This window comes from Miniopterus schreibersii (assembly GCF_964146895.1).
Source record: "Miniopterus schreibersii genome assembly, chromosome: 6".
In the NCBI taxonomy this organism is placed as follows: Eukaryota; Metazoa; Chordata; class Mammalia; order Chiroptera; family Miniopteridae; genus Miniopterus; species Miniopterus schreibersii.
This window is the reverse complement of record NC_138107.1, coordinates 81,525,874-81,667,363: the sequence shown is the minus strand read 5'-3', so window position 1 is coordinate 81,667,363 and position 141,490 is coordinate 81,525,874. Positions and strand designations below refer to the sequence as shown.

At 46.4% G+C, this 141,490-nt stretch overlaps 1 protein-coding gene across 2 annotated transcripts; it reads right to left on the bottom strand.

Annotated features, from left to right (window-relative positions):
* Positions 1-44,452: 44,452 nt before the first annotated feature.
* On the bottom strand, positions 44,453-103,232 carry PPP1R14C (protein phosphatase 1 regulatory inhibitor subunit 14C). Of its 2 annotated transcripts, XR_013998985.1 has the most exons (5): positions 102,727-103,044; positions 63,826-63,909; positions 62,485-62,517; positions 48,141-48,225; positions 44,477-46,049 (listed from the first exon to the last, which is right to left on the bottom strand). XR_013998985.1 is itself a non-coding variant. In XM_081139917.1 (4 exons), the coding sequence occupies exons 1-4, from the start codon at positions 103,036-103,038 to the stop codon at positions 45,975-45,977; spliced, it is 504 nt and encodes a 167-aa protein (XP_080996043.1). In that variant the 5' UTR covers positions 103,039-103,232; the 3' UTR covers positions 44,453-45,974. The 2 variants fall into 2 exon arrangements, 1 of the variants encoding a protein (XP_080996043.1); XM_081139917.1 differs by lacking the exon at positions 48,141-48,225 and having other exon boundaries at positions 44,453-46,049; positions 102,727-103,232.
* Positions 103,233-141,490: the final 38,258 nt, after the last annotated feature.

Below are 141,490 nucleotides of genomic sequence, written 5' to 3'. Positions count from 1 at the left end.
ATTATCTTGCATTGGAGAAAAATGTTGATCCAGGAAAAGACAAAGAAATTTAAAATGACAGTTTGATTAGTTATATAATAATTTAAGTAGAGCTTTTTAAAAATGTCTTAACTGGGGCTGCTGTAACAGAGATACCATAGACTAGGTAGCTTAAATACCAGAAATCCATTTCTTAGCGTTCTGGAGGCTGGTGAGTCCAAGATCAAGGTGCAGGCTGCTTTTCTTCCTGATTCCCTGATGAATAGCTTCTCACCATGTCCTCACATGGCAGAGAGGGGTCGTCTCTCTCTGTCTCTTCTTCTTAGGGCACCAGTCTCACTCCTGAGGCTTCCACCCTGATGACTCAGTCACCTCCCAAAGGCCCTACCTTCAACCACCATCACCTCGGGGCTTAGGGCTTCAATGTATTCATTTGGGGCATCAGTCCACAGCAGTAAGGAATGGAATTGTGTGTGTTATGGTATAATTTGAGCAAAACAGAGTAGAAAATACTGTATATTGATATGTATCTGTATATCCATAACATTTCCTGAAAGACTATATGATAAACTTAAAACTGGTTATACTGGGACTTCTCTTTGTCGGCTTTGCAACTTCTTGTGAGTCAATATTTATCTTAAAATTAAAAATTAGCCCTGGCTGGGCTGCTCAGTTGGTTGGAGCATCATCCTGCACACGGGAATGTGGTAGGTTCGGTTCCCAGTCAGGCACATACCTGGGTTGCTGGCTTGTCCCCAGTCCGGGCATGTGCAACAGGTAACTGATCGATGTTTCCCTCACCTCTCTCTCTCTCTTCCTCTCTTTCTGAAAATCAACAAAAATATATCCTCAAGTGAAGATTTTAAAAAAATTTTAAAACAACAGTGGTTACTTGTTTCATAGGGGGTGTGGTAGTTGGAAGGATGGCGGACAAGGACAGGAGAGAGAATTTTTACTATATACTATTCCATAATTTTTTAAATTTTTAACTATTATAAATCATTGTCTATTCAAAAAATTAAATAAATATGTTATTTATTTTAATAGCCCCTTTTATGTTTTTGTTTTATTTTATTGTATATTTTAACTTTTTTTTAATGACAGACTATTTTTTTAATATACGTTATACTGGGTCTAACTCCAGAGGACCATGTAAGGTTGTAGACAAAGTTTATTTTGGAGAAACTGGACACCATAAGAGATATTGTCTTCGTGGTGGCACCACCTGCTGTGCCTATAGCTCTTCTAAGGGAATTTCCTCCCATGATCCCCTAAAAGGACATCAGAGGTGACCATGGCTAGTCCCATTTGATCTGACCCCACATCTAACCGAAGGCAGCCTGTCCTTATGACACACAGCAGGCCGTGCTGTGGGAGCTCATCATTTCATCCCACTAAAAGTACAGAACAAAGAAGCCACTCAGCAGCAAGAGAGGCAAGACCTGGAAGGAAACAACAGTTTATAGGCCCTGAGGAAGGACAGTGAGGGGCCACTGGCTGTGAATGCCTCAGTCCCTGGCAGGTCCCAGGTCTGGCTCAGTTTCAGCCCAAAGGGCTCTATACCCTCAAATGATCAAAGTGATTTTCTGTTCCTCTAACCAAAGAACCCAGCTAGTGCCAGGAAAGAGACTAAACCTAGTGGAAGTGGGGGGATGTGAATTGATTACGGTGCACTGGTGGGTGCAGGCATTGGCAGCCCCTCAATCTCAGGATGGAGCACCAACAGCCCATGGTGTGCAGTGGCTGGTTGGCCGATTAAGGTGTTGCTTGAATCTCCTGAATTTCAGGTCACATGCCCAGCAAATCAAGTCTTTAGGAGAATTCTGAAACCACCAATAGGGAAGAGAAATATAAGGACAACTGTGTTTGGGTGCATGCTTCTCATAGTATTTGGCAACTTGCAATGGGAAAAGAAAGACTCATCTGGGATTGCTTGGCTCAAAGCAGAGAAGGAAAGTCAGGTGATCATTTGTTCCCTCACTCACCCAGCCATCCGCTCATTCACTCAATATATATTTTTTAGGATCAATGTAAAAGGCATTGCATTAGGTGCTAGAAATAAAACAGTGGGAAAAACAGATGACACATGACCTTCTGCTCTCACAAATTAATGTCACAGCTCATCTTCCATAAGAACTGTTAGGGAGCAGAATAGAGTGTGGTGTGGTCTTGCTGGTGAGACCAGAGGTTCCCAGAGGAAGGAATGGTTGAGCTGAGGTTGGAACTATGAGTAGGAGCCAATTAAGGAAGGAAAAGAGGAAAGAACCTTTCGGGCAGAACGCAGAGTGTGGGCAAGGTATGTGCTCTGGACGGAGCTGGCACCGGTGGGGACTGGGATGGAGGCAGAAGCTGGGGGTGCAGGGAGCCAGCTAAGGATGAGATAAGTAGGTGCGAGATGAAGCGGGTCTCTGTATGGTATGAGACACTTTTAAGTCATTTATTATTATAATGTCTGTTACTTATTTCAGAGTCCTTGGCTATTTAATCATTTCATTTCCACTTCCCCTTCTCCCAGCCCTGGTAACCTCTAGTCTACTTCCCGACTCTATGATTCGGCCTAGTCTGGGCACTTTATATAAGCGGAATCATACAATATTTGTCCTGTTATGAATGGCTTAGTTCACTCGGCATAACATCTTCAAGGCCCATCCATGTTTTAACTTGTATCAAAATGTCATTCCTTTTCATGGCTTGGCATGTGCTGTTTTAATAACTGAAAAATAGACACCTAGACAAGTGTGTAGTGATGTGGTTGATGTACCTGAATTTATATTCAAGTGTATGTTCCATATTATGTCATTTTGGGCCTGGTAACCATGGGGAGTGGGCCGGCCGGCTACAAACCACAAGGTGAAAGCACTGTTCTAGAAAACACTCTTCCCAAGACACACATGTGACTTTTAAGTTTCCCTGCTGATGTTAAATCTAATATGCACCATTCCTTCCTGCCTCCCTAACATCCTGCAAGTGTGTTTGCAGGGAGTCAACTGAGGTGAAGGAGGACTTCCCAGGAAAGAGATACCTGGGTGCTGAGTGAGGTGACTCAGCTCTAATGACTCACACGAGCATTTCTATCAAGTGCTCATTTAGCAGGTGTTCCATCAAGTGCTTAAGCCAAAGGCATTTTATCAAAATGCTCTGTGTTCCTTTTGCCCTGAGGTGGGTGACGACACCTGCTGGCCACAGGAGACCTGGGTTGTTGAGGCCTCTCCTCACTGTTGCAAATGGAGAAGGGCTGTTCAACTTTGGGTGCTGGGCAAGGAATCCTAGAATGTGGCCCAAAGAAGGTGGTGGGGGTGTCTGATCCTAATTTCAAAAGTTTTGGGCCCGGCCGGGCATGGCTCAGCGGTTGAGCATCGAACTAGGATCCAGGCGACCAGGGTTCGATTCCCAGTCAGGGCACATGCCCAGGTTGTGGGCTCGATCAATGACTCTCTCATCATTGATGTTTCTGTCTCTCTCTCTCCCTCTCCTTTCCTCTCTCTAAAATCAATAAAGATATAAAAAAAATTATTTAAAAAAAAAAGTTTTGGAGCAGCTGGGAATGGGATCCTATCCACGGGAAGGCACTGACACCCAGGAAAGAATCAAGTAATCAGAGCAAAGTGACATTGAGGCTGGTCATGGGAACCTGAGTGGGGAGCTAAAGTGGGGGACGAGAGGTCAGAGAACAGCAGCCCCCAAAGAGAGACCACTGCTGAGCACCGGTACTGGGTACTGTCCTCCTCGCTGGGCTGGGCGTGGGGAAGGCCCATCGAGGAGGGTATGATGACTTCCCCTTTGAGAGCCCTGGGACTGCTGCCAGCACTCAGCCCAGCTGTCACTCCCAGCGGGTCTTGCCCAACCTCACACCCCCATGCTGGGGCAGCCAGCATCCGATTATCGACCACAAAGAAATCCAAAGGCCTGGGCCTCTAGCCCAAATCTGGGCAGTTCTGCAGAGTCATCCCATCTTTAGAATTCCTTGTAGGGTGGGGCTGAGGTGTCTGCTGTGATGGCATCAGGCCCCGTGGCTCCCTCTGCCCAGTTGGCTCCCTCTGCCCAGTCCTGCTTCTCTCCCCCTTCCACAGTGTGGGCCCCAAGAGCTCCCCGATAAAGGCCTGTGTGGACTTCTGTTTTCCTAACATCCTGCAAGTGTGTTTGCAACTGAGATGAGACATCTACAGCAGTCCCCTCCTGAGAGCTTGTATCCTCTTGAGTCAGAAAGCAGACAAGCAAGCCAACAATACCTTCAGAGGATACTAAGTACTAGGAGGAACGTGAAATAGGGAAAACTGATAAGCAGCGATGGGGCAGGGATCCGGGGGCAGGGTAGGCCTCTGAGGAGATGATTTTGGGACTGAGACAAAAAGCATCAAATAAGTCAATGGTTAGGATTAGATGTTTGCAAAACAGAAAGAAGCCACTGAGCTGGAGAGGAGTGACCCAGGGTGAGTGTGGAAAGAGACAAGGCTGGAAAGGGCCCCATCCATGTTGAAGTGTAAAGGCCCTGATAAGGAGTGGTTTTTATCGTATGTGAAAGAAAACACCCTGGAAGGTTTTAAGCACTTGAGAGACCTGATCTAATTAAGGTTTTTAAAAGATATTCTTGCTGCTGGGTAGAAAACAGATTGAAGGAAAGTAGGATAGAAGCAGGGAGACTGTTCAAAAGATTTCTGCTTTAGTCTGGGACGCTTTTCTCAAAATGCAAGTTGCAGCCCATTCATGGGTGTTGAAATCAATTCAGTGGTTGTAAACAACATTTAAAAGTGAAATAGCCTAGACTAGACTTGAAAAGAATGAAGAATAGAATAGAATAGAATAGAACAGAATAGAACAGAATAGAACAGAATAGAACAGAATAGAGAATGTGTGGCATTCTGTAGGAGTAAATACTGTTTCATGATGATACCTAACAGAGTTAAAAATATTTCTATAGGAGTGTATTGGTTTAAAACCAAAAGAAAACTTGCTGCAGATCTTGGTTAAAGAGGTTAGAAAGCCACTGATCTCATTGATATTCACAGGTTGAGTTCATTAGCCACAACAAGAAAAAAAATGACTTAAAAAGGAAGTAAGTGTAGAACAAAGAACACAGGAAGTGTGATTCCCTCATGTCATCGGTGGAGTTAGAGATGGTTGTGAGAAGAAAGAGAGCAGACCCACAGCACACGGTCTAGCCCTATGAAGACCAGTGTAGAGACCGTAACGTCACTGGGTTGGCCCAGGAGGGCAGAGAGCAGCTGGAGTGGCTGCCTTGGGTGGTTTGGGCTTTGAAGCAACATCAGTCTCCACAGAGGCAAAGGCTTTTCTCATTTTACTTAAAAAAAAAAAAACCAGGCCCAGCCACAAGGTGGCAGGTATGTACTTAGAGAGAGTCAGAGTTCTAGTTGAGAGAGAAATCTGTGAGCTTGGCAGGGCCAGGCGCACCGCAGGCTCGTTCAAAATGCAGGAGCTGTTCCTCATGGAGACAAGTTCCATGGTCCTCCCAGAAAGGTATGTTGAAGCCCTAACCACAGCACCTCAGGGTGTGATCTCATTTGGAAATAGGGTTCTTCAGATGTAATTAGGTAAATTAACACAAGGTCATACTAGAATAGAGTGGGCCCCAAATCCAAAATGACTGGTGTCCTTATAAGGAGAGATACCGACATGTAGATACACTGAAAGAGAGTCATGAGATGTGGGAGGCAGAGATGACAGCGATGTGTCTGCAAAGTCAGGGAATGCCAGGGAGTGCCAGCAGACACCACAAGCTAGAGAGGCAGGAAGGCTTCTTCCCTGCTGACTGCGGGGGCAACATGCCTGCCCACACCTGGACGTCAGACTTCCAGGCCCCAGAACTGACACAACCCTTCCTGGTGTTTCAAGCCACCTAGTTGGTGATGCTTTGTTAAAGCAGCCCCAGGAAACGAAGACGCCAGACATCTCCTTAAATGACTTTGGGAAACAAACACACTTCTCCTAAGTCACAATGGACACAAGCCATTCTGAAGAACTAAGGAGCCCAGGCTCTGAGACAACACTGACCTAGAATATTCCTTAAAGGAAACTATTCTAAGAAAACTACACTCTTATTCTTCTTTGTCTTCGCTTTCCAGCCTGGATACCTCATTTGGTGCATCACTTATATCATTGTATATCCAGGTGTCCAGCCAGCAAGGAATAGGTTAAACAGCCTCACAGCCTCAGGCCAAGCTTTTGCCCCATTTCAGGGGCGCCGGGCAATCCCGGTTCTTTCCTACTCTCCCGCCACCTACCAGTGAGACTGTTCCCCTGCCTGCCTGCTGCAGCGGAGGCCTCGCCTCACCCCCAAGGCCCCTCGGTGGATGCTGCTGTGTCTTCACCTCAAACCCTTCATCTGGGGGCTGGCCAAGAAAGAGGTCTTGTCTATTTCCTAGAGAGTGTACCCACGTAAATGACAACCGAGTGAGAACCGGGAGCCGTCGCCCACCAGGTTCCAGTAGAATAAAATTAAATCAGAGAGTAAAGTGTTTCAACAAGCCTCATGGAATCAAACTGCCTTTTAACTAAGACGCTGCTGGCTCGACGCCCATCTGTTTCATAGAACATCGCCACCAATTACCCGGCTCTGCAGTACAGTGAGGAACAGTGTTGCTGAAAGCAGGACCGTCCCCCAGGGGAGCGAGGCTGAGCAGAAGGGCAGCCCCGGGGGACTCCCAGGAGGTGGTGGTGTGGCTGCTCCGCCCAAACAGACCCATTCACCACATGAATTTGAGATGGAGTTTACGTGATGTAAAATGATTTCTTTGTTTGGGAAGGGGGGGTTATCACAGAAATCAAGACAATACTTGGAAGACGGAATCTTATTCCTGATAGGAGCAAGTCCGTTTGGAGGGTCAGAAACACTAGCAGGAAGGTCACTGAAAGAATGTGGAGGTGACTTTAGGGAAGTGACAGGAAGTCCAAAGTACACCACCAGGATTCAGACTTGAACACCCTCTCATGGCTCACACTCAAAAATGACAGTTTTCCTGCTCTGACCAGGCGGCTCAGTTGGTTGCAGCATTGTCCCTTGCACGAAAGGTTTCAGGTTCAATTCCCAGTCAGGGCACATGCCCAGGTTTTCGGTTCGATCCCTGGTCGGTGTGCATGTGGGAGGCAACTGATCAATGCGTCCCTCTCTCTCCCCCTTCCTCTCTCTAAAATCAGTTTAAAAACCAACAACGTATCCTGGGGGGGAGAATTTAAAAACAAAAAGGGTTTTCCTAAGGCCGAATTGCTGGTAAAGTTAATTGTTGTTCTGGGAGACACAGCAGAGGTCCCTGCTTATAATAATCAGACAGGCAGCTCGCCAGCTGCTCCCCACAGAGCCAGCGCTTACTTAAGGAGATTTGTCCGTGCTGAGGGAGCTCGCTGATCCCCCAGGGATTTCTCAGCATGTCTTTACTTCTAGGAAAGCAATGAAATCTCCCCTGGAAAGTATTACCCTGTATTCCTCCTTTCCATACCTGAGAATTACTTACGGGGTTGGTGGGCAGGAAAAGACGATAGCCGCTTCCCACAGCACAGACGGTCACAGAGCCCTGGGGACCCCCAGGCGACCCAGCCTCTCCCTTCTGAGTTGAGAAGTGGCTTACAGGGTCGTCCCACTAGTCAGTCACCTGCAGACCTAAAGCATTAGCCAGGTGTCCTGAATATTGTCCCCACCCAGGCCTGGAGTCAAACCTCTAGAAAAGAAATATGACACTACCTCCCTTCTCCCACTTCCTTCAAGCCCCAGGGGAAATTCCGGTCACCCCCACCCCTCCCCAGCACCTGCCAAAGGACAAGAGAGAGTAGCTTGGATGCTTGTGGGCATCTCCTGCACTGTATTTTCCAGTTGCTTAAACTTTCAGCCAGACTTGTATCTTAACCTAAAATGGGGGGGGGGGGGGACACACAGTTACTATAAGATTTAAACTACTGTCCTCTATTTCAGTTCCACCCATAAGTTTCAATAGTAGTTTTCATTTTCAAACATGCTGTGAAATGGAATGTGTCATCATGTGTGTAAACTTTTATTTCAGTGCCTCAGTCTGAGATTAAATATACTTAAAGAGCAATGCTGGTGGTGGGCTAGGCTCACTCACCAGCTTGAGATTTGTTTTTAAACACCAGCTTTAAGGAACACCCAATTCCTAGCCTCAGCCAGTCTATCAAGAATCATTGATGAGCACCTAGTGTGTGCCAGATACTACCACATGCCAATAGGATTGCAAAATATAAGAGCCTGTCCCTCTCCCTGGTGAGTTAACAGCCATAGTGGTCAGATTTTACACGAGGAATCCAAGAGAGGTTTCAAAGCAGCATTAAATCTCTCAGGAATGGGGCAGGCTGTGAATGTAAGGTTGCTGAAGTGTCCAGGAAGCTTCCTGAGGAGATGTGGTTAAACTAGGTGTTGAAAGGTGAGCTGGACTGGACAGGTGAAAGAGAGAGGGGGCCATTCAAGGTATAGAATGTATTAGGGTTCTCTAGAGAAACCATATAACTAACTCTCTATATATGGAGAGAGAGAGAGAAACAGAGAGAGATTTATTTATTTTAAGGAATTGGCTCACATGATTGTGGGGGCTGGCAAGCCCAAAATCTGTAGGACAAGCAAGACTCAAGTGAGAATATAAAATTAACCATCACATAGGCAAATTCCAGAGGAATATGAGACAGCACTTCGGCACTAGGCTTGGGTGGTTTTAAACAGCCAAATCACACAAAAAACACAAAAAAATCAACAAAGAAAACAGCACTAAGTAAATAGTGAAAGGGTCACTTGTTGACACCAAGGCAATAGGAACAAGGCATTATTCCGGAGTGTGTGCATGGGGAACTCCAGTTTCTCACTGCCTTGCATAAGCCCTTTCATGACTGCTAAAGTGCCCTAAGGAATCGTTTGGGGGATACAAATAAATTTTAGCAATTGGGCAAACTCATAAACACCGAATCCATTAATAACAAGGATTGACTGCACTGTTATCCCCACTTCACAGTAGTAAAAACTAAAATGTTAAGTGACTTTGTCCAAGGTGATGTCGCAAGTGAATGGCAAGACCTGGGCTTGCACTCAGCCTCCTAGTCCAACTGCAGGGTCTCTCCTATATCCACTTTGTTCCTCTTGCCTCCGGCTGTTAGTGGCCACTCACAGGGTCAGTGATTTAACTACTGGAGATACCTAAGTAACCACAAGTTCAAGCCCCATCCTGACTCAAGCTTCTGGGAAAGGAACTTCTGCAGTTCTGCGGTCTTTATTACGTCCATGGGAGGCTGAGATAAGCCAGAGGGAGCCTCAGAGACCTTCCCTGTTTGCTTGCTTCCTCTTGGGCTGCCACATAAAAATATAGGCTGAAGTTATTATCCGTAATCTGTGCAAAAACAACAACCCAAAAGCAGCCATCTGATTCTGTGCTGGTTTTTGTTGTCCTTGGGTCCTCTTCACCCCAGTTCCTAGTGGAATAGAATATTCTAGGACACTGCCCGGAGGGACAGCAGGAATAAAAAATAGATAAAAGAGTTTGAAACAGAAGGAGGGGAACCCAGCAGAGAGGAGTCTCCCTAACTCTCAGGCGCCATTTCCTTCTTCCCTCGAATTTTCTTTCTGCCATTTAGAAATATTATCCCTCAGTTGCATTTCAAAGTGGGAACAAGCGATCATGTATCCTATGGCTTAAATCCCACTACATACTGGCCCGAACTCCAGACTTGTCCAGCCAGGGCCTGCCTGACTTCTCCAACACCAACCACACTGAACTCCTGCCTCTGTCCCTAGATCTGCTCCTTCTATGGTCCCCCCAGGAAGACACGGTGAGTCATCTTCCTCAGGAACTCCTAACTGTTCTTTCTTCTCCTGGCCATGCACTAAGGAATATAAAGAAAAATTTCAAGCCACAAGATGAGTCGGCCGTGTGGCCTTAGTAAACCTGGGGATTCCCAGATGTTGCAAAAAGAAGCCTTTTCGTGTGTGGAGCTCCCAAGTAGAGAAGGTAGTGGTGACCTTAACCTCAACCTGCCTCCTCTGCCAGGGCTCCCTCCCTGATGTAGCGGGCGGTACCAGGGCCTCACAGAGCTTCCTGTCCTTGTCACCACATCTCCCTGGCATCAAGAAGATGGCGAGTGCAACAGAAACACCCAGACGTGGGAAAGGAATCGCCCATCACCTCCTGGCCACACCTGCTGCTGAGGGGTCAGGAAAGGGGGGCGTCAGACCTCCAGGCCGACTGAAGGACATGCCACTTGTCCCTGAGCTCATCAGCAGGAGGCTCAATGGACAGCTTTGATTTTTGTTCAAAGGAAACTTGAAGGGCACTGCCTTTCTCAGAGCTCAGAGCTCTTCCCTTTTATTCTCAGCTCCCTTTACTGGGACCACACTCCCCGAGGCCTGTCGCATGACACGGTAACTAGCTCGGGCCCCCATGTTTCCCCGAGACTGCTGGTCCATTCATCTCACTCCCTGCTGGCCCTGGGAGTGTCTACACGGCCACAACCTACATGTCTTTTATCTGCGTGTCTCTGACACTGTGCCTGACCCGCAGCATTGCCAGTTCATGGGTGTTTAACGCAGGAATGGATTAGCACGGGAGTTCGGGTGGCCCGAGGAAACATGCAGACAGTTAGCACTGGTCCCTGCCCCCGAGCTTCCCCTGGAGACGAGGCTAGAGAAAGCTGAGTCCGCGACACTCATGGGACAGAAAGCAGGTGGAGAAATGTTAGAGCAACTTCCTTCCCCTTCTCAGGCTTTCTGGCTTCAGCAACTGGTGATGATGGTGATATTCTATAATTTTTTTTCTGGGGGGGGGGAACAAACACTGGGGACAAAAGTTCCAACTGACTGTCACTTCAAACTAGCAACCTAAATAAAGATCTTGGAAATGTGTGTCATTAGTAATATTGGGGGCAAAATTTAAAATGAGAGTAGATTTTAGACAATCCAGGAGTTGAAGAAACTCTGGGCTCTAATCAAGGTTTTGCTATGAATTGTGTGACCCTGGACAGGTCATTTCATTCCTCAAGGTCTCAGTTTCCTCATCTGCAAAAATCAGACTCAACAGAGGATCTCTGGAGTCCTGGCTTTACAGTTATGCAGTTATGTGAAACATGAGCTATTAATATCGAAGCTCTTTTTCCTGTCGAAGCTCTTTTTCCTGTCCTCAGTGACCTCAGTCCTGGTCAGTAGCACAATAGTGTGTGTTTTCTCTACACACCAGTTCTCAGGACATCAGCTGCTTTAATTTTGTACCTATGCTAACTTTGCATTCCAGCAAGGCCCCTTGGCGGCTCCTAGTCCTAGAAAAATCAGCATCTTTGCAAGATATCGCAACCAGGGTGCGGGTGATGTTAAAATACACCCACCGTACACCGGGGACACTTCTATCTGCGAATGCTGTCCCAGCAACATGTGGTCTGCACCAGGATTAGCCCAGGGACATGGAGAAGCCACTGCTGACGAGGCCGAAACCATATGAGGGCTCAATGGATGCAGAAAGTGTCCATTTAGTGGCCAGCCTGGCGCAGTGCCAGACAGGCTGCTTGCCTTCTGTCCTCCAGAGCTGTGAATAGACCATTGCCCTCCCTTCTTGTCCTAAACTCTGGGCAGGGGCATTTCACTGGGGCCTGTATTTTGAGTCTGATTTGAGAGAGGTGTTGCATTTATCACACTGCAGTTCTTGCGTTTCCATGGAAATCTCTCTTACGGAGCACAGGGAAGATGGTCTTTGGGAGGCCTGGCCTCAGCCTGAAAGGGGCCCCATCTGTGTAAAAGCCTTCCAGAAATCCACACTCTGCCCAGGGACAAAGTGACACACTTCAGCTCTCCCTTTACTCAGTGGACATTTGTAGAGGGCCTGCTATGCGACAGGCATGTGCCAAGGGACCAGGGAGCAGCTGCCACTTCAGGGGGCCTTCTGGAGGCCACTTGTCCTAGACAGAGAGACACCCAGAGGAACTTGGGCTTGGGAGCCCCTGCCTCAGTGAGCAAAGCACTTTTCAGACTGTACATAATTAGATTTTCCAGGTGAAGTCTCCTAATGACACTAATAGTTCACCACAGCCCTCTAGGTGAAAGGCATCACTCTCACTCCTGGTAGAAAGAAAATCAGAGTGTGTGAAAGAACCAACCCAGGGTTCTTCTAGTCCAAACGGCCCCTCATACAAGTTCCCACTAATTTGCCTCCAACATATTTCAGATATTTGCCATATTAAACACTTGCTTCGTATCTGGCACAAAAATCCTTATTTCAACTAGCCCTCAAGACAACCCTATGAATGAGGTCACACTGTCCCCCAGGGAAACCAAGGCACAGAGAGATGAAGTCGCCTGCCCACAGCTCAGAGGCGGCCGAGCGCACACCTGGCTCCAGTGTCTGTGCCTAATCTTTTGGCAGCTCTGCCACTCTCCCACAGTCATGCGAGCAGTGGAGACCCAGTCCCCACCTGTGGTGTCCCAGGCCTGGAGGTGGCGGGCCTTTGGAGTTTAAATGCCTCCTGAATGCGGGAAAACCCCAGGCAGCTTGGGCTGCTCTGAGCTCAGCTGCAGAAACAGTGTTCCACGGGCCGGGGAGTAGAGGGGGGGACCAGAGGTGTCACACAAGCCACAATCGCTGTGTGCTCGGCTTTCTAAGTGCTTTGCAGCCAGCAAACTACTGAGAGTGCCAGGCTCGCCCCTAACCCTCATTCCCAGCCTCGGGTGCCAAGGTTTGGGTTAAATCCAGAAATGGCCCATCATGAGAGCTCAAAAGTAGTAGGACACTCACATGGCTTTGTGCAGCCCCCGTGTTGGGTGCTCATGGTGTCCTCTCCTACCAGACGTGACAGGGAAGCCACTGAGGTGGGAGACAGGTGAGCTCTGCTCTTTGGCAGCAGGCAGGTCTCAGTGGTTTGGGGCTGCGCAGCTCCAGAGGGAGGGAGCCCGGGAAGGAGGTGCTAATGAAGCACCAGCTGCCCTCCTGGCTGCGCAGAAGCAGGGGGATGACTTTTGTCTAGTCAGCCTAGGATGTGGTGGTGGTTGTTTTATATCTTTATTGATTTCAGAGAGAGGAAGGGAGAGGGAGAGAAAGAGAGAAACATCAATGATGAGAGAGTCATTGATCGGCTGCACGCCCCCGACTGGGGATTGAGCCCGCAACCCGGGCATGTGCCCTGACAGGGAATCGAACTGTGACCTCCTGGATCATAGGTCGATGCTCAACCACTGAGCCACACCAGCCAGGCAGCCTGTTGTGTTTTTAAAGTGGGGTTTCCAGGGATTGAGTTTCTGGCTGCAGGAGTCTAAATAAGGAACATGAGGTGACTGGGGAAGGGCTGGCATGAAGCTGAAGACTGCCCCAGACAGCTCTCTGTCTCACTGGAAGTACAGGCTGATCAACAATCAATTATTCCCAAGTGCCCCTGACCCAATCCAACTCCCATCAACAAAGCAGGTGTCAGACTGCCCCAGGCAGCTGTCTCACAGGAAGTACAGGCTGATCAACGATCAATTATTCCCAAGTGCCCTCTGACACAATCAAACTCCCATCAACAAAGCAGGTGTCCACACCAGGAAAGATTAAAGTAATCATGGGAAAGTTGTTTCCTTTGAGCAAACATCTGTGACATTCAAGCTTCTCACTTACCTGAGCTATGTGGTCATGTACTTCTCAGAAGTTTTATTCCAAAAACAACTTGGAATTCCCAGAACTGGTCACAGACACCCTGAGTCTGTTTCACCTGCAGCAATGAGCAGGGGTCGGGGCAACAGGCTCCTCTCCTGGTGCAGGGATCTCCACCAGTGGCCACATGTCCTTTGAGCAAAGCCCAGTAGGCTTGGGGGACAGGCTCTGTGTGCCTTTTTAAAAATGTGATAATCCAGGTCATAGTCACACTTTAAGACTCAGCATAACTGTCACCTCCTCCCAGGAGCCTTCCTTGATTGCTCTGGCATTCATTAATTTCTCTCTCTTCGATTATAGCATACTCTTTTTTCTCTTGGTACTTTCCAATCTTACACTTCACTGTGTATTCTTCCAGTTGCTTGATATGTTATAGTTAGTTGTCTCTCTAATGGGACGTGTACTAAAGATAGGGATCATGTCCTCACTTTTGTGGTTCCCTCTATAGCTCTAAGCTCAGGGCCAACATCACATGTTAACCAAAGGATTAACAGCAGTCCTCAATAAACATGCAGTTATTGTTTGAGACTGGGGCTTCAGTGACAGAGGACATCCATCTGTCCAAAGTCCCTCTGAGTTGCTATCACAAATTCAGAAAGTTTCTAGGTTAGCAAACCTGCAGGTGAGTCATTTTGAGCTTTGATATCATTGGGCAGGAAACCCAGGAACTCCCTTTCCCTCCCTCCCTCCCTCCCTCCCTCCCTCCCTCCCTCCCTCCCTCCCTCCCTCCCTCCCTCCCTCTTTTCTTTCTTTGTTTCTTTTCTTTGTTTTTCTTTCTTTCTTTCTTTCTTTCTTTCTTTCTTTCTTTCTTTCTTTCTTTCTTTCTTTCTTTCTTTTTCTTTCCTTCCTTCCTCCCTCCCTCCCTCCCTCCCTCCCTCCCTCCCTCCCTCCCTCCCTCCCTCCCTCCCTCCTTCCTTCCTTCCTTCCTTCCTTCCTTCCTTCCTTCCTTCCTTCCTTCCTTCCTTCCTTCCTTCCTTCCTTCCTTCCTCTCCTCACATTCCACAACTTGTTTTTAGATTAAAACCACTACCCACATCCAACTGGCCTGGGATTTCAGTTCATGAAAACGCATTACTCATTTGCCCAGAGACCATTCTACAGAAATCCTTTTAAGTTAATCATAAGTTAAGGCTTCCAATCTCATAAACTCTATTTACTTTACTCCAAACATTCTTCCAGTATTTAAAAATGAACATATGTTTTATGGAGCTATAGTCAGTATGTTCATGCTATTTTGAGTTCTAGGTTTTTTTGCATTTTTTTTTTAACTTACATTATTTCAAATACCATACCCGTTTTAATCAACATTTCCACACAGCATCTTATTAGCTATCTCATATTCCATTATGTCCAGGTATCACAGTTTGCTAAGCTGACAAATACCCTTTGAAATATATTTTCAGCGTGTTGCACGGTGGGGGCTGCCACATGCAGTCACCCGGTGCTGGCTCCACCAGGGAGGAGAGTCTGACATTTCATTTCTCTTCCACAGTTGCCGCCACAGATCTTTTCACAGCAGCTGCCTGCAGCTAAATGCCAGATTGCACCTCCAGAATAGGGGAAGCTAATTTCCACTCCCGTCACTCACCCGCTCTTTCTGTTAGAGGCTCAGAGGAGGCAATTTTAGCACTAGGAAAAAGAAGTTGGGCTGCCTGGTGGTGTTTTATTTTATTCCCACCCATGTCCTTTTGTGGTAAATGTCGTATCAAGACCTAAATTTGGGGGTATTTCGTTCTCATGATGCTGAACACACTAGTGCTCCTAGGCGGTGCATGGATAGAGTCCCCACGCCCTTAATGTGGCCGGGGAGAGCCAACTCCAAAGACCCAGGCAGTCGCTGCTCCCCACTTACTTCATCTCAATGACACTACTCCATCTGGACCTGAAAGCCAGTGTCCCTGGGAGCAGCCAGGAGGCACCGTCTGAAAGTGAAGACTGCAGATGTGTCATATGCCGGGCCCTGGGTATACAGACAAACGTCACACAGAGTCCAGGTGTTCACTAAGTGGGGACAGGGACCGCTGTGTGCAAAGCAAGCAGTGAGAATGCTGTAGCACAGGTGTTCGCCACGTGTGAAGGGAACTGTGGCACCTGTCCTGGCCCCTCTTGTTACCCTGATATCTGAGGGTTCGCTGCCTCCCTGTCCCCAGCCAGGCGGGTGGGTGGAGCTGACCCCGCCTCCAGCTCCCAGGAGGCAGGGACGCCTGAGTAGCCTCTGCGAATTATTATTATTTCACATCCTGTTGGCCTCAGTGACTGGTTCAGGGATTAGACACTTGACCCAAACAGTCAATAAGGCAGAAGAGCAGGGGATCCCAGGAAAGAAAAAATCTTCCTTCCACTGGAACCACGGGAAGTGACGTAATCGCAGGATGCTGGCAGCCTGAATGGGGCCAACATCATGGGAGGAGAGAAATTGGGGCCCAGTCATATCACATGAGCCCAGAATCCAACCAGCCTTCAGGCCAGGCCTACAACTGGCCCTTTTGGTTACATGAGTCAATAAATTATTAGCCAAGTCTGCTTGGCTTGAGATTCCTCTTCCTTGCAGCACAGTAATAGAACGTGATCCCTGTTTGGCTGCGAAAGCTGGCAGGCAAACACCAGCTCTAATGTGAAGTGACCGAAGTGACCGGTGCCGTCCCTGCCAGTTAAAACCAAGCAGAAGAAATGATTAGCTGTGAGCAGGAGAGCCCTGCTCTGCCTGAGGCGAGAGGAAGAGTGGGGCACAACGCTCCTTGTCAGGGGCCTTCGGGTGACTTAGAGCTGGTCTCCTGCCATTTCACACTAGGGTGAGAAACTCTGAGCAGAGGGGCGTTCCTTGCCTCAGATCTCAGAGTGATTTGTCGAAGTTGGAACCAAAATGGAGACTGTGATTTTTAAAAGAATTCCCTTAATTTTAATCCAATAAGGCTTTTAAAATTATTATTGTAAATTCAAAGAGTGGTCTGTTATCTTTAAATTATTATTCTCATAGTCATTTGTTAAGCCCTAAATCAAGCTTCTCTCTTTATCTAGACTCATCTTCTTTTGTTAATTCATTGATGGGGGGGCCTGGAGATGCCCAGGGAGCAGGTTCATGGGATCCCATCATGTCTCAGGGGTGCTGCTGTGAGGCCCTTCACGGCTGAAAAACAGGGGATGAAGTGTCCATATCCCAGAGCGGTGAGGAGGAAGGCTCTTGCAGTGGCGTGAGGCCATGAACGGAAGGACGGCCTCCATCCTGGAGTGCAGCTTGGAAGAGGTGGCATGTATTAGAGCAGGAAGGAATGAGCCCGGGGCAGTAGGACATTCTCCCATATCTGGGGCAGGGAGGAGAGGGCAGAGTGGGGGAGGGTTACCAGAAGGACTGAAGGACCACTGGTCCCCAGTAAACATTCACTATGTCCCCCTACAAGGAGAGGAGCAAGAGGGGGAGGGGGAGGAAACAGATCCTAAGAAAAGTACTTTCTACCTCACAGGGGACAGGGCGACAAGGAAAAGCCATGGAGGGGCCCAAGACTTTGAAAAGAATTTAAGAAAAAAGAACCGCAAGTTAGGATTAAGGAAAGTAAGTGGACGGTGGCAGAATGTGCCACCCCAAAGTCTGACTGTGGGAGCTGAGGATGTGCTACCCCAAAATATGCCACTTTTGCCTATTGATCATTCTGAGCTGTGGGTACTTGAGAAACAGCAAATTCGGGGGAAACTTTCTCTAAACTCCTGTATCTGCCTAAAGACAGATCCTCTAAGAGGAACTCAGTTGTCATTGATCCCCTCCCAGGAGTTTCATCAGCCAGGGAGGACTGACTCGTCACAGGAGAGCAGGCGACAGGTGGACACCACTCCCAGGCAGGCCCTGCTACAGACTCTCTTACCTCCCACTTACCCCTCTAAGGCCATTCATCTTTCCTAGAAACCACTCTTCCCGAAGGAACCTACTTTCCCTACTAAGATTATATTTAAGTCTACATTCTAAGTCACTTGGGGAGTTGCTCTTTTCCCCTGGGTATCACCTGTGTGTACATAAAGTACACGTGTTAATAAACTTCTGTTTGTTTTTATCTTGTTAATCTGTCTTTTATCACAGGGTCTTTAGCCAAGAACTCATAAGGGTAGAGGGAACATTAATTTTCCTCTGCTATATAGAAATGTGTGTGAACAAGGCATTAGCCAGCGTTCTGCAGAGAAACAGAACCACTAGGATATCTACGGATACATATAACAGGAGATTTACCACAGAAATTGGCTCACATGACTATGGGGGCAGAGACGTCCCATGAGCTGCCATCTGCAGGCTGGAGACCCAGGAAAGCCTGTGGTGTGGTCCAGTCTGAGTCCAAAGGCCCAAGAACCAGGAGCTCTAATGTCCAAGAGCAGAACATGGTCATCCCAGCTCAAGAAGAAAGAGACGACTGGGTCTTCCTCTGCCTTTTTGCTCCAGTTGGGACTCCAAAGGATTGGATGGTGCCCACCCACATTGGTGAGAGATCTCTTTACTCATCTACTGAAATGTTAACTCTTCCCCAAAAGACACACCCAGAAATAAAATCTCTCCAGTTGTCTGAGCATGGACCTCAGCCAAGTTGACACATAAAATTAACATCACAGATAACCTAAGGTCACTGCTGAGGCGAACACACACACTTCTCTCCCTAATAAAAAGCTCATAGCAGCTGGCTTCAATATTTTGTGTAAATAAGGAAGTTCTTCAACCAACAAATCAAGAGTAGAGAGTTTTTAGAAGAAAACTGATGGTCCAAAGGTCCCGGGTGGGTAATAAAATAAGAGCGCTCACACAGGCCCAACAGCCCGGCCCTGCCTGCATGTCCCTTGAGGGACGCCTGGACGTGGGGGTGTAACCAAACCACCCCCCTCCTCTGTGATCTGGGAACTAAATGTGCAAGGCACAGAGCATCTGAAACCCACTCTGAGGCCAGGATCTCGGCTGCTGGTAGATTCTGAACCAGACACCTTGGCTTCTGTCTTCAGGCTGAGTCCCCAGTGATATACAGTTTCCTAAAAAGAGAAGATAAATCTGTAGCTTTATTCGTCAGTTCCATGCAGAAATAGCCAAGCCTTTGGAAGGAGAGTTATAATTTTCCAGTGTTCCATGTCACTTTCCATGTAGCAAAGATGCTGATGACGCTGCCTGACATATAAACAGACATGGGAGGCGGAGCTGGCTCTGGCGTCCCCACCAGCCCCAGCCTCTCGGGCCTGTCCCACCACTTGGAGAGCCTAGCTCCTGGTCTGTTTCCTCACGCGCTGGCTTCTGCAATAGAAATGGAAACTCTGTCCAAGTGCCTTGGATGGAAACTGGCTACATAACTTAAAACACCTTCTCTCCAGTGAGCCACAGAATTGGGAGTTCCGTGCTTCAAATGTCCAGCAGGTCCCAGATAAGGAATTAAACCCTTTTCTGTGCTAAACTGCGTGAACAAGAAGATGGGAGGGAGATGCAATGATGATTTCTAAAATCCTTTTTGAAACAAATATTTTCCCCCCTCTCAGAATACATAGCAAGTAAATCCCACTAATGGCAGGTAAAGGCTTCAATTTTCTAAAAAAGATAAAATGTACCTTCATTCCAGGCATTCAAACGGCAGATAAATTGTCAAAAATTGTGGCATAGAGGACAGCCCCCTGCGGTATTGACAGTGGCCACAAGCGATTCTGACTCTATTGGGCTAACGTGGATCCAGGAACCTGTGTCTTCAACACGTGTTCCAGGAGGTTCTATGCAGGCAGCGCATAGAATCCATTCTTTGGGAAAAGCTCACCCAAAACAATCCCTGGGAGAAAGTGTTAGCAAATCCAATGGAGCCCTGGCTGAGGAAAAGCCATCAGAAGCGGCCCAAACCCTTGTCCTCCTGAGTTGATGATTTACTAGTGACCCGTGGTCAGTAAAGAAAGATGATGCATTTTGTGATCTTAGGTGTTTTAGAGCAATGGCCCCCACCTTTTCATTCGGAAGTATTACTTTGATTAGTTTCTTCCAGACAACTGGTTAATGTAATAGGCAAACAGAGTTTCTGATCAGCGTGACACAACCAGTACTGTTGAGAAACAAGAGAATTCAGGCCTAAAGCCAGATAGTGAATGTCTTAGGCTTTGCAGGCCATTCCCTCTTACAACTGCCCTTCCTTGTAAAACAATGGGTGTGGCCTATCCCAAAAAAACTTTACTAACAAAATCAGGTTGCAGGCCTGTGGACCACAGTTTGCTCACATTTCCTGTAGGAAATCTTTGACAGTTACGTAATCAGTCTGGTGTGTCCTGTGCTAGAAAGAGGAAGCCAATTGTTTAAGTTGAAATTCACTGTGCTAGGAGTCTTCCAGAAATAGCCGGGCTCCCTCTGTGCCATGTTGTTGATATATGTCACACAGGTGGTACCGTGAAGGGGAAGGGGGGCCTCCACAGGGCTCCGGCTGACCTGCCACCACCAAGCAGAGGCCTGCGCATTCACACCCAGCTCTGCTTGTTCCCTGGGCCCAGGAGCTACCCTCGCAGCTCCTGCTATCTTCCCCCCCTGACACCAGGCCACGCTGTTGGAAACTCTGCGTAGCCTCTTGCACCCTTGGGATACTGCTGGTCAACACGAATAGAGCAACATGCTAAATTTCGCCCAGCCCTGCCTGTTGAATCAGACAGAACTGACACCCAGAAATCGCCGCCTGCTGCGTTTCCTATTTGATTCCCGATGGCTTCCCCAGCGTCAGAGTGCCTCACATTCTCACTTGCAATAAACCTGTGGCACCTGGCTTTGACCTTTGTTCCCAGAGCTGCTCAAGCCACTGGTTTATGCCAGCCACCCCCCCACAATCTGGGAGCAGACACCCCAGTGCTTCACAGGGAGCAGCTGCGCACAGAAAGAGCGCAATAAATTCTTGGGCCAAAGGGACAATAAATGCTAAGACTCAATTAGGATCGTGCATTTAAAGATGATCTCAATAATTATCTTATAAGGGACGTCAGCTTGAGGGTGAGAAGCAAATCGTGGCCAGGATCTAGGGACAAATGCCAAAATCTAAAGCCATTGCCGCCCTGCAGATACCCCCGAGGGGCCCATCAGCCTGGATATCTTGACTTCCTTCCCTCTTTGTCAAACTACCCAAGGCCCTGACACCTGAACAACATGGAGAAGTGCTGTCGTGAGCAACTCACATTTTAAGTGCTTGGTTCTGTGTTGCCTCTGTTCTCCCCTTGTTCTCAGCCTTCAAAAAGTAAGTCGTTAACTCCCATGATTCACTGTCGAGACTGATTTGACATGAACACGTCTTAATGCGTTTCTGAAAAACTGACACATATGTCTGTCAACTGAGCCTCGCCAGGGGAGAGCCTGGAGTCCCTTCGAAAACCCAGGGAAGTAAGAATGTAGGTTCTCCTGCTAGGGACAGGGTCTGCCTGGGTGATCTGGGGTGGCCCAGGGGGAATGGAATAAAGATATGGGCGTCCTGACCCCGGAGGTCACAGGAAGGCTGGTTTCTAGAAACACAGGACAGCTGCACAAAGCTACTGCATGCCCTGAGCCAAAGGCTCTTTGCACAAATCTTTATTTCTTCAGAAGGGTTTGTTAGCGTTAACTGTGTCCTGTGTCACAATGCAGTAAGGCCTGGGGTGTCATAGGACCTGCTAATGGATTTCCTAAACAATCCTTTTCCATCTCCTTGCCCTCAGGTCTGCTGATGAAAGGGTATTTCCAGTTGCTGGCGGCTCTGAGTGGATGAACCCTGCACTTTCCCTGGGTAACTGGAATGAGGCAGTCACGGTCTTCTAAAAACATGCCTGAGGCTCTCTAGCTATGTAATGGAAAAAGTATCAGCCTCTGGGCAGAAGAGAGGAGGTTCAGATTTGCCACTCAACTCAGTGGCCTTGAGGATATCAGTTAAGCTCCTGAACCTGGGTTTCTTACAAGATGGTGTTTTTGGACAAGAATCATCCTTAAATTCCATACTAGAAAAAACTCTGCTAACATTCTAGGCATGTTAATGTTACTCCAGAGTTCACAGCTCTATGTCTCATACATAAAAGCTGGAATATGCTGGAGTTCATAGAAAATGAAAGCAACCGTTTAATCCAGCTCTTCCGCTCACTAAACCCTTTCTGGCTGCGACTTGCCCGTGGTTCAGCCTCTGCTCCGTCCCACGGGTGGCTGTGAGTGGTAGAGAAGCAGGCTCTTCTCAAGCTCTTATCACTGGTGCTGAAGGCTTTCCATCATTCTCAACATCCTCGCCATCAAATCGCCAAACCTCTCACCAGGTGTGTGCTGGTGCTTGACAATGCGATCACTTCGTTTTCCAGGACGACGGCAGCTTCGGAACGATGCTCTTGGGGACTGCCTAACTTAAGTTCATTCATTTTCCCTCTCAGGCTGCCTGCGTTGAACCCTCCCCTTTCCTGGACGAATGCACCAGTGACTTTCCTTTTTGTTTAGATCCACCATGCTGAACCCTACATGGTCCTTCACAAAACGTATAGAGGGACACTTCAGTTTAGAAGGTGTTTTTTCAGTATCAAAGCCCTGTGATTGCTGCCTGTTGCCAGCAGTCATTGGAGGAAGCCATCCCGCCATCAGATCCCCAGCAAGCCCAGGCCAGCATCTTGACGGTAACCTCATGAGAGACTGAGCCAGAACCACCCAGCTAGACCACTCTTGGATTCCTGACCCATAAAAAACTGTGAGATAAGAAATGTTTGTTTTGTTAAGACATTTAGTGATAGGATAATTTGTTACGCAGCAAAAGATAACAGACACACTCGTTAAACTTTTAAGAGACTAGATCTTGGCTCTTGCCTATTGTCTAAGAATATTATTGCCAATACTAATTCCTTCAGCAGGGTATGAGATACTTCTATTAGGAGAGCTAGATATTCAGAGTGAGAGCCATAAAGGAGCTGAGGGTGCGGGTGGGAATAGTATAGTTCACGCTCTCCACTAGTTATTATTTTTCTGTAAAGTTAAATTTCATTGCCGTTGTCAAGGACCCTGGCAGAACCCCTGACAAGTGCATTCTTGATCTTAAGATACCACCTATTGAAAATTTCTGGCCCAAACATTTGCAATTGTTATGAAAACTTAATCTAAGACAGCAGCCCCAGCCCTTCACCAGCCCCCCAAGGATCACAGTAATTTCTTCTCAAGCCTCTCTGCCCAGAGAGCAGATCAAAATGTGATTTCACAGAGAGAAGAAAAGCACAGTCATGTCAAAACATGCCTTCCTGCGACGTGTCAGGGGACAATTCCGCAGCTACGCTCCCTCGGGATCTCCAGGAGAAAGAAAAGAAAAAAATTTTTTTTCACACAACAATAAAGTGTGAATTGTTTTTGCAGTGTGACAGGAGGGGTCAAGAAAGACGACAGCAGAAGCAATATTTCACATGAGTGAAGGCTTTTTTCCCAGCTTGGCGTGTGACATTCTGGATATGACAGCTGAAGGTCCAGTTTGATCACTGCCATCCTTTCCCTTGGCCACGGGGCCCAGGGCTCTGCTCCAAGAAGCAGAGAGCATGCTGTGCTGTCACTGACATCAAGAGAGACTGGAGAGAAAGTCCCCTGCAAACCGTGTTTTCAGGAACTGCAGAAAGAGAGAGAGACCGAGACAGAGAGGGGAACAGACAGAAAGAAACAGACGGAGAGGGCGCAGCTCAATAACCGGCACCATGAAGCTAACTCGCATTTCAAGCCACTTTAATCCCCCACAGGGCCAACGAGACTGAAGGGTTGCCAGTACTAATTGCTTAACTTGGGGGTCAGAAGGGGGTTTGAGTGGTCTATACTATACAAATATGTCCTTTCTGGCCCCCAAGAGAAGTTTTAATAGAGCCTCAGATTTGCTCTCAAAAAGTGATTCTACAAACATATCTGTCCCTGCAAAATAAAATAAAATAAAATAAAGTATGTGAGGTGATGAATGTGTTCATTAACTTGATGATGAGAATCCCTCCACAATAGTTACGTGTATCAAATCATCACATTGTGCGCTTTAAATATATTACAATTTTATTCTTCAATTATACTTCAGTGAACCTTAAAAATATATAGAAATAACAATATCATGATTTGAGTATTTATCTGAGACCAAGCTGTATTCCAATAACATCACCTCCAAATGTGTGCTGGCTCACTCGCCTGCCTGCAGATGTACCTGCTACGTCTCCCTGCACATTAGAAACGCGGCTGCTCTTCTGAGAGTAATTCCCAGGGCTCAGCGGCGGCCTTCCAAGCACCTAGTACTTGCTCTTTTTCTCTGGAAAAGGCCCTGAATGTTCTGAGGTAGGTTTAAAGGATCAACTTTTAGTTTTTAGAGAGATGAGTTCATTCTTTATAAGCTTCGACTTTCATAAATTTAGACTTGATACTGTCAGCCATTTGGAGAACAGAGCAGAGAAGTGAGCTTTGTATAAGTCACCATCACATAAATGTTTTTGAAGCTCAAGACTTACAATGACCAGAGAAAACCTTAGCAAAGCCATTTCTGAACCTGCAATATTGACAGCTACCACCACCATTCCTAAAGAAAACAACACACCAGACATACCCTTTACTCTCGTCAGAATGAACAAATATGAGGATCCGACGCAGTGTCCTGAGGCTGGCCTATGACCCTGCCTGGCTTTCTGGGATGCATGGGTCCTGGGATGACACTGGTCCACTTTGGGGAGGAAGTGAAGGGCATTTTGCTATTACTCTAGGTTCATTTAGGACAGACTTATCACAAGACTCAGAATGCAGAGGTGCAGGTAAAGAGAGCTGCTCACTTTTTTTGAGGAGTAGGGGTGTGTCCAGATCTGGCAAGGGAAAGAAATTATAATTTAAAACAAAAACAAAAAAGCCATTTTTAAAAGTTGCTCGCTCACACCACTAGCAATACAAATCAGAAGGCTTAATGCAAGAGCCCCACCAATAGCTTAAGGTCTCCCGCCCAGTCCTGCAGACTCACACAGGTCCAAGTCAGGTGCTTCCCACAGAGCCTCCTGCCCTTTATTTGCTCCTATCTTGTCAGGAAATGCCCAGCAGTCAGCAACATTGCTTCTCTCCCCAGTAAAGTTCTGCCCTTCTCCCCAGTCCCAAAACTCAAAGCTTCAAGGAAGCAAAGAACATATCTTCCCCTTGAAACAATCCTAGAAGTTCTGGCCTGACACACGACAGCACAGTGAGCTCCCTTTCCCATGGAACTTGAAGTGACCAGCAGTAGGAAATCCCATTCGGCCCTTCCAGCATGTCACCTGGCGGGGTGCGCTGGCTCAGGGCGCAGCTGGACCCCTCGGGCTACACAGGCTGCGATCTCAGCTCCTCCATTTCACAGAACATGTCCTAATGTAATCCAAGTGTCTCCTGTTGAGGTGTCACGTTCCAAGCCTTTCTTCTGGGCCTCATCCTTGCTCTTAATATCCCAACAAAATGGCCTGGGCTAAGCGGGAAGGCCAGGAGCCAGGAAGCCCACAGAAATACAGGTATGTCTTATTACTCAACAAAATGAGCATTTTTTGAGGACCTAATATGTAAAAAACCCTCAATGCTAGATGCCTGTAAGGTACATAGAGATAAAAAAGTGAGGGTTCCATCCTCAAGAGCTTTTCTAATTCAGCGAGTTTCCTTTCACCCCCACCCAAACCCTGTAAAGGTTGGGAGTGTGAGACCCACAGGACAAAGCGGCTTTAGACAGTCAGAGGTGACCCTGGGGCTGGAAGCCAGTGCCTGACCCTCTCAGACATCAGCTGGCCTGCAGCAGGGAAAGGCCTACAAATTAATGGGCCGAGGATTTGCTGCTTCTGCAGGCGTTGGGACCACATCACCTCCCTTCTCCGAGCCGCAAGCGTTTGTCATCACATTTTGCCCACAGGAGGAGTTGGCAAACCCATAAGTGCAACCAAATGCTTCAGTGACATGGGATTTAGCTCCGTGGGGCTCAGTTTCCCCATGAGGAGTGATCCTGCTAGCATCCCCATGGGGCCCAACAAACTGCACTGGGTTCCTAATAATTTCAGGTGAAATCAAGTGGAAAATGAAAGTCCAGGGAAGGGCAAAAGGAGAGGGCATCTCTTCTTACACTTGACAGGGGAGCTGGAAAAGCAGGAAGACTGCTGTTGCCAGGCAACCCCGAGCTTCAGGGTGGGGCCCTGACTGTGGGAATGGCTTCCTTTGTCCTCACGTGTGCCCCTGGCTGCCAAAATGTCCCCTGGCAGCTGAGATCACGGCCCGTGTGAGACCAGAATCTCTATCCTGATTCATACTACCCCAGAAATGTCTATTTCTGCCACTCTTTCTTTCCCAGGACCCACAGGCCTTCTCTGTATGTCATGGATGTTATATAGTCTGTATGCAGACAGCATGTATGAACACATTACACGTGCAAATTGAGCCCGCTTCCTGGACGTTCCCTGTGGCTTCCCTGCCAGCTGCCAGATTTGGCAGGCCGCTGACACCCAGCCAGGCCATTTTACTCATCACTGCACAAAACCAGGCTTCGGCTCCTCTCTTCCTAAGAATCCCGGAACACAAAGGCTGGGAGGAGTGGAGGGAGGGGGGATCCCTCAGTTCCCCTGTGACAACTCTGTCCCTTCCTGGGGCTTTAATTAAGCATTTGGCCCAGCTATTGTAAAACTGTCTTCCTTATGATAGAGCACTTGTGACCTTGTTCTTTGGGTAGCACGGAAACAGTGCCTAAAGAACAGCTGGATGGATGTGAGAAGGGGGCCAGTCGGTCTCTGGGGCAAATGTCCATCAGGACTCAAGGTTTCTGTGTGGCAGGAATGTGTGTGGTGTGATAAACATTTCCATTTCATAGAAAACTTATGATGTAATCCATGTGTCAGCTTGGGTTGTCAGTGTCTAAGTCTTTCTTCTGGCGGGGGGTGGGCGTCACTCTTTCCTTTAATATCCAGGAAAAATAGCTTGAACCCATTCGCATTCTTTATGAAGCCCAGTGCCCATGTCTCCTGGGAGGCTTGGATTAGTCTGTGCAGAAGACAGTGTAGTGAAGGTTGGGATAATAGAGGGGAGTAACAGTGCAGTTCAGGTGACATAAACTGAGCATTACACAGCACGGTCCTGCATTTCCCCAGCCACTTCCACCACAGAGACCTTCTCATGGGTGTGCCTTCCTTTTAGGGCTCCTGCCTGCTGACATTTGCCAGAATCCTGTGGACATCTACTTGTGCTCAAGTTCCTATTAACTGCATCCTCTCTCTCAGGTTATGAGACCCTAATCCAGAAATCCTGCTACTTGGAATGCAGAAAACATTGGTCCTTCTACTAAGCCTCTTGCACCCTGGAAGTGATGTGCTTTCTTCTGGATAAAAAAAGTATTCTAACCAATTCTTTAACCAATCTAAAAAAGAGATACACTTTCATTCCAAAAAGTCTCCTTAAGAAAACCTGCATGGAGTTACTTGCAGGGTGAGACGGCCTTTGGACAGCTTTGGCCTCCAGAAGAGAAATGGTCTCCTTCCCCTAGAATGGAGATTTGTACCAATCATTGTTAAGCTGTTTTCACTAATAGTATTTCCAACTACATTACCATCATGTTGAGGGAATAAGTAAAGTGCCCAAGAAAGCAAGTCACTTCTCTGGTGAAGGAGGGGTTTCTTCACCTGAAAAATGAGGGAGCATGGACCAGATGATTCTAAGATTTCTTCTAGCAAATACTATTCTGTATCTTCCCTTTCCCGCCAACTTGGAGGCTGGGGTGGAAGGTGAAGGTGGATGGGCAGGAAGTAAACCCAATGTGTTCTAACATACCTGTTCGTGGTATGTTGGAAGGCTCTAAAAGAATCAACTGGAAAGTTTGTTAACTAAAAAGCTACAGGTCCCCAAGGCCCACTCCTGAAGATTCTAACTTAGCATAAATACAATTTTTTGTTTCAAAATGCATTGCTCTAGCTTTTGTATTAATTGTCACTGCTAGATAGTAAATTATACCAAAATTTGGTGACTTGAAACAATACACATTTACAATCTTACTGTTTCTTGGAATTGCAGATCAGGAAGTGGCTTAGCTGTGTGGTTTCTGGCTGAGGTCTCTCATGAGGCTGCAGTCAATATGTCATCCAGGCTACAGCCGTCTGAAGGCCTGAAGGATCTGCTTTCAAACTGGTGCTGTCACATGCCTGACAAGTTAGTGCTGGCTGCTGACAGAAGGTCCTAATCCCTGGCATGGACCTCTCTATGGGACTGATTGAGTGTCCTCACAACATGGCAGCTGGCTTCTCCCAAAATGAGTGATCCAACAGAGAACAAGACCGAAGCAGTAAGGTCTTTTATGACCCAACATTGGAAGTCGCACTGTCATTTCCATAATGTCCTATTGGTTGCATAGATAAGCCTTATGTGGTAAGAGGGAACTCACAAGGGTGTAAATATCATGAGGCAAGAATCATGGGGGGTGGACAATGGCTCCCATACTGCTAGAAACTAACATCAGACCCCAATAAACATTGTATTTCATTGGATCTGAAATATCATTAACAGTAAGACATCTTTTTATTTTATGTAACAATAAGAAAGAAAAAACTGGCCAATATTGGGAAACTCTTCAAATAAAGCTGGCTCACCAAAGGCTATGCCTTCAGGGCGGGGCTAAGTAAGAATCAATCCACTCCACACAAAGTAACAGCAGAAGACTTGCCCGTCTCTACTTGCACCGGGTGAAGGGGGGCCGGGAATATTCCCTGGAAAATATGAGCCCAAGCAGGTAAGATCCCCAGAGAACTTTGAAGAGAACTTAAGGTCCCCTCTTAAGAAATTTTATTTCAATCCAAGTTGAACGCAACTAAAGAGTCATTTAAATTTTAGAGGATGTTAAAATGTAGGGAAATGTGCATCTTAAAATCATATCAGTGAAGAGTCAGGTAAAATGTACAGAAACAATTTATAGCCAGCATTCTTTCAGGCAAGATTACAAAATGGAGTCCTAAGGAGACAAGATGAAAACTGCGATGTGGGACCTTGGATAGGATCCTGGAGCAGAGAAAGGACATGAGGTGAAAGTAAAGGCAAAGCTCCCAGAGCTACTCTGACCTGAAAACCTCTGATCTCAGCATCTCCCCTACTTTCCTGTTTTCTAAGTTCACTTCCAGGGGCCTTGGCCCTATTTCCTGGATACTTCTGACCCATCAGCAATCAAAAGAAGAGCATGAGGTGGAATCAGAGCGGAGAGAAGGGGAGTGGGAAGTGCCTCCAGGTCCCTCTCACCTGAAGGCCCGAGAAGGCAGCTCATTTCAGATCTTTCAAGTTCTGGGCAACTCCCTCAAGGAGGGAGAAATGGGCGCTTTGGTTTCCCTGAGAGTATCATTTGAAGGCCGCTTGCCCTTTTGAACTGCCGGAGTATGACTCTAAAAGATGTGTGAGGTTTTATTTAACCTCAAACCCTAACCCAAAACCTCGGCTGCTGTGGTGGTTGGTTCCTCAGGCCAGGAGCCTGCCCATTGCCATCTGCCCTCAGCCACAGGGTCAGGGCAGGTGGGCCTGCGGGGAGCCCTCTGAGGAGTGTTCGCGGCCAGCGATGCCACAGACACTCCTTTTGCCAGAGCCAGAGCCGCAGCAGGCTGCACAGCCGGGCCCCAACCTGCCATTTCCCCTGGGGGACGGAGCAGGGAAAGCCACATGGAACTTGCTGTGGGCTTCGCCAGCAGAGGCAGAGCGCCCAGGGCGGGGTGTGGAGACGCTGCCTGCGGAGCAGGCTTTTGCCCACACACTTTATTTGAAAGCAAAACGTCCTTATTAATTCAGGGCACTCCTTCCCCCTGCCCCCGACGCCAGGCAGGCCCCTGGAGAGTCTACCGAGCAGCGTCTTTGTTGTCTGAAGAAGGCTGCGGCCTGTCACACCAGCCAGGTTGTGTCATGACTTCTTGCCCCACCGTGGGTGCTCAGTAACCCGCCCGCCTCGGGCGCTCGTCTCTGCCATCAGTCTGCCGCCCCCTCCCTCTCCGCTTTCTCTGAATTCCTGCAGCTCGGGGCCACCTCACAGTTTCGTGCTCAGTCTTCCTCTCGTGGGACCTGCACACCCAGTGACTGTCACCCTTCTATTCATCCTTGGAAACCAGGGGCTGTGCACTAAGCAGGTGACCGTCGCTAGGTCAGTCACTGGACAAATCTGACTTGTGAAGAGACTCTGCTGCATGGCTGGTGTACCTGCTTATTCACGTGGCCTCCCCCTTCAAATAGGGGTTCAAGGAAGAGGGGGGATCAATTTAAGAGTGAAGAGAGAAGGAAAGTCAGGGGAAAGGGAGGGCAACACTCAAGAAATTAAACGAAAGGGAAACGAACAATACTTGGCCCTCTGGCCAGGCGGCACACTTCGCTCTCTACCAGGGGCCACGTTCCTCCGAGATGGCGTTGGTTTGACCTCGTAAGTGCCCTTTCAGACGATATGAGTCATGTTGGATTTTCCGATGCTCACAAGAGTGTGATGACAGAGTTCAAGTTTCCCATGAGGCCTCCACGCTAAAAACACAACCCCTGCATTCGAGATTCCCAGCAGCTGGGGCTGTGCAAATCACTGACATTTTGTAAACATTTGCTGCATTCCCACCATCCCAGCACCCAAAACGAGACCCTATCCGTGCTTTTCTGTGCACCAGACTGCTGGAAAACCAATCTGCTGCTCTTCCTCTAGTGAGCTCAGAAAGAGGCGACCCTTCTCCTGGGAGCAAACTGGGGTCGGGAGGCTTTGCAGTATTTACTTAACTGCTCACCATCCAAAGGAGAGTGTAGATATTAATTCATCCATATTGAACACCTCCACGTGCCACAGATTACTCTGATATACTTTCCCTTTGAGATAATATTGATGATAATCACATTTGGGAAACATAAAAATAATTACAACCAGTTAGTACTATGATGGGAGTTTACCTGGGATATTTATTTAATCTACTCACCCTCCACCTTTTCCCATGTGGAGTACAGCAGGTCCCCCAAGAACATCATCTTATTATAATGTCAATGAGATGCTGCAGACACTTGTTTGTATCAACTAGCCTATGGTAACACTGGTTTCGGTACAAAAGTCACAGAACATTTGCTGATGTTAAGTGAGGACCCACTGTAGTAGATTTGGCCAATGAGAAGGCCCTGTCCGCAGCCCTCCGGGATATGCAATGAGCCTGGGTAAACACCAACAGCACATGGACAGAGGCAGCTCTTAAACGAATCCAAGGATTTCTAACTCGGAGCTCAATGGCCCTGCTTTTAACACAGGCTTTTGCTCACTTGGCTGTGATTCTTCCCCAGGGGCTCTCTCTAAACACTGTTCGTTCATCTGGCGGCTCCCAAGAGAGAAATTCCTCATCCTGCTGAGCACTTGGGGAAAGCATGGGACTCGTTGATGCCACTGGAGACTCGCTCAGCACATGCTGCCAACTGCCACATCTTGAGCCAGAAGGATGGCCTGGCCTGTGCCCACATGCCAAGGGCGGCGTGTGTTACCTCCCACAGGCCTTGCTCCACCACCCTTCATACCCCAGCCTGCCTCGCCTTGCACAGCAGTGACACTTCCCATGGGATTCTCACAGCCACGTTGGGCAGATATTTCCCTCATTTATCTAATAACAAAAACAAAAAAAACAAACAACTACAAAGCCCAGACTCAAATATCTTGGCCAAGGTAACACTGTGGGGTAGATTCCAAAGTCTCTTCAGTGGCTCCAAATTTGGGTAAAGCCCAAGCTGTTAACATGTGTGTGAAGCCCTTTGTGACCGACTATCCAACTTCACCCCTCCCAGCCTCACACTGCAGCCCCCAAGCCCAATGAACTCTGATGGCCAAGACTCACCCTCCCCAGCCCATCTTGGCCAGATGCTGGAGTTGGCTGTTACCTCTGCTACTACATTTTTCTCCAACTTCCAGCCCTACTGCCTCCTAAGCCTCCTCCTGGTTCATTCCCATTTGTCCTTGGGGTCCCAGCACCTCATTCATTCCGTCAGTCAGTCAGTCAGTCTGCAGGCATTCCGCTAGTACTCACCTTAGGTGCACCAGCCACTGAGGATACCACCACAGACAAGCAGAGCTGGTCCCTGCCCCCAGAGCTTACCGCCCATTGAAGGGACATAATTAAATGGGCAGTGACTGAGAAGATGCTTTGATAGGTGGTATGATATAGGATAAGAGCAGGGTGTGTGTATTAAGGGTTCTCCAGAGAAATAGAATAGAATCAATAAGTAATAGGAAGTATGTGTGTGTGGAGAGAGAGAGAGATTTTAAAGAGGTTTATTATAAGTAGTAGGCTCACGGGATCATGGTGGTGGGCAAGTCTTAAGATCTACAGGGTGAGCCGGCAAGCTGGACACCCATGTGAGCCAGTAGGCTCAGGGTCTGGAAAGAGTCAAAGTTTTAGTTCTAGTCCAAGGCAGATAAAGATCTGATGTCCCAGTTCAAAGGCAGTCAGGCAGGAGGACTTCTGGAAAGAGTCAAAGTTTCGGTTCTAGTCCAGAGGCAGATAAAGATCCGATGTCCCAGTTCAAAGGCAGTCAGGCAGGAGGACGTCTCCCTTACTCAGGGGAAAAACAGGTTTTCTGTTCTATTCAGACCTCCAACTGATTGGATGAGGCCCACCCACTCGAGGGAGAGCAATCTGCTTTACCAGTCTACCAACTTAAATGATAATCTTATCTAAAAACACCTTCACAGAAACACCCAGAATAATGTTTGACCTAATATCTGGGCACCTCATGGCCCAGTCGACACATAAAATTAACCACCACAGGCGGCCATGGGGACACATAGCTAGAGCCCCTACTCTGTGCTTCCATGATTTCCCCTCACTCCCAAGACTCCATCCAGTGTCCTTTCTCCCTGTTCCCATAGCTTCATCACAGCCCTTATCACGTCACAGTTCCTGTTGGCTTGGCCTCTCTCCTGATGGACTGTAAATGTCTCGATATTTATATGGTACTTCAAGACCTTGCTCTGAAGTCGAATCAACTAGGTTAACTTTCTGGCTCTCCTACTTTTAACTGTACTCCTGGACATGTTTCTTATCAATCCTGAGTCTCAGCTTTCTTATCTGTAAAAAGGGATAGTTTTAGTACCTCCCAGCCTCCCAGCAATGTAGTGAGGATTCAATGAAGCAACACATGGGAAATGCTTAGAGCTGCGCTGGCACATGCTAGGTCCTCAGAAAAAAGTACCTATTACTCTCATTCACTGTTGAACTCGTGCGCCCAGCACGATTTCCAGCAAGTGACAGGCTCTTGATGAGACTTGGATGACACCACCCTAATTCATTTCCTGCCAGCAACTGTATCTGTGCCCAAGAGCCTCTCAGGGACTCAGTCTTCCAGAAGCCGGCCAGCATTGCACAGATCCCTCCAGACAGGCGCAGCGGGAAGGGAAAGTGTCTGGTGGTGTCTGAAGGAAGGTGATGACAAGATAGATGTCTGTGGAAGGCTATGAAGTGTCTGGAGCAGAAAGCCGAGAACTATTCCCAACAGGTGACGAAAGTGTTTTCTTTAGTGACTGGCACCTCCCAGCTTGATCTTCACTTAACAGCAAGACTGACTTCAATCAGGCAACTGATTTGTGGCCAATCACTTTCAAACGGAGGAGACCTCAGGAAAACTCATCACCAAGCATTTGATTTCCATTTTAAGGCTAAAGAGTGCCCAGTGGAATGAACTGACACTGGGCACTTGCAGCTTTTGCCATCAGTAAGGGTTTTCCTGGCTTTCTGAGAGCTGTGGCACCAGTTCCTCGGATTGTCTGGACTCAGCAGTGTACAGACATGAAAGGGTCGCCTTGTCCTCCTAACAAGGGCTTCCACCTGTGGCCGTGGGATGAGCCCCGGCATGGGGTCTCCATCCAGGCCCCACTCCTCTCTGTATCTCAGCTACCGCATGGGGAAAGTAGGGACAACCACCCTCTCTGTATACGGCCGGGTGACAGCTTGTTCAAGGTGCTACTTGTGAAACGTTTGGGAGAGAATCCAACGTGACATGCATACTGGACGGTGGCCTTGCCCGGAGGGATTCAGCCTGAAGGCCTCGGGTAACCCAAGCTAATTTGTCCCTCTGTGCTGATGCTTAATTCTGCCCACTAGAAATATAAAGGACTTCTATAATATAGTTGTGATGGTTGGTTTTGTGTGCCAACACGGCTAGGCTTTAGTACTCGGTTACTTAGTCAAAAAGTAATCTAGGTGTTGCTGAAAAGGTATTTTGCAGATGTGCATAACATCTACAATCAGTCGATAGTAAATAGAGATTAACCTTGGCATTGTGGCTCGGCCTCATTCAATAGGTTCAAGATCTTAAGAGAAATTCTGCCTCTAAACTGCAACATTAACTTTCATCTGCGTTCCCAGCCTGCCAGTCTGCCCAACAGACTTTGAACTTACCAATCCCTACAATCACATTGCCAATTCTACAAGGTAATTTCTTATTTATGTACATTCTATATATAACATACAATATATAAACATTTATGTATACATATAAAATTCTGCAATTCACACACACATACATGTATGCAGATACATATACACACACATGCATTTGTATAAGCATATGCATACGTGCATGTGTGTATGTGTCCGATTGATTCTGCTTTTCTGGAGAACCCTAAACCCTAACCTAAACACCGTCTAATTGAAAAATCACAGGATTTTCACAGAGTTGAAGATTTGGGTCGAGGCCCAGATCCTCTGGGAACTTCAGAAATTTCTGGAAGGCCTAAAATTCTTTTCAATCTTTAAATTTCTCATGTATAACATAAAATAAAAAACTTTGAATAATGATACTTGCCTCACCTACTTCACAGAGTTGATTTGAGCACCGAATGATACGGGTGAAAACACTTCTTAATAAAATGTCATTAATAGCAGTTATTAAATTCCAAGGGCGTATTGGTTACAAATGACAGGCAACTATTTCTTTCTTTCAGACTTTGCAAAATTGGCTGCAAAGTGAGAGGAATGAATGGAGTGGGTGTAGACAAAACACTTGAGGTCACAGAGAGTGAGTTCAGTACAGTAATCGATACACTGCCTCTGGCTGTCCTTGGGGGCTGGCGAGGACACAGGGAGACAGACGCGACCTGTAAGCTCGCTGTCGGCATGGAGACAGGCGGAAAGGGGGCGTTTTCCATCAGCCCCGCAATCTCCTTAGGAGACGCATGACCAGGGTGACAAACAGGCAGCTCCTCAGCCCTGCGGTGGGTGACATTGCTGTCCCAGGCGACACGCAGCTTGTGTTGGGTGTCCCTAAGCATGGCTAAGCAGGCCACTGTGTGACATGAGAGGCAGAGAGGGAGCCCCCAGACCTACCACAGAGCAGAAATAGACTTCAGAGATGTGCCTGCGATTGTCTGCATTGGGGGGGTCAGCGGCAGGGGCATCTGCCTCGCTGGTGCCTACTTGTGGGTCAGCAGACACGGAAAAAGTCCGAGAAAGATCTGGAATGCTGAATGCCAGCGTTCCAAGCCCCACAGCCCAGAGTTTGGGATTTCCCCATTTTCTCAGAGCTCCTCGGACACATTTTTCAATACAAATACTAACTTCATACTTACCCCCCCCAAGACGTATCATACTTTTGTATTTTCAAGACTGTTCTTTGTTAATATTTCCTGTCTTCCAGGATTTCCTCCATGTCCCATGTTTCTCCCCCTGGATAATCATATAAATTCAAAAGCCTTAATTAGCATGTCATAAGTGTGCCAAGTAATGCCGACACGTTGATGTCCACGTGTCCAGTGAGCGCTGCCACCCGTCTGTCCCTGTCTGTGCCTCTGCTCTGGAGCTCTGGTTCCCAGAGGCAGGGAACAGCCCCAGCTGGTGCCACCTGCCCGGGCGACACCCGGCCCTCCCCAGGTGGGGTCCTCATCCCGCAAGAGTCTTAGCGGCTCACCCTGGCTCTCCGTTCCTCAGACGTAACCCATGAACATCTGAGTTCCAGCAAAAGTGATGCGGCGTTTGTGCAAGGAAGGGGGCACTGGAGTGGACACCTGAAGCTAATATAACTAATACAATATTATGTAACTATACTTATATTTAAATAAATACATAATTTTAAAAAATTTAAAGCAGGGAAGGAGGGAGGGGGCTCTCAGGGAGAAAGGGGAGGTGACACTTTGGGGCTCTCCAAAGTCACCAGGGGTCATTTGACAGATAGATTTAGAGACACAAAGAGCTTCCTTCCCAGCAGCACGCGGGGCAAGGCCAGCACGCTATGCCGCTGGGCCACACCCGCCAGCACGCCACCGCCCCCCCGGGGTTACAAATGGTTATTTCATTTTTATAGGGTTGTGAAGAAACAGGCATGGTGGGGAGGGGGAGGGGAGAGGCGTGGGCAGAGCCTGTCCAAGTTTTGTAGCCTGCAAAGCTTAAAATAGCTATGATCTGGCTTTAATGGAAAAGTCAGCTCTGGGGTTTTCTAAGCTTGCCTAGCATCTTGAGACTCACCTGTGGCGGCTGTCACACATACAGAGCCCTAGCATTGTGCAGAATCTCTACAGGTCAGGGCTGGCCTGAACGTCCATCCAGGAGAGAATGGACACTTCCCTTAGAATAAAGGCAGGGGCGCAGCTACCAACACAGGGGATGCCCACTAAAAACCACATTGCAAACAGATACGTAGAGTATGATACTATTTATATATTCTGTTAATGTGGTATTGTTTATCCTACCTAAGTAGTAAAAGTATCAGGACAGCCAGGGGAAGCATAAATATCCAATTCAGGTTCACGGTTATCTCTACAGAGGGAAAGGGCCAGCGAGGGCACAAAGAGGGCCTTAATTTTAACTACAATGTTTCACATTTTAAACTTCATGACACATAGGTAAATAGATGATAGAGATATTTATATAGAGAGAAATATAGATATTTCAATATTATCCCTTAGATTTTTTGTACACCAGATTTTAAAAAATTGCTGCTAAGTAATCTACAGTTCTAAAGAGATGTTACAGGAAGCCGAAGTCTAGTAGGATTAATATATGGATCATATAAGGGAAACTTTTACACTTTCTGGTCCCTTTTAAACGATTAATTTATCACGTGAAGAAGATTAGAAAAATCAACGGGCTCTTCCCACTCACGGGGGGGGGGGGGGGGGGGGCGCGTGATGGGCAGTTGGGGTGGTTTGAGGAGGAGGCAGGCTGTGGCCCCAGCCCGCTCACCACACACACACACTTGGAGGGAAGAAATATGCAGCCTAAGGCGGCGTACAAAGAAATCCTGCTTCCAGAGAGGAACAGACAGATTGGAGCTGCCAGAGCATGGCCAGACCAGCAAGGAAAGCCTGGGGCCGGGAGCAAGGGCTCTGCTAATTAGTGTAATGAAGAGGTGAGCGCAGCTCAAAGCCCGAGAGGGGCTGGCTGCAGGTTAATTAAAGATCATCTTCCACAACCCTGTCCTTGGTTTAAAAAAACACAGGCCCTGAGCCATGCTGGGGAAAACGTGTGCCTCGTCGGGTGGATTTCTCCGTTGAACCTTAGCTTCCAGGGGCTATTCCCCCACCTAGAATGTGGCCCTCTGGGCCCTGGCCGGGCAATCAGCTGGTTAGAGCATCGCCCTGCTGCACCACGAGTGCGTAAGCAAGTGGAACAACAAATAGATGTTTCTCTCTCTCGAATCAATGCATTAAAAATAAATAAATAAATGAATAAATAAATAAATGAATGAATTTGGCCCTCTGGGACGGCTATTGGACTTGGGATTTTCGCTCAATTGCTGCCTCCACTCCCAGCCAAATGTGACCCCAAGAGAAAGAAACGATACAAACACATTCTGAATCAAGAAGGAGAGAGTGTAATACAGACAACAAAGATCAAAGCATGTTTTTCAGGTCCTCCACGTGTCTACCTATGGAATTTGAGAGCTTGAGGATTCTGAGGGTACAGCCACCGGTCCCTCATGGGCAGGAGCTCCAGTCTCGCTCCTAGAGACACCTCCTAATTCTGGCCCCAGCAGCCTTAAGGCATGTTGGCAACTCCGCCGAACCCCCGGCCTCACACATGTGGTTGAGCAGAATCAGATGAATGATGAAAAAAGGCCAAGAAGAGGCGGTGCTGCCGGAAGGGTGGTGAGCATCATTTCTGAAACTAAAAGTGAGCAGGAAAAGCATTCTAAGTAGCTACATGCAGTACCTGCCTATTATATGAGTAATAAGATGCTATGTGTATAGGGTGTCCCCCCAAAAATGTGTACACACACTTGGAATAATTATAAAGGCAGGGCTTATTAAAATACATTTCATTTTCAAAATTGAGCTGTCAGCTGTTACAGTGTGCATACATTTTGGGAGGACACTGCAGTTAAGCCAACACAAACTCCAACCCTGCTACTTTACCACTTTACAGATAAAGACAAGGGCAGACAGCTGGGGCAGCCCTGGAAACACAGATAAATAAGCAGCAGAGCTGGGCTGGCCCGCAGGACTGGTTCCCCCAAGGGCAGCCGTTGCCTCAGAGCCCTCACACCCTCCAACCCTCCTCCTCAACAGGGAATTTGACAAAAGCAAAGACGATTAAAGCTTAATCCCAACCAGGAGTGCGTGCTGGTTAACTCTGAGGATGGATGTCTGACTTGGGTCTTCACTCTTGGGGGGGGGGGGTGGAAAGGTAGGAGAGGGGAGCCCGGGAGCATTCTTAACCCCCTGGCTGCTGGAGCCTCACCTAGTAGGTGCCTGTGAACAGTCTAAGCTTTCCCTGTGGGATCCTTTCTTTGAAAATCAGAGGCACTGTAGCTTCGTCTCGGGGCCGCAATTTAGAATGCGAGGAGGCCGGTGGTGAGCTTCTCCACCCTCTGGAAAGCTGTTGTGAAGCCTCCAGTGGAAGGTCAGTGGAACTTCCAAACTGGGCCCATCGCTGTAAGCATCTGAACGGCTAGTCATAAAACATTCTCTCCTAGTCCACGGCAGACACTCACATTGACTCTCCCAATTACCAATGAATGACCCACAAGGACTTTTCCTGAAAGCTTTGACAACACTGAAATAACGACCCCCTTAGTAATGAAGCCAGTACCTGCGGGAGGTGATTGGATTAATGACTGGTTATGGTGTTTAAACCCCTTCATTTCAGCTTGTTTTTCCCTGGCTGATCATCACTGAACGAACGTTAAGTTTTATATTTGTTGTTGGCAACAAAATGGGAATTTCAATTTTCAAAGGGTTTCTGTCTTCGGGCTCCGGAGCTCATTAGAAAGGTGGTTTTGTCAAGTTGGTCTGTGGATGGTGAGTCATTTTCGCCCTCAGGTGGGGAGGGTTGAGCAAGTGCTTAAGCAGGGGCAATTTGTTACACTGTTTGTATAGAGGCATTAAAACATGTCTTTCTTCTAGATAAACATCATAAATTACAGAGAAGCACTTTGGATGAAATGGGTCTCATGATAAAACATGAGCAAAAAGAGCAATTAAAGACTTAATTCCTCCTAGAAGTTATAAAATGTTTTGTGGAACTTAAATTCCCAGCCCAAATATAACACAACGGTGTTCTTTCTTTGCACACCTATGAAACAAGAGCATGCACTACAGGTGGCCTGTCCATCCCAGCACCCTGGTGTGCACCGTTAGGTAGAGGGCGTTAGTAGCTGAGGCAGGCCCGTGAGGCTGACCACGTAGGAATCAAAGCTGCACAATCAGCCTGCGATCCTGAGACCCCATGGGCGGAACCCATCACAGAAAGCAGAGAGGAAAGAGACATGAGACGGGCCACCCGACCCATGCCTGGCTTCCCTGCCGGGCAAGCTGTTACCTGCTCCTGGGCAGTGTCTTGGGGAGAAGCTACCATCCACGGAAGGAAATCCTCGCAGAGGAACATCTGGGAATGAGGCAGGAAGGAAGGGAGGTCAGGAAAGCCAACGGGGAGGTCTGAGGTTGGGGAGGAGAGGCTGGGCTTGTCCCCAGCTCTTTGGAGACACCCTGGCTTCCTGACTGGCACGGCTCCTAACCTGTTCTAGGTATGAGCAGTTGAGAACCTGGTGATAGGCTAGACCCGTCCCTTCCCGAAACGTTTAGGCCTCTCTGCGCTTTTCTGCGCCATTCTCCCCCTTCCTTTCTGGCACTCTCCTCACGCACCGCAGGATCTCTCTCTGGGGCTCCCCTGGGGCTCTGTCTCAATCTGTCCCCACTCCTGCAAAGCTTCAGAGCCCGCCTGAGCTGGAGCTTTAAGAACTCCTGGCTTAAAGATATAGGCAGTGAGTTCTTAGCTCTAAAAGGAGCATGAATGCTTGAAACAGAAATAACATTCAAAAGGGGAAAAAACTATGCTATTTTTTCTAACAGTTTGAGGGGTTTGGTTCAACTCATCACCAATTTCAGAAAGATGAGCTTCTCGAAGGCTTTGGGGCTCTTCCGTGAAAGTGATATCCGCCTGCAGGATGGATTGTAACATCGGCCTTCTGTGTTAGAATTATAGTCAAAAAGTCAGGTGCTGTGCTAAGTGCTATCAAATATTTTTTTAAAGATAAATTGCCTTATTTATCCCCTTTCCATAAGCTATCAAAAAGAGAGTCTGAGTCTCCCTTTTATAAATCTAATCAGCACCTGTCACTAACAATAGAAAAACCAGATGGTAAGTCACTCATAAGCAACTTGTGACCCAGAAGGGAATGTGGGGTCACACTTTATATAGATCACTTTTTTAACCTGACAAGAACCAATCTGGTAACACCAGATATTCCCTGAGCTCATTTTCTATTGCTGGTTTCAGCTACCACTGGGTGGACTGTGATACTGCAAACAAATCAGTCTCAAAACTGCTTTTGGAGTTTAATTTAGAAACATCAAAATGGCAAGTGATAATGTGCTCCTCATAGTATTTAGACACATATTTTAAAGAGAGCTGTGTAGCAAGAATTGCCATTTGCTTGTCTTCTCTACTTCACTAGAGTGTCATTTTTTTGTAAATTCAGTTTGTTTTTCTTCCATCGCCCATTTCCCTGATCTCCACCAGGCAGCATTCCTGTCTTGTTGCTAACAAGGGGGATGGCAGACAGTGACTTTTGTAAAAGTAATTTCTGTCCACAGAACCACTATTTCAAGGCATGGATCCCTTTAAATGAAACTTCTGACCCTAATAGTTGAAAATGATTAGTGAAGTTAGGGTCTAAATATAAGAACATATCTACTGGCTACAAGAATGATACACAAGCTCTACTAAAAGAGACCTAGAAGACTAACCATTGTCAAGACTTGTGCAGGCCGTGAGATCTGACCTACTATAAATTTGCCAGCAACAGTGACATGGATGCTGTAGACCAAATAGTCCTGGATCAGAAAGAAGTGATTGTTTATTACTCACAGAAACAGAAGTAGCCAGAATAGCAGCATATTTTGGCAGTGATTTCTCAAGTCTCAGTTGCCACAGTGGGTTGCAAAGAAGGCTAGGTGACAGCTGCACATGCCGTGGGTTGTATTACAGGAGAAAGAACCCTGAACTTAGGGAACCCTCATCTTTTATAATGGTCAGTAAGCTCACTTGCTCTTTGCTCTAGAGCAGCAATTTTCAACCGCTGTGCTGCAGCACATGCATGTTTTTAAAATTCTTGCTGCACATTTGTTGAAAATCGCTGCTCTAGAGGGAGAAACGATACCTTCCAAGGCTGTTTGCTATACAAACATACTTAAAAACAATTGTTTAGAACTAAGGTTGTCTCTGCTCACAAACCTGCAGAAACATGAGAGACCCATGTAGAATTATCTCCCAACAACCGTAACACTGAAAAATAGAAATATGATCAAGTGTATACAGTCATGTGTCACTTAATAACAGGGATAGGTTCTGAGAAATGTGTCATTAGGTCATTTCGTTGTCATGCATACATCACAGGGTGCACTTACAAACTTAGGTGGTCTAGCCTGCTACTCACCTAGGCTGTATGGCATAGCCTATTGCTCCTAGGCTACAGGGCTGTACAGCATGTTACTGTACTGAATACTGTAGGCAATTGTTACACAATGATACATATTTGTGTATCTAAACACAGACAAGGTACAATCAAAATATGGTTAAAAGATTAAGATGCTATGCTTGGATGGGGCACTTACCATGAATGGAACTTGCAGGACTGGAAGTTGTTTTGGGTGAGTCAGTGATGAGTAATGAGTGAGTGTGAAGGCCTAGGTGATCACTGTACACACTGGAGATTTTACAAATACTCAGGCTACACTCAATTTATAACATTTTTTCTTTCTTAAACAATAAATTAACCTTAGCTTACTGTAGCATTTTTACTCTATAAACTTTTTTTTAAACTTTTTGATTCTTTTGTAATAACTTAGCTAAACACATTGTACAGCTGCCCAAACGTTTTCTTTTTTTATATCTTTATCCTATAAGCTTTTTTCTATATTAAAATTTCCCAATTTTTTTTTTAACTTCTAAAATTTTTTCTGTTAAAAAAGGACAGACTCCATCCCAGCAGGCCGAGTGTGGAGCAGCGCCCAGCGCAGAGCTAGGCCACAGGGCAAGTGCCGGGTCCCACCTGCAGCCTCTCCTGCACCGTGAAAGGGAAAGGGGTAATCGCCCACCTGCTTCTCCAGGTGGCGGGCCTAGTGCCTGGGCCAGACTGGCTCTGTGTTGGCCTTGGCCCCTTCAGTTAGTATCCCTGGGGGAAGCAGTAGTCATGGCTCAAAAAGACCTCATGTTCCAAACCACTGCGCCTTCTTGGAAAGAGCCAGGTACAATCACATGCTCACCTATTGTTGGGAAGCCGATTCTGCGCAATCTTTCGTGGGGACTCCAGATGATAAATGAAAATCAGATACCTGTGTGTCACAGGAATTGCAAACCACCTTACCCTGGGCGCTCTTTCTCCCAATTCTGCCTTCTCAGGAAACCAATGAAAGGCTACTCCATGCTCAGCAGCTAAGGCCAAGTCCGGGAGCTTTTTGTTAGGGGAGGAGGCGAGAAGAGCCTGGAAACTGAGGGGCAGCTGCACAGGGCCTGGCTGCGCTGCAGCTCCAGAGCAGGGGGCCCCTTGGGTCTTGGGCGTGAGGACGAACCGGCAGGTGGCCAAGGACCCTCTCCAATTGCAGTGCACCTGACCCCCACCCACAGGCTGGGGAACCCCAGCTCACATCAGATGCAGCTCCTGGCTTTCACTTGTGTGGGTGAGATTGAAAGTTAACACCCTTTAGGAGGCAGGAAAGCCTATGGTCAAGGGGTGTGGAGTCAAACAGGACTGGGTTTGAACCTCAGCTCTGTAACTGTATGACCTCAGGTAAGTTGCTCAACCTTCCTGAGCTTGTTTTCTCATCTGTAAAATGAGGCTCATGCAATTTACTTAGTAACATTAATATTGGGATTAAATGAGATGAGGCATCTAAGCCCTTAACACTGTGATACACAAACGGAACCACTGTTATGACTGTTGGGAATGGACGCCACTCCGTAAAGTTTAAACTTGGACTTCCCAGTGTTCAAGGGAGCACTGAACAAGAAGCTGGAGGCGTAGGAGTCGCCCCCAGTGCTGGGCCTTCCTTCCTCTCCACTAGAAAATAAAATGAGAAATAGTCAATGTGCTGACATCATAGCTGCCACTTGCTGTAACAGCACAAACGCTGTGAGCTGAGGTCAAACTCGCACATCCGGCCACACAAGAACGGCCCAGTGGCCCACTGGTGCTCAGTCTGGGAGCTTGTAAAGACAGCCTAAAGTCTGCTCCTACGGCTTCTGATTCAGTTGGTCAGGATGAGGGTCTAGGCTTCAGCTGTTTTTCAAGCTTCCCACATGAAACAAATGTGTATTCAGTTCTAAGAACCACTATCCCAGCTGGGGAGGGAACAGTTGAGTTTACTTGGAGAATCTTTTATCTCATTTATTCAATTGGCAAACACATATTGACCCCTTTGATGGGCCGAGCAGAAGACCACGTGCTTGAGTTATAAGGCCCAGTCCCAACCTAAAGGATTCTGGAATTTAACAGAAGAGACAAACAGGAATAGACAGTAATGACTGTGAATACATACATGCCACGAGGGGTCAACACTGGAAGCTCTTCAGATAGAGCCTGTTGGTGGAGAGGGGGTTCCAGACCCAGGCAATAGTTTCTGCAAAGCCCCAGAGGAGAAAATACATAGAACATTCCAGACACCCCAAAGAATTCAGTATGACTGGCCTTTAGCACAAGGCCAAAAGGTGAGGTTGAAGAGGGAGAGACCAATTCCTTGTAAGAAATGTAGCAATGTTTGGATTTGAAGTAGGGAGGCAGAACGATCGGAGACCTCTTCCGAGAAGATTATTCTGGCTACTGGGTGGAAAACATACCAGGGGGAGGCAAGACTGGACACGGAGAAGCCAATCCCAAGATGGTTCCAGCAATCGAGACAAGATTTAACAAGGGACAGACCTGAGAGGTATTAGCCAAAGAGTGTGGCGACTGAGGGTGTGTTGGGGGCAGAGACCGGGAATCAGAGGAGATCCAGGCTTGTGGCTTGAGCACTCAGGGGAAATCGGGTGATGCCAGGCCCTGAGCAGAGGAAGGGAGGGTGAGGTGTGTGTTATGATCAGAGGCCTTTAGAGGATGAGCTCATGCTTGCTGCATCTGAAGGCCGTGACTTGAGAGTCAAGCCTATGGAAAATCATGCAAATCCCGAGTTTTTCTGTATTTATAGGGTGCACAGCATTCTAACAGCAATTGGAATGCCTGACTAATCTGAAATCTTCTTGAGGATGAATATCAAATGGCTAAAGGGGAGTTTTAATTAAATAAAAGGGGTACAGCCTAGGAGAGGGTTGGGAGAGAAGGCAGGCAGGACCAGGCACACACGGAGCTCACCTTTGTGTCCTTCTCAACCCAGGAATGGGCTCCACCTCCTCTGTTCTCATCAGGAGAGGGCCAGGAACCAATGCAAGAGAAGGAAAAGCCAGACACAGCTGCCTGGGACCCTCCTCTGCAGAGCAGCGGACAGAGTAAAATCAGCACGTGGTTGTGTTTTATGAGGCAAACGTGTGAGCAGAGTTGTAAGTAGCTCCATTTATTTGAGTAAATAGCTTGTAAAGAAATCATTGGTAAACATTACAAAATTAAATACATTTTCAAAAGCTTGCCAGTATACATAAAATTCACAAACATAGTTATTTTAAAAAATAAAATATGTTCAGAGCACCCTTGATAGAGAATGCCTGGCCCCTGTGCTCCGACAGGGCCTCCCAGAGACATCGCACTGTGGGTGGGGCCTCTGTGAGAGGCAGTGGGGCCTCCTGGAGGGAAACAAGAGTCTCTACTCTGACATTTTACCCCACCCATGTCCATCTGAATTTTGAGCCTCCCCTAAGGAGCTAGTTTGTAACTGAGAGGGGCGGGGCAGGCACCCCAGGCCTAGTCCAAGCAAGGGGGCTGGGGTGTAAAATTTGGGCCACGAGCCAGAGTCCTCACCATATGCCGATGAGAGAAACCAGCTATGCCATCTCCACCACGGTTCCAGACCAGCTGATGTTCCTCTACCAACTTAGAGAAGGTGAGGCTTCCCCACCTCTCCCTCGGCTCACCACTCAGTGCACCCCCTCTGGTCTGACGCCGCCCAGGCACAAAGTGACCAGAAGCTACTTCTAAGAAGGAAGCGACACAATCTGCTGACTGCCTAATGACCTGCTTTCATGGAGAGAGAATGCACAGTTCTTGGTTGAAAGCAGGAAAGTCACTGTGACACAGTGCTTCCATTTTCCATTGCAGAAAACTGCTCCAATAGCGGGGGCCCTGCTCTAGGAATCCCAGCAGTTCTTCAAACGAAGGGTTTGTAAAACTTGAAAATACCACAAATGAGGCAATACGTACATGGCCTGGCAAAGCATCCCAATTAAATAATATAAAGTCCATAAATTAAGCCCTTGACCAACTCAACATTTTTGTAGTGTAGCTCATTCGAATAACGGATACACTGAATTCTTTCACTTTGGTGCATAAAGTGGATGTCGGAGGTCAGCGCACTCACGTGAAGGACATCCAGTGGCCTCTTGCAAACACACGTGCCATGACCTCCAGTGAAAGGACAACCACACGTTCATTTCATCAATGTGAAATAAAACGCACATCTACGCTGTAATTCTGTTGCTTGTAGATATATACAAGTGCGAGAAATTCGATATCTGAGTCCAATGTACAACTTAAGAAAAAAGGATTACCAGACTAGTTGTAAAAAACCATCATCCCTGTATAGTTAGGTCACTGACATCGGATTTCTCGAAGGAAATACTGCCCGGCCCAGCCCATCCTTGGATGCCTGTCTGGTTCGACAATCCCTGGTCGGGCTGAAACCAGAGTCATGATATCTTTCTATTAAAATAGTACACTAACAAAACCTTTAAAAACAAATACAGGAACGCTCTTGAATAAACACCTAACGGATTCCCCCTCCCCAAAAAGTGATTCTCATAAGGACAACTATTCTTTAATAAAAGTCCTCGTGAAGTCCGCATCCCAGGACCTGTCTTGGTCTCCAGGCAGTTCCATCTGCGCCATTACACAGTCTTCTTCTGCGGGGGGCTCAGCTTCCTCATGCCTCTTATCCGAGAGAGCAGCTCCTTGATAAACTCCTAAAAGAGATCAGAAGTCAATACGAGGGGATGGCTCTGTTAAAATCTGGGTTTGAAAATCTGCTTGAAATAACTGATGTCAGTTGAAGTTAGCCTTAGCTGATGAGTTTGTTTGGATGTATTAACTCCAACTGGTACAAGACAGGAAGCTTTTAAACAATGAAGTGTGCTTAAATTCACACCACAGTGCCTTCTGACTGCTCTACAGATGCTCCTCGGAAGTACGATGGGTTTATGTTGAAAATATTTTAAGTCAAAAAGGCACCGACTACACCTAACATACGGAAGATCACGCTGAGCCTGGCCTACCTCACACGTGCTCAGAACTGCACGTGCTCATTAGCTCGGCTGGGCGGAGTCATCTCGCTGCCGCCTCCAGATCGCGAGTATCGTGCTGCATGTGGCTAGTGGGGAGAGTATCAAAATTCGAAGTACACTTTCTACTAAATAAGTAAAACCTTTGCACCATCGTAAAGTAAAAAAATCATAAATCGAACCATCAAAGGTCAGGGACGGTCTGTACCCTTTAGGGAGAAGACCAGGCTGCCTTCATTCCCTGACATTGTCTTCTTGGCCCCGAAGGTATATGTAGTTTCTGTGCTTCCAAACCTTGAGTAAACCTTTAATATGAGCACACACATCACCCAGGCAGCCTACAGATTCTGACCTAGCAGGTCCGGGCTGGGGCTGAGATTCTGCATGTCCAGCTAGCTGCAGGGGATGCCAGTGTTAGTCTCGGGACCACACCCGGAAAGGCAGGGCTCGGCCGGAATCGCCAGGAGACTGTATTAAACCGAATGCTGGGCCTGCCCCCCCGGTGTCTGATTCAGCAGGTCTGGGGTGGCGCCTGAGAATTTGCATCTGTACCAAGTCCCAGGTGATACCTATGCTGCTGGTCCTGGGATCTTACTGAGAACCACTGGTCCATGTCACAATGAGAGTCTTTTGGCTCTTTTACTTTTTTTCCTGCAAATCATAGTTTTTTAAAAACACACACGTTTTATATTGACAATCCAGTACATATAAACATACACCTGAAATAAAAATGTAAAGAATGAATACTAACTCTACACAATGTACTCTACATCTCTAGGTAGGCTAATTTCACTTACAGCTGGGGAGGCCCACTGAAGTGATTCCATAATTCTTGGCTGAGAACCAAAGACTGAAGAACAATCTAGAATGGTTCCTAGTTTATACCATCAGGAACCTTTCATTGTTGCCTCATGTTTTAAAATATTTGGTCTGAATTAATAAATTAGTAATTAAACACATTTTACAATGTTTGTGGTCTCTAAGGGCAATTTCAGCAGTTAAAGAACTTTCATGAGAAAAAAATCTGCACATAGGTTGCCTCACTTGTAATGAAATAAAACTCATAGTTTGTGCTCACAAAAAATATTTGGCTACCAAATATGCCACATTTATTAGATAATAATTATTCTGTCTTCCTATTTGTGTTTGTCAAAGACAAAGCTGACAGCCAATCAGACTTTCTGATCAGCAAGTGACAGCCAGCAAAGGGTAGAACTGAGCAAAAACACTAAGAATCCTTCCTCTGCATTACGGCCTCTGCAAAACAGCTCTCAGACAATCTCCCACACCAATTACAATGCTTAGTCATGGGCTCCTAGACTAACGAGGCCTGCAACTACTCTCCCGCCCTAAAACAATAAGTTTGAATGTTTAATATTTTATTAGACACCCCTATTTCCTTTCCTAATAATCTTTTTGCTGTTATAAAAGTAATATGAGCTTGTCCTAGAAAGCGTGGAAAATACAAACCAGCAACAATTATTCCTCAGAATAAACCACGATTAACATATTTTCTTCTATGGAAAGCAGTTTTTACCTAATTAAGATCATACTGAACAAATACATCATTTTTTCCTGCTCAGCATTATGTCAAAGCCTTTCCCCACAACATTAAATTGCCTTTCTAAAAATTAATCTTAATGGTTATACAGTCCTTTATTGTACAGATTTTCTACAATCTGCTTAATTCCCCCATCACTGGATATTTGATTGGTTCTTGGCTTTTCAAAATTGTAGACAATGCCCCAGTTAACATCTCTGTGTGTTAGTCCTTGCCTGCAATTTAGATTATTCCCTTTGGACGGCAATTCCCGAAGTGGGTCCAAGGACAAAGCCATTTTGATCACCACCATTTCTGAACCTGGACAGAATGAAATCCATGTGAATAAAATGAGGCCCTATTTTCAGTTTCTGAACCCTATTTTATCTCATTTTAAAATTTTTCTAGGATAAAATAATGCAAAATTTTCCCACATATAGTCAGCTTCCACTTTGAAAAGTAAAATGCATCCCCTATTGCCCCTTTTACTATGTGACTTAACAATGCATAGTATGATGCATATACAATTTCAATTTCATCATTTTTGGAATGTTACTCAACGGACTGCAGGGAAAAGTTCCAGCATGTGGGTGTAGATTTCCTTCCTCTTTTTTTTAAGCAAAAGTCAGAATTATAAACTCTATCATTTATCTTGTTAATACATCTGGTAGTTTTCCTTCACTATTTTAATATCGCTTTCATAAAGATCATTATAAAAATAAAGACTAACATAAGATAAGAAATAATGTGTCCTAAACCACAGACCTCTCTTCTTCAGGCATGAGTAATTCGGGAATTTAAATCAAAGTCAAATTTCCTCAAAGCATTGATTATGTTCTGTAAAAATCTGAGTGATTAAAAAGTTAAAATAACTCATCTTGTATTTATGACATATTAAAATTAATGAAAGTTTCATTTTACATTTCATATTAACATAATTTATATGTCTATAACAACAGAGTCTACTGTGCATGTTTTAAACTGTTCACTAAATTTGCATAATGAGATGCTCAGATGAGTAAATTTAAAAATAGCAAGATCAATACATATTCTTCAGATAGAAACTGGACACCACCACTTGCAACAGAAAGATTTTGTTGATTACATATGATTCACAAAGAAAATTCAAGGATCTCTATAATCAAAAATATTGATCAATGCCTCTTGGTTCCTATTATTCAAGAATACTCTATGTAAGTAGCAACGTATCTCATTTACCTCCAAAACAGATCACTCAGACTTGGGTTAGGGACACTCATTTGGTCAGAGAAGGGCGGCCCCTTTGAGGAAATGACATCTGAGTTAAGACCTGAATTAAGGAAATAAAGCCAGCTTGGAGAAGATCATGGCCTACATGCAGAAGCCTTGCAGAGAAACAAGTGAGAAAGTGGGCATTCCTGGCAAAGAAAAGCCAAGGTGAGCATGGTGGGAGCCATGGTGGAGATGCTAGGGCCAGGTCTCCAGGCCCTTGTTGGCCACAGTTAGATGATGAGAGGTCATTTTGGGTGCAACGGAAAGCCACCAGTGGCTTTCAAGGAGAAGAGCGTCATCTGGTTGGGTTTTTAAAAGATCCCTTTGGCTGCTGTGGGGAGAATGGGTTTTATGAAGACAGGAGTAGAAGAGATCAATTTGGAGCTGCTGCAGGAGTCCAGGCAAGGGATGCCAGTGGCTTGGAGTTAAGCTGATGGAAACTGAAGTGGAAATCCGTGGGTAGATTTGGGACCCACTTCAGAGGCAAAGGCAGTAGACCCTGCTGGTGGGCTGAATGTGCGAGTAGGGAGCAGTGGGGAGCGGGGACAGGAAAGAAGGGAATTAAGGACCCTCATCAGAAGAACAGAAGACAGGTGGTGGCATTTTCTGAGATGGGGGATAACTGGAGAGGAAAAAAAGTTTACAGATATGAGATGCCTACTAAACATTTAAGGGATGACATCAAGAGGACAGATAAAGATGACTTTGGGTTTCAGCTCATGGCTGAATGCATAAAGATGGGCCCCGCTAGCACCCAGATCAGTGGCTTTCAACTAAAAAAACAAACTAAAATACTACCGTGACCCACAAATAGTTATAGCAGCCTAGTAGACAAAGATATAACTAAAAAGTTTTGTGAAAAAAGATAACACTATATGTAATACCTCTTGATATTTTCCATTCTATTTTATTTTTTAAAAACACAGGCCATAACCAGGTTATCACCCATAGTTTATACACACAATGATCTATACTAGGGCTGCTCAATACAGTAGCCCTTAACCACATGTGTTTATTTAAATGTAGATGCATTAAAATAAATAAAATGTAGCTCCTTAGTCATACTAGCCACATTTCAAGTACTCAGTAGCCACACATGACTAGTGGCTACCATAATGCACACTGCAGATAGAGCATTTCCATCACCTCAGAAAAGTCTACTGGACAGAGCAGATGACAACGCTTTGAATCGCAGGACTAGCTGGGGAAACATGGGAGGGGAGCATACAGAGGAAAAGAAGGCTGAGGACCAGGCCGGAGGCCCTCCAGCAAGTGAGGCCTGGTAGAGGAGTTTGAGCCAGCAAAGGAGACTGGGGCGAAAAGGGGGGGGGGAGTAGAGAGAGAGGGAGAGAGAGGGAGGGAGGGGGGAGAGAGAGAGGGAGAGAGGGGGGGAGAGGGATGGAAGGAGGGGGGGAGAGAAGGGGGGGGAAATGCAATAGAGTGTGCTATGGAGAAGCCAAGGGAAGTGTTGGCCAGAGGGTTTTCTAGTGTTTCTAGATGGAAGAGGTGCTCAGTGAAGTCAAGAATTGATAAAGGTTGAGTAAGGCAAAGAGACAAAGCTATTAAGCTGTCAAGAAAGGGGCCATTTGTTGTGTATCAGCTGGGGCGGGGGGGGGGGGATTGCACAAAGCATCAACTGGCCCCAGCTAAGGTTCTAGAGGTTTTTCCTTCTAGGCCTTGAAACACTAGCCAACCTAGGGAAAGTTAGGGAAGATGAGAAGCATTTGGGGAAGGACAGAGCCTAGGATGCTCGTGTGTGTGTGTGTGTGTGTGTGTGTGTGTGTGTCACAAACACATACACCTGAGAGATCAAAGAAGCAATAAAAGAAAATAAACTTTTCCAGTCACCTTGGAAAACTGACTTTATATAACATGCAGCCACATGATTTCTGAGACTTCTAAGGAAGAAGCCAAAGCAGGTTTCCGAGGGGACCTGGCAACCGCCGTGAACACAGAAGGTCCTTCCTCGCTCTGGAGTTTCAGCCAAGTGGCACTGTCAGAGGGCGTGACCTCGCAGTGGCCACGCTCTGCTCTGAGCCCTAGTCCCTGGATCCCCCCTGGGCCCTGTGGTTTTTCTCTCCTGCCCCCTCCGCTCACGCCATCCGGGGCAGGAAGTGGCAGATGGGTCCCCATTCTGCAATTAACACCAGAGCCGGAAGTCTGGGGACCTCCCCCTGGACTCGGAGCTATTCAGCTGCTGCTCTCACTGAAGGTGCTGCTCTGCGTCACCGTCACCGTCACCGGACACAGTGCCACCGGAAAGCAGAAAGTGCAGGCCCCGCAGCACCGCCGCAGGCCGCTGCCTCGCACCCAGGCTGCGTCCCCGTCACTTTCAGCATCTCACGCCATTTAAAAGATACAGTAAGTCGATATTATACGGTAGCCCTTTGATTAGAAGTATTTTCTGACAAAAGAACTTTTGAAAGAAGTGTTTAAACCGCTGCTGCTCGGCGAACGGTGTCACCAACCACACCAATTATACAGCTCGCGGCAGCTCCAGTAAAGCTGCCCAGCGGGACTGAGGGCTCAACCTGCTTTTCCAGAAAAACCACCCGCCCCTCACGCAGCCCGGTGCGGAGCGAGGGGAAGAGCAGGGAGGACTCTGCGCGCTGAGATGCACGCTCCGCGACTTCCCGTGTCCTGTCTCCTCTGTCACCCCAATCGAGCACCCGTCATCTCCTTAACACTGCATCGTCACGGGGACCCTCCGCTCCTGGTCCGAGGCTCAGGGCCTGGTGACAGGAAGTCAATCAGCTTGCCCCCCCCACCCCCCCCATCATCCTGTATCAGTCTCAGGTGTACAGCGCGGTGGTTAGAAAATCACAGACTTTACGAGGTGATCCCAGCGACACTCGCAGGGCCCACCTGGCACCATCCGTCGCCTCTGCCACGGTGCTATTTCCCGCCCGGGGAGGACTGACTTGTCCCCGCCCGACTGTGCTCAGCTCCTTCGCCTTTCACCCAGCCCAGCTTGCACACTGCATGTGGCCTCCTGACACTTCTTCCAAAAGCCTGACAGTGAGCGGGCAACGGGAGAACGAGGCAAGCTGGGATCAGGCGGAGAGGAGAAGAATTTTTTAAAAATCTGAGACAGCCCGGCCGGGCGGGGCTCAGCGGTTGAGCGTCGACCTGGGATCCAGGCGATCGGGGTTCGATTCCCGGTCGGGGCATGTGCCTGGGTTGCGGGCTCGATCAATGACTCTCTCCTCACTGATGTTTCTATCTCTCTCTCTTCCTTGCCTTTCCTCTCTCTGAAATCAATAAAGATATATTTTAAAAATATATATATAAAAAATAAATAAAAATTTGAGACGTAAGTGACATGTAACGTCTGTTAGTTTCGGGTGTCCAACAGCACGATGCAGCACAGGCGGGCACCGCTGGGAGCGCAGGCGGCCGGTTGGTGTTAACAGGAGGGAGCAGAGGGGAGCGGGCGTCAGCCAAAGAAACCGGGGAGCGGGGCCGACAGGCAGCTCTCAGCACCCCGCCCTCAGGACCTAATCCCCAAGCGGGCAGGAGGGTCATTACTGGTCACTAGCCGGGCTTTCCTTGGGAGTAATAAAACAATAAAGGGAAATGCCTTTGCTGGATGGATGTGCAGTGGGAGCCAAGGTGGAGACCATACGGGGAGGCTCTAGCCCTGGGAAAGGGTCGATTGGATAAGGCACACAAAACCTGGGAAGATCCAGAAAAGCGGTTGGTCGGGGAGGGCCCAGCACAAGCGGTGGAGGACCGGAAAAGAGATTAGTCAGTTTTGAAGCCCAAGATAATATAATCTAAGTTTAACAAAGGCAAGGGCTCCCTCCAAATAAAATGGCAAAACCTGCGTGGGTTCCCCCATTTGTTCGCGTGCTCTCTCTAGCAGCCACGCGGGCCTGGCAGCCACACAGGCCCTAAGCGGCTCCAAACCAGCGGCACAGTCTCTGGCCCCTGGCCTACGTTTAGGCTTGATGAAGACAAGGCTGGACCTCTTCCACAGCCTGACGGAGCTGAGACATCGGGAACCTGGGGACAGCCTTCTAGTTCTATCCTAGTAAATCCTGCCTCTACATCTCACCCTCCCATACGTGGATCCCCGAAATGCTTTTCTTGCAACCCCATGGAATGACCCCATTTCCACCGGGAACATAGTGACATAATCACAATATGTCCAGTTAACACTCATCACCACATACTTACACTATTTTTTCTGTGATGAGAATTTTAAGAACTAGTCTCTTAGCAACTTTCAAATGCACAATCCAGTATTAACCATAGTCACCATGCTCGAGAGAAGAATTTCTAGGTCCAACAAAGTTTAGACGAGTGAGGGCAATGGAAGGGTAGTAAGTATCTCTTTTAAAACTTGATGGCAACCCTGAAAACAGTTCCAAATGGCAAAATGTCCTCACCCAAAGAACCAGCTAAGCATTTAAAAATCACACTGTAAACTTTTATCAGCTTGAATATTCGGGTCACACAGGAGGCCAAAGGGGCAGGCAGTGAATCAGCACTGAGAATGCAGCTTGGGGGGGGGGTCCCCAGCCCTGTGCGGTGCTGGGATTTGCTCCCTGCAGTCACAGGCATTCAGCGCCATAAGCACCATCATCGCTCCCCACGGAGATATGTAATTTCTCCCCTCCTGGGGTAGGGGTGGATAGTTCTATATATCCTTGGAGAGGTTCACTTGCTGACAGGGCTCACCAGAACTGATACTATTTTTAATTATCTGCAAAGAGGCTTATGAATCTGTTCTGGGTAAGGGTTTGTGCCTGCTGTTGTTATAATCACTTCTGCCAACAGAAATTCCTGAAGGTCTTAACTGCATCCTGGACGATCTCCTCCCCCCACCACCCTCCACCCCTATCTCCTTTAACTTAAAACCACTGACACTATTTTGTCCACTTATTTTCTTGACTATATGCCTTTAGAGATTAATTTGTCCTGCTGGTGAGATCAGTCCCCTTAACCTACTTTAGAGCTTCAGACCACTGCTCTTAGGCTAATTTATTTTGTACCTAAATCCTAGCGTTTATTTGTATGCAGAGCAACAGTTCCTTTGCCCTCACGGTAGTCAACCCTCCTAGCATGTCATACTTCCTTTACTTACTAACAGGTTTCTCAAAATCCATACACTTGCAATTTAGACAACATGAAATAAAATCCACATAAATAATCCAACCAATGCAAATAATCAATGGAGTTAATTCAGCAAAATTATAATCTCTCACTTTATAATCACCACAAAACTAAAATCATTTCATCAAGGATCCCATTAGCAATGAGGGATAATAGTATTTGCTATGAAAACCTCAGTCTTATCTAAACAAAAGAAACCCGTCTCCAAACTGTTTAAAATCTGGCTTTGATTGTGACTTCCTTGGCTAAAAATTATAGCAATCCAAAAGTCATGTGTTAAGTTGCCCTTGACTCACACTCTTTCCCCTGTCTAGATAAGTCTAAACACGAGAAGAGAGTGTGGAGCTGTTTTTAATGCAGGGTTGATCAGCTTTTAAAACAGGATCATTCATTTTGAACTTAATGAAAAAAGAAAAGGCCATAAAGTCACAATCAATCATTCAAAAATGCCAACCATTTTAAAGATCCACTGCCCTTTAAAACCTGTAACCTCCTCCATCTCATCTGTTAAAAAAATAACAATTACTGGAAGAAAAGCATCCAACAGCAAGATGCATGTGGCTCTTCCTATAATGGCATCTCTTTCTTCTTTCCTCATGTGACATCACAGTTACTATCATCATCATCATTATCACTATTCTCATGGTCATCCTGCTTCTAAGAGTGTGTAGTAAAGAATTTAGCCATGTCCAAAAGGAGGTCTGGTCTTTGCCCTCAGCTCCTGGGAGGCAAGCTCTAAGCCCTTGCAATGTCCTGCCTGGTGAAAGCATCTTTGTTTACCTGGGGCCTTGGGATATGCAAGATCGTCTAACAACGTGACTTAGGGCAGAGGCTTTGGGTCACATGGTACCAGCTCAATATCCGGAGGGGCTGGAGACTTGAGGTTACTGTGGACAGTCAACCATGACTATGTGGCCAAGTCCCAATTAAAAGTATGGACTCCAGGCTCAGATGAGCTTCTCTGGTTGGCAATACTCCCTACACAGTGCCACACATCACAGCTGAGAGTCAACACTGTCTGGGACTCCACTGGGAGAGGATAGCTGGAGGCTCTGCATTTGGAATTTGCCTGGGCTCCATCCCATGCATCTCTTCCCTTGGCTGCTTTTAATCTGTTGCCTTTCACTGTAATGAACCATAACTGTGAGTATAACAACTTTCAGTGAGTTCTGTGGATCCTTCTAGCAAAATATCAAACATGAGTATGGTCTTGGAGACCCCTGCCCTTGAAACTGGTGTCAGAAGTGAGGATGGTCTTGTGGACAGGTTCCTAACTCTCCAGAGAATGCTGAGTAAAGACCAGGACATAAATTCAGAGTTTTGCTCCATGACTATATGTCTTTGGCAAGCTCACTTAATATTTCTGGCTTGATTTTCCTCAATGAAGACAATCTTCGTGAGGTTTATAAATATTCCAAAGTGTAGCTTGTGCTCACCTTAGTAAGAACCCAGAGAAAGGCAGTGAGAAGTAGACACCACACCATGTCAACTCAAATGTGGGCCCAAATACCAGCTCCAGTGCATCCTGGCTCTTTTTCCTGGTGTATAAAGAGCCCTAATCTAAGTGTGCAAGCAATTCACATACTGGGACCAACATTTTTTTGGCTACTAGGTAAGGTTACTCATGTTTCTGGTTAATAAATCCCACCCCTTTATGACTTACCTACCTAATTACACTAAAACATAGGCTCTCACAGCCAATGGCTGCAACCACTAGAATGTCACTTTTATCAGATTATAGTCTTTCTTTGGAAGCTCCCAATTCTCTCCCTATTTGGGAACATTGTTCCAAAGGTGGCAGCTTGCAAAGGTTGCATTTGATTCGTTAATCTAGCATTCAAACTCTGTTCCTCAGCCCAGCCCCAAACTGTAGTCCTTTTTAAGGAAATCCCATGAGAAGCCAGAGGGAAAGGTCCCCCTGTGTGTAGACACTCAGACCCTTAAAACTGGAGTTAAACGGTCACTTCCTCGGCTTTCTCTAGCAAGGACCGATCCCCTAAAGTTACATTCTGTCAAGTGATCCCGTTCCTGACTTAGAGGCCCATGGGATAAGCTGACGCTATTATTTGTCCTTTGATTCCTGTTTTAATAGTCTTTCAGCATTTAAATTCTCCCCATAGTTCACTGTGGCTTTATAAGAGATTATTTTATAAATGGACATACGGATTCACTGCTGTATCTAAGTCCCTAGGTTACAGAAGATAAGCATTTGTTGAGCAAATGATTCACGAGAATATAGTAAAACGCCAGGCACGTGTCCCCCAGCCACCTGCACAGCCTCTCTGTGTGTAAATATTCAATTTATATTTTCTCTCCACTGCAATCGGCTCAGTGAGCAGGGACTGTGAGTACTTCCATGGACACATAAGCCCAAGAAAATTTTGAACAACAGGTTAAAATGCTAAATGTATAAGAGCTGATGTGATTGGGGTGAGTTGACAATGGCCACCACCAAAGCATGTCAGAAAATTGAGATGTAGTCACCATGACACCATGGCAAAAGAGGGAGAGTCCCCCTCCCTGCTGCTGGCACAGAATTACAAAACAGGCCTGCTTCCCCAAAGACACTGGTCTATTTCTATTCACAATCACAGTCAGACACACCCCTTTCCTGCGCCTTCATGTGGCTATGACATTTCTGTGACCCGACAGATTACTGAAAACCAAGCATGCTTCTCACCACCTATTCCTAGACTTAGTCATCTGCAGGAGCCCCTGCAGATGCACATCAATTTGCAGGCTTTGACTGCTAAAGTGATAGGTAACACCACAACTTCTGTAAAATAAATGCACAGGAAAAAAAAATCCAATGTTTATCAGAGAGCAATGGCACAGCCACCTTCAACTATAAGAAGAGATTTCTAAAAGTCCATTGATTGGACTGATAACTCCCTTAACAGCTGCTAAGACAGATGCCCTCCAGCCCATATTAAATGTATTTTCTGTCCACCATCCCAATATAATAGAGGTGCTCCTGTGTGATCCTAAGATTTGAAAAACATGCAAAGTTAGAGTGAAAAACAGAAAAAGAAGCTCCTCTAAACACCCCTGCCCCTGATTTCTACAACGTCCACTAGGCTGTTACTACTGATCCTCCAAGTCCAAGTAATAACCCAAACAAAAAATACTCCTTTTCTTCTTGCATTACATAGAAATGTCCTTTTTCTACTTTCAATCAATTCTATTTTAATACCAACTACATCAGAAATTTACTCAAGGGGAAAATACTAAAACACTATTCTCACTAATCAATCACGAATAGATTACGGCGGCTACCACAATTATACTGCTGTGTTTTGAAGGGTCCAAGTCAGGAGAGTTATATGTCGTGAGTTGACAGTTTAGGATATGAACAGGAAAACACAAGTCCTTTTCTTACTAGTCTAAGACCCCTAGCGTGAAACCAGGGACCCTAAATATATGACAAAGTGACACACCAAAAACGACTGTGAAACTGGCAGATTTTTCAAAGTCTGCTTTCTATTTGAGTAATTCAAGAACATCATTACTAGTGAGTCTTGGCATTTGGCATATTTGCTATGTAACGGAGAAGCGTTACCTTATGTAGAACCAGATTAACTAGCATGTGCCAAGCTTTATGTTATATTTTCACTCCTACCTTGACTTCTCCACTTATTAACTATGTCACCTTAGACGAATTACACGACCTTTCTATGTCTCAAATTCCCTAACTAAAAACAACAGCGTCAACTTCATAGCTCTGTTGTGAAGATAAAATGAGTAAGTACATGTGATGTGATTAGATTGGTACCTGGCATGTGCTGAGTAATTATTTCGCTATTTTCTTGTTACTATCACTAAAATTATATTAATATTGCAAATAATCTTTACTAAAACCCAGGGAGGTCGTTATTACTTCCATCTTATAGTGGAGGAGCTGGCGGTTCACAGAGGTTGAGAAAATTGCTTGAACTCACACACAGGTTAGTGCTGGTGCTGGCATGAGGCTCTTGATTCAAAGTCCAGTCTTCTTTCCACCACCCACCCCACCTCTGCAATGAGACTATAAAAATGTATCTGAATCAGCAATGACATTTTCCTTATCTTTCTAACTTCAAAGAGGCATAACTGTATGTACAAACCTTTTTTTTTTTAAATATATATTTTATTGATTTCAGAGAGGAAGGGAGAGGGAGAGAGAGGTAGAAACATCAGTGATGAGGCTGCCTCCTGCATGCCCCTGACTGGGGATCGAGCCCGAAACCCAGGCATGTGCCCTGACTGGGAATCAAACCGAGTTCTCCTGGATCCTAGGTCGATGCTTAACCGATAAGCCATGCCGGCCGGGCTGCACACTCCTTTTGATCAAAAAAATAGCTAGCACCTCCAGAGGAGGCTACTTGAAAAAGAGCATCATTCATTATCAGGCATTTAGTTGAGATGGGACAAAATCCTTTAATGTCCTGAAAGTCTTACTGAGTCAAGTCGCTTTGAAAGGCTGGCAGGATGGAAGGAACACAAGATCAGCAGTCAGGACCTTGGAGTTAAGTCCTGGCCTCTTTGTTCACTCCTGTGAAGTCTTAGATAAGTTCCCCAAACTCCCTACTTCAAGTGATGATTGTGAGGATTAGGTAAGAATTCGTATTAGTTACCACCACATCAACTGGAGAGCCCTGGGGAAATATAAACTATTATTTTTACCATCACCATCCAGGTGCCAGTAAGATCGGTTTCTTAGGAACATCAGCTCAAAGGCAAAACCATCTAACCTTTTCTGAAGTGAAGCAGATAAATGACCTTGGCTGAAATTCCTCAGCACCCTGTACCATTTCCTTCCTGGACACCGTGACCGAAACAAAGAACGCAGAAGGGCTCGGCTGTAACTCCAGCCTCGGCCTGCCTCTGGAACTCTGAGGACATGCAAATATTCCACCCTCTCATCTCTTAAGCCTCACACACACCGGATGAGGAATACTTTTGTTCCAGGGCGGGCAAGACCCATCATTTTCACTGAACTGCATGGCTGTTAACTGTAAATATTTTGCTCCCTCGATACTGCAAAAATTGTGGAGAACAGGGCTCACTTGGGTGAGAAATTGGAAATGACTTCCTACTGCCGCCCAGCTGCAGAGCCGATCAGAAGAGAAAGCGGCAGGTCCAACCTCCCCACCGAAATGACCAAAACATGAACTTCTCCCCCTTGAGAAGAACTGAAGGGGAATAAAAAGTACATATATGGCAAGTCCACACCTCCCAGGCCACAGTGCATTTTAGCCACAACCCCCCCCTCCCCCCCCACACACACACATCGCGCTAATGCACCAGCACGGCCCTATTCCAGCCCCATTCTTCTCCCGTGAGCCCTGCGCAACAGCGTCACATTTCAAAGAAAAGAAGTGGCAGGTCTCCTGCCACTTTCCCATCCTTGCAGTCAGAAAGCCTGAAAACAGACTATCAGCCCACCATGCAGGAATTTAGAGGGTCAAACTCTTAAACACACACACACACACACACACACACACACACACACACACCTTTAAAAAAAAAAATCTCTCCCAGAAAAAAAAAAAAAAGTCCAAATAGCAACATTTTGAGTGGTCCCCTTGCTCCATACACACATTCCATGAAAAAAACTCTGCTTTGTAACCCGGTGACTCCATCGTGAGACCCACCAGTGGACCAGCTGTGATCGCACATGCAGGTTTCAACCAGTTTACTGGCTCCGACCCTCACACACGAGGACACTGCCAACAATCAGCAGAGACAGGGGCGAAAGGGTGGATTCAGAGGAAAGAGATAATGCAGGGAGCAGAATAATCTTAAAATCCAAAGCAAAACAAAACAAAAAAGAAAAAGAAAACATCTGATTAATGTCCTAAAAGAGGAAAAAGAATAAAATGTATGACGGAAACAAGAAGAAATACTAAACCAAAATAGTGAACAGCAATCAAGAAAGGGCTCTTGGATTTTAAAATTGGATAGCTGAAAATGTGAAAGATCAGCAAAAAGACTAGAAGATAAAGTCAAGGAAATCTTTCCAAAGCGAGAAAAAAAGAGCTCACAGAGATGGAAAACAGAAGGGGAAAGGTGAAAAATCGGAAGCTCCATCCAGAAGACGTAATGTCTGACTCATAAGACAGCAAGACAAACAGGCTTCTTAATAAAAATAAAATAAGAAAAGAATTTTCAAAGAACTGGAAGATAAAAGTCTTCAGTCTAAAACAACTTGCAAAATAACCAGCATATAAATAGAAAAAGACCCACACGAGGATATCATTATAAAATTCAAAATATAGAGATAATCCTAAAAGTTAACTGAAAGGGGAAAAACAGGTCACATGGGATGTGTGAGGATGGAAATGGCATCAGATTTCTTAACAACAGAAGTGATACAACAATAGAGTGATGCTTTTAAAATTGAGTGTTAGTAATAAATTTTATTCTGGAATTCTGTCATCCCAACTATACTGATCGAGATTTATTTTCATATATGTGGGGATTCAAAAAATCTGCGTTTATATGCATCCTTTCCCAAAAAGCCACTGGGGGATGCACTCCAACTAAACTGAGGAAGACTGGGATTTAAGAAACAAAGCATCTAATGTAGGACAGCAGTAAACAGAAATCTCAGGCCAGTAGTGACTCAGCAGATCTGGACAATAACTCCTCCAGACTGTTGCCCAGGGGTTCCAGGAGGAAAGTATGGGGTGGGGGGATGGTAAGGAAGTGTTTGAGCATGCATAAAATACACTATTACACATTTGACAAAGATATTGGAGAGTTCAGCAACAATAAAAGCAATATACTGTAGTAGACAAAATAAAGACAAGGCAATTATCAACTCTGGGTAAAACAAAGGGCTATACAAGAAAGGAGCCCTGGTCATATTTTACTGTTTGACTTAGCAGCAAAAAACATTCGTTTAAATCATAGTATTATACTACTTGACTAATGATTTAGTGAAAAGTGTTAAATAACTTTATTAAGGGGTTGAAAAGAAATAAATTGTGTGGAGAGTGAAAGAGCTGCCATATTTCCCCTTAAAACAATAAATGAAGAAAAAATTGTAAGTGTATATTTAGGAACACAGCAGTAAATAGCAGAAAAATGGCCAAAAGTGTTACTGTATAAAAATATAAATATAATATGTAAATATAAAGTGTATACCTCTGGAGAGGGGCTTGATGGGTGGGAAAGGCACTGCTATTTTTTCTTTATAAGCCTAATCATATGTTTGGCTTTCAAAATTATGAATATGTGTTACATTGATTAAAAAATATTTTTAATAACTGAAATTAAAGTTAAAAATCTCGGTGACTGCAAGATAGAATCAATATAAAGAAAAACTGGAGCCCGGCTGGGCATGGCTCAGCGGTTGAGCATCGACCTAGGATCCAGGCGATCAGGGTTCGATTCCCAGTCAGGGCACATGCCCGGGTTGCCGGCTCCATCCCCAGTCGGGGATGTGCAGGAGGCAGCCGATCAATGACTCTCTCATTATTGATGTTTCTCTGTCTCTCTCACTCACTTTCCTTTCCTCTATCTGAAATCAATAAAGACATATTTTTTTAAAAAAGAAAGAAAAAAAGAAAAACTGGAGACTGTAAGAGTAAAGCTAAAATAAGTAACTGGCTGCCAACCAAATGATCATAAAAACACCCCAGTCATTTAAATCTTACACACCCTTATAAAAGCATGGTTTCCCCCACTTTATAATTATACCACCTCAGAAAACAGAAGTCCTACCACCAAATGAATGCCAAAGCATCTGATAAATCTTCCAATTTCTCTGATTTATCACAGAAAGACAGTGAAAGTACTTCTTTTATCAACATTTTCATAAGTGATCAAATCCTTAATTTCTGCATTGTTCTTTTCGCCATTCTAGTATACATTAAATGCTTCGGTCTAATCTAACTAACATCCATTGCTTTTCACTATAGTATTTATGCATTTGATAAATATCCAAACAAAACATAAAATTTCTCCTTCCAAGAAAGGCAACCTTTCAATTCTGAACAACAAAATGCACAAGAATCCATTGGTTTTAATTCTTCCTAAACCACACGTTGAGGCTTACAAGTAAGGAAGGCAGACTATTCAGACACATGCACTTCCTATATGGATAACAACTGCTACTTAGTGTGCACTTAATCAAACCCACTTATTGTGGTTTAGCTCTAAAAATAGACAAATTGATTTAATAAAAACCAATTCAAACATGGCATTTAGGAAACATGATTTCTTTACCTCTGTTGGTTTGTAGCAGTCTACGAGAGCTTCCTAGAATGAAATACACAGAAGGTAAGTTTCATTATTTTAAAATTCAATATCATTTTAAAGGTGAAATTAAAAATTATTTCACCTTTATAGAATTATTCTAAACATGGTGAATCAACGTTTTATATTGACTATCTAGAATCACACTTTATTTCAGTACCACTGGCCATCTAAAGATATAAAGAGTATGTCCTTCATATGCAGGAATGCCAGAACACACACACACATACACACACCTCTCCTTTGGGCTGCCAACTTGGTTATTAACAAACTGGGTATACTTAAATTGAGACAGCCTGTGAAAGATGGTGACAATCGCACTGGGGTATCACACTGGAGAGTCAGGGCCTGGCTGTGACTCAACCACAAGCCAGCTTATCGCACCTCTGCAGGCTTCAGTGTCCTCACCTGGGAACCAAAAGGGATGACCTGATGGTAGCTAAAGCTCCTTTCAATGTTAAGAAAACTTGATGTCATTACATTCTGTGTAGGACTGATGCCTGCTTTAATTTTTTAACTTTCATCTCCCAATTAAATTTACCAATAAGAAATAATCATTAAACTGAGACTGTTCTCCACTCAAGGGGCATTAGTAGTTATTAACACATTAAACACATTAATATATTAAAATGTGCCCTTTAATTGCCTTTAGTGATCATTAGCCACCAGTAATAACCAACAGCCATTAACAGTAATTATCAGTGAACACTAAAAACATTAGCAGGTCAAAGGTTGGTTGGTTTTAGAAACTCCAAAATACAGATTTTAAAATGATAGACTCGACCGTCTCTGGGAAGGGAAATAAATATTGCATTACTGTGGACTAAGGAAACATGAGACATCTCAACACCCATAGTTGTTCCAGATACTGTCAGGTAAGCATACTCTAATAAAATATATTTTATTAAACACAATTATGTTGTACACAATCTTACATAGAAATGAATGTCATGAATCACATACTCCACAACTGCAAGATGGGGTCCTGGGTTTAGGGGCTACAGTGCTAGCTCAGCCTTTAACTCTTTCCTACAACCGTGGGACACCGCTTCCTTCCCTGGCAAACAGATCTCTGGAGGCAGAACCAGCTCTCCCTCCCAAGAAGATGAGGCTGGAGAAACTCACATCCATAAGGTGCTTCGAGAACCAACTATCGACAAGAACCGCTTTATCATGAGAGAATCAGAGATGAACTTCATGCGGGTGAATCCTTAGCCAGCATCCCATTGCTTTCCCCTCTGCAGGCCCTGGAGACCCAAGTGGATTCAAGCATCTGTGACTGGAAGGTTCTAGATTTTGAAAGCTGCTTACCCGTAATTTTAAAGCTCTCTCTTCTTCACCGTCTGCATCAAGAAGATCATCAATGTCAATTTCTACATCCGGCATTTCTTCTTCCTGGAGGGAAAATGGGAAGGCATAGTATTTAGTGAGAAACTACTCTGTACTGAACCAACTCAGTTGAGTTAAATGACTAGGTCATCAGCGACAGGGGCTGACAATAAAGGGGGAAGGAGAGACCAAGAGGAAGAGGAGGGGAAGGAGGGGGAAGGAGGGAGGAGGGGGAACAGAGGAGGTTTAAGGGTCACAAAGCAGTAAAAAGTAGTTTCAAAACTAACCACTTTCTACTCTCTGGCAGAAAACAGCAATTATCACAACAATGGGGCAGATAAGTTATAGAAAGATGTGAGAGCTGTGCTTTCCTACCAACTTCCTTCCTCCTGGTGACTACAAGGTCTTTGATCTTTTTCAGGTGGTTGAATAACTTCTTTTACGGCCTGGGTCTGGGGAAAACCTGATTTTATCACAGCTTTCTGAGGTGGGGCCCTGGGTGAGCCGTGCCTGAGCCCCAGCCCCACTTGCTGACTCAAGAGAGGACTTGAGACCCAACTGAGACCTGGGAGGGGCTCCGGGAACAGAAGCTCTTCCAACAGAGGCACCCCCCACTCCCTCTGCTCTGAGAGGGGCTGAGGGAGCTCTTAGCCTGGAAATCGCCAACAGTCATCATGGGCCATAAAGGAGTGGGTCTGACTCCCCAGTGGGCACAATAGGAGAAATAAGAAAAGAGGGTTCCGGATAATGTCACCGAGTCACCGAGTCAAACCACCTCTAACACTGGCACTCTCACAAGTAAATCTCTCTTATCATTCCAGCCAGAACGGCTGAAGTTTAATATTCCCGAACTAAAGACATCCAATCTGGAAAAGAGGGCAGGGAAGCCACCTAAGAGAAGCTATAATTTTGCATTTCACCTTCCCATGAGGGGACACCTGCACTCCAGCCCCTCCAGCCACAGCGATGGGCGAGAGGTGTCCACTGAAGCGAGAGGGGGACCTGTGCCGGGGACGCCTGTGCATTCGCCGGGCTCGGCCGCTCTGTGCTGCTGCGTCCGGTCTTCAGGGCAAGGCTGACTTTCTGAGTCTTTCCTTTCTAGCGAATTGCATTTACTAAGTAACTGCTCAACCATTTTTTTCCCTGTTCCAACACAAAAGAGGACCCAACTGTTTTCAGAAAAACTGAGGAATATGGTACACTACTGTAAAATGAGAAATACATATATTGGTGTCTGCCCCTGGTTCCTGAAACAGAACCCCTAACACCCTTGTGAACAGGAGTGCTAGGAGAATTTTTTGTTCTAACATTTAGTCTTTGACCTCGGTTTCCGACAGAGCTCCTAAATCCTTTGGAATTTCCTGGGTGATAGGAGAGTCTTTTGTTCTAACGAGAAGACTCTTAGTGGGCTCCTGGATGGGGGCTGGTCCTAGGAAAGACCAAGCCATAATTAGAAGGTTGGAACTTTCCATCCCACCCTCCACCCTCCTGGAAGGGGAGAGGAGCTGGAAATGAAGTTAGTGATCAATGATGCCTGTGTGACAAGGACTCCAGAAAAATCCCGATAGAATGAACTTCAGGGAGCTTCCAGGTTGGTGAACTCATCCACGGGCCAGGAGGGTGGTGCACCCAACTCCACAGGGACAGACGCTCCTGTGCTTGGGACTCTTCTGGACCTCACCCCATGTACCTCTTCATCTGGCTGTTCATCTTTATTGTGTCCTTTGTAATAAATCAATAAAAATAAGCATTTCCCTTGGTTCTGTGTGAGAGAGAAACCTGTGGGGAGGGCACCTGTGAGCCATTCTAGCACATTACTGAACCCAAAGAGGGGGTCATGAGGACCCCAACTTACAGCAGGTAGGTAAGAAGTACAGGTGACAACCTAGGACTTGCAATTGGCATCTGAAATGGAAGTGGTCTCATGGGACTGAGCCCTTAACTTGTGGATCTGACACTATCTCCAGGTAGAACTGAATTTAATTGAATTAAGCTGAATTGAATTGAATTACAGGAACCCAGGTGGTGTCTCGGATTGGTTGACATGTGGAAGACCCACACATCTGGTGTGAGAAGTCTGGGGAGTGTGGTAATAGTGTGAGAGTAAAGGATGAGTGTGTTTTCCGACCCACCCACCCTTGGTAACACTAGCTCCTGAAGGCAGGTCCTCAATGGGCATGATGGGTTCCAGAAAAAAACTCTCTTATGACCCCTGAGTGACGTGTTCCTGTTCCCATGGAGAATTTCTGTTTGGGCCCTTTGGTCGGGTGTTCAGTGGGTAACCCACTTCAAAACTAGTATTTAACAATGTGTCTTTGGTTTCATCTGCAAAGTTCTACCTGATAGAAGAAAGGATTTGTATTCCTCGACATAATTCTTATATTTATACTTAATTATCGTTACCTATTGACAAAAGCCAGTGACACAGAAACAGGAAGTTCAAATGTTTGAGGGAAATAAAACTGAAGGGTGACCTTTCCCCTGCCAGGAGCACAGGCTCCAGAGCCAGGCAGCCCGAGTCAAAGGCCAGCTCTGCCACTAACTTGCTGTGTGACTCTGGGCAAAAACCTTAACCTCTCTGGCCTCAGTTTCCCCACCCATAAAAATGGGAGAGTAAATAACAACTACCTCATAACACTGATGTGTGGATTAAATTAGCTTATTAATATCAAGTTGTAAGAATAGCAGCTGGCACACAGCTAAGACTTCTTAATTACTGATTACTGTCTCTCTACTATCATAAGATATGTGATCCATAGTGAAAATCTCAGAAAAAACAGAAGGAAAATTGAATGTAAAGTAAAGGGGCAGTTCTAAAATCTTTGGTCTTATTAAGGTTAAAATCTCTTTTTAAGAAATTAATGATAATACAAGAGATAAAAAAAAAAAAAAAAGCACATCTCCTTAGAAAATTCAAATGACCTCAAAACTAGGACTGACACTTCCTGCTGAGAATAGTGATAGAAATTAAATTAAAACACAATCATCTGACTTCCCAGGACATCAGAGGAGCAGTACAGGGTTGTGCGTGTGTGTCTGGCTATGAGAATGTTTGATGGTACCTGTCAGGCCCTGGAGACTCAGTCCATGAGGGCAATGAACACAGGCCTCACTCACTGACCTCCTCTTAGAGGTGTCTGGGCTGCTGTCCTGAACTGGAATCCATCAGTCCCACACTTTCACCCACTCACCCTGTCTCTCTGATCAGATGTACTTGTGAAGCCCTCCTGGGAGTTGAGCAGGGCGGTGGGTACAGATGTGGCCTCCTTATGGGCAGAGCATGGTGAAGGATCCCAAGGCTCCACTCCTGGAAGGATCCCCAGGCTTCGCTCCGTTGTCAGGACACCGGTAAAGACTACACTAGACATGTGTGCTCCTTCCTTCCCTCCGCGGATACCCGCCTCCTTGCCCTCCCATCCCCCCCCACACACCTGCCTGTGCCTGCCCAACTCTCTGTCCTGTGTGTATGTGAAACCCCTACTGAAAGGGAGAATTCAAGAGACAGGTAGAGCTGTGAAGATGGTCAGACTTCTCACAGTGAAAGGACTGGGGGGGAACTGAAATTTTAACACATTCACTAGATTACAAAACCACTGGCAGCCCGTAAACACAGGGTGATGCTGGGAAGTCACATGCAGAGACCTCACTCGCACACCCTCCCTGGCCAGGCCTCTGCAGCAGGTGTGCAGACACCGTGCGCATGGGCTCCGGGAAACGCAGCTCCAAATCAAATCAGTTCTGCGAAAGGCCAAAATCCCCATGGCCAGTTTCAGCTGAGTCTATCCAAGAGAAACCAAGCAAGTTTCTGTCTCAGCCACAGTCTATTTCCCCACTGCTCCACAAATCAGTTATTTGGGTTCAGTGTTTATATTTGGTTTGAGCACGAGGTATATATTTCTGTGACAGTTCCACGGAACCAAGCCAAGGAAGATGGATGCAGAACCGGCTCAAGGAGTCACAGGTACAGGGTGCTCAGTGTCTGCTCTTCTTAAATGAGATAAAAGAATAGATGAAGAATGCCTTCCTCAGAACAGCACAGAAGGGAGCTCCTGCAGGCATCATTCAGCTTTGAGGCTCTGCCAAATTTGGTCAAGAGGGCTTGTACTTGAGTAGCAAGGTGGAGTCCCATCCAGGTAGGAGGCCCCGGCAACTAGGTGTCTTCTCATTAGAATCACTCATGGCTCTCCCTCAGGCCTGGCTTGACCCATTTTCCCAGTCCTTGAGACCTGGGGGGCCCAACTTGGCAGCCACATGTGGTGTTTAAATTTAAATTCACTAAAATGGAATGCGACAGAGAACTCAGTTCCTCAGTCATATTAGCCACATTTTATTTTTTTATTTTTTTGTTAATGCTCACCTGAGGATATTTTTTCCATTGATTTTTTTAGAGAGAGTGGAAGGGAAGGAGGGAGGGGGAGACAGAGAAGCACCAATGTGAGAGATTGATTGCCTCCCACACCAGCCCCAACTGGGGTCAGGGATCTAACCTGCAACCCAGGTACATGCCCTGGACCAGGCATGGAACCTACAACCCTTTGGTGCGCAGGCCAATGCTCCAGCCATTGAGCCACACCGGCCAAGGCACATTAGCCACATTTTAGTGCTCAATTACCACCCATGGTGAGTGGCTACTACCCAGGACGATCTGACATAGAACATAGAACCTTTCATTCCTCTGGATGGCAATGCCCTAGAGTCCACCCACCCTCTGGACTAGAGGTGGGGAAACAAAGCTCCCTCCCCTCTCAGAGAAGCTTCACGGGAGTAAAGAAAACGCATCGCAAGGTCACTACCATTGCCCAAGGCAGGTGGCTGAGAAACCCTGGGCTTGGCTATCGCAGTGGGAAAGCTGATGCGAACTATTCCCTGACTAATTGTAATAATCATGAGGCATCGGCACTTCGTACCAACCTGCGCCCCTTCTCATTACCCCACCCTCACCTGTCAGAGGGTAGGAGAAGTCTGAGCCCAGGCCTGTTCAGTTGGTCCATGATGCCAAAGCCAAGTCCGGGTGAGAAAGACACAGAGACATGGGCCAAGGAGGTGCATGTGCGAGAGGCCTGGGAAGCAAAGGCTGATCTAGTATTAAGTATAGAATCCTGTGTATATTTGGCACTTAATATCTTCATTTAACAAGGAGTGCAGAAATAGTCTAAATTCGATTGAAGTTCTCTGTGTCTCTACATTCTGTGTAATGTGGTATCACTAAATATAACCATAGTGACAAAGCAAACTCTTTATAAACAAGTGCCTGCACCCATTCTGGTGCATCAGAGTTCAGTTGGGTTGGGGATCCCCAGACAGTGGCCCTGGTGATGAGAAGTCAGTCAATCCCTCCAGAGTCGCTGTGGTCAATCACCAGCTAACACCATGCCCATGTAGTCACGGGCCCTCCTGTTGGAACAAGGCACTGTGAGGTTCTGCCTTGGAGGGCCTGGCTCGGAGGTTTCACAAACAAGAGAGTATGTCAGCTGGCCTTGTGGAATGGCAGGATTTGGACAGGTTTAGAGGGGGAAGGAGAGCACCCACAAAAGGCAAAATGGTACATAGGAGGCAAAAATACAAGGAGTGTTCTAAAAACATGGTGCAGAAAGGTCCTCACCCTCGAGTCAGACAGCTTTGCACTGCTAATATTAATGGAAGCTACACAGGGAACAGAAATGAGAGCTGGGCAGATAGGGACTCTATAAGGAGTAGTGGGGAATGTGGCAAACTGGTGAAAATGAGCCCCGAGGAAAGACAGAAAGAACACTCCATTCCTGCTTATTGTGCCTTTTTGAAATGTTCTCAGTGCTACAAGATTCTCCAAGTTTTCAGGAAAAGCTAAAACTATCTCAATTTTTAAAAGTTGGACAACAATTCCTTAAAATATCATGAAAGACAAACAAAATCCATCAGCCTGCAGCCTGCCAGTTTCCCCTCACCCTGCAAAACGGTAGCCACTGGGGGTTCCAGAGCAAGGGTGGGAAATGCCAGGAGGGCAGCTGGCCCAGCTGTAGGGCCCGGGTGCGGGGAGGAGGGGAGGAGGCCACTGGGAGGCACTGTGCTCACTCTGCTGAGAGGTAGCAGGGCTTGAATACGAGTTGTGGCAAGAACAAAGATTTCAAACAGTGATAACAGGGAGGGCAAAGCAGATGGAATTTGGAGATGACCTGGATGTTGGACGAGGGAGAAAGTAGAGAAGATCCAGGTTTGGAGCCGAGAGGTTTCGGAGGAAGATGCCATAACAGGAGCACACCTGGGACCTTGGAGACATCTCACAAGCCAACAGGCAGTTCGGAGTCACCATCTCCCGCTCCTCCTCCCCCCAGTCTGTAGCCACAGCAGGCTCCCCGTGGTGCCAGTGCCCAGGGAACTGCCTGCTGAGTGACAGAGGCACAGCCCCTGCTCCATGCCAAAGTGTCCACACAGCCAACTTGGCTAGAGGCCGGTCATCCAGACGATTCTTAGAATAAGTAGGCCTGCTTACAGAACACTTCTTGGATTGTCATTAAAAGGAAAACATGAAATGTAAATATTTTCACAGAGCACTTGCATAATCCCCATGGTGCGGTCGCCTCTTTTCTCTTCGGTGTCTTCCTGTGCCGGTCTCCCCTGCAGGCTGTGAGAAGGGGGCGCTTGCAGAGGTGCCGGCTGTCATAACAGGTGATCCCCGCCCCGGCCCCTGCTGCCCATGTGTCTCCCTCAGCTGCCCCGATCCTGCTCACAGTGCTCCACTCCCAGTGTACTTCACACCCCGATGTTGACGTGAAGACTGAGAGCCACTGTCACTTTCGGGGAGCTGTTAAGCTGGGTGTCGCAGAGCTGGAAAACCACAATCCATTTTCAAGCTGTTTTGGCTGGAGCAGCCCTGCCCCCTTCCCTGCTGTGGAGAGAGGTGAGCATGCGTATTTTTTAAAAGCTGATGCCACACGTGGCAGGCTTCATGGTACAAAATTTCTGGCTAGTTAGAAGTGTGCGTGCATGTGGTATGTGATGAGTGTGTGTGAGGTGTATGCATGTGAGCGTGTGTGTGTGTGTGCATGTGAGTGTGTGTGCGTGTGAGTGTGTTGTCACCCCAGGCTGACTGTGTTTCAAGAACCTGCCTCAGTTGCATTACTGCAGCCTGGCGCCTGAGCCTGTGGTGAGCTCCTGGCTGTTGCAGGCCTGGTTGCAGGCTGTGGGTTCTGCCCGCAGGGGCGACTGAGAAAAGGGCCAAAGGGTAGATTTAATACATAAATGACTGATTCACACCAGGCGAAGCCAGAAGACGGCACTCAAAGGACACCGAGCGGCAGCAATCTACACCTAATTCCTAACACACCAAAATGACATCAGCCATCACAGGGAATTCATGCTGTACGGGTGAGTTCCACTGGCTGGCTATTTCTGTTCAATTTGCAATTTTGATTTGATTTTATAATTGGAATAACCATAATCAGAAGGAGTTTATACTTGGTTTTAAGTGGTACATGTTTAAATATTATAATACCAAACGTTTAAATCAGCCCTGGGATCTGCAAGACATTTTTTCCACTTAAAAAGGAGCCCAGCTTACCCTACAGCACATCACTGTGGGATGTAAGAACATCGGGGGTGAAGTAGAGATTGGGAAGCTTTCTGAAGGAAAACAGGTGACAGAGAAGGACAGAGAATTGATGTCATCGGGCTTCCCAACAGCACTGCTGCCCACTGCGAGCCAGGGGAGCGGGGCAGCAGATGGGTACAAAGGTGGGGGTGAGCCGCTGGCCATGCGGATGGGCGGTGAGGCGGGGCACTTGGGGAAAAGGTGCCCAGTAAGAGAAGCGAGGGGAGGGAGAAGGGAGCTCACACTTGGTCCAAGGGCCACTCCAGGGTCAAAGGGAAGGTCCCTGGACACATGGGCTCAACTACCTTTGGTCAAATTCCAGTCTTAGAAAGAAAGGCCAGCCAAAAAAAGGCGCTTAACCAGAGCTTGTGTGTGAAATGTGCAGACCAAAGGGGATGCAACTTGTAAATAATCAGCATAATAATTTATACTTAATGAGAGCTTATTCTATGCAGGCCATGTGAACACTACTCCAAGATGCCTCGCCTGCTGACCCCTCGCCTCCCTCTGTCCCCACCATCTAATTTATCACCAAGTCTACCAAGTCTGTGGCTTAACCATCTCCTGAATCTATACTTTTTACCACCTCCACTACCCCCAAATCTAAACTGGATCATCTCTTGCCTGAGTTATTACAGGAATCTGCTAATGGCTTCCACACATCCACTCTCATTTCCCCTCAATCCAGCTTGCACTCTGCGGTCAGAGTAGCAACTTGAAGAGCACAGATCTGCCACTGCCCTGCTGAGGACCTTCAGTGGATTCCCACCACCCCTGAAACCAAAACTTTTAGCACAACCTACAAGGCTCTGGGTGCGAGGCCCCTGACATCCTCTCCAGCCACATTCAACACATTGCTCCCAGTTAAGCTGGCCTCCTCCCGGGCTCTCTTCACACTGCACAGGGCCTTTGCACATGCTGTACACATGCGTGGTATGTTCTCCTTATCTTACGTCAGCAATCACTTCCTTAGTCTCCCTTGCAACAAGGTCAACCTCCTCACCCAGAAACTTCGTTCCCAGCATCACACACCTCTCCTCTGCTGCACTCACCACACAGATAATATTTTACATGTGTTGGCCTCCCTCCCTGAACTCTAAGTCCACAGAGCAGTGTCTGCACAATACCTGGCACATAGTAAGCCCTTGAAAATCATTTTTGAGTTAAAGAATGAACAGTTCCCTGGAGACAGGGGAGGGGTGCAATTATCATCTCTGTTTTACAGCTAAGAGTCTTCAAGTATGGCCTCGTTTAGTTTCCAGCCCAGACACTCTGGCCCTGACATGTGTGGTGTATGCCACCATGTGCTCTGTGCCTCTCGGGGTACAGCACTGTTGGGGAGACCTGTCCCCCTGATGTCAGTGACACTACAGCAGCCTGGGAGAATGGCAGAGCCTTTTGAGGAGTTTGGGACAGCAGCTAGGGAGCCCTCCAGGCACTGCCATGGCTCTAGTTACCCGACACATTAGACAGCCACAGCAATCTGGAACCCAGGGAGCAACTCCAAGTTTCCAGGGGCGACACCATCTGTGAGCGATACTTGAATGGACTCAGGGTTTTAGGGCAAGTGTGGGAATGATTAACCATTTCCAAAGAACATGTGAATGAAATACCCAGCTGGGGACCTGGACTTCAGCTGTTACAGATACGGAGGAGATGGTTGTTTTATATATTTATTTTTAAGTTGGTAAATTTTTTTTTAAATATGTTTTTATTGATTTTAGAGAGAGAAAGGGAGAGGGAAAGAAAGAGAAAGAAAAAAACATCGATGTGAGAGAGAAACATTGACTGGTTGCCACTGGCATGCACTCAGACTGGGGATCGAACCCACAACCTGGGTATGCACCCTGGCTGGGAATCGAACCCGCCACCTTCTGGTGTATGAGACAAAGTTCCAACTGAGCCACACCAGCCAGGGCTGGTTGTTTTAAATATTGCTATTCTCTGGACCTGTGGGAGGGGAGGCCACATCTACACCTGAGGGGATTGTCCAAAGAGGCGGGAAGCCAGGGGCTGGGCCAGGCTCTACTCCCCGCCGCTCAGTGGGAAAGGAGCCCTCCCCACAGGCAAGCAGAGACCGGCCGGATTCACCGTGGGATGCATAAGGCTGCACCTAGGTCTGCTCCCCGGGGTAGAGAAGGCTGCAAGATCGCAGGAGAGAAACCAAGGCAACAGTTTCCTAGAATCAAGTAACTTGGACGCTGAGGCCATGGGGGTGGCAGTGCCGTATCACAGTCTCCTGGGGCTACAGGAGAGTTTGTCTGATATCTGGAAACTTAACTGGTTTTCAAACGTATGCCTAGTAATTTTGTTGTTGTTGCTGTCCTCTAAAACCACTCAACTTTTTAAATGTCAACTGGTTTCAATCATGCCCCTGAAAATGTAAAGTGCACTTGGAGAGAATGCTGCAGGCACCAGGGGGCTCTGGGGTGGTGCAGAATCAAGGGGCTGGGAAACGCCAGGGGTCGGTGAAAGCGGTGGCCAGGAGCCAAAGGTCCCTCCGCAGTTGTTGACGCCCCACGTGGAGAGCCTCCTCCCAGGGCACCCCTCAGCCGGCCACCCTGCGTGCTCCTTCCCTGCCGAGATTCAGAGAGCACCTGCCTGTGAAGACGCAGATTCCTGGGCACCGCACCCCACCCAGAGCCGCTGGACCCCACCAACCGTGTAAGGAGGAGCTCAGGAGTCTCCACTGGTAACAGAAGCACAGGGGACTCGGAGGCCAATGAAAGTTTGTAGGCCCTGCTTCAGAAGGTTCTGAGTGTCTTGAGTGAGGGAAGACACTGCATTACAGATAGTGACAAGAAAGGAAAAGCCACTCCTATTGGGATGGCCACCAACTTCCATGGCCCTTTAGGACCTTTGTTCTGTGGTTACTGGCTGCCTGCTGTGGGCTGGGCACTGTGCTGGGTGCTGAGGATCCAACTACCAACGGGACAGAGACCCACACCCGCAGGTCAGGGGAATGTGGAAGGGTACAGAGACAACGGGGACAGAGGCAAATGGTGGCAACGCAGAGCCACTGCTCCTTGGCTGGAAGCGGGCTCAGCTGCCTGAGGGAGAGGCGGCTACAGTGTCCTGACTAAATCAGGGGCCAAAGGAGGGTCGCTGCCCACGGCCACCGCTGCTTGTCTTTGCTCCTCTTGAGGCCCCTGCCAGCAGATGGCCTTGCTCAGGTCACCTGAGTGCTTCCTGGTGCCCGCTGGGCCTCCATTTAGAAAATGGGTCCAAAAACCCATCTCCCTCAGCTCTTGTAATTGTACAGGTCTCACACACAGGATGAGGTCAGATCAGCGAAAATGCCTAGGATAAAGGAAGTTCGGGCAGGGAAACTGAGGCATTCACACACCCTCTTACCAAGGAGCAGCCAGGGCAGGGGCACACAGAGGCCCTCCCCAGTCCTCCCGCTCGCCAGCCTCCGCAATCGGGTACAGATGTCACCACCAGATCATGTCACCACCTGGGAAAGCGATGCTTCAGCCACCCGGACACCCACCACCAGACATCCCATAACAGTCTGGGAGTCTACAGTTTGCCAACCTGTGAAGCCCCCCTTTAACTTTGGGGCCACCTGCCTCCTTCTCCCTAATCTCACAGATGCCAGGCAAGCGATGAGCATTAGATTCCATTCAAACACCTGGTGCCCTCCACGTGCTTGCCAGGCACCCTCCAGAGCCAGAGGTCCGGAGAACACCTTCTGGTGGCGAGAGGCCCACCGCACAACTTCCTCGGCAACAGGAGCTAGGTGGTCTTGTCTTCCCATGAAATTCACCCTCTTAAACTGGGCTCCTCTCCTAGCTACCTCCTCTCCCACAAAAATACCCCACATCCTGTGCCTCTCCAGGGCCTAGGGAAGGCGAGCGTGTCTGATAACCCCCGTAACCCTTCCACAGGCTTTCCTGAAGTGGGATTGAGTCACTGCCCAAGGTGACATGTCTGGAAACTGCAAGGGCGTCGAGTAGCAGAAATGCAAGCCTTAGCCAGTGACGGGTGGCAGGCTAGGTTTATGTGGCTTGGGGAGGGGAGGGAAGCACACCCACGCCTTCCTCAGACCTGGAAATCCTCATCTGTCCACAAAGGCTGCCAGCCGGGTTATAACAGAGTTTCACCTTTATAACAACAGCTTGGTGGCTTAGGTGCAGGCAAGCAGCATATAACCTAACTCCAACAGTTCCCAAGGCTCCAGGCTTATTCTCGGTCACCAAGTTAAGCTCAGTTGGAAAGCAGCTCGCTGGTATCTCACCTGCACCTGCGACTTTTGCCCCTGGGACAGACATCATCTTACATGACAAGTAACAACAGATGGAGGGGAGAAGGGGGTGCCAGGCTTTATCTTTCATTTCAAAGAATGAATCAACTGAACTACAGATATATTTTTCAAAGGAAAACAAACTGACGGCCGATAACAAGGGGGCAAATTCCTTCCACCAGAGATTTTCCACCTTTTTTATCTCATGGCACATAAACTAATTACTAAAATTCTGTGGCACACCAAAAACTATATTCCATTTTGGCATGTCTAACAAAAAAAACAAAAAAAGGTATAATTTTGATTCACTCACACCGGACAGCTATTGTTGTGTTGGCTGTTGTCATTTTTTATTAGACAGTCTAAGGTAAAAGAGGTCAGTGCCCCTGACTCAATAATCAGGTATTGTATATTTTAAAAATTCTTGTGGCACGCCGGCTGAAAATCACTGCCTTATACTGATCTATATTTTTATTCCCAAAAAGAGGTGCTGAATGGTCAAATCTTTCCCCAAAGCTTGACTGATTTTCTCCTGAGCAGGGAACACTTTGGATTGAAAATGACATACTCAAAAAAAACCTCGCAATTTAAAAAAAAAAAAAAAAAAGGCCTTGCAACAGAAATTACACTCAAGGATCTGACGCCTTGCTCCTCCCACTTTGCTGAAAACAGACATAAACGAAGGAGGAAACTGCCTCGCTCTAGTGGGCACCCCATAATTATCTGCTGAGTGACCGACTGAATGACTGATTTTGAGCCCCAGTGGCTCTGCGCACTGGCAAGCTGGCTCCGCTGTTAGAAGGGTAGGCAGGGTTGAAGATTTCTGGCTGCCCAGATGCCTCCAATGACCATAAATCCTCGGCAGCCTCTAGCTGCTCCAAGCGGCCCAGTGGACATAACAACAGTGCCCTGTGATGACTCCTTCGGAAAGCCCTGCTGGTGCCCTATTCAGAAAGAGACAGTCCCCTGGGACCACGGTTCTCAGTCTCTGTGACATAGGACAGGAGAATCCCATTGCTCCACTCACTGAGGCCTTCTGTCCTCAGTATCCCGTGCCCATCAGGAGATGGGGTGAAGGCCACTCAGGCTGACCACCGCCCACAGCGTGACACTGCTAGCACCTGGAGTTCCTATCCTCTGACCTCCCACAGCAATGTGGTCATTAGCACATTAAATCTCATCATAGTCACCAGCACATTAAAACCCATCGAGCTGTGTATGTATTGTCTCCACGAGCACTAACGACTGGAGGACAGGGGCTGTGTTTCATTTATTTTTGTAACCCCCATACATAGAATGTTATCCAACCCACTTCCTTACACAGTGAATTTTTTTTTTTGAGTGAGTAAATAGAAGCTCTCTCTCAAAACTACCAATTTCCTCGAATATTCAAATTAAGAATAAGAGGAACCCACATAATTGCATGGGTGCTTAATTTTCCCTTGAAATGGAGCGAAAACTGCAGAGGAGATGGTCAAAAACTACCAATTTCCTCGAATATTCAAATTAAGAATAAGAGGAACCCACATAATTGCATGGGTGCTTAATTTTCCCTTGAAATGGAGTGAAAACTGCAGAGGAGATGGTCAAAAACTACCAATTTCCTCGAATACTCAACTTAAGAATAAGAGGAACCCACATAATTGCATGGGTGCTTAATTTTCCCTTGAAATGGAGCGAAAACTGCAGAGGAGATGGTCATGCAGGTATATAAGAAAGGCCATGAACAGCAATCGCCCCAGGTGGGCAAGTAAAGGAAGCCCAAAGGGAAAGGGGAGCTGTATTTTTATAACTCTTGCCTTCATTGATCAATTCATCCCAGACAGAGAGCCTCTTGGATCGATTGTTATATTTATGAATTGGCTCAATCTCACCTTTAAATTCCATGTCTAGATTCAACGTGCATTAAGTACTTGAGCAGACTTCCCCCTTTATTCCCTGAGTTTATAAAGAATGGCAAACATCTACTGCCGAGCAATTTAAATAAACAAACAGGGTTCCTACATTATGGAACAAGTTGTCAGAGCAACTTTTACACCTTCCAGCCGCGCAAGCCACGCATTTTATCAGGTTAACGAGTGACAGAACTATTTGTGCTAACGGTGACATGCTGCAAGAGCAGCCAGCCTCCTTCTGCGTAAAACAGAGAGTAATTCCAGAGTGAAGAGAAGCCAAGGTCACTTAATATAATGTAAAATATCTTAAGCGGAAAGTTATTTCATCATTTTTAAGTAACATTCCAAAAACTATCCTAGGATAATAAACTGTTGCTTGGTAGACAACTGGAGAATTCTTCCTTTAATTAATGGAAAAAGAACAATTTGTACTTGACACACAAAGGGTGTTGGAACATTATGTGGTTGTCTTCACTAAGTTACACGCGCCGCTTAAAAACCCTGCATCGTTTTGTACACATGCTTTAAACAGAAAACAAACGGATGTGGGAAACAAAGATAAATCTTGGCTCACGCTGTGTCTAAGTCCTCAGAAGGGTTACGAATTGGCAGAGATTTGGAAGGGAAAAAGAGTTAAGCAAACCCTGCCCACATCAGGCATTCAACAAGCGTCCGCTGAGAGGAGGGCCGGGGGAAGGAGGCTTGGGACAGAGGGTCGGGGCCACATCGCAGAAATGGCAGTTGAAGGAAGTGGGGGCTGAGCTATTATCACGAACAGCTGTTCAAAATCCGAATGGGCTGCCTTGGAAGGATGTTCCAGATCCAAGTGACCCAGAGAGGCTGATGGGGAGCCCCCTCCCCCTCCAGATCACAGTCAGCTTCTTTATATGTATCAAGTGGATAGTATGGGGCCTGTTCTCTGGAGATGCTAAGGAGGTCTGGAGTGGCTTTGAAAAGCTCCCAGATGACTCTGATAAGCAGCAAGTTTGGGAAACACAGGACTTGGTAGCCTCTGAGTTTCCTTCTCTCCATGAATCAAAGCCTGGCCCATATCTGCCAGTGGCAGCCCATATAAATGATTCTTACTTTGTAGTTAAATAAGAGATTAAGAAAAGAGACTTGCAGAAAAAGGGAACTGAGGCCTCAGAATATTACAGGGTCTACCTCCTTCCCACTAAAAGGCCAACTGAGTGTACTGTACAATATGAATAATCTAGGCCAGGTCTTAGAGACAAATAACTACATCCAAATCAGGTCCACAAAATGGGTGAGAAAAGTCTAATTGCATCAGCCTAATCCTGCAGCCAGTCAAATCGCCAGCACTGAATTTCTAAGTTGTGAGGACCCGAGGTAGGGAATTCGGCGCCCCTGCACGGAGACACTGTCCTTCACCAAGAGAAAGTTTAGAAGCAAATGGAATTGCAAAACCAAGTGACTCCTTTCCCACACAGTGCGCCTGCCTCCGGGCCCATGGGCAGCCCCACCTGGAGCACCTCACATTCCAGCGGCAGACCACTCCCATGCCTGAGACAATTCCTTAGAGAACAGCTGGCAGTGTCTTTTAGTCTCATATGACAATGGTACTTAATGATAGTAAAAAGGATGGGTCATGCGCACGTCTTTTGTCATACTATGGAGAACACTCTAAGAACATTCTACAAAACAGATTTATTTTTTGCAGCCTTCCCAATTCTAAGCACTCTTCTCTGTGCATGGTTACAACAAATAAACATTTGGTGGATAAATTCATTCCATAGATATTTATTGAGTGCCTACTATATGCTAGGCATTATTCTAAGTACTGGGGATAGAGTAGGACACAAAACAGATAAAATCCTGGCCCTTCTGGAACTTAGGTGAGCAAAACAGTGTTAGATGGAGACAAGTGCTATAAGGACAATGTAGGGACTTGTGGAAGTGGTGTTGGAGAATGGAGGAAAGAGAAATGGTGTGAGTTTGTCACCTAGGAAAAAGGGAGAACGGGTAGACTAGACAAACTTAGTGTAAGTTTGTAGTTACCCATCATGAATTCATAGTGAGCCCAGGCAGTGAGTGAATGAGTGAACTCATAAATCTTTAGAAGAGATCAACAAACCAGAATCTGGACAAAGAAAGTTTGGCTGGCTCTCTTTTTACCCCCAGAACAAGTAACACCCAAACTAGGACAGTATGTAATTGGACACTTAAAGCAGATTCCTTCTTAGTGGACCTAACATGTCACCTCACACATTGTTGACACTCCATTAAATATTTGCTCTTTACAGAATATTTCTCAAACCTGACATCACATTGACCTTCAAGCAGTAATAGTATTTCAGAACACAGACTTCAAGCCAAGCAGACTGGGGTTCTGGTCCCAGCTCTGCCAATTAACTATTTGTGTGGCCTAACCTCTCTGCACCTCAATTTCCTCATCCACAAAATGGGAATAAATAAAAATAGAACTCACCTCACGGGACCATCTCAAGGATTAAATAGTATGTTCTTTGCCTAATACAGTGCCTGCATTATAGTAAGTATTTCATTAATGAGAGCTACTGTAAGTCTGAGTAAATCAACAGTGGACCTGGGCCAGGGAAAAGATTAGTCTTGATTCAAATTCTTTATCAGATCTGGGTGGTACCTTTGCTTATAGAGCTCAAAATATAGTTTTATTACGCAGTTTTTAAGGATTACTGGCCTCTGTCCAAAAGACCGTTTAGCAAGCCACATGATCTACACCATCTAAGAATCAGTAAATCAGTCACAGAGTGGGGACTATTATGTCCATTGATTAATATAAAAAGGTAAAGTCTTGAACCATAAATCAACTGTGAATCAGTGCCTTAGAGCCAATGTGTTTGTTTTCTTTTAAAAACCCGTGTAAAACACAAATTATCGCAAAGTACATTCCTAGGCCTGGTGAAGAAATGTAAATTTGAGTAAGACAGTACTCTTTTATCAAAACAATAATTGCTAATATTTACCAGCGTCATTGCACTAGGCACTGTGCCAATAACTTTTACAATCAAGAGTTTAATTATTTCTCATCTCAACCCAAGTAGCTGGTGCTATTAGTACAAGTGAGGAAATAAAGACTTTGAGAGCTTATATGATTTTTTCCTGGGTCGGGCAGTTTGACCTAAAGTGAGATGAGGAATCAAGGCCAGGTTAGGAGCTGAAGGGTCTTGCTGAACAGTGGCGGCCTTGGCCTCTGCCTTCCTGTAGCTTCCCGGAGGTGTTCTGTTCTGGGGGGTGGCGAGGGGACTGGGGGCTTACAATACGGAACAGGTCTATGCGACTCAAGAGTAAGTCACAAGAATTAAGAGGAGGGGCTGGATTTGGTATAGAACCAGCCCAGGTTAAGATTCCAAACTGTGGCTGTTGGTATTACTGTGTCCATAGATTTCAAACTCTATCCAGAGGCACACTTGATAATAAAACATTCCATATTGGTCTGAAGAAAGGTTTTACGGGCTCCAAATGGGAGCAGCTCTAGAATGTGAGGTCAGAAAATGTTTCCACTGGAAGAAAAGCTAAAACAATTGACATCAACATGAGGAGCTTAGCCATCCCCAGAAATCCATCCAATGTAAAGATGGTTTGATGATACATTGCAGATGGGGCTCAGGTATTTCTCCATCCTCCACAAGAAGCCCAAAGCATTGGCTGAATTCAATCAGGGATACCCAGGGGGCTTCCTTATCCAGTCAAGAGACCTGAGTCTTCTTCAAATCCAATAACTGTGACCATGAAAAATGTGATGAGGGTGTCAATTAAGTCATCAAAGAACACTGCAATCGGCTCTGTTGTGTTAAAACCGCTGTCTGGGCTGGCACTGTGTCAATAGGAAGAAATATATTAAGAGGTACGTGGCGTGGGAGATGGGGAGTAGACCCAAACATTTTAAATGCATGACTCTTTATCTGGCACTTTGGAGGGAAAGGATGGCAGAGACCCTCGAGGACTGATTTCAGCTATATCCAAAAAACTAACTCCAAGAAGGGGGAATTTTGTGAGTGAGCAAAGGGTAATCAAAATACCTCGTAAGAAGGTGGGGCCCTTTGTTCTCTTTGCCATTCAAGCTTCTGATTTTCTCTCGTTTCCCAGGGGCACCTGCCTGCCAGGATGATGCACCTTCCTGCTAGATGTCACCCCCATTCATTGGCAAGTTCTGATCCTTCTACCTCCAAAGAGCACCTGTACCTGCCCACCTTTCCCCATCCCCACCCCCAACACCTTGGCCTGGGCCACGCAGCCCCCTCCGGCTTCCTCACTGTCTCCTGACCGTCCACACTGCCCGCCGGGCCGTTCTCCACACAGTAGCCACACTGTCTTCTCAAAATTCTAATGGGCCTTCAACCATTTAGGAACAAAATTTATAGTTTTAGGATGTGTTGTGTAAACATTTGTCTGGCTGTCTAATTAAGCTATTACCAAAAGAAGAAAGGTTCAAGTAAGTAGATTATCTCACCATAAAACCAGCAGAACCAGAAGTAGATGAATCTGTTCTGAATTAGAAGCCCTTAATGCTTTAAGTAATACACACAAAGTTAAATTTTGACAAGATAACAAATTGTAGTCATCACCTAATGAAACAAATGAACACCGATAATAAATAGATCTCTCTCCACAGTGACTGAATCTATGTTAGAGTGTAATACTCTGCTTTGATTTTTTCACATTGTTGAATTTTCTGTGTGAGTGAAAAATATTGGAAAGGATCAGATTTAAATGTGATCATTCAGTGTAAAATATAACTGTAGGTTTAAAACAGAAATATTGTGTAGAGAAACTGGTTGTGGAAATATAAATCAGACCAAGAAGGAAAGCATAAAAAAATAATGAATAAATTAAGTATAACTTAAAACAAATTCAAGGAATTTTGTTTCAAGGGGGTCATCTTTGAGTTCAACAAGTAGACAGCATGAGCCAAGCTCATTCTCCCGAGATGAAAACATCTGTGGACAAGAAGCTATCACTGAAATTAAATGGTGGCAGGCAGCTCTAAGGAACATGTGGAGCTCCGATCCCTTCATGAATCTTGTGACAGACGGATGTGTGGAGATGGCAGGTGGTGGGCAAAGAAAAATACTGGGATGGGGGTAATACGAGGACACAGTATCACCATGTTGGGAGCCTTGGAGCCAGTACACACAATAGCTCTGCTCACCAGAGCACCTGTTTTACTGTGATATAAAAATCAGGTTGTGTACATTTTCCTATTGAACTTTGTTAAATAAATTTTGTAGTAGTCATAAAAATCATTCAAATCTGACCACCTCACTCTCATGCTTCAATGGCTTCCAACTAAACTGAAAATCCTGACTCCCCGACTTGGCCCAGAAGGTTCTCGTGGTCTGACCATGCCCCTCCTTTCCCTTCAGCTAGCTGGCTTCTCAGCCTTCCAGTCCTCGCCTGAAAGAAGCCCTCCCCTACCTGCTCTCAGGAGGCCTAACCTCCCCACCCTCGTTCTAACACAACACTTCTCTTTCCTTCCCCTCCCAAGCTGCCATCATTTTGTTTATTAACCACCCTACCACGTAACCAGGGGACCCCAGATCCTAGCTCAGTGCTGAGCACAGAGGGGTTACTCCCCAGAGGCTGGTTTAGCTTCCTGTGCAGATCACCAAAGTGGATTTACTGGACATGGAGCCTATTCATGCAATGACAAGGCACATATGTGTCAGGATGAAAGGCTGTGTAAACCCTGAACACATGGAGAGGCTCAGCAAAAGCCCAATAAAATAAGTGAGTTAACTGAGGGGCCTTTCATGTCAAACACTCACCTTCGAGGCCTGGCTGTAGATCACATAGCACATTTGCTCTTTAGACAGACAGTAGATGGATGGGAACATTCTTCCTGAGGGCTTTGAAAGACCATCACAAAAGAAAACCCCATTTGCTAAACCTCCAGGGATTACTGTCCTTTCTCCCTGACTAAATAAAATAATTATTTCAAATGAGGGTAGAGGTGTGGCAAGGAACAGTCCTTTTGAGGAGTGATGGTAACAACTGGGCACCACTTCACTTACCAGCACAATATTCTGGTGGCTCTTTCCTGGTACATGGGTAGGTCTGAGCTCCCTCTGAAGATAGACATGTGATTTATCTACCCAGGAAGAGCTCCTTACCCGATGCTGGATAAAATCTAAAACCAGTGTCTGAAAGTCCAAAGTGTTTCTATTTCATTAAAGCATGTAGCTCTCACGACAACCTTTTTATGTAGCTGGAACGAATATCTCCATTTTACAGATGAAGAAGCTGAGGCTCAGAGAGGGAGGTTCAGTTATTTGTCATGGAGGGGAAGCCAAGTCCTGTACAGTCCCTGACACTGTGTCTCAAACACAACAACAGCCAACACTGACGGGGCATCACTGCACACCAGGCTGTGTTAAACACTATGTGACTCACCTCAGTTAGGTTTCACATCCCTTTTGTTTCCCCAACTATGTGGGCTAAGTTATTTCCCTGATACACCCAGTCAGTCCTGGGGGACCGAGCGGGACTCAAAGTCTTGTCTTTCTCACTCACTCTGTGCGTGATGTTGTTCTTACTTGCGTCACAGCCACACTAAAAATAAGGTTGTTTATCTCACATATATGAAAACCTCATCATGAATGTTATCAGTTATTTTTAATAGTCCATGAAGCAATGTCAGAGATTTAACATGAGATGCATATTTGGGGATTCAGAGTCTAATAAAGGGCAAATGGGCAGAATTAGTCTCCATTTAAAAAGACAGGCCTGTGTGTCCAGGCCCCTGAGTTCAGACACTTACTGGGACTCTCCTGACCTGGGCGGCCCCCTCCCCTCGCTCTTTCCCCACCATGCCTCCCCCCAGGCAGACACCACAGGCCTCCCTCCACCCAGGAGGAAATGAGCTCGAGGGCCTGTCAGGAAGTTGAACGGAGCTTCGAGGGGACTTCTGTCCTCATAGTAACAGAGGGCGTCTAGGAAGCTGACCAGTGCAGCTGGCTGGCTCTCCCTGCAGCACGCCCGTTGCAAGCCGGTCATCCAAGAGGCACCCAGGCCTCATTTACTCTCCCTCCCTGTGGGTGAAGAGCTTAGTCACCCGTGCCCATCAGCTGGCTCCACATCTCCTTAAGCCAGGTCAGGGTATCTGAGACAAACCACAGCTGGCCATCTCTTCATCTCAGATGATCTCTTCCACTCGTGATAACACAACCACAACAGCAAAATATCCTGTTTAGTATTTCCCATACGGTATTCCGTATCACCATGCTCATTTTGAAAGCCAGGCGTAATTTATCTTTAATGATTCAAGAAAACAAGAAAGAACACAGTCAACGTAATGCATCTACTGTACCTTAGATTAGACACAGTCACCTCTTTGACTGAAATACTTCCAGTAAGTCTATAAATCAATTGTGTTGACTTTACTTAAATTGAACCCAACTTCAAGGGCTGGTCGTGCATATTAGGAGAAGAGCAGATATTACTCCGTAACCCCTCCCCTCTGACTGTAGCCTAGAGCCTCCTGAGACTGTCATGCTGGTCTTGCCCCCTCTGTCAACCCACATAGGGCTTCCATCATCCCTGGGGGCCCCCAATATGCCTCTCTGCCCACACTTGGGGGTTTCCTCCAGCCTCCCACCTGGGCTGGTTACCGGACAACCAGCTGGACCCTCAGTCCAGACTCCTGCCACAGCTCCCAGGTGGCCCAGAGACAGGTCACGGTAACCTTTTCAAGGTGGTCCCAGCCCCTGATCACTGGACGCAGGCAGACTGGGAGGGTACAGAGCCTCCACACAAAAGTCCCATGGTGTTTGCGGGTGGGGTGTGGGGCTGCCCCAGTGCTAGGAAACACACACACACAAAGCCCTCCAGGAGATATGGTCATGGCACTCAGCCCACTCACGGGCGAGTTAAAACATTAAACTGATGAGTAACTAGACAATGTTTATATCACAACCCAGGCTAACAGTAGAGCACAGGGGGAAGACACAGACAGCAAAGAGAGCCCATCTTCCATGCCCGGGATGAAGTCTGTTCCAGTCCACTCACTAGGAGTCACTGGGCAGAACTGGCCCCTGGGGTTCTGACAAAGGTCCATTTGGCCCAATTAAAGTAACTCAGCCCCACCCATGCCCTCTGCCTTCCTGTACCAGGGAGAAAAGGCAGAAAATCAGCCTAGAAAGGAGAAGGGAGGTCACAGTCAAATGTGAAACCACTGCACTTCACAAAAGCTTGCGCCACAGCCCCGTGGGGACTCCATACCCAACCCAGTCAACAGCCAGGGTCCAGTCCTCGGTCACACGGGCAAGACTTTTCTCTTATCTACCAAGATAGCTCCCTTCCCAACATAAACCTGGCCCAAAAGCACTGTTAAGTGAAACCCGTATTTGGGCCCAAGCTCTGACTTCATCCCTTCTTCTCTGCAGATCCCAGCACAGACACAACAACGGGCAGAGAGCAGTCCCTCTCCCCTCTCGGCGCTTCTGGAACCAGCGGATGAGTGTCGTTCCCTTTCCCACCAACAGTGTCAAGCCCTTTTCCCACCGACACGTGCCGAGGGCTAAAACTGGCTTGATCCTGCCCAGAGGGCAATGGAGTGTCAGAAACGTCAACTGCAAACCACCCAGCAAGACATCTGTCAGGAACCAGGGTCAAGTTTGCAGGCTGGGAAACACGGATATTAGAATTTCTGGTAAAGGGAAGGCAGCAAACAGCACGTGGAGTCAGGAACGCAGGCAGCCAGAAGGACGAGAGGCACAGGGTAGCTGACACACGGGGTAAGGCCAGATCACTTGCCCGGTGGGACCTGTCTTAAGTAACTGGCTGTTCCTAGCAGTCTTGCTTCCCACTTTCCTGAGTGGCCTCATCAATCAGTGTAGACCCATGTCTCTACCACTGGTTTCCCCACACAGTGAACACGACTCTCCCGATTCAGCCACTCCTTCAAGTTCACTGCCAAACCAGACACCCATAGCAACGGCAGGGATCTGCCCTTACATGGGCCTCACTCCCAATAACAGTAAAAGAAAGATCTCACTTCTGTGGCCTGAAAGGGGATTGTTAGTTGGAGACAATAACAACTCTCCTGCCCCCGAGACACCAATCCACTAGGCCACCAAAATATCAACAGAAAGAAGCGGACTGTGAATTAGACAAAGAACAGTTCCTCCAAATGAACTAAGGAAGTTCTCACACGCACTGAGCCTGAACGTATTTGGTACTTTTATTTATTTTATTTTTTAATCCTCACCTGAGGACACGTTTAGAGAGAGAAAGGGTGGGGGGAGGGAGAGAGAAACATCGATGTGAGAGAGAAACATCAATTGGTTGCCTTCTGTATGTGCCGTGATCAGGGATGGAACCCACAAGCCAGGTATGTGCCCTGACCTGGAATCAAACCAGCAACCTTTCGGTGTATGGGACGATGCCCAAACAACGGAGCTGCTCTGGCCAAGCATTTGGTCCTTTAAATTAAAGACAGCATAGATAGCAACGGGAAGTTGCTTCTCCGCGATCCCTTCGGCACTAAGTCATACAATCAGGAGGAAGTTCAGTTTAAACTGGAAGATATTGACTTGAAGCAGAAAACCAGACAAGAGGCCATTGCCAAAGGAACCAGACACAATTTGTACCATGGACAGCCTGGCTCAAGCTTGATTTTTTTGGAGCAATTACTGCCTTGGTAACTCAAGGAGGCCATGACAACCCTGTACAGATGGAGATGGCCTATGGAGGGGCAGGTCCAGACCAGCCAGCAGGGCAGGCTGTAAGCTCCACCTGGGCTCTACCCTCGACCACACACTCCCTCACCTGGTGGTGCCCTCTTCTGCACCCCAATCACGAAAACTCCTCCCCCCTAAAAAAAACAAGTAATGAACCAAAGAAAGGGAAAAGATCAGGGGCCACACTGGCCTGTGTTCTAAATACCCCCAATGGGGATCAGAATTCTTTAGTAACTTGTGGCTTAGGTGTGGCAGGTACAGAGATCTTGTTCCAAGAAAGAAACCTTCAAGAAGCTCCAGGACCCATTGTTGCAATCAAGAGCAGCAAACCACTCGGCAGTTAAAAACACTGCGGGTACCTGCTTGTGATTTAGGCAGCCTTTCCCAGAACAGACCAGGGGCGCTGTATCCAGGCTTCATTTTAACCAATTCTGCTGAGAAAAACACCAGCGTTCAACCTAGCTGAGTCAAAGCCATGTGCTCTGGTTACCCAGTAACATGCGGCTGGGTTAGACGCTCTAAAATGATTAAACCCTGGAAAAGGGAAAGCACACAAAGTGAGAGTTCTGGATATGCCCCCCCGCCCCCACCCCACCACCACCACCACCACCCCACCCCCCATCCTGAGGAAACTAAAACACCAGCACCCAGGGAGTGTGAGAGTGACTTCCTACAGTGAAGGGGGCCCTCACCTGCACTGCATTCTGGAGCTGCCTTTATTTGTGCTGTTTGCCATTGAATTAATACTTTACAAAGGAAGTCACTAAGCAGTCCTGAAGGGCAAGGGGTTAAATATTTATAAAGGCTCCCAACATTGACAAACTCACTTTCCCCAAGATACACTCAACGTGTCCATGCTCTGTGTCCTCAGGACATGACCACCCTGATTTCACAGAAAGAGGAGGTGGGGTCTCTGATTTACATTGGCAAAGACCTCACAGGAGCAGATCCAAGAGAACTGGCCCCTGGGGACAGTCCTTCCAGCTCCACCAGCTCCTCGGGGGCGCTCAGTGAGTGACTGAGCCTGTCTGTGCCCGGTCCCCACCCTTTTAAAATGGGACTCAGTGATAATAGCCGCCTCATAGGCGTGTTGAGGGGATGAAGAGCTCATGCAGAAAAGGCCTGAGAACAGAGCCCAGCACACAGTGAGCACTGTGTGAGTTGCTATTCCTGTGGTTGGTTAGGGTCTTATTTAGTCAGCAGGGATTAAATGCCATAGCAGTGTCCGAGCCATTGACGCTGTTTCAGACAGAACGAGACGAAAAGGAAACACTCTCTTCAGTGTTTATCAAATGATATCCCAAGAAATCACACTTATTTAAAACACAGTTAATCAACAGAGACTATCTGCTAGACTTTTTGAAGGACACAATGTATTATAAAGCAAAGTTCCTACCCTCTAGGAGCTTCCCACTGGGTTGGGGAAATGGACACGCATAGGGAACCGCAGGCAGCCCAGGTAAGTGCCAGCTGGGTGAGGCCACAGCGTAAGCAGACTGATTTCAGGACAAACATCGTGGAGACGGGATCCAAGCTGGGCTTTGGATCCTCTCACTGAGAGACGGAGGATTTAGGGACAATACTGGAAGTGGGGTGAGCAACACCCACAGGGACATCTCGAATTTGAGATGAAGAGACTAGGGTGCTTAGGAATCTAAGGCCTACAGTCAGGCAGCCTCAGCTCAAGTCCTCCTTCAACCACATACTAGCTGTGTGAGACCTTCCATGGCCAGTCACTTAACCTCTTTGTGCCTCAGTTTTCTAATTGGTCCCCCTCACAGGTACTGTCCTGGAGACTGAGTAAGATGAAGCACATAGGAACTTGACACAGTCCCTGGCACACAGTAAGACTCCGGTGAGCAACTGTGAGATACTGAGCAGTGTTAAAGGGGGCTGCCAAGAGATCCATCTCTGTGGAAGAGATCGAAGTGAAGCTGGAAAGTGGTGCAATACAATGTTGAAGGAAGCTCAGTTCTCATTCAGGGAGAAATCTGAGTCTCCCGAGAAGAATCCCTGTTACAATGGTTCACCTGGCAGCTCTGGGCAGCTGGAAAGAAGGTGAGAGAATCTGGGGACAGGAGTGCAATAATAATGTCCCAGGGTCCACGTGTGAGTGGTAGGGGCTGGGCCGTGGCAGTTGTCACAGAAATGGAAGAGAAGGGCTGGTGTAAGGGACTGGATTAGGTGGCTCAAAGAGTGGGTAGAACATGAGAGAAGTCAAAAACACTACAAATTGCAACGTGGTAGCCCAGATTAGGCCCAGGAATAGATAAAGGACATTAGTGGAAAAAACAGGGAAATCTGAATAAAGACGGGAGTTTAGCTAATGATATTGTGCCTGTGTTGATGTTAACATCAGAGGAACTTCCCTTAACTCTGAAATGTGTGTGTCAGTCATGGATTCTGTGTGGGGACGTGAGAAATCTGAGCAGCAGAAGCCCTGGAATATATCCTGTCACCAGGCGGTAGATGGAATTAATGTGTCAGGCAGAGAGGTTACAACAGATCATCTCTAGGGTCTCTTTAAACTGTGAGCTTCTGGGACCTTTTTACAGAACTTAGGTTGTTATGCTCGAATAAGCTAATGAGGCATCCCTTAGCTATATGAGGTGTTGGTTATGTGCTGGAGCTGGTTGGTAGCAGTTCATCAGAGAGATGACTGTTACATTTTCAGGAATTTTACAAACCAGCTGTTAAACACAGTCATTATTAAAAATGAAATGATGTAAACATACAAGTAAGTTAATTCTAATTAAAGCAAAATTAATAAATACTCAAAACTCATCACTTTCTAACAATTTTATTACATTTCCCTCTTAAATATGTTCTTGAGGTTACTCAGGTCTACTGTGACTGCTCCATGTTTGGTGACTTCACAATGGTAGCTTGAAATCAACCAGAGTGGGAGTTATTTACACCAAGGAAATGGGCAAATGCTATGAACCAGGGGGGTTTTCTATGGAGAGCCTATTGTCAAATGTTTACCAGCAACCCAATGGACATTTGTGTCCTTCAAAGACAAAGAAAAATGGGGAACTGTATTGTGCTGGAGAAGGGAAGGGGGAGAGAAGAGACAGTGAGAGGGTAAAGAGAAGGCAGTCAAGGAGATAGTGGGCGAAGCGGGGGAGAAAATGGGGGTAAAGGAGAGCAGGAGGGGAAGGAGATAGAGGAAGGGGGGGAAGAAATCAAGGGGGAACACAGAGGAAGAGGAGAGAGGGAAGAAAAGACAAGGGAAGACAGAAAGGGAAAATTATTGCATTTATTTAATATCCTAAGGAAAACAATGGCTCTGCATAAGCAATTATTTCAGATAACCAACATTTAAATTCTTCTTCTGAAAATCTTTCTACATGTATTACTCATGCATCCGCCTTCTGGGGCAGAGGCTACCAATATAATCCAGTATGTTGTCGATGACGTAGGTCAGCCCAGTGAATGGATGTCCCCTTGAGCTGCATTACTCTGCAGGCCACTCACACGACGCACAGAGCTCTTTTCTCTTAGATAAATGGCTCCGACCCTCTGAGCTTTTTATAGGTTCTCTGTCAACCCCTTACTCTCAGGCTGTCAGCTGTCACTTCTAGAGGTTCTCCCAGTGCTTACATGTAACTGCCTAGCTTGTTGCTTCTAAATCATAGTGAAATGAAGAAGAAAACCAAACTCCAGAGAACTGTGGCTGAAGTTAAGAGTCAACAAACTTGCTATGTTGTTCACCTGAAACTAATACAATATTGTATGTCAACTGTAGTTGAGAAAAAAATTAACTTGCATGTGAAAAAAATACACACAAAAATGCCTATGGCTCTCTCCAATAAATAGAGAGCAACTCCTGACGCTCTCAAAGGTACCCACCCTGCTTTCCTTTAGGTTCTTTGCTATATTCCAAATGTTTGAGGTTGGTGACCTCCGGATAGATGGGGTTTCATTAAATGCAGAGAACATTCCATTGAGACAAACTAAAAAATAAAGCAAACAGAGCCAACTTGAACTCAATAAGAAATCGTGTTGTGCAGGTGAGAGTCACCAGCACAGACACCCTGCCCTGTTGCCAGGCTCCTTCCTTTCCCTGAGGCAGGGGCAGAGCCCCACGGCCCGGCTCCAGGGCTGCCTCTCTTGGAGTCCACAAAGCCCTCTGAGCAGCTGGGCCAGGCGGCCACCAGCAACGGGCAGGAGGAAAGGAGGAAGCTGGGAGGGGCAGCCCTACTTTCCAGCACAAATGCTGGCCTCAGCTAGGGTATCTACACTCACTGACACTCCCCTTCCACATCCCGAGAGAGGCAAGGAGCAGAAAGGCCCTGGGACATGAGCAGGGCCCTGGCATAACCGGGCAAGACGGCAGTTGGGGAGAAACCATCGATGGCCCCGATGGACAGGTGCCCCGATGGACAGGTGCCCCGATGGACAGGTGCCAGGACCAACCGCAGCGCTCAGCCTGCAACCCGCTTGCACTGCATCTGACGTGACGCTGGCCCCTCCTGAGCACAATGCCAACCTCCAGGAAAGACAGGTCTCTTTCTCTAGCACTAAATTCTGCAAACAAGGAAAGTACTGAACTGTTCATTGAATTCACTGGATAAAATAATGTGCTTTGAAAAGATAAAAATCTCCTTTATTTTGTAGGGTTTTGTTTTAAAATATTCTGATAGCAACATGGAAGTTCTAATTCTTAGGCCTGTTGCCTGTCTACCCAGGCTGTCGCATAAAATTTTTTTAAATAACTATAATAGAACAACAAAGCTATATCAGAAATAGAAGAAAATTCTAAAAATTACCCTCCTTGCACTAAATGTTTAACTTGTAAAGAAAAAAAGTGTTCTAATATTAAAAATAGAAACTCTAAGAAGAATCTCATTACTTCATAGTTATAATTTATGCCTGGAAACATAGTAGGCCCATAACAAAAATGTATTTGGTGGCTGGCCAGGTGGCTGACTGGATGCTACTAATGACAGGGTAGTCTGAAGTTGACTGGCCTTCCTTAGGACTTCAGCCAGCAGAACTTGTCCAAAACTATATTTGGGCCTGATGCAAAAATACAGCTAGTCAAGTAAAGTCTTCTCTGAAATGAAATTTGAGTGTCTTCACTTTGAGCTGGAGCCTATTTTAAATACTCTTGCCTAAAGGCAAGTTCAGACCAGTCCATCAACTAGCTAATACTTGCTGATCGTTTATAGCTCGTGAGCCATTGCACCAGAAAAGGGAGGTGGAGTATAGTGAGCGAGACGGGAAGGCCCCACCCAACATTAAAACACACTCACCAGCCCGGCCGGGCGTGGCTCAGCAGTTGAGTGTCAACCTAGGATCCAGGCGATCGGAGTTTGATTCCCGGTCAGGGCACATGCCCAGGGTGTGGGCTGCAGCCGATCAATGACTCTCTCATCATTGATGTTTCTATCTCTCTCTCTCCCTCTCCTTTCCTCTCTCTGAAATCAATAAAGATATATTAGAAACAAAACAAAAAACCACACACTCACCAGAATCTATAATAGACCCAAGTATACAAGGTCCCTTGGTTTGTGACTAGAGTGCTGTGGGGAGAGGACGATCTTTTCCATGAATGGTGCTGGGTCAACTGGATATCCTGATGGGAAAGCAAAGAATCTTGTTGCTTACATGATATCATACATGAAAATAAATGTTAGATAGAACGCAGATCTAAATGTAAATGATAAAGCAGTGAAGCATCCAAAAGACAGCACAGGAGAACATCATGACCTTTGAGCAGACAAAAACTTCTTAAACAGGATGCAGAGTACACTAAAAGCTGATAACCTGGACAAGATTAAGAACATCTCTTCATCGAAAGACACTAAAGATTTAAAAAAGTGAAAAGGCAACTCACAAAGTGAGAGAAAACACTTGCAACACATATTCTGACAACAGACTGATTATCTGGGGTGTATGTGTAAAGATTGGTATCAGGACATACAAAAACAGTAAGAACAAGACTGGCAACTCAATCCACAATCTATCGGTTTTTTTAATGGGAAAAGAGTTGAACAGGCACCTCCCAAAGGGAACACCCAAAAGGCCAATAACCATACGAAAAGGGGCTGGACTTCGTTAGTCCTTAGTTAGTGCAAATTACCACCACAATGGGACACTACTATACACCTAACAGAGGGCCGTAAGGAAAAGATAAAATACCAAATGTTGGTGACAATGCAAAACAACTGGACTTTCATTACTTCAGTGGGAATGCAAGTCAGTACAATTACTTGGGAAAATCGTCCGGAATATCTAGGGAAGCTGAACAGAACCCATAAACCAGTAATTTCACCACTACATGTATAACCCATAACTCCAGTCTGCCCAGTCTAATCATGAGAAAAAGTCAGACAAATCCCATTTGAGGGGCAATCTACAAAATACCTAAACAGCACTCCACACAACCGTCAAGGTCATGAAAAACCAGGAGAGTCTGGGAAACATAACTAAACGCAATGTGGTGCCCTGGATGGAATCCGGGAACAGAAAAAGGGCACTAGGTAAAAACTAAGGAATCTGATAAAGACTAAGGAATCTGATAAAGCGTGAACTTTAATTAGAAGTAATGTATCAATATGGCTCGTTAATTGTAACAAATGTACCGTACTAATTTAAGATGTTACTAAACAATGAAAATGGTGGTGGAGTATATGGGAACTATCTTCAACATTTTTCTGTAACTCTAACCATCTTTTAAAAATTAAGTTTATATTTTTTAAAATGGGCCCGGCATAGCACGGGGAAGGCCTGGGGTGCGTTGAGGGTTGGGTGAACAGGGGCAAAACGAGAGAGAAATGGGAGACATCTGTAATAACAGACACTGTAATTAACAATAAAGTATTTTTTAAAAAGCGGGCCTGGCAGAGGTGGACAGAGGGGCTGACGGATGGATACTGGAGGAACAGACAGGCAGCACAGGGGCTGCGGGAGGGTGGACAGCGGCTGGGATGGCTGACGGATGCGGAATGGAGGGAGTGGCTCTGGGGAGCAGGCCAGGCAAACACTCTGACCACGAGGGCGAGAGCCGGGATGGGCACCTGGGACTTAGCAACGTGGAGGGCGCGCGCCTCCCAGCAGTGACACAGCAGCGGGCTGACGAGGGAGCAGAGGGGACAAAATGGGGACAAAGAATATAGACAAGCTGTCTTCAAACCTGGCCAGAGAGAGGAGAAAGGACGGAGAGCTCTGGGGTATGTGTGCCCCGCCACTTTATGGAGGTGTGATTCCCACATCCGAGCCTCACACGGAGGAAGCGGGTGAGTCAGCGTCTTAGTCACAGTGGCTGCCTTGAGGATTTGGATTTCACTGTACTCGGTGTCCCATTCTTTCACTGTCTTAAACTGCTCTATGCAAGGCAGTTTATGCAAGGTGTCATGATCAACAGGCCAGTTCTTCGTCTTCTCCTTCTCCGGAGTAGTGAGCTAACTCAAGCTTGAGCCCTTCACTTACTAAACACAGCCCACTCGCCCCCTCTGAAGTCTAACCTGGGCCTCTCCTAGAGGTTTGAACGCTGTGAGAGCCGTAGGCTAGCTTAGGTGGTAGTCTGTTTACCCAGGTACACAAGCGGTTTCATTACCACCCATAAAAACTGCTCTGGCATGAGATTATAAAATACTGAACCATCGGGGGTTTGATGAAGAAATGGAATATTCTAGCTCAACAAAAGGCACTTGTCTAGCAAAGAGTGTGTGTTATTTCTGAGTTGTAATATTTGTAGGGTGTCTTCATCGTAGCAAGCATAATCATGTTTCAGCACCAAATCCATGACTCACTTTCTTGTCAGAGCTTCCACACCCCAGGACAAACAGGAGAAAAACCAGCTGACTACATGGAATTGTTATGTAGGGTAGTTGCTCACAAGGACTAAGCAGAGAAGACATTTTTGCCAATCTGAAAACTCAACACCTTACTCCCTTCGCGTGAATCAAATTTGATTTAATATTAGCAGAAATGAATGAAGCAGGATGTCAGTCGCTACTGACACATGAGATATAAAAGATATCAACCGGTGACTGACCACAGCGCTCTGCTCAGAACAAAAGCAGCCTTTACCAGGAGCAGAACAAGTTGTTAAAGGTTTTTCACATTTTATTTAGAAGAAGCTTGATTGCTTCTGCCATGCCAAAGGTAATAGCTGGCACTTTCAAACATGTAGAATAAAATACCTACTCCGTATCCTCTGGCTTATTTCAACTGAGTTTCTAACTTTTAACCTCAAAATTCCATCTAAGTGGGTAGATGGAGAGGCTCTAACGCTGAGGGCTGGTGCGAACCTGGCCATCGGTGAAAAAAGTAACATGCTCAGGGGGATATATACTTGAGAACTAATGGATTTGAATTTTTTGAAAGAGCTTACCCCTGTAAATGGCCTCTCTAAGGAAAAACGGGATCCTGTAAATTGTTAAAGATGAAGCATATTTGAAAATGTATCCAATACATTAAGCAGAAAAGCCCTGCCCGCTGTACAGGCCACACACGCTAGAACCCATGGAAGCCAGTGAAGGTGAGACCCATGCTCACGGTTTCCACGAGCTATTTCCAAGTTGGAGACACTCCCTCTTCTTCTTCCCGGCAACCTAAACTTGGGCAGGTGCTAAGTTCCTCTGAGTCTCGGCTTTCTCATGTAAAAAATGAGAAAACTACTTACATCAAAGAGCTTTTGTGTGGATTGAATGGGATTATCTGATGGCACTCGATGAATTCTACATCACACAAAATAAACAGCTACTACAAAGTGGAATAAATTCTGCTTTTCACTTCCTACCAAAACTGTCCATGAGAAATCTTCATTTCTTTTTCCTAGCCTGTCATCCTAGTTCTAAATCTAACTATAAAGGGACATTCCGGGAACAAATTTCCCAGTGAAAATTAATTTGTTCAGCACTGATTTATCCAGCCTCTTATTTAGGTTAATTTGTAGCCTTTACGTTTTTAAAAATTTTATTTCCTAAAGCTGCTGTGATTTTACTTCTCAGATGCTCATTTTATATCTCAACACAAATGTTCCTCAAGTTAAAATAAATACCACTATTAGTCAATTATGAGCTGCCAAGCGAAAGGACAAATAAGAACAGGAAAGGCCCCCGACAGCCAATATTATAAATTACATGCAGAAAGTGTTTAAGTCAAATATGCCAGCTCTTCTTAAAGGTTCCCCCAATTAAAACAGAAATGAAGGCAGAGAGGGTAGCTAAGAGCATCTGTACTTGTCAGGGGTGCAGAGGCACTGGGGCTGCAAAGATAACCAGGCTCTGCCCTCTCAAAGCTGCAAATGGGGGTGGGGAGGACGGTGGGGGTGGAAGGAGACATGATTATAGAAAGAGAGCCGAGGTGGGAGTAAGAAAAAGCCAGCAAAGGCCTGTGAGCCTGCTGGCGAGAAGGCATATCAGAGAGGCTTCCTGGAGGAGACAGCACAGGGTGAGCCCAAAGAGAAGGTGGGGAGGGAGGGAGAGATGATGCTGGCAGAGAAGCAAATGCGAGAGGGCTCCTCCCTGCCCTGATTAGGGTCTCGGTTCATCACTGAAGAAGCAGGGCGGGGTCAGTGGCAAGAGATGACGCCAGAGAGGTGGGTGGGTCAGTGCCCTGAGCCCTAGTCACAGGCTACGGTACTCACGCTTTATCCTGAAGGCCATGGGGAACAGCACGCTCCTGCCTGGATTTTAGAGACACCCGCAGTGTGGGGGGGCTCTGAGTCACCATGGAGACTGAGATGAAGGCTCAGAGGAAGAGGCCCCGCCCAGCGATCAGACAGGACAGGGGCCCATCCTGACCCAGCCCCTCCAGAGTGATGTGGCCTCCTCACGAGGGGCTGCTGCTCAAGCGCTCCCCGCCTCAGTTTCTTTACCGACCTTAAAGAGTTAATGAGCCCATGCAAGGGTTCAGTGAGAGCTCAGGATGGGCAGGGCACGGTGGGAACTTAATAAATGGTGCTGCAGGGATCGGTGGTAGCACCTCGGCCATGTGACTCTGGAATCAGCATGATCTGGCACAAGGTCCAGTACCACCTTCTGGGATCTCAGTGTCTTCCTCTACACCACGGGGAAACGAAGACGATGCCACCATTGTGAGGTCTGACTGCAGGCGATAAAACGTATAAACCACACGACCTCAGGGAGAGCTGTACTGGGGCAGAAAGAGTAGGACCAGCAGCGAGAGCAGAGGGCTGGCCATAGCAGCCGAACCTCAGTGCTCGCAGCAACTTGAGGGAAACGAGACTGCCGTGGTTACTGCCATAATACAGGGGAGAAATTCTAAGGGGCTGGACAAAGCAGGGGCCGAGAGAAGTTAAGGAATTCGGTTCCAGAGCCATAAGGAGCAGCCACGAACGAGACTTCATGACCGCTGCGTGTCACGGGCAAGGGAGAGGCGAGAGAGAAGGGTGCCAGCGGGTCTTCGGCTGGGCCATCTGTGGACCACAGAGGGAGAAAGTGAGGCTCAGAGAAGTTAAAGTAGCTGCCTAATCTCTAACTACCACTAAATGCTGGGGCCATGAAGCAACGTCAGGTTCATCTAGCCTCAAAGCACGTATTCTGTCCACCACCGCCTCCACACTGAATTCCCCTGACCACTGTTCCAGGGGAAATGTGCTAAGTACACTTTTCTATTCTTCCTTTTATTCATAGGCTTTTATTCAGAGACTTTGCACATGTTTAATTTATTCCTTAATATACTCCAGATTGACTTTATGGAGGCTTTTTTAAAGCAGTTTTGTTTAAAACGCTATTCATGCTCAAATACCTACACAAATGGTGCTCCACCAACTAATCCACAAGCCAAATTCTAAGCAGCAGTTTCTGCCTCTGGCTGAGGGACCCACAAAGCAGCACAGCAGGCTCATTTGATGGTGTAGAGAGGGAGTCTGGATACAAAGCAAAGGCCTGAACTTAAAACAAGAGGCCTGACCCAGGTACAAGAACAAACCTGCTGACAGAGGTGTCCCCATGCAGGCACTATAAGTCAACTTAGAAGTTACAACAATCACACCTGGCAGGTGGACAAAAGATGGGGTTCACAGCAAGAACCAGGCCTGTCCTGCCTCAGAAAGCAGTACGGGACAGTGGCTAAGGTCCCATCTGACTTCCTAGATACATCCCTGCTCAGCCACGTCCCACCTAAGGGCCCTGGAACAACTTCTAGACTTCTCTGTGCCTCAGTTTCCACATCCATAAAATGAAATATCAGAGGTTGTTACTAGGATTACATAAATCATACCTGGTACACAGAAAGCACTCAATAAATGTCAGCTAATTTTATTACATATGTTTATACTTTTCCCTTTTTGGAGCAGTATTTTTTTTAATCTTTCTTTTTTTTTCAATTACAATTGACATACATCATTATGTTAGTTTCAGGTGTACACCCCAGTGACCAGACATTACATAACTTAATAAGTGATCACCCCAGTAAGTCCTGCACCCATCTAGCATGACCCCTAGTTATCAGAATATCATTGATTATATTCCCTATGCTGTACTTCACAGTATTTTTAAAACTGCAGGTCACGGTCCAAAAACGTGTTATGAAATCAATCTAGAGGGTCACAACCAGCAACTCTAGGAAATGAAATAGAACAGAATATCAGATTTCAACATTAATTAATAAAGTCACATTGTATATTTCTTTCATAATTTTTTCTTTAGTGTACATAGTAACATTAGGTGGTGCTGTGTGGCTCTGCTCATACATCCATGTGTCTGTGGATGTATCAGGCCGCAATCGAAAGGGTTCTTTTTTCTATGGGTCACCATCAAAAAAGCTTTGAAAAACACTGATTTACAGCCCAAGGATGGTAGGGAGTCAGGATAGATGAAAAGGCGTAAGATGCCAGAAACCACTTTTTAAAATGCAGATGGCTGCAGCAAAGGAAAGCCTCCTAAATGGACAGTCCGGGTAAGAACTCAGGAAACACCCTGCATGCTCAAGCTTGTTTATGGTGAAGCTGCCCTGGGCATTTCGATATTCCGAGGTTAACAATAGGCTTTTATTTCCAAAGCAAATGAAGTTGCGTAACTGGAAGTGTAGGTGTTATCTGGATGCTGGGCAAGATGGGAAAAATTGCCCAGTAAGTCATTTTGCAATACTGGTCCACGTAGACGCTGTGCCAGATTTCAAATGCTCTTAAAACCCGTCAGGGTTTAGAAGAGATAAGAAAATGTCTTAAAACAGAAAGCCTTCAATGTGGATATATTGATTTAACCTAACAGTTTCATTATAATCAGATTCCTAGGTGAAAATTTAACTACTTGTACAAGAAGGTGAATGGAAAATAAATATAAACACAATAACTAAGCATTTTAGAATCTATAAAAGCATTTATCTATGTATCCAAAAGGCTGTAAGATGTGGTGTGAAACCATCACCTTCAACTGGGAGAGGAGGGCGAGGCCACGCTCCTGCCACACCTGTTTTCCTAAAGGGTTCCTGGAACCAAGCCGACCTACTCGGCCAAAACTGATGTCCTTCCATCTGGTTTTAGGCTCCGCTCCAGGTTCCCAGAATTCCCTGATCAGATACCCAGTCACTTCCAGGGCTCCTCCCAGTGGGGGACTTTGCCACTAGTCTGAACCAAAGGCATGGTTAAGGGGTAGCAGAGGCTGTGGACAAAGACTGGACATGCATGTGGACACTACCTTTCACCAGGTGGACTGCACCAGAGGTGGGAAGCAAAGGGAGGCCCAGGGCAGATCCTCCCAACCACACTCCAGCTCTGAGCTCTGGGAAGTCTGAGAATTCAAAATCTAAATGTAACCGTCCAACCATTCTGAAGATGTTACCAAGGTAGGTAGGTAAATGCTCCTTTGTTAGCTTAATTCATAACTTTAAAATATTTAGACATGTGCTATGAGGGCCTCCATCTGTTCTCTTGCATGAGACCCTGCAGAGTTCCAGGCAGGCCTGGGTTCAAACCCCCCACCTCCAACCCCTGCCCCTTACCAGCTAGGTGAGCTGGGAAAGCCTCTTCATCTTTCTGTGTCTCAGATTCCTCATTGGTAAAACAGAGATACTAACAGCACCCTCTTCGTAGGATTGTTATAAAAACTAAATGAATGAGCGCATACAAAGTGCCTAGAAGAGCACCTAGTACCTTAATAAACTCTCCTCAAATCTTGTCTCTACATTATTTTCCATAAGAAACTGGTTGGCCAATGCAAGCTTCTAGCTAAGACCACAGCCAGGAAGTTCTAGATAAGACCACAGCCAGGATGTGTACTTCTTCTTTCCCACTCCTTTCTAATTTTAAACACCATGCTTTATGCCACTCCAAAACATCATTGCTTTCTACTCTGTAAAGGACACGCCATCGAACTGCTGGCCTGCCTGATAAAAGTTCTTCTGCAATTAAATACATGTTCACACCCCTCTCCCCACCAACTTGACTGTTAGCTCAGGCCTCTCACCAATTTGAAGTCTGGCAAATTGGCTTTGTGTCAAGTTCATGTGATAAACATTTGAAAACATTACCAACTTTAAATGTTAAAAAAAGGGCATTTCCTAACCTCCATATTCATGAGATTCAGAGCTATGAGCCAGGGTAGGTCCTTGATTCACATATCACAGGCTGAATACTTGAAGCTGTCAGCAAGCAGAGGCTACCAGACCAGAGAGCCTAAGCTGAAAATAGAGCCCTCCCAGTGGACAACTAGAGGGGAGAAGACAATCCTTTATATGGCTACTTATGAGTCCACACGCTTTCTATTATTAAATGAGGTGTGCCATCAGCATTGTAATTACAAATTGCCAACGGCCTTCTCAGTGATTTATATTCCTTCAGTCTAAAGTGACAGAACAAGCAACTTGAAGAGAAAAGCTTGCCGCGTTTTAATGGCAGGGGGCAGCTCGTAGCATCTTGTAGCATTTCACCACAAAACCTATCTTTCAAATCAAAGCTGTTCGTTCTACCCGGCGCTGGAGGTCTCAAACGGGAGGCGAGAAGTGCAAAGATTCAAGGTCATATTTACCCTTTAAAAAATATGCCTACATGTTCGATACAGTGATCAATGCTCCATTTTTCCCAGTTATTCTGAAGAATTTTTAAAATATACGAACTGCCAACCTACAGAGAGGCTGGAACTCCTTCTCGCTGCCCAAGCTCCATCTAATTAAGTCTCCCATAAGAGGAGCATTGCCAAAGCATTGTTCACGTCAACGCCAGCTTTCCTATTAACTCAAATCTTCTTCAAATTCAAAATGGAGTATCAAGGCCAGTGTGAAATAAATGGAAATTAATTGGATTCTACAGAGGCAAGACAGAGCATCTCTGCCCATCCAAAAGTAATCCCATCTTAAATCAAATATATTGTTTCTTTGGAGAGTTTTGCCAACTTCCTATTTTGAAAAAACGCATGAACGCTTCCAATGTTGGCCAGTTTTTATTTATGCAATTAAAATATATATTTTTACAAGCCCGTGAGTCATATAGTCAAGCTTCCTTATGTCATAACCATTCATCAGTAGTCCATAAGGAGAGTGCTGTGTCCTTGTGTGGTGAGCATGTTGCGGGAGATGCGTGCTCACAATAGGCCACACAATGTGTGGAAAACAGAATACCTCAGGCCAGTGCAAAAGCCAGTGAGTTCATCTGGTTTCCATTTTTACTGAGGAGGGTTTAACAGTTGCATGGACACAAACCTCGCTTTAGCTTAGAAGCCATATCCTAAATTAGTCTTCCTCATTCCTGCACCCTTTCCAAACTCCACTCGCTAAGGAGAAGTGGAATACTTCGCCTTAAATTACCGATATTAAGGGCTCCAATGGAAGGTCATGCTGGCTTTGGTCATTTTTCTAGCCTACCTCTGTTACAGCTTATTCTAACTATTTCTCCTGGGTCAGGGTGGTGTGCACCACCCAGCCCCTGGGCTGTGGGAGGTCAGGGCGCCCTGGCCACCCGCTCGGCTACCTTCCTTCCACCCAGGCCCCATCCCGCACCCATCAACAGGGGTAACTGAGCTCGGGCAGGAAGCAAGAAAGCTGCTTCGACAAAGCTCAACCTGTGCAGCTCTGGTAAACCAAAGGACGATTTACAGGGGCGCGCTGGTCTGGCTGGAAAAGGGAAAGCGTTCCTCTCCTGATTTTGATGCAGAATTTCAGGAACAGAGAGGGCCTCTGTCATCCCCAGAACCTCTCCTTTCTGTTTCCTTTCCACAAAAACCGGGGCTACCAGGATCCCAGGAGCGAATGCCATTCTCCGTGGGGTTCGGCGCAGCTGGGGTGAGCCCCTCCGAGCCCCGCTTCTTTTAGCAGCAGCTGGAGCCTAGAAGCCCCCGGGGCTGGAGAAGCGCATTACGCTTCGCAAGACCTCAGCCCACACCATCACCTGCAGCCGCCAAGGGGCCCGCGGCTCCCCACAGGCAGAGGCGACCCACTCGCTGCTCCCCGGGGCCAGAAGCCGCCCTGGAACAGAGGGCGCTGGGTCCCCGGGAGTCAGGACCGTGCGCGCCCGGGAGCTGGAGCCCTGGAGAATCCCCGGCGGGCACCTCGGGGACGGAGGCCGCGCCCGCGCCCAGGTACCTGGCAGCCGTACAGCTGTCCCAGCTGCTCCACGATCCACTCCTCCAGCACCAGCCGCTTCCGAAGCTCCTTGCGATCGTATTTCACGGTCACTTTTCCCTGCTGGTGGCGACGCTGCTGCTGCTGCTGCTGCTGCTGCTGCTGAGCCTGCCCCGCAGCGGCTGCGGGGGCCACGGGCGCCGCGTCCTCGCGGGAGGAGCCCGAGCCGCTGCCGGAGCCCGGGCTGCCGCCCCGGGGGCTCTGGAAGAAAACCCGCGCGCCCCCGCCGCGGGCGCCGCCGGCCGCCTCGCTGCTGCCCGTCGCCACCGACATGTCCCCGTCGCCGCCGAGCGCGGCCGGGAGGAGGCGCTGCTACCCCCGGGGCCGGGCAGCCGCATGCGAGGGGCTCCCGCACCTGCTCCGCGCGCACGCCGGCGCCGGGCTCCGCGGAGGGCGGGAGGCGGAGGGCGGGGCCGCAGCCTGGGGGACGCCGCCGAGGGCCCCTCGGTCCAGCGCCCCCTCCGTCCGGCCCGAGGCCGATCCGGCGCCCGGCAGGCGGCAGCCCCGGGCGTGGGAGGTGGGCGCGGAGACGGGGGTGCGCGCGCGGGGGTGGACGCCCGCGAGGACAGGCGTGGGGCCGGGGCCGGGGCTGGTCTTCTGCGCGGGTGGCAGTGTCGTCCTCTCCCGGAGACGGGGAACTGCGGCCTCGCCCGCGCGGGCAGGTGATGGCCGGGGAGGGGCCGGGAAGGCGCCCGCAGGTCCTTCCTCCCGCCCGGCGGGGCGGGGACGCGTCTCCTCTCTCCAGCCCCTCCCCGCCGCTCCAAACACGCGAGCCCGTTCACGCCTCTCTCGCCCTCATTGTGAGAAAAATCCACCAGGCGATGTTTGTGCAACTGGCCTGAGAACTTCCCTTGCGAGCGGGTTTTCGCTCCGTACGAGCTGTCCGCTTGCTCGCAGCAGGGCACTGGAATATCTTCGTACCCAAAGGGCAGAGGCTCGGCTGCCCCTCCCACTAAGGGGCCGGGGCGTCCAGGCAGCGAGCATTCCCCAGGAGGCAGGGCCGGGTTCCTGGTCTTAGGGTCGCGTTCCCTGCACGGCCAGCTCCCCTTTCTCAATACCATTTCCAAACGACCTCTTTCCACCCGGGAAAGCACGGCAGGACTAACTACTTGAAAAACCTCATGCAGCTAAGTGGAGTTAGGAATGAATGAGCTTATTATGAGGTTTAGGCCAAAGAGATGGGGAGGGAAATTAGAAAACGGCGTGTGTGTGTGTGTGTGTGTGTGTGTGTGTGTGTGTGTGTGTAAAATTATAGGGAAACACTAGTATATTTCTGTTGTACATAACATTACCTTGCTGTTCAGGAAACCGCAAGAAACCACAAAGATGCTCAACCACAGTAAGGAGCTTTTATGATTTAACGCTGGTAAACGTTACCGGTGGCTACACAAAGAAGTTTCTCAGAGATAAAATAGATAACCGAGTCACTTTCTTCTGCACATTTCCTACGATGAGGATTCTGCGTGAGATTCTAGACCAACAGCTCTAAAGGCCTGGAAAACAAAAGAAGTAACCAGAGACTTTCTCCTGGCTCTTCTGGCTTTCCTGTCACCTGGCCCGGGTCTGCTCTTTCCAGATTTATGAGCGGCTCTGTGCCTTCAGTTTGGGGTTTTCCAGCAAGGGCCTGAGTAGGGAATTTCCCAAAGCATTCCATGCCTGAAGCTCAACACCAGGACAGGACAGGCCTTGAACAGTGAAAGGAAGGGATCCAGTGAGAATCCTGTGGAATAGGGTGGTTGGTGTGGGTCTTGGACCCCTGTCATAAATAGAGGGGATCAAGGCTAAAAGATCTCTGCTCCATGCAAGAGGCCAGCTGTCCCTCGAAGGTGGTTTTCCCACCCAACCTTTCAGGGACAAGGGAGACCCAACTACTGTGACTGGGCCCATTCCCCTTTCCACCTCCGCTCTGCCCCACCTGCCTTGAGGCATCTAGATCATCTTAAACCCTGCGCACACAGCCAGGAGGGTGAGCGCCTCAACAAAATGGGACGCTGTGGGTCAGAAGGAGCAGGAGGGAAGGCTGCGAGATGAACAGTCTCCCCGCACAGAGTGGGCTTGTCTCTCTTCAGGCATCTGGCGCGTATCCAAGTTAGCTAGAGCCAGCTCTAACCAACTGAACTAACCAGGAGGACACCAGTCAAAACAAAAACAGCTAAAATGTTAGTGAATGAAGAAGAAACTGTGTAAAATCCCTGCCTCGTTCTGGCTCCGAGACCTGGCTGTCCCAGTTTGTTTGAAAACGAGGCCTGTGATCCCAGAGTAGGGTAAAGAGCGGGGAATTCCAACTCCTCTCTTTCAGTCTTTGGACAATGAAGTCAGTCATTCAAGAGAAACTTCAAAGATCTCATCAAAATTCACTAAGTTCTTTCTGAGAAATTCTTGTGGTTTTTTTTTCTCAGTACATAGCATACTTTTTCCTTTGTGCTTAAAACTCAGCTCTCATGTATGACTTCAAAATGACTAAGAGACGATAAGAAGAAATTTGGGGGTTTAGGCATCTTAACTTATAGGAAAATAGCCAGTGAAGATTCAGTCTCTCCACATACATTGATCTTCAGATGCCAAGTGAGCCTCCTTGACTTGTAACTAGGATTTGAACTAACATGAGAGTCCCTCTTCCTAAAAATCCACTTGCTCCATCCTGGACACAGTTTATATCTGAAGTGAACTCCATAGTCCCCACTCCCACCATAAACACACATACACTTAATTCCATGTTTCAAAATATTTAGGAATAGGGAATTATTCACAGTCTAGAGACCCCCATAGATGACTGTTTAAATTCAGGAAATCCAGAAAGATTTCTCATCTACAAGACTATAGATAGATATAGATTATAGATATAGATAGATATAGAGATAGAGATAGAGATAGAGATAGAGATAGATAGATATAGATGATATAGATATAGATATATGGATGTTTATTCAAGGCAAACTTTTTATTTAATCCACATAGACAAGTTTTTTAAATGCTGGTTCATCAAAAGCAGTGCACAGTTTTTAGTGAATTGAATGGTCTGAGAATATTCTAGAACACAGGGATGAGCTTTTGCCTTAAGGCAATTGCCCGCTCTGATGTAAGAGCAGCCTAAGGGAGGTTCATATCCTTTCTGCATAGCTTTGTGTTTTCTGAACTGAACCTTTTTACTTGCTTTCTCATTTGGGGAAAGTTTATTTTAGGAACTAGGTAGGTCCTTCACCTCTGAAAAAGATCTTGATGCCCAAAGATTGTTAGACAAGGTGACATAATCAGGGGTCCCAGGGCTTTCTTCTCTCCCCAGGGAAACAGGAATTAACTACAAACGTTTATACTCAGATGCAAATTTCCTTACTCCGTGAACACTGGGTGTTGCAATCATTATGCAACAGCAGGTAATCTACTTTGGGACTGTGATAATTACAGCTCCAGGACCCACAGACCTCAACGTGGAATTCTTACCTTGAGAAACAGTGTAGGGATAAGGTGCCTACGTCCAAATTCCCTCATAGAGTTGGTAAAGCAAAAGGACAAATGAAAAGTAATTTTAGATCTGGTTCCCCTCCTAAAAATAGAAGAAATCTAATCTGTCCTTTGGGGTTGTATCAGTTACCTAGAGCACTTTCAGTTTTCAGAATATGGTTCATTATTTCAGTATTTTTATGGAATGATAGCAGCAATGGTGTTACCAGTGTATCAATGTAATTTCCCTTTTGGCCACTGTTCCCTCTTCCCTTTTTTACTTCCTCCTAATTCTGGGCCTTTGATTGTATTATACACTACAATTTGGAATCATACTTCCAAAGCCAACTGAGCCATTACTTGTATAATCAGAGCAACCACCGTCATTAGCATGGTTGTAAAATTTTGTCTCAGTAATTAAAAGGCATTCTCCCCTGACTCTTCAGAAGTGATGAAAAGTAAGGGAGGAGAAATGTAGCTCAATCCCGTATCTTCTAACAAAGATCACATATCCCTGGGCCTTCCTGTAAACCCAGTTTGTGGAATATGGTCTCTCTGTGAACTAGGGTCAAATTTGTTTCTAGAGGACAGTTACCCTTTCTAACCAGAAGCCTCTTGCCCCCCTTCACTGCCAAACATTTTGAAAGAGTTGCCCACTGTCCCATGTCTCTGTCTTTCCCTCTTAACCACTCAGCCTTCTGCATCCAACCACCACCGATGGACTGAAGGCACCAATCAAGGTCACCATCAAACTCCATGTTGCTCAACTCAGTGTGTGCTTTTCAGTTCTTATCTAACTTGACCTCTGGCCACCTTTGACCATCTTGAACCTCTCCCAGCTCTTCAGACTCTCTCTTCTCTTGACTCACATCCCAACAGCCTCCTGGTTGGCCTCCCACCTCTTTGTTTCTTCCATTGCAGCGAGCTGTGTGAGCTCCTTTCCTACATGCCTGCTTTTAAGGTAGGTGGTCCCCTCAGTTCTTTCTTTGTTTGTTCACAGGCTCTCTCCAGCTGATTTTATCGCCTGCTGAAGCTGCCACTTGGACCATCTACCACCATTTACCTGCCACAAATTCCCCAAATCAAAGCAGATTTCTGGTTTGAGCTTCAGGTCTATAGGTGGACTGCATTTAATGCCAATGCACAATGTATGTAAATATGTTTATAGTTGAAGTACACAAATATACAACTTTATCAATTCATTAGAGAACAAAATAATAGAGGGAATATATTTTGGGCCATGGATGGTCAGCACAGTAAAGGATACTCTAGCATAGTATACTTTGCAACTTTTTTTTTTCCACAAACCACAGTAAGAAATACATTTTATGTCATGACCCAAATACATATATCCACACACATAACTTACCCCAATTACACATGATACACTCTGACACATCCTATTCTATTCTGTTGTGTTTCTTTTTTTGTTAAGGAATGCTGCTCACAATCCACTAAATTGATTTCCCAGCTCACTAAAGGACTGCAACCCAGAATTTGAAAACTGCCGCTGTCAGCCAGAACAGTGCCCGTGAGTACCAATCCTGGCTCTCCTCAGTCTTAATGGCACACTCCAGGCCTGTTATTTGTTTGGCACTCTCCTTCTGTTGTTATTAAGTGTTCTGGGAAACAATGTTGACCCAAAATGGCTGGCATAAGGCATGCATGTGACCGTCTGGCAGGTGCCACAAAAGAACTAAAGAAGAATGTTTTGCATTAAGGTGCACCTCCCCGGACCTCCACTCTCCCTTGGGAAATGGTCGAGGGCCTGGAAGGTAAAGATCAAAAGGCCATCAGGGGTTGGGCAAAGCCTCCAGCATAAGGACAAACCTGAGATCCCAACTGCTTGGACTGAGTCTGCCCCTTAGGCACCATGTGATCTTTACAAGTTACTTAACCTCTCTGTGCCTTCACTTCTCCGTCTGTAAAAGGATCAGCTATGCTTGTCTCACAGGCTGTTCCGAGGGAAAATGAGCTCCTGGGAATGCGGCACCTAGAATAGCACCTGTTGTCATGTGTGAAGGAGTCATAGACTTAGAAGAAAGGACTGACTCGCCATTGTTCCAACAATGTCCCGAAGACTCTGGCCACACCACATCCTGACCTCAGGGAGAGAGGTGAGAAAACAGCCCCACAGGGACCCTGCTCCAGCTCCCCACACAGCACGGTTCAGCCATTCCCACTGACAAATCCCAATAAGCGCAAGGAGACACCTACACCCAACTGCTTGCTCAGTTGGCACCTGCCCCTGGATGCCTTGCAGTCGCCGCAAGTGAACAAATTCAAACGGAAGTCGCCACCTTCCCAGGATGAACCTGCCTCACTTCCTGTCTCCCATTTGCCAGGACTGTTTAACACCATCCACTTCTTTGTCCAGTCTGGAAACTGTATCCACGGTGTCCGATCAATAAGCAAATCGTAATGATCCCTCATGGGCTTGGGTCTCGGATCGGCGCCCTCCTGCCCCATGCTCCCTCCCGATTGCTCCTGTGCTTGCTTAGCTTGACTCCACGCCTGCCTCCCACCCACTCCCTATGGCGCTACGCAGATGAAACCACATCACTTCCTTCCGTGTTCCCCATTCTCTTCAGGCTTAGCATTGCACAGGAGGCTGTTCTTGGTCTGACCTTTGCTTCGCTTCTGCTCCAGCATCTATCCAAACACTCCCCACCCCACACATCCCTCGCGCTGCCCAACACTCACTGGACTGGGAGTTCCCGGTACAGAGCTGCCCTGCCTACCTCTGGCTGTGCCCACAGCCTCCCCGATTCAGCTGCTCCTGAGTCCCTAACGAGGTGCGACTCCCGCGTCTGCCCTTGGGCCACCATCTGCCTCTCTGTCCCATCACCCATCAAGTCCCTTAGTGATCAGGCCTCTGCTCACACGGCTCCTCCTCGGACGGGCCTCTCTCTGCCCTCTGCCCCCTCACCCTCTATTTCTCGCCCTCATTCTTATGACGACTTGAAAAGGGTGCATGCATTTGACGACTGCCTCGCTCTCGCACCAGAATGGAAACCCCGTGAGGGCAGGGCTCTGCTGCTCACTGTGGCGTCCCCACTTCCTGAAACAGCGTGAGACCATGGGCAGCCCAAGGCGTCTCCTTGGGACAGAGGAGCCTGTTAGGCCATCTGTCCCTCCTGCTAGACGGTAAACTCTTGAAGATGAGGACTTGGCTGGCTGGAATTTGTGTCCTCGGGACCAAGAAGGGTGCTGACCATGGGACAGGTGTCCCAAATAGTGAATGAGTGGAATACTTCCATTTTTTTTCTTGATTTCCCAATGCAAATATACAAAAATGCAGGTGTGTCTCGTCTCCCCTCAGTAAGGCCCAGTGGTGTGGCTGTTCCTTTAAGTCACAGAAAGTCACAATCGTCCCCTCTACAGATCCCTGGGTGTTTACTGTTTCCACAGTAACAAGGGAAACAAATGTCACCCAGTTCTCCCAGGGTCCTACACAATCACCTTTCCCTCCAGGGTTCAGTTTCAGCTTTTCAGCACCTTGCTGGTTTGAGGCCATTATGAGAAAGTGGCTGCAGAATCATGTAAAATCAGACTTGCCTCCAGCATTCCTCTCACCCGACTCTGCTGTCATCCAGCAGTGGCTGTGCCTCCACAAACGTGGGAACCATTCTGCAGGCTACCACCTAAGGCCATCTGTGGAGAAGGGCCAGTTTTGTTTTTTCCCAGGTCATTGGACCAAGGCGTGGTCCTACAGTGCACAATTCACCTGCAGCCTCTGTCACCTTCGACTCACCAAGGGCATCTGACGACACTCGGACTGGTCTAGAGCCTGTCCTTCGACACCAGTCCATATACCATGGTCCCATAACAACGTCAAATGTCTCTAAAATTTGATTAGCCTGTACCTCTCCCAACCCCCATCCCACCTGGCAAAAGGGGAAGGGATTAAGAAGTGCAGATTGGTAGTTACAAATTAGTCCCGGGGATGTAAAGCACAGCACAGGGAATATAGTCGAGAATATCATAATAACTATGTACGGTGCCAGGTGGGAACTGGAAACATCGGGGGATCACTTCATTAGTTATATAAATGTCTAATCATTATGTTGTACACCTGAAAGTAATATAATTACTTCTGCAATAGAAAAAAATGTAAATGTCTCTAAAACTTTCTAACTGCAATAGAAAAAAATGTAAATGTCTCTAAAACTTCCTAAACATCTACTCTCGAGTTCTGCACTTACATCACCACAGACCGGAAAGAAGCAGTTCGCTCGCTGGCACCAGTTCAGAGGCCACGGTCGGGAAAGCATGTGCTAAAGGCCCTGTTTTGTAATTATGAATGGCTCATAAACTTTAATCACCACAACAATAGCAGTAATAATTGGGTACTGCCCTCCAGCTTGAGAGAATAAGTCACTGGTTTTAATTTCCTCCTCTGGAACTTTGGAAAAAATAGAGCTGGTTCTAGTGACCCAGAAAGATGGTCACCTTCTGATCAGGCCACATGGCCATCGCACTGTTCGCACACCATGTGCTGGAGAGGGTGGCATACAAATCTTTCCTTTAGAAATCAACATGTCTGTTTCTATATGTGTCTCTCATGACTGTTGGGATAGTTGCACTGTGTTGTGTGTTGCATTTTGTGGCATTGCATGTTGCACTGTTACAATGGGTTCCACCCCGGTAGACGGGGGCTGGGTCTCAAAGAAGGGCCTGACATTCCAGTGTCAATGACCTGGAGAATTAGAAGGTCCTTCTAGAAGCCAGACTCCTTGGGCACCACTGAGGAAGGTAAAAGAAGCAATTTTCCTTCAGCCTTGTGATTAGACGCTAGGATGACTAGACCTAATTATGCCTGTAGGCATCCTCCACAGGGAAATGGGCCATAACCATGGTGGGCAGGCCCTGAGCTGGTCTTGCCTGGAGCAGATGACCCAGGTGTATAATAGTTTGGATGTAATAATACCTGTTATGTGTCAGGCACTTTAACACCAGTGTTACCTCATCACATTTTCCTACAACCCTACATGATAACCTATGTGCAAGGTAGAGGATCATGTTTGAAAGATAAAGAAACCAAGCTCTGAGAAGCTAAAGGACTCCTACCTTCCCCCTGAGGCTTAATGGGCGGTGGAGCTGGGATCTTATTTTTTATCTTCTGGTCTAGTCCTTAGTAAAATCTTACTTGAACATCCCATCCTCCTTTCAGTCCTGTGCAGGGTTTTTGGGGAAAGGCTGTGTGTTTAGAGCAGGTGACAGGGTTTTAGACATGAAACATCCCCTTTCCTTCCATCTTCCTTGGCTTGGTGGAGCCTGCGGTCATTGTGAGAGAGAGAGACTGCCAGCCTAGCTCCAAATTGGGAGTAGTCAAGTTTTGTTTTGTTAATAATGAGTCTTTCCTTCCCCTTTCTCTGCTTTAAGAACGGAAAGCCTCTGAAATCGATGGGATGCAAATCCCATGCTGGGCCCACGCCACACCAACTAAGTCAAAGTCCTGGAGGTCAGGCCTGGGCACTGGTGCTGTTTATAATGCCTGGGCGATTCCACTGTGCAGTAGGGTGGAGGACCACTGCCCCTGACCATTCAGGACAATTCTACATATTACTGGACTCCCCAAACCCTGCGCTCTTCTCAGCCATCTTCCATTCTTTCCCACTCTTAACAACTCTCTCCTCTGTGGCTTTGCTCCACGAAAACTGCAGAATCATCATCATCAACTCCTCCATAAGTGTTTAATCAAACAGGTCAATTTCTATAGAAATGCACAATTCAGCCACAGCGTGAATTTCATTGTATAATTCAAAACTGTCCAAGCAATTTGGCAACTGTTTTGAAATAGAAAAAGAGTATATCTTTATGAGCAGACAAAAACAGCTCATTTATAGAATAATAAAAGAATCAGATACAATTATATAATTGTATAAATCAGTGAATCCATCATACCACCAAGAAATCTAATGACCTAACTAGAAAAAAAAAAAGAAAACCTTAAGTAGAGAATAGCATCTTTTTCCAGCTTTCATAGTTAAGATAATGGAAAGATCTATTGCACTGTGTTGCATACATAATGTTTGAAAAACACGCCAAGTTATCACACTGTATGTCATGGCAGAGCAAGAATGCTACAACCCAGAAAGGGACCTGAGCGGTAGGTGTGCGTTATTGTCCTCAGTGTGGACAGCAAATCAACAAGCCGAGAACAAGTAATAAATGACATTAGCCTCCTCTGCCCCAACTGCCCAACCCACAGAGAGAGAATTATTAAAAATTCCACAGGTGCCCTCAGGTCTGTCTGACCCCTCAGAAAGAGGTTCTATCCAGAAAGCCGAGAAATGCAGGAGAGGGTAATGAATGAAGATAAGCCTCAAGGGACCCCCCAAACTGTCACTGTACATATGCGAACTGCTGTCGTCATTGCGGCTATCATTTCAGAAAATAAAAATGCTAGTAAATGCATGCTTCTAGTGAACCAAGAAATGGAGGGTGTTCCTGGGAAACAGGGTAAGAATCTAATTTACCTATCACGCCATAAAGTCAGCCAGGCGGGGAAAGGAGCAAGCCAGGCTCCACACAGGGAGGTGAGCCGGGCCATTTGCAGTTGCTAATCCTGGAATGCAGTTCTGGGTTGGTTCCAGGCTGGAGCCAAGCCGTGAGTGTCTCTCTTCCTAATTTCCAGATCCAGTTGTTGCCCGGGTACAGATTCCAAGGGCTCTGTCCTTCGGTCACAGCCCTTTGCCGGCAGAGCTTCTCATAAGCCTCCCCCCCCCCATGTCTCCCACTCCTCTCTCTCCCCCCACTGCCAGCCCCCCACCCCCATCCTCCAGGACCAAGGAGGCAACTATTGACTGGGATAAACCAGCTGTGTGATAATGACAAACGGCAAAGGGCCTGTGCAGGGTTGAATAGTGTCTCCACCCACAACATTCATGTCCTTCCTAGAATCTCAGAATGTGACTGTATTAGGAAATAGAATTACTGCAGATGGCATTAGTTAGGATAAGGTCATACTGAAGTACGGTGGGCCTTTAATCCAAGACTGGTATCCTTATAGGAGGAAAAGAGAGAATGCTTGTAATCACGGAGGCAGAGATTGGAGCGATGTGTCTACAAGCCAAGAACACCAGAAGCTCGAAGAGGCAAGGAGGGATCCTCTCCCGGAGTCCTGAGAGAGGGAGTGTGGCCCTGCTAACACCTTGATTTTTGACTTCAAGTCTTCAGAACTGGGAGAAAATAAATATCTGCTGTTTTAAGTGACCCAGTTTGTAGCACTTTGTTATCCCAGCACTAAGAACTAATACAGAGCCTTTTAAAAAGGTGAGTGAGCACCAGGCTGCTAACTAGAGTCTCCTGCAGACTTGGGGTGGAAAATCAGTTTCGTCTCAAATGGTAGCTCGTGTTGCTTCACAGAAGCCACTTAGGACTCTGCTTGGAGGTGGGCTTAGAGGCAGTGTCCAGGTTCTGCAAGGAAGAATGCCATCGGGCACTAGTATTTTCTGCCATCAATGCAGGAGAGCGGCAGCTCGTGCCACCTGCTGCCAGCCCTGCAGGAGGCACCGCCCAGGGCTCAGAGCTCAGCACCCACCTTCCAGTCAGTGGCTCCCACTCCCACAGCACTGTCCTACTATGTTGAAATGTTTTCTGTTTTTGACTTTATAGAGGGGGAAAAAGGAAATAAGTAAAAAACAATAACACACTTAGAATTAGAAGCAATCAATGTCTTTTTTAAATAAATGTAATCTTTTTTAAAAGATGGAATTATTCGTTCTTATTCAAGTGCACTGTCAGTTGATTTTTTAATTAACTAGTTAGTAGGCCAAAATGTTGGAAATGAATCCTGCAAGAAAAGATCAGCTTATAAAAGTTTAAAATTTTTGAGACTGGAAAAAATTAGTTTTAACCAACAGAGTTTTAGATTATAAAACCTCAGAAGAAAAACAAAAATGATTTGGCTTACTCTCTTGCCTTGGTGCCCCTCATGCTTGGCATGGCGTTTGGCAAGCAGTAGACTTAATGAATAAATACATGACTAAATATGTTAATTTTTTAAATATACAAGATATTTAAATACCAAATGCTATTTGGACATAAAAATATCATGTTGATAAGTTGTAACTCTTCTGTACTCTTCTACTCAGCTTATTATGAAAGAAACAATGAGAATTACTTAACCCTTCTAAAAGTCAATATTCAGGAGAATATTAATAATACTCCTGTAACAACAACAGCAATACTTATATAACCTACTAAATGCCAGCTACTGTCACAACTGCTTCTCTTACATCTCCTAATTACTCAGTCCTCACTCACCATTGTGCAGATGAGGCAATGGAAACACAGCTTAAGTAACGTGCCCAAACCACACAGCTGGTAAGGGCAGAGCCAGCCATCGGAACCCCCCTCCCTATGCAGCCTCTCATCTGGAGTTGTCCCTCCAGCAGATGTTTGTGAAGTGCCCACTGCATGCCAGTGCACATCTGGCCATCACTCTGAGTCTCTGGGAGGTAAACTCTTCCTGGGGAAGGCCCACTCACATTCCCCCAAGCCGGAGATTCTGACGCCCCATGGCCTCCTGCAGAAAGCGCGCGTCCAGACTCAGCGAGCTCTCGCTCCACTCTCTCCCCTGGGTCAGGCGGGTACAAGGAACCCCTCCGAGTGCAGCACCCTATGAATAGCATGGACATCACGCTGAAACTGGAAGGTCCCAGCGCTGCGGCTTGTCTTCTGAAGGGGGGAAGTTAGTGTTTGCAAATAAACTTGGCTTATTTAAAAAGCTGAACTGTTTGTTTGCTCACACAGCTGTCTTCCCAGATGTCACATAGCCCCTGGACATGGTTAGAATGGCCAGAACTGAAAGTAAATTTTATAAACAGACAAGCAAGAGGAGGCAGTGAAAATTCTATTCACAGGATCAAGATTGAGGACTTCCTTTCGCCAAACCTCCTGGAGGTTCTAGGAAGTTTTTTGAGTGCACAAGAGACACTAGAATGGGACTGAGGGAGTTTTGCTCATAGGGATCATTTACCTGGAGTGGTCAAGGTAATAAAAGAATCGTGTTTATTTATAAACTCCTTAAACTGCCCCAGGACACTTCCCAAGCTGTAGCTAGTTAGCTGACCCTTTATTGGCATGAAATGATATTTTTAAACTATTCAGAAAAGCTTTAATCCTTACATTTACTTTTCTGGGAAGTAATACCACGCATGAATATTATGCGGCACTTATCTCCATCTGGCCTGTGAGCAGCACGCTCTGCTTATGCACCTGCTTATGTATCAGTCACACAGTGTGTGCTCATTAGAATAGCTAACTGCTATGGCAAAGCCCCAAAATATGTAATGGCTGCACCACTACCCAGTTTATTCTGTGCTCACATATAGATTCATTCTAAAGGGATGAACAGCCCTCCCCCATAGCAGCCCTTCTCCACGCGGTCGCTTAAAAAGACACCCAGACTCATGAAAACTCTGTCTTCAACACATGACAGTCCTGGGTAATGAAATCAAGCCTTTGGAAGAGGGAAAGCCTGGAAGACAGCATGGGGTAGGTTTCACAGTCAGGCCAGGCACCGGCACACATCACATTCTATTGGGTAGGACTCAGTCACGTGGGCCACTCCTAACTGCAAGACCTGGGAAATAAAGTTTAGCTATGTGCCCAGGGAGAAAGGAGAACGAGGTGTGATGAGCCCATAGCAGCCTCTCCTGCTGGGCCAGCAGAGCAAGAAGAGGTGGCTGCATTAAACCAAGCATGGGCCCGGTGCAACTGCCCAGGTGACGTGCCCCTGGAGGCAGGCTTAGAGTCTACCCTAGCTCCCCAAAACTGATTTGGTTGAGTTAATGTTGTGGTAGCCCTATGTTTATACTATATTTCTTTGGAAGGGAAGTAGCAACCCAGTAGATCACCCTCCAGAAGTATCTAAAGCCTGAAGGCCTGTGAGAGATTTTAGCTTCAAACTACAGTTACTCCATATGTGGTCCAAGCATCTGATAAATTTCTTAAAGCAGAAAGGTTAACTTCATCCTCCTTGAGAGAGAAATAGCTTTCTGGTCATTTAACAACATGTTAAGTTGTTCCCACATTCTCCTAGGAACTAATTTCACCGATTAGCACAGTATTACACAAAATTACTCTGCTCCAAACCCCAGAGCTGCAGGGCATCCTTCATTTCACATCTCTAACGCATCCAATCTCAAGAAGATCTCCTTGATGAGGTAGGAGGTCCTGCTTTGGTTAAGCTCTGCAGGGACTGGGTACATAATTTGGGGAGGGCGTGCAGAGCAAAATAAAACTGTTCAAAGATTATCAGTAATTTCAAGACAACATCAGCAGAGCATTAAACTAAGCTCTGTGCGCCCTCCCCAAATTATGTAACCTGTGTGACCACACAGGTCACAGGCCCAGAGGCCGCCCTGAGCTCTACCCCCCACATTCCAGAACCCACTTTCCTTGACCTCCAAGGAACTTCCTGAGTAATTCAGCCTCAGAGTTAGTTAGGAGTGTTCACATCAGCTTCATTGTGAAATCGTGTTTATTCAGGTGCAAGTTTAGCACTTTCATCACTTTCTTTTGATTCTAGGCCCACGGGTTCTGAGTTCCAACTTCCTCCAAACTAGCACCAGGCACCAGTCCCAGGGGCTTGGTGGTCCTGTGTCTCCACCGCAAGGCCTTCCCCAGCCTTTGCCCTTAGGGCCAGGGGAAGGGAGTACAGCAGAGTCATTTGCATACAAATACAGGTACATTCCTGTAGGCTACCAAGATCTATCTATTCAGTCTCCAGGGGGCCAAGGCTTCAGGTTTTCCAGAGAATCCAGAAATACAGATTTTTTAAATGTGAAATCTCCTCATTTTAAAATGTTGTCAAATAAAAGTTAAGGAAACTGTGCAAGCAAAAAAAAAAAAAGATGTCACGAGCGTTATTTAGTTGTAAACTGCAGTGTGCCAATTGTCACATCTGAGGGTTACCTCTGCAGGACCTCCACTGCCCCTGGGGGTGGTCCCCACAGCCTGCCCACAATGATGTCCCCTCCTTAAGACTGCAACTTCTCCCCATGTAGCTCGGCTGGGTTACAGGAACGTCTGATTTTACACACACATACGGAGCTTCTTGGGATGTCCCGAGCTCCCTCAAGAGCAGAGAAGGCCGTGGGGTGCTGGGGTCTCTTTGCTTGTCCCATGAGTGGGGAGGACCTTCTCAGATTATCAGCAGGAAGAGAGGGTGAGGAGGTGACACCTGGGGTGTCCTAGGCAGGGGTGGGATGGGGGAGTTGGCCGTAGATGAAGCAGTTGGATAGTGGGGACCAGTGGAGAGAAGGAAATGGCCATGGACCGGGAGTGGTGAGAGCAGAGGGTGAGAAAACCTGGCAAGGATGTGCCCGAGGGGAGAGGACTCAAAGGAGAGAGACCGATAAGACCAGCCCACCAACCTCAGAGTTTTGCCCAAGGCTGTCCCTTGGAGTACAGGCCTCAGCAGAAAACTGGTCACAGTAATGGCCTGGTGGCCCTGGTAGTGGCATGCACCCTGGAGAACAGTGCTCCCTCCTAGGCGTTCCCTGCAGAGCAGCGTGAACCTGACTCGTGACTGTGACTGAGAGTCGGCTACCTAGGCACCCCCCAGGGTCTCTCCAAGGGCAAGGAGCACAAAGTACTCTCCTCCCCGCAGCTCCAAGAGGAACAAACACTTGTAGACTTTGTTCATACTTCTCACTGTGGGTTTCTGTTGATGAATTACAGGTTCCCAGTAAGTGCCCACAGCAGTTTCAATAACTCAATAGCTCTTGTTGGGATGGGGGTGGGGTGGGGGATAACCCTGTAAAGCACCTGATTGACACCCTGAATAGGAAAAAGAGGTGAGACACCATTCCTTCCAAGACTGGGTTGTGTCACCTGGAGCCAGTCCATGTGGACCAGCCCTGGGGCACCAGGGAAGACAGGGCAGGAGCTGAGGGGCAATCAGATGACCCTGCCCCATAGGCAAGCCTGGACTTGACCATGATCCTCCGGGAAGACAGAGCTTCCTGGAGGCCTAAAAGGACCAGAACCCTCTGTCATCCCTGAGACCCTGGGGCTCAGATAAATGACCAGGATGGCTTCAGAAGGCCACTGTGAGTGGACACTTAGCCAAGTTTGACCTGTTCATAGGACGTGAGCATTAGTAGATTAAAACCCGAAGTGATCTGGGGTGGGCAGAGGCAGGTAGTGTATGTATCCTAATAACAGGAACTACTGACAGTATCTTTTAAATCTATCTGTGCAATACGGAGCCAAGTGCAAATTTGGCAGCTACGGTATCTTGCAGATTTAATCAAAGTAGATGAAGTCTATTTTCTTGCCTAAATTGCCCAGTATGGCTTTGAACACTGACTACATTAACCATGCAGATTTTAACTTCTACTTCTTTCAAAATTGTACAGATTCATGGCAAATATTTAAGTTAGAAATGACTGTGTTCTTAAACATTTATAGGAAACATGTATATACTTAATATATTTGTTTCAGTTTTTATCTTTCTAAAGTAATAAAATTAATCCTTACAGAATTCTACACAATGTTCTCCATACTCCTTGCCTATAAAGCAATGCAAACTTTCAACTAATTAAGTGCCTTCGATGTACTATTTAGACTTGTAAGGGCTGATTTTATCATTGTGCCAGTGTGTGGGAGCTCAGAGAAGTGGGGGGAGGAAAGAGGCAGAGCAGAGGGGAAAGGGGTTGCAGGCCTCCCCAGGTAGGCAGGGGCACCTTCTTAAACAGACAGGAGTGGGCCAGGCCACCTTTTCCAAGGCCGGAGGGAAGCCCCCATGACCTGACTAGTGGCTGTCTTCAGGTGTACTGTCAAGATGTCTGCTGTGTTGGCAGCTGAGGCCCCGTCTTGTGCAAGTTAGCTCTGGTGGCTTCACTTGCTCATTCAGGTAATGAATGGTGTCAAGGAGGTCCCTCAGGTGGGGTTGTCTATGTCTGGAGCTGGTGTGTTCTGCTAACGTGATGAATAACTCATGTTCTCTCCCACCCAGTGAAATGCAGACTTCACAGTTTTTAGTTCTTTCTTTTAGTTGCCAAAAAAAAGATGCGGCCTCTCAGGTGATTTTTCATTTATATCAGTTTCTCAGAGTATTGTCTCTCCTTCCAAGGCTGATAGAGAAAATACTTCACAATGTTCTTCAGAGTCAAGGCACCCCCATCATGATGGTAGATGCAAGGAGCGCGGAGGCCCAGCTCGACCTGAGGGTTGGTGGGTGCCTCTGAGTCCTGACAGCAGTAATAGTGCACCTGTGAGAGGGGTGAGCGTGGCTGAGAGGAGGGAGCAAAAGGAGTCTTGGGTGGGTGGCACAGATAAGGGGAACATGCCTTGGGGTGGTTCCAGGGATCCAGGCCCAACCAAAGCAGGAAACTGTAGCAATCTCTCTATGCTGAGCGTCTGACCATCTTGGCTGTATACCGTTGACTTGTACCTCTTCCATACAAAGAGTCATGCTCTATACATACTGCCCAAAATACTGTTAGAACCCAAAACTCAAGACTATGGATTCATAGAGAACCAACCAGTAAAATCAAACTTCATGGGCCGTGTATACTAGTTATGTATTGCTGATAGCAAATGACCTTAAAGCTTAGCTGCTTAAAACAAATATAAACGTTAATCATCTCACACAGATTCTGTAGGTCAGGATTTGGGGAGCAGTTTGGCTGGGCTGATCCAGCTCCAATCTCTCATGAATTAAAGTTGGAGCTACAACCATCTGAGGGCTTAGCTGGGGCTGAAGGATCTATTTCCAAGGCATGCTTCCCCCAGAGCAAGTGACCCAATAAAGGAAGGCAGACAACACAGCGTTGGTCTTTTATAACCTAGTCTTGGAAGTTACACCCCGTCACTTCTGCAACATCCTACCCTTTATACAGGATTGCTGCCCTATTTAGTGTGGGAGGGACAAGACAAAAGCAGAATACCAGGAGGCGAGAATCATGGAAGGCCATGCTGGAGGATGGCTGCCGTACCATGGAAAATGCATGCGTAGGAACACATTTAATACCAATACATTCCTGGGGAAAATGACCGACTGAAATCCTCAGAAAATCCAACCGTGTCCAAGTTTCAAATCCATCCTGCATTTGAATCAGAAATACTTGTAGCAAGTGACCAAACTCTACTTTCCTTTCACCTTTCTGCTCACCCCTGAGATAAAGGGACTGAGGTTTCATAAATGCTCAAAGGTAGACTCACAGGGGAAAGGAGAGGCAGGACCACCATCCTCTTTTCTCTCAAGTCACTGGAACACGTTACCACTTGCTTGAAAAGTACCACCGGGATAAAAGGCTGCTCTTAATCAACAAATCAAAGCTAAGAAATAATTGAAATCCACTGAAGTTCAGTCCTAGTATAAAGACCAAAGGAGCAATTTGTTAACATGACACAAAGGAGATGTGATAACATCAAGCTCAGAGAAACTACAGCCAATAGAGGAATGAAGAAAAAAACGTTCTGATGTTAACAAAGTCACTTTCACACAGTGTGGCTAGGAATTCTAAGCCATGGTGGCCAAAGTGGGGAGGGATAAAATTATTATTTTCTGTCAAATATCAAGGCATTCAAGGAAACTTTCCTTTCAATTAATTGCAATCAGCATTTGTCATCCAAAGATTGCATGCAATGCATTGTGCTCATTTCTTAGAGAGGAGATCTAAAAACAAAGGAAACATGGTCTCACTGCTCAGGGAGCTTATACTTAAGAGAGACACATACACAAATCAGTAAACCATGAGTGACCACATGGAAATATGGGCAAGGGATTGGGAGAGCACTAAATGAAGATGACCCAAGGAAGGCTTCCAACAAGAGGTGGCTGATGAGTGGGACATTGTAGGATGCACAGGATGTTGATGCATAGGGCCAAAGAGGAGAGGCAATGGGAAATAGAGCAATTCTGATGGGAGAGCTTGGACAATGCAACAGAGGTTGGCAAATGCAGGATTTGTTTGGAGAACAGAAATAATCTAGACTGTAAGTAGAGTGAAACTTGGAAGTGATGAGAGGTAGAGGGTTGTCCTTGATGGGAGAAGAGACTAAGAGGGTACACTGAGACTAGAATGGGACAGGTCATTAATGCCAAGAATTTATTTGGAAACAATGGAAACCATGTTGACAAGGTTCAAATCCCAGCTCTGCCACTTACCAGCTGCAGGAGTTTGAACAAGTTGCTTGAATCCTCTAACCTCAATTTCTTCATCTGAAAAAGGAAGTGATAATAGTACTTTACTTCACAGGCTATGAGGTTAAATGAGTTTCTATAAGAACAAGGAACAATGCCTGGAACTGTGTCCCATCATCGCCATTGACGTCATCATTTGTTCAGGGAGCCAACAATGGCAGCTCTGTGAATGGAAAGTAAGGGCAGATCTGTGGCATGTTGCAAAGGTAGAATGGGAAGGACTAATGACCAGTGAGCTGTGAAACTATGAATTGAGAGGAGTCCAGATACATGGCTCCGTTTACACTCCCAGGAGAACTAAGAGTATGGAGGCCGTACTGGTCAGGATAAACAAAGGTAAGCTGAAGAAATAGATGAAATTCCCAAATCCCAGGCTTAATACACTAAGTTATTTCTCTCCTGGGTGACGCACCCTACACTGGCTGGTGGCAAGTTTAGCTCCACTCAGACTCCCAGAGACCAGATGGAAACCCCACCATCTTGGAGCTACACCTCTGGAACAGTAGCTTCCTCTTGTGACAGAGATACAATTGTCACCTACAGACCAGAGCTAGTGCATGGCCCCACCTAACTAGAGGTGGGCAGGGCCTTTAAGGAAATTATGTGACTATTCAGTGAGCAGTAAATGCCTCTGTCGCAGAATGAACGAGTTTAGACGGGAAAACAAATAAATTTGGTTGGGAATGTTGTATTAGTTTGCTAGGGCTACCATAAGAAAATACCATAGGTAAGGTAGCTTAAACAACAGAAATTTATTTTCTCACAAACATGGAGGTTAGAAGTCCAAGGTCAAGGTATCAGCAGGTTTGGTTTCTCCTGAGGCCTTTCTCCTTGGCTTGCAGATGGCCATCTTGTGCCCATCCCTGGTGTCTCTTTCTGTGTCCAAATTTCCTCTTCTTATAAGGACATCAGTCAGATTGGATTAGGGCTCAACATAATAGCCTCATTTTTACTCTTTTTCAAGGCCCTATCGCCAAATACAGTCATATTCTTAGGTACTGGGAATTAGGGCTTCAACATATGAATTTCCGGGAGGGAGACACAATTCAGTCCATAATGGGTGTGTTGAGTTTGACCTAACTGAAAGACTCATCTAAGGTTTGCCTTAAGAATAAATCATTTTTGTTAGATGTTGGCAAATTTTAACCAAAGTCGAATGAGTCCATTCAACCTAAGAAGCAGTGATCATAGATGTGACTTCTGTTCATTTTCTGACAGAACCAAGTTAAGTATCCTAAACATGAAACAGAAGGGAACATTCCTCTTACATAAAAAAAAAAAAGAAAACCTCTGGAATAGACAAATGTTAACAAAGAATGGAACTCATTCACAGCTGGGTAAGTGATGGGGTTGGCCTGGTATTTATGAAAGAAATGGAAGCCACAGTGATGATCCTAATTAAAATAAAATTAATCTCAGGATCGTACAGTAAACCCAGAGGGAAGGCAGCATGTCTGTGATTATTTCCTTACAGCTCTCATGAACCCATGATTAGGATCTCTGTCACTGCCATGTCTCCGCCAGCGTGCTGCCAACATTTGGAAGAACAGTTTAAAATTCCAAGCAAACTAAACAAAAAACAGACAGATGATTGAATGCTTCTCTCTTCTTTCCCATGTTTCAGCATCACAGAAAAATGGGCTATAAGAACTACAAGAAAAGGCGCCTTTTGAACCTTCAGTGAAACTCCAATTAGGCAAAATACTTTCTCACCACACTACTTTACGAAAACCAGACAAACAAAAACATCGACTATGTTGCGGAATACAATATAAGCCCGGGGTGCTTCCTTCTTAGCTTTCTCCCAGGAGTGGCTCTCAGGATGCAGTAAGATCCCCTCTAACAGCCTCCATCTCTGCCCTGTACCACGAAGCACGTGCATAAGTTCCCTCCTGCATTCTGACAGGAAGATATCTCACACATTTTACGTCTCCCACAAGAATGAAAATAGCCAGCTGGCCCACAGGAGATCCTTATTACTATAACATTAGGGGATAGTTTCCATGTTATAAAGCACAGGGTTATTCCACTGATTTCAACAATGCTTTCCAACAGCCACTCAATTAAATTCCCCCTCTTCTCCTCAGGCAGTGTGAGTGAAAATCATTTTCCCCCCTTACCCAGCAAGTGGGGCAGAAAATCAAGGCCATTGACTTCTTTCCCTGTGATCACACTCCCCACTAAAATCCTCATACGTAAGCCTTTTGTTCAGCCTCTGCCTTCTGCAGAACCCAGGCTGACAATATGGAAACAAGTAAGTAAAAAAACAAAACCATCAACTTGCTTTTAAATACTCAGCTATGTAGGGAAAGGAAAGAAGATGGCACCTTTTCTGGACTATGTAGTACCAGCTCATTCTGAAAGTTGCTTTTTATAACCCAGGTTAAATTACTTCCAGCAGAGTAAACAAACAAAGAGATATGCAACATGGTTTGCTTTAGATTTTACGCTCTAAAATTTGTGATTTCAAAGTGCAGAATAGCAGCTTACCAACTGAATACATAGTACCCTTGTATGGAATTGTAAGATATCTTGAGTCATTTTCAGGAATTCGCTCATTTAATATTCATCCACTGTTTATTGGTTACAGTAAATACACTCTCTTTTCCCTTCATCTTCTGTGCTGTTTGCAACAATTATCTATGCTTTATTTTTCTTTCTCTGGTAATTTCCTCCTTCCTCTGACTGGTCATACTCAGAGCCAGCAGCTTCTACTAAGTCCCTGGAAATAGGTTCCAGGTAACCACATATTTTGCAGAGGCCCAGTCAAAGCCCACCTGTCAGGCTCCAGCCCCTGGCCCTTTGAGAAAGAAGCAAGTAACGTGCCGGGGTCCAGCCCCAGCAGGTCCAGGGGTCCCCAAAGGTGTGGACGGCGTCTGTGAAAAATGACCGAAGTATACGGAGACATCGTTCAGAGGGTCAGGACAATCGGCTTCTTTTTATTGCCTTGTTACAACTCTATTTATACTATTTGATTTTGTTGCTGGTTAAACAACACGACATCCTGCTATGTTTCGGTTACGGTTTTGGCCTTTCACAGTTAATGAATATACCTTCTTATCTGATCTTGTAAAGAATTTACATCTGTTTAGGTATGTTAATTTTTGTCTTACCTACTGTTTTATTTATATTTTGAAGTTAGTATTTTCTTGCTTTACCACATAGCTAATAGGAGAATAGCTAAGCCAGCTTTTCTTATGTGAAGTTATGCGAGTCCTAAGTGAGGGCTCTGGAGCTTGCTCGTGATTGTTCTTAGCTGTGGTGACTGCCCGCCTGCCTGGCACCTGCCTCAGTCTCCCCACTTGCATTCCCTGCAGCAGTCCATCCTCACAGTAATATTCTGTGTATGATAAGGGTTGAGGTGTAGATTGAAATAACTTCTTTCCTAGACTGCTCTTTCCTTGTGGGGATTCCCAGACTTTTCCATTAATATAAACATCCCCCAGTAATACATTCCTCACTGGTGGCCTCCCTGTGGATGGCCCTGCACCCTGAGTCAGCAGGGCCCAGACCTAGGCCTCTCCCCCAGTGCAGAACGTCCTGGGAATGGGCCTGACAAGTCCTAAACTTTCTGCTGACAGTCTGAGTTCCTCGTAAGCGGCACAAGATTTTCCCGTACTCCTTGGGGCTTTTACTGAATCATTGTCTTTTCCAGTCCCATCCAACTCCCCTGCTAGGGAAAAGTTTCCAGCTGGGGCAATGCCCTTTTCTGGTGCAGTGACTCTGGTAAGGACACAGAGCGTTAGAAGGGGAACAAGCATGGGAAGAGGGATCTGCCACACGCCAAGTCCCATGGAGCACTGGCTGTGCAGAGGTCTCCTCCCTGAAGGACCGTGTCAAGCAGCAAGGATGGAACGGCTTCCGGCAGTAATGTAGAAACCCAGGAACCAGGGAGATTACTCTCCAACCAGCCCTAGGCTGGCCCTGCTGTAGCTGAGGAAGCGTGGAGAGCACTTCTGGGCAGAGAGAGACACGTCAGGACCTTAGTGGCAAAAAGAGCACATTCATTCGTTCATTCAACAGGTATTTATTGCCTACTACGTACCAGGGTACATATCACAGAGCAAGACAGGCAATGCCCTACCTTCATGGATCTTACCATCTAGTGAGGCCACAAGATGCTGCTTCCCATGGCCAGGACCTCCAGGAAGACACAAGACTCAGGAATAATTCTCCCAATGGCTGACTGCAGACTCCAACTTCTCTCTCTCTGCCCTCACACCCTGCCTTCCATCTGTTGGCCACACCAGTCAGCTCTGTCAGAGGCCACTGAGCCCTGCCACCCAGAGGCTTGACTCAGCCCACAAGCATGTACAGGCGTGAACCCTGTTTGCCTCATTTGTTTTGCGGCCACCACTCCCTTGGCAAGCCTTTCACCTGGTCTCCTCCCCTGAAGGTGTCATCTGGGGATGAGACAGCCCCTAGAGCCCTGCTTCTGACTGCTGCAGAGATCTGGTGTCCGAATCAGGAAAATTATTAAATTCCATGTGTTCTGTTCCATAAAGTATAATAGAAATATATTTACATAGTGTTAAGAAAACTTTCCATCAGTCTAATTTACTAACACATTTCAAAGTTACTTTTACAATCTTGCTGCAAAGGAAAGGCCTCTGCTAGGCCATTCAAAGATCTATTTGTGGTGGGGACATGTTATAGGAAAAGAAGACAGTTTATTGTTAGACTAACAACTAAAAGAAAATAAATGTTTGGGTAAAGTTCACTAGATTCTTGATGGATACTCATTAACAGTCAACTGGGTAGATAGGTAACCAGTTTTCTTTGACAAAATCTTAATACCTTTAAAGTTCATCAGAAAATCAGTTGGAATTTTTATCTGGAATGCTCATTTCTTCCCAGAAAGAGGTTGTGAATTTCATATTACACTCAGGGTTCTGTCCACATGAAGTTTGGGATAATTTTCCCTTTATTGTTGCAACCCAGAAAACACTTGCATGTATCACTGAAACAGAAGTCCTAACATACAATTCTCACCTTACCACATCTAAAGAGTTTGAGTTTTCCTCTTATTTTTTATTTCTTTCTCTTTTTTTCTTCTTTTTTTTAAACTTAAATGTGCCAATGAGTCTCTTGGAGATGATGCGAAGTGCACACCTGATTCAATAGGTCTGAGCTGGGGCCGAGAATCTACCCCATGATGCCCCAGCAGCTGGCCTGTGGGCCACCAGCAGACTGTTGACCACATTTTGAGGAGGGAGACTTGTGGTCAAATGCCCACCACTGCATGACTCACTCCTGCGAAGGGCCAGCAAACAGTCCTTTTGGCCCAGTGGCTGCTCAAAGCCCTTTCACCCTTTCTGTTACCCTCAGGTTTCCAGTTCGACTGAGATTTCTTCCTCACTCCCAAGAATACTTGCTCCCTTGTTGAATGAGTGAGTGAGTGAATGAATGAATGAATGAATGAATGAATGAATGAATGAGAATGCCAGAGGTTCAGAGGGCAGGAGAGGCAACTGATCAGGCCAAGTGTATGCTCCAGGGGGAAGAGTTTGGTTCACAGCCCCACCCTACACCAGCTCCACCCCCCCATCCCCTCCACCCCCTCCTGAAACTGCATTCAGAATCCTCCCAGAGGAACTGGTACTACTATTTCATTTCCCTCTATTTATAGACAAAGAAACAGCCTGCAGGCCCTTCTTTTAGCCTCTCCTTCCTCCTCTGGGATTTTTCAAGCCCCCACCACCATGACCTTGGCAGTGGGGCCAACAACAAAAGCAGGGAAGTTCAAAAATGAGCTTCCTCTACATGGGTCTTGTGTTACCTCAACTATCATCTCCTCTAGTCCAGGGAGAAGTTCACAGAAGGAAGCTGAGCCTCAGGGAGGTCTCCTGGGCCAAGTCACATACCTAGTAGCAATCTGCCTCCGAGACAACCTGCATGTCCTGAATGCCATTGGAATGAAAGCAGACACAGCTACCACGCCAACCACAGCAGCTTCAGGTCACTGCACCCTTACTAGGTGCAGGCACTCACTAAGCCAGTCTCCAAGGTTCTCACTTGATCCCCAGGAAAAAGACATCGAGTAATTATCAACGTTCTCTTTGTGCAAACCAGAAAGGGGTGGGGCTCAGAGACGCCAAGGGCCTGTCAACAGAGGGGCACTGCAGGGAATTGCCTTTTTGTAAAAATGTACCCCTTACAAATCTAGGCCTGCCAGATCTCCCTTCTCACGCAGTATCAGGCCCTTATCAGAGCTAGAGGCTGTACACAGCCCAAATCTGGACCATTCCATCTAATCGTGACAACTCAAGGAATCTGGTTTGCAGATGCAACTAGCAGAGGCTCAGAGAGGCAGAGGGGTTTCCCTGAGGCCACACAGAGAAAGAGAGAGGGAGAGAGTGAAGGGAAACACGGTGGGGGCTTGGAAAGGAGGAGTGTGGCTTTGGGGGCTCCCTTCCCCTCCGAGAGCCACGACTCCCCTATTTTCTATTTCTTAAAAAAAAAAATTGTGTTTCACTTTACAACACATCATGGTCCCCAATCTGCAGCATAAAGCCACTGTGGACTCACACTTCTGTCCCAAAGGGAGAAGTGATGCCACACGCTCTGTTCTACAGTGTTGTCATTTACTTACAAAATGACACATGAAATTTGCATTGACCTTGACATGCAGAGGCCTTCATTCAAATGTTTGATGTTTCATATTACTCATCACAGTCAAATTGTTTCTAGGAAACACACCTGAAGTTTTATAATAGAGCCAATATTAAAAGATAAGGAAGTTCATGGCAGTTTTACTTATACCAGGTAGAAACTAGAAACAGCCCAAATGTCCATCAACAATAGAATGGTTGGTATAGACAGACGAATTGTGTGTGATCATACAAAGGAATACTACTTGTAATTTCTAAAAAGAATAAATTTACTGGTACAAACAACCAGAATGACTTCCAATTATTCTGAGAACAAAAGAAGCCAGACACGAAGGAGAACCTACTGCATGATTCTATCTACATGAAGTTAAGGAGCAGACGAAACCGAATCAATGGGGAGAGAAGTGACCTCGGGGGACGGGGGGGCTAGGAAGGGGCATGATGAAGACTTCTGGAAACTTACCTTAATCTGGGTGGCAGTTACATAAATGTAAACGTATCAAAATTTGTACTTTTGCATGTTATATTGCAAAGAAAAAAAGAAAGCGAAAAGAATATGCTCTATAGAAATCCACTTTAAAGTCAACTTTTTTTCATGTTCCCGAACAGGCAGTGCCAACTAAAATGATGAATACAAATTTCCCCTTCATAGGAGAATATTTATGTGTTAGGAATGGAACCTATTTAGGACTGAGGGTTTCAAGGTGGGCCTTTTCTGTTTGCAGCTCAAATACCGTTTACCTGTTTCCTGTGGCACTTACACCCGATCAAGGCTGAGGCTCCACAGCTCTCTCTCATCTGTCGGTGAGAAAGAGACAAGCTCTTGACCGCTGAAGCTGCCCTAACACTCACAGCCAGGCCTGGTGTTCTGTTGATCGTAAGTACTTTCACAGAACATGGACACCACAACAAGCCATTCTCTGACCAGGACAGATCAAGACAAAAACAAGACCATCATCCTGAACACAGACAAAAATAAGAACATTGCTGAAACAAAAATGACCTCTGTTCTTTTTGCCTTCTAGATAATAATAGTTGAGATACCCAACCATGGATTGTCTCTACTTCCTGACAGCATCCAATGCAGATCAAAGCAACCCTTCCTCAAGCCCTCCCCAAAAGCACCAAGCACAGCCCAAATCCCGTACTTTCTGTCTCACACCTTCTCACTGACATGTCCTGAGATTCCCATGCTGTGTGTCATCCCCACTATAAGGAGTAACAAACCCAATCTGCTAACCACAGCTGAGCTCCTGGTGGCCTCTGACTGAAGAGTGATGTCACCAGCTTCCTGCCTTTCCATTCCACGCCATTGGGAAGTGTCATAAACTTAGAAAACAGGATGAAACATATTTCAGTATAAGTCAGTTAATCCATCTTTAAAGATCTAGACTTCTATGTAACTACATATAAACCAGTGTCAAAGGGTATCAGTGAAAAGATGAGTGCTGTTACCTTTGACCACAAAGTTTAATGAGTCCCTATGTAAACAAGCCCTTTCTAGCTCCTACATTAATTAATGCTTAACATAAGATGAAGGACCAGGAGGCTGATGGAGAGTGTTCACATCTGGAGGTCAGACCCCCAAGGAGGGCCATGCACATGGAAGGGAGGAAAATGGATGTTCCCCTCCGTTCCAGGCCTGAACACAACAGTGAGACAGATGGAGTTTTAAATACATGTGTTGCCCACTTGGCCTCAGAATGAGTGTGTGATGATGGAATGCTGAACAACCATTAAGGGACACAAGTATTCAACTTCAGATAAGACTTTCTTGTAGCTACAGCATTGTTCACCTTAGCAGGGAGGAACAACATTTAGGAACACAGATGATTTGGTCATGATTACCTGGGGTTGGATTTTTCTACAAATTTGCTGAATATAACTTCACTTAGCTCTTCAGAATTCCACAGTGTGGAAGGTCAGTGTGATTAGGGACACAGAGCTGCCATCCCAAGAACAGTGACTATTTGTGTATGTTTACAGCATATGCACTGCCAGGCAATTCCCTTATGCTTACTGTGTGAACTCTCCAGAAAAGGGGGTTGGTTCTACTTCCAAATGATCAGAAAGTGAAGCATGAGCTGGGACTAGAAGGATTCAGAGCAAATCACTGCCGAGAGGCATTGGTGGGGTCAGAAGTCATCACTTACCATCCCTCAGAGCTGCCTAGCAATGTCCTTGACTTTCATACTTCTCTCTCACTCATAGTTCTTTCCCCAGCAGCCTGAAGCAGGCTATTGGTACCTGGTTTCACTGATAATTACCCAGATAACTTCATCATTTTCAATGAGCAGGACAAGATGGGCTTTCACAGTCACCCTAGAACCAGAGCATTACCCACAGTCCTCACCCCACTTCTCCCAGACACCTAGTGACAAGCCCCGAGCTTCTGATGACTCCCACTGACCATCAAATGAAGGAATTCAGGAATCTCCACATCTTGGCTCTGGATTTCTTTTCAACACAGTTTTCTTCTAGCCCATATCAGGCCTCCTTTAGTCCTGGCTTTCTCCTAGCATAGGGAATATAGTCAATAATATTCTAATAACTGTGTAAGGTCCCAGATGGCCACTTGAAATAGCAGGGGAAAGACTTTGTAAAGTAAACTAATACAAGATAAAATTGAATGTAAACTATAATCGAAAATAAAAAATAAAATAAAATTACACATTGACTGGAACAGACAAAAATACAGAGAATGAGAGAGCCACAACTCGGGAGGAGTGTGATTTTACCAGGGCTGCGTCAGGGTGCCGCGAGCTTGCTCACAGTGTACTGGTGCGTTCAAGACTGTGGTAGCGTGCGCATAAACTCTAACGGAGTCAGCCTACTGCTCAACGTCAGGATCCTCTCTGAAACCCCAAGTCACCCCCCATGCGTTTCATCTGTCAGGTCACCGGGCCGAGGCTCAGCCCCTGCCACCGGCCCCTCAAGGCCGTTCTCTGCCCCAGTTCCGAGTCACCAGCCAGCACCCTGCTACCTCCTCCTGATTTTTTGCTACCCAGGAAGCGAGTACAGAAAGCCTTTCTTATAAAGTATTTTCACAATGGGAAGACAGGCACTAGCTAAACAAACAGAACACTTACAGAGATTCCAGAAGTCCCAAGGTCCCGGTTCTGATCTCCAGGACTTGGCCTCCACTTCTGAGCCGGAGTTTGGGGCTTATGCCTCCCCTCACCCTCCACAAGAGTCCTTTCCTCCACTGCAGGCCCAGTTCCTAAGACAAGAGAGCAGAACAGGTGTGACCTGTTCTATCAGGTGGGCAATCCTTTGCCCATTTCTCCCTAGGAAAAACAATTCGAAATAAATAAATTCAAGATTACCAGGTGGGGGGATTCGATTAGCTATTAAAATAAATACCCAACCATTACACACCTGTTACAGGGAACAGTGAAATCTCCTCCTCTAGGGAGCTTTTGAAAATGGTAGACTTTCTGTCTGGAACAATCAGATATGTCTGCCTAAAGCCAGGGTAATAAATGAACCAGTTGCTCAAAGTCCTCCCACTCTACTGCAGTCCCCTTTAATGTTGACAGTTTTCTCTTAGTTATTTGAATATTCATTCCTTCTAGCCCAAGGAAGAGTTTTCTTCACCACTAGTTTGTCATAACATGCAACAAGTGGCTGGGAACCCACAGAGAGACCTTTAAGAAGAGTCACAGAGCTATGGACTCACTCTGGCAGAGCGGCCAGTGAGTGGGCTGTCAGTCACCAAGAAAATCATTTTTTACCTAGAGAGCTTCCCAGGGAAATCAGGAAACCAGTTGGAACAGCACAAAAGTGGGGCAGCCTCCACCCCGGGTCTACCTAGGGAGGCCCTCCCTAGTTACTTAGATGTCGATTAAAGGCCAAACTTCTGTTGGGTTGAAGGAAGAGAGGAGTTCTGTAGTGAGAGAGTCTGTCTTCCTCCTTGTGAGCAAACATTTGGGGATTGCTTTAGAGAAAGTAGTTATAGAAACTGTAATTTTAAAAGGACAAGGGCTTATAATAGGTAAGAGCAAGTGGGCTTTGGGCTCAGATGGCCTTGGCTTGAATTCTGGCCCCAGCACTAAACACCTTGTCCCAGTCATTTAACCCGGTGAGTGTCAAGTTATAGATAAACCAACAGTGTTATAGGGCTTTGTACAAGGAATCATGTCAAGCGCTTAGCCCAGTTCTCTGGGCAGAGTGGGGTAAGTATAATTTGGCAATCAGTATTGCTGGGACTGCTATGACTATTACTTTGTCAGGAATCGAATGCTTGAATCAGCATTGGCTATGAGTATTGCTATGATTGTTATGATTGTTATTGTGTCATGTATATGATACCCCCAGGAAGTTCCACCTTTGGGACTACGGGGAAGAAAGAATTTGTCCTTGGACTAAGTTGGGAAGTAGTAGTGAACTAAGAGACATCAAAGAGGCCATATACATGTCACCAGTGTCTTGGTCCATACATTGCACAGCTGGACTTCTAGGGACTAGTTTTGTTGCAATGTGGCCAAAGGAAGACCTGCACAATAATCCTAAACTTTAGAAGGGATTTTTAAGCCTTTTCTCTCAGGGTATTAATCCTCAAGCTTTAAAACAATAACAAAATCATAATCAAGCACCACATTGAAAGACTTGCATTAGAGAAGACTTCAAAGTCTCAATAAATAACCCAGCTTTACCCCTTGCTAACATCTCTGAAATGTTAGCAAGCCTCTGCTGAAGTAGCTGTCTCCTTTACCAGGGTCAGCAATAAACCCAGCTGTGTCTTGTAAAACAAACTAACTAACAAAATAAAAACAAAAACAAAAGCACAACCATTGGGGATGCATTCACCCTGGGGCAGCTCCATCCCCTTTTCCCAGACTAAAGAGGGTTGGGGTGTCATGGACCCCTGAAATGCCCCTTTTTGGGGCCTCATAAAAATATTTCCACATTCCACATCATTCTTGACAGCTGAACTATGGATTGTGTGGGCAGATTGAAACAGAGACCTGAAACTGGTTGGTTTCCAAAGAAAATTACCATAAATTGGAAACCTGAATATAGCTATTCATCCTCTGGCCTTGGGATATGAATGGATCATTAATTAGGGCCAGAAACAAAAATGTTGCTGTCTCAGACAGGATGGCAGAAAGGACAGACTCTTCCTAACCTGTGTGAGTTCCTTGTAGGCAGGGGCCACGGCCAAGACCTGGACCCCCGGTGCCCAGCCCAGCACAAGGCAGCTGCTCCACAAATGGAGAATGAAGAATACAGGATTGGTGCCAAAAGATTTGGGGTTGAGCCCCTGCTCTACCATCTTCCCACAGCGCAATCCTATAAAAATCCTGTTTCCAAATTCTAGATTTCCACTTCGGTAAAGCAGAGATTGAAATAACACATATCTCTTAAAAATCATTGTGAGAATTATATGTGAATTCAGGTGAAAAATTTTTACAAGCCACAAAAAAGAGTCTGTATGAGAAGGGGAGAAGGGAACTGAAAATTCCCTTAGTGCCTGTTATTTGCTAAGCATTCTGGCAAAGACTTTGTATTTGTTACCTCGTGTAATAAAATACAACATGAATTACTACTAAGTATTCATTAATGCGTATGTGTTGACTGACTTATTTTCTAAGTGGATTCAGTTGCTTCCTCCATAGCCATCACCACTTCGTTGGTGAAGGGGGCTGCTTGGGGACTGGTGCCTCTCGGAACTTGCCCATGGTTCCCATGACACAGAACAAGCAGCATCCTCAGGACGAGATGCTCGGCAGAGATGCTCAGAGCTGCGGGAGTTGCCTGGGTGCATCATCACCTGAATGTCAGGACACCAGGGACAACGTGGCTAACCCCATTCCAGGGCCACTCCAACCACCTTAGAATTCCAAGCAGAAGCATCCATCTCAGCATTTATCACAAAATGCTGAGGGCCTTCATTTATATCAGCCTCTTTTAAATCTAAGTTTGTCTTGGGTATTATGGCAAGTAAAATGAACAGTTCAAGTTCATTATTGACTAACAGTTCAATAATGAACCTGAAAACAGACAGCCCAGATGACACGTTAGGCTCAAACAGAACTTATGTAAAGATTGTTTGGTTTCCTCTCATCTCTCCTCACTGACTCCCACATTCCCATTCTAGAAGGAGGTGATAGAATATGCCAACACGTTAAGATTCCTAAGCTTACTCAAGAAAGGATAAACATCCACTCCTACCATTGCTGTGAGAACTAAGCAATATATTTAAATAAAAATAATAACTCCCATTGACTAAGCACTTACCATGTGCCAAGCACTGTGCTCTGTTTTGAATCTCAATGAAATAGGTATTATTATCCCCATTATGCAGATAAGAAAACTGAGGTCCAAAGAAGATAATTTATCCAATGTCACAGGGAATAATAAATAGACCTAGGATTAAAGTCAATCTATCTGACGCCCCAATCTGTTCTTAACCAATACATCACTTCTATTATTGCCTACTCATTGCCTCTTATGTTTACAACCACTCAGAAAATGTTCTATCCACTCTCCTCCTTTGGAAACGCCAGCAGCATAATGCTTAACTCATTTCTTTTATGAAAACTTGCCAATCAATTTAAACATGTGTGTGTGAGTATACATATGTGTGCATGTGGTTACCATTGATCTATTTAATCACCGGTCTACTTGTAAATCTATTTCCCATGAGGGCTTAAACTGGACAAGATTTGGCAGTCACTGAGATTCTGATCAGTACTTTGGGTACAGAAGAATAAATAATGGGCTTACAGTGTCTAGAGAAACCCAATTTGAACTCTGAGTCTACCTCTTACTGGCTGCATAGTTGGGTTTTCAGATGCAAACAAGGGAAACCATCCTTCGAAGAAAGAGTCTATTGAAAGCTAGTTTCTCAGGATCTGTGGGAGGCCTGAGGATCCAGGCTTGCACACCTCAGAAGCCAGGACAGGCCAGGCCCAGCCAGGATCACCCACAGGGACATTCTGCTTAGGATACCATGCTCGTCTCACCAGGCACTCACTCCATGCCACTGCTGTGAGTCACCTCCAACTCACTCTGCCCCATGGGCCACTCCAACCACCTTCGGATCCCAGGCAGAAGCATCCAGTCAGCAGGGTTAGGCCACAAGCCCACTGCCTGGTTATCAGGAGCTGGAAGAGAGAATATCTGCTCTCCTAGGTCCTCCCACTATGCAGCATAAGGGGGCGTCACACATGAATGCGGTAGGTCCCCTATAAATGTCAACTCACATCTCCCCCATCTCTCCCCGCACCCCAAACCACCACCACCAATGAATGAAGCTAAAACTACCAGACTCCTGCAAACAGCCCAGCCACAGGCCAGACTCTGAGAAGCACAAACCGGTCAACACAGGGCCATCCCATCTCGACACTTCTCCTCTCTTTGTGAGAGTAGCAGCTGGCTTTCCCATGGCCACAGGATATAAGACTTCCATAGAGTCTCTGAACAGTTCTAAAGCACAAAAGATGTTATTAACACTCTGCCAGAAGTATAATAATGGAAAGGCAGCAGATCAGTGCAGGAACTGTTCTGAGAATCTCTTTCAGAACAAGAACGCAGAAAGAGCATGACATTTGGCATCAAGTGATTTGAGTTTAAATTCAACGACTTTTACTAAGCAGGTGTCCTTGGGCATGCCGGCTCACCTCTCCACATCTGTTTCCTCACCTAAGAAATGGAGTAAATAATATTTCCTGAGCCACCTGCAACATGAGTCCAGTGGGTACCATGGAAGGATCTACCCACACAGGAGTTTGGCTTTAAGAGTGAGCAAGATTGCCCGGCCGGGCGCGGCTCAGCGGTTGAGCATCGACCTAGCATCCAGGAGATTGTGGTTTGAATCCCGGTGAGGGCACATGCCCGGGTTTTGGTTCCATCCCCAGTCGGGGGCGTTCAGGAGGCAGCCGATCAATGACTCTCTCATCATTGATGTTTCTGTCTCTCTTTCCCTCTCCTTTCCTGTCTCTGAAATCAATAAAGATATATAAAAATAAATAAATAAATAAAAAGTGAGCAAGATGGTTGTGTAAGGGATGGAGAAAAAGGGAAAGGCTTCCACTGACCCTTCTCTGCTCAGCCTAATGGCAGATCTGATAGAGGTTTCCTCAGCTACACGCCCAACTGGTCTAACTGTGCAGGCCTCTCCCTCCCTATAACCAGTGCACCTGTGCAGAATCCTGTCTCTTAAAACTATATTCATTCTCTCCAGGTATCTTTTGAAGACTTGTCCCAATGCATAAGCTTGAAATTTTCATATCATTTTGCTATTTCCTTTCCTTTTGCTCTGGACATATCATACAGGGTCTCACTGTGAAACAGTGATTGTAGCTAACACACTATAGAGAAATTGTGCTTCATCCCAGAGACTTATCCATTTTCACATCAACAGAGGGATCATCTCTGTAAAAAGAGTGACTTTATGCCCTCCCCAGCCTGGAAGGAAGCAACCATGTTTACAGAAGAAAAAGCACTAAAATTAATTTTTTTAAAACTCACAGCACCAAGATTTTTCTTTCTGAAGCTGGAAAGTAGTTCCAAAAAAAAAATGAATGGCAGCTTAAAGAAGGAAATGGAGAAAGAGCTTAGTTATTCCTAAACCCGTACTGTGGTAGAATAAAATATTTCTTCCCTTATCTCAGGCTTGGGAAGGACCAGGTGCTTTTCCAAAATAACCAATCATCTTTCCAAGCGTTCATGGCCTCGTGCTGGGCCCACCCCCTAACCAAATGATCCCTTTCCCAGGTTAGAGTGATAGGCCTCTGTGGTCACTGCCAGGATTCCTGTTCCCCATGTGCTTACCTTCCCCTTATTGTTTTATCGCTTCCCCCAGTGATCTTAGGGGAAAAGACCCGTGGTTCCCTGGGGAGTGTGTGAAGCTGTGATTTCCTGGTGATTCGAGCAGGCTCATGTTCCCCAGGTGATTATGCTTAATAATGTCTGGTTCCCTTTGCTCCCTTTCTTTATAAGTATTTTGCTACCTAAGCTAACAGCTAGTACAAGGTGATACAGAGGCTTTAACAGAGAGGTTCAACTTTATGTGGAGAATCAGAGTGGGTTTCTTGGAGGAAGTGATGCTTTCCCGTTTCCCCTCTGTATTGCCCTTGCCCGTCCCAGCAATGATCACAGAGATTTAGGACTGAAGGCCCAGTCTGCCTGTGTCAAAGATAGGGACACATGTCAATAACACTGACCACAGAGCCTGGCACATGACTGTGCCCAATAAGTGAAATTAGTGAACCAGCTCTGTGCCCAGCCCTGCTTCATAGCGATCCCCAGGAAAGGACAACATTGGCACCAAATCAAAGAAACCCTACTGGGAGCTCTTTGGGGGATACTTTGAAAAGGCTCTGTGTGACCTTCCAGCAGCCAAAGTGAACTTGTATCCCAGTTACCTTGGCTGTCGGGTCACCAGCCTCTTGCCCTGACATAGGTGGAGCCATGACACAGGTGGTAAAATAACACCGTAAGTAGAATGGGCTAAGTTTGAAATGAGAAGGAGACACAGCTCAAAAGCATGCAAGTGACTCTTGTCCCCCAGCCTGTCCCTCTCCTGGCCATTGCTAGCAGCGAAGGTCTCAGAGACATAGCCATGCTGTTCCCTCCCTGGAATGACTACGGTGGATGAGTAATTACTGCCCTAACGAACCTTGCAAACCAAGCCCCGTGCACAAGGCTGTTTATCAGCCTTTCTGCAAGGGTCTCCTTCCAGCCCCAGTGATTTATCCCGCAAAAGAAGAGAACTCTTAGGGGCCATCAAAATCTCCTCTGAGACCAGCACAACCTGCAGAGAATTTGCTGTCTTCCTGAAGAGCACACAGAATTAATTACTAATTATGGAAGGGTTGAAAACAATTGCCAACAGATGAGCTGCTTCAAACTGGCCTATTCGACTCAGATTCTGAGTTTTCTTCACAAGACACTGATCCATTGAAGAGCTTTCAGGGAGGAAGCTCAAAAGTGCTGACTGGGCTGCAGCCAGCAGGATCTAAACACAATTTCTAAATATTGGCTCAGTGATATTTGAACCCCTACCAGCTGGGATGGGGCCAGGGCTATTAATAGCTGTAAAGAGGGAGACTTGATAAGAAATTCTAAGGAATCGTAAACCAGGATGAATTCCTCATTTGAGGTCTTACTCTTTTAAAATAGTATTTACTCATTTGTGCATCCATTCACTCGTCTATTCATGGATTTCATGACATTCCCTAGGCCAGGTTGCAGTAGGTGACAGGGACACAAAGTCATGTGTGCACAGCTCCTGCTTTCAGGGCAATCCCAATCCCTCTCAGGAGAAAAGCGGGGAGCTGTGCATATCACATCACAGGGGCACCCGGGAGGCATCCTGGGGGAGGTGACAAGGAGCTGGGTGGTAAATGAGGGGCAGGAGTGGGCGGAGGCATTACAGATAAAAGGCTAAGCAAGTAAAATGCTTATCCTCTGTAATGTTCAATTTCTTTATCTATAAGATGGGGAAGGCGTAGGCTCAGTCTAACGACATTCCCGAGGATTAGAGCCTGGTGAGCGCAGTGCCCGACAATCACACAGCACTCTAGGGCTTGCACTCTGGCGGGTCCCAGCAGTGGTGGTGGTGGGGGGGGGGGGGGGGGATGCAGATTCCTTCTTGATCCCTAGTGGCCTGGGTATGTGTTTCTAGCATCCACTGGCCAGAATTGGGAAGAAGCCTGTAGCCGAGGAATCAAGCAAAGTTTAGCAATAGAGGCCAACTAATGAGTCACCAGCCACAGGCTGTGCAGACAGAACAGCAGTTAAGTACAGTAGCTTGAAATTAGAATTGTTCATGGTAAATCCATTTCCACCCCTTATTAAAGTGCCTTCAAGCGCTGGATTTAAATCTTTGCGCTCCATCTCTCTCTCTCTCTGTAAAATACACATAACATAAAAGTTACCATCTTAATTATTTTTCAGTGCACAGTTTGATGGTATTAAATACATTCGCATTGTTGTGCACCATCAACCCCATCACTCTTTTTATTACTTCGTATAACTGAAACTCTATACCTTTTAAATAATATAACTCACCATTCTCCCCTCCCCCCAGCTCCTGGAAACCACCATTATACTTTCTGTCTTTAAGATTTTGATGACTTAAAAGTACCTCATATAAATGGAACCATACAGAATTTGTCTTTTTTGTGAAGACTGGCTTCTATCACAGAGCATAACATCCTCAAGGTTCACCCATGTTGAAGCATATTGCAGAATTCCCTTCCTTTTTTAAGGCTGAATAATATTCCGTGGTATTTATAGAGCGCATTTTGCTATCCATTCACCTGGTGACGGACACCCGAGTTGCTTCCACATTTTAGCTGCTGTGAATAGTGCTGCTGCAAGCGTGATGGGCCCATGTCTCTTTGAGACCCTGCTGTAAGTTCTTTGGGGTACACACCCAGCAGTGCGATTACTGGATCATACGGCAATTCTACTTTTTTTTTGGAACCACCATACTGTTTTCCACAGTAACTGCACCATTTTACATTTGTACCAACAGGGCACAAGTGTTCCAGTTTCTCCAGATCCTCTCCAGCATCTGCTGTTTTCTGGTTTTTTGACAAGTATTCGTTCTAATGGGTGTGAGGTGGTATCTCATTACAGTTCTAGCTTCAGAGACTTTCTAGACTGTCAATTTCCTGAACATGCAGTGCTGAGATTAAAAACGAGGGCAGTAGTTAATGGAAGCCTTTTGTTACCTATGAGAGGCTTTATTTGCTAGATTTCCATTATTTCTGAACTGCAGGGCAGTTTGTTGTATTATAAAAAAGTCATTTGCATAAAGAATTTTATTCCCTGGAAATTATATTAACTGGGGTGGGGGGGAAGAGTATAGGACAGAATATAAAGCTTTATCTCATAAACAAATATTGGGAGGTATTTAAGAACCCTGTGTAGAATCCAACATCCATAAGGTCCTAGTCTCTACGAAGTTGCTTGTATTTCTAATTTTTATAATGTATCGCCTCTGTGAAAGTAAAAAATGGTTCAATTAAATAATATAATTTCATTGCATTATATTTCAATTATAACCCATCCCTTTCTCTACACCAATATATATTGTAGTTCTAATGTGCATTTCTTTGAACCTGAATTTCCCTTGCGGACTGAAGTCACTGCCACAGGCTCATTTATTTCTGGGGTCCTCTCCCCCAGGTAACGTGAGATCCTGCGGACAGACCAGAAGGTTTTCTCACTCACCAGGTCCTGGAACCCCGGAGGCACTTCCACTGCATAAGAACCTGCGGCAAAAGATAAAGGGCTGGTTTTTGTTATTTGTTTTTACTTTATTACTGACCCTTTCAGCTTCGTAACTACAATCCAGACGAGGGTAACAAAGCTACGCCACACTCTGCCAGGCCCTGCACACCAGGTAGCTGGACTAAAGCAAATAACATGCTTCCACTCGGCCTTTATGGAAGGCTGCTGGCCTCCTGCTTTCACCACCTGCCCTCCGCGCCCGCTTCTTTCTCACCCTCTAGACTTGGACTTTCTCCCACCTCGCCCTTTCACTGCAGGGCCCTCTGCTGTTATCCTCGGTTTAAGCAACCCAAGTCATTGGCCTTCGAGTCCTGTTTCCAAGTGCTTTACGGAGCTGGTTGTATCACCTGCATCCCTTAAATAGCACCTAGAGATGAATTAGAATTATAAGACTTTTTAACAAAATAAAAAAATAAAAATAAAAACGCTTAGAAGCCAGACTCTGCAACCTGCTTACCTAGTAAAATGCTAATTAAGTAACATCTTCCAGGGCCTCACTTTCTCATGTAAGGGACTCAGAGTGTTAGCTCAGGAACTCAGCTTACGGAGCAGAGAAGACAACTCCCTCACCTGAAAGGCAAAGGAATCCAGACCCAGAGAAGTGAAGTGACTTGCCAAGGTGGTATAGTCAGTGATCTTCTACCACCTTGTAATAAAAAGCTAAAATTTCCTAAGGACCTAGCATGAGCGGGCACTATGCTGCGTGTACCACACTCATTACCTTAGGTGAGCCCCACAGCAATGTTCTGAAGTAAGTGCCGTCACTATACCCATTTTACAGGTAGAGGAATATAAGCTCTGAGAAAGGGGTTGAGGAAACCTGTGGGCTCCAGCTCCCACAAATAAAGGTTTTGAGTCAGACAGCCTGATTTTGGTACCCATGCTTGAAACCACTGCTGGTCTTCTGCCTTTATAGAAATTGTATGCATAGATGGAGATATGGAGATATAATGATACAGATGTGTGGATGTGCATGTATATACATATATGACATGTATAAGCAAGATGTAACATTATTTTGTATATGTTATAACTTCAAATAAATAGCATCAAGTTTTATAATGGAAAAAAGACAGAGAGAAACAGTGAAGGGGGGACCTGTGGATTTAGAGACACATACAGTTTTTAAAAAATGGACAACTCTCAACTACAGTGTCTAAGAATGTTTTCACTTGGGTACAAACATAAGGAAGTGATTACTTGGGGGGAGGGGGAGATAAAGTTGGGATGGGGTACTGGGGGAGTTGCTGAGGGGTAA

Excerpts from the sequence above, each read along its gene's own strand:
- PPP1R14C (XM_081139917.1), bottom strand. The coding sequence starts at position 103,038 with ATGTCGGTGGCGACGGGCAGCAGCGAGGCGGCCGGCGGCGCCCGCGGC. Across the intron at positions 63,910-102,726 it reads GACAGCTGTACGGCTGCCAG|GAAGAAGAAATGCCGGATGT; the intron begins GTACCTGGGCGC and ends TTTTCCCTCCAG. Across the intron at positions 62,518-63,825 it reads AGAGAGCTTTAAAATTACGG|GAAGCTCTCGTAGACTGCTA; the intron begins GTAAGCAGCTTT and ends ATTTCATTCTAG.